This window comes from Nothoprocta perdicaria, unplaced genomic scaffold (genome assembly GCF_003342845.1).
Source record: "Nothoprocta perdicaria isolate Ctin4 unplaced genomic scaffold, notPer1 scaffold_98, whole genome shotgun sequence".
NCBI classification, from domain to species: Eukaryota; Metazoa; Chordata; class Aves; order Tinamiformes; family Tinamidae; genus Nothoprocta; species Nothoprocta perdicaria.
Window position 1 is genome coordinate 2,629,242 of NW_020456287.1, and position 144,179 is coordinate 2,773,420.

The following is a 144,179-nucleotide window of genomic DNA, read 5'->3' on the forward strand; positions in this document are numbered from 1 at the left end:
AGGCTCAAAATCTGGCTTGTAGAACACATGTTTTTTTGATGTGATTTCATCAGAAAAAAAAAAAAGATACCTGCAAGCTACTTTGTGGTATTTCATTACATTTTAAAAGCAGAAAAATAGCTCTACTGATAAACACCTAATTTTTCTATTTATTATATATATATTTTTAAAGATCTCTGCTTATACAAAACAGGAATTTTATAAATATTAAAATGTTCTATTATTTACATGTGTCCCATTTCACTGTAGAATCTTTAACTGCTATTATCCACATATGCAGATTCTTGGAGACAAATTCCGCGTTTCTCATAATCACAATGCTTTGGCATAAAGGCACAAAAGCAGATTGCATCCTAGGTAACAATTGCAATTTACCTAGTTCTGAACTTCAACTAAATATAAAAATATCCATAGGTTAAATCTTTCATCAACCTTGCACACATAATACATGGATCACAACAGCAGGAACTTCATTAAAAGAACATATTAATGATGTCAGTTGACTATAGAAAAAGTCTAATGCACTGGGCACATCTTGCAGGAAATTGTTTCATCATAGAACTAAGATTAATTAAAATAAAAGATGACTGCATGCTTTTAACAATGAAATTTGACCTTAGGCTACTGAAAACATCTTTCAGTTAAGCAGTCCCACTTACAGAAAATACAGAAAAGACAGGACAGATTCTAATCCGATTCACGTGGTGAAAAACTGATGAAATCTAATGAAAAGGATGACATCACAACTATACAAATCTAGACCAAAAGATTATCAGAACACGTCCCTTTGTGGATATACTCATGCTTTACCAGGAACTGTAGCACAGACATTCCCAAGCTAGTAAAGCTCAACATTTCTGACCTCCATGACAATTGTGCAGAATTAAAGGGTCAGTTATTTTACAATTCTTTACAAGTCTTTTGGATGGACTTTTCAGTTTGGATGCAGCACTGTGTGTGTAGCTAGACTGCTTTCAAGGCGGCTTTCAAGGTCCAGCCAACTCAGGTCTTTGCATCGTGGTCCTCAGCCTGCCAAATGCTTGGTGCACTGCAGCTGAAGAGAGTTTAGGGGTTGTCTGTACCCACCACCACAGCGGGTGGAAGGGAACAGTGTATTAGTAACAGATTCAGCAGCCTGATTCAGATTCTGTATAGTTCATATGGTTTAACTCCTTGAATTGAATGGACTTACACGTAATTCTAGCATGACAAAGGGGACAATCTTGAAGATTACACAGCTTTCATGGGTAAGATCTGGGTAAGTTCTGACATGGAGCACCTCTGCAATGAACTTCTGTAGAATATCGTTTTATCATATTGCCTAAGTCAAGAAGGCTGATAGAAACTCAGAATAACTCCTTCAAAAGTAATTATTCATTGAAAAAGCCCAATAGTAACCCAGCATGTTTGTCATCAGGTACTATGTTTACTCCATAATAAATGCTACTTGATTCCATCAATTCTATTCTTTTTAATTCACTTTGCTGCCATTTAGTATGACAACAGATATCACATGCTGGATCCAGGATCATGACTCCTAGGCTCAGTTCAGGCAGAACTTCGTCCTCTCCATTCTGAATCTAACTCTATCCTCTTCCCTACATTCTGAAATACTAATATATGTACTTCCCAGCTGTGGGTATACACTGACAAATACAGCTTACCTTAAAAAAATTTTGTGATGCATTATAAAGACATATTATTAAGAAGACATAACTATCCAGTTTCTGTGAAAAACAAGGTTTCTCCAGGATTTGTTGTATTCTTTGGCTTTACGTAAACATAAATAAGGGAGAAGATAAGGAAAAAATCCTTCAGATTGAATAACTGAATAAGAATCTGCAGCAAAGAACATGTATTGCATCCTGTGACATGCATCTGATCATCTTATTGCGCTGTCTAATCTGACTGTCTTATGGAAAAGTTCAGTTAAGTATAAATGAAAAAAAAAGCAAAGCACTGGTATATTTTAATGGAAGTCAAAAGCTTAAAGGAGTGAGGAGTCAAGACTGAGGCATTTTATCACCTTTCAGATTAATTGCAAACATTCAGTTCTTTGTGAGAAACAGTACAAAATTTAACTGAGGAGTGTAAGCATTTCTCAAGTATTCTCCATTTCAGAAGAAAAAGACTTCATTTTTTTTTTTTTTATTGACAGGGTCAATAGCACCTTTGGATAGTTTCTCCTTTTTTTGAAATGTAATAAGATACAAAAAGCAAAATAAAAAACTCTCCCTTAAATGCACTTTTTTGAATTGCTTCTTAGCATTAGTGCATGATATGAGTTCAGGATAAAAAAACAAATTCAAGTAGATGAACATATGAACTTTTTATTCCTCGTGAGTCATGGTGATCTGCTGCTAACAAAGTGCAGTTCAAGTCTGTTTGAGGCACTCTAGAGATTGGCTTGAATCCCACGGTGCTGGAATCAAACCTCCGAGCTGTCGCTGGTATAATTATATGGTAGCATCATTGGTTCATTGCTTCCTGCCTCCTTTGTAGCTTCTTTCTTCTCAGAATTTTGTCTCCTTTTTAGCAGCAAAATTACGATTGCAATTAAGCAAATGGCAAGCAAAATTGCAGCAGCTCCACCAGTGATGGTGACTATGCTGATCTCTGGGCTTGGGTTACTCAGCTCCCTGGGGAGAACGCCACTGACCACCACCTCCCTTTGAGGGACCTGTTTCTTGTTGGTGCGGTCTAGCGCTATGTGCTGTATGTTCGTTCCTCGTTTCTTTCCTGCACCAATGTCTTTGGCAAGTTCTGGAGCTCCTTCCACCCCCCTCTTCTGCCGCCTCTGCGTGGCTGCCCCCGGGCTCCCAGCACTGAGGACAGAGTGGTACTGGTGCTCCACGCTTCTCTTGCCAATTCCACGGTTCGCGTTCTCTTTTGAGCGTACAGTGTAGATCGTATGGACGTACCACTCCCTACCCAAAGACACCTGGAAAGACACAAATTTTTGTTTCTAAAAACAATCATACATACGATATATACAGCAATATAAACAATGGATATCAATCATTTCTTCTTATCAATTGCCTGGACAGTACTTTCAAGATCATGAAGAGATAAAATCCATTCCATGCCAATCTTTCCCAGAAGAGTCACTTTTTCTGCCATAAGATTAAGAGAGGGGAGAAATTATTAAATCCTTTTTATTCTGGTAAGTAGGCTGTTGTCTTAAATGTTCTTTTCTTTACAATGAGACTCTTAACAATACTGAAATGGTCTGGAGTAGGAATAAGCAGTCTTCAGTATTTCTTTCAGTAATTTGCAATTCTGAGTTTTGCATGTAGTTTTGCAAATACTGAAGAGACAAAGAAACTACTGACTGGGTCATATAGATCAAAAGGATGAAAGAAACAGATAAGAAATTATACGAAATTTAGAAATAAGTATACCCTTTACTTTACTATTTCTAGGCTTTCCACTGCTCAGATGTTTTGGAATGTACAAGTTTGTAAAGAAATACTTGCACAGAAAATTCTGAATATCAAGTAAATTTGGGTGAAGTACACTACAAATACTCATGGTTCTTTTATTTTTGGACTTTCACAAGCGAGATGGAAAGCAATAAGATTAAGAAACTTAAAACTTAAGAACTTAAGTCCTTAAAAGAAATGCAAAAGCATCACTTGATCATTTCTTGTTAGACTATGGAGGTAATGAAAGAAAAGCATATTATCTGCATATGAACCTTTCACAAACGCTTCAAGTACATCTAGATAATTTTAAGCATTTATGATTTTGCCACTGAAATCAGAAGTAATTTTCCTATTGTTTTCAACATGACAGTTAACTCTTAAGGCTTCAAATTCTTCGTGCAGTACTCCAAGCACTGACCTACAGAAACTTTACCTGAAATAGGGGAGTGGAATCCATTTTAAAACCATCCGAGCCTGGCTGTTTAACTAAAGGAATTGCTTCAGGGTCATCTATAGCAAGTTTTGCATTAAAAAGCACATTTCCAAAGCTTGTGGCTTGTGTCTCTGGTTGAGCTTTGTCCTGCATGGTAATGGGAATAAAAAAAACAAAACCAAAAAATCAACGACTATAAAAATCATATTCATTTCTTTCAGGAAAATAAGTTCTAATACTTATACAAAATATGTATTTCTGAACTGCAATTGACATGTGGTATCTTTTGCAATCCAACATAATGGAAAAAACTATGAAAACTATGAAAAAAAACATTTGGGAAGCAATTGTGGTCATATTCAACTTGTAACTTCTAGTCACGCAGTTAGGGCACATCCTAACTGCTAACAAATCTCTTGCTTGGAGATTTTTCTTTTTAGGAATAAAAAGGAAAAGAAATCTACAGAACAGTCATAGCCACATTTCTATAATGAAAAGAACCCCATATATATATGATCTGAAATAGAAGTCAGAAGTCTATTTCCCACTTACAAGATTTTACCTTTCATTTGCAGTAAACTGACATAATCACAGAAACTACCTGAGACAACTAGGAAGGATTCATCTTTTTAAAAGTTAGGCACCTGATCTCTAGTCATCTAAGCTTACAATTACTTTCAGATGGCAAATCATCTGTACTGTCTTAGATATTGTATACTAGCTTCCAAACGACTACAGACTTGGAAGTCTAATTTTATATCATGCACTCATTTTTGGAATCAGTTTTAGGTAGATGAGACAAATTCCATCTAGCTTACACAATCTAAGCCCATTTTACTGGCTTATCTTCTTAGGCTTTCTTTATCATCAACAAAGACAGGAAATGCAGAGGAAAAATTTATTTTGGCATTCTAATTTAAACCAAACACTAAATGACGAGAGCCCCAAGAGAGATGATGAATATAACAAGGAGGCAGAAAGGTAAGGTACTGCCTTGCTAGACTAGAGCTGTTCTAGCACCTGATTCTGATTGGTGCTATCAGGGACATTTTAAAAGAAGTTGGTTATAGATAACAAAGAAAATGATTAAAACAAAACAAAATAAAAACAAAACAAAACAATAGGTATACCTTCTCAGAATCAGAAAACTTACCACTATCTTAAATCTGTACAGAAGGGATGGAGAATCGGCGAGGCAACCATATTCAGTGTTGGATGGATTATACTTGGGTACATATCCATCAGCTCCTGTGCAGAGGAAAACCTTTTCGATGCTACAGTAGAAGGAATCACCCAGATTCTGTACTGGATCCACCATCACCCGACCATATATGATATCACCTGGAAACAAAACACAGTTAGCATACTGTAATATTTAGCACAATATTAAGGCCAAATTAATAAATCCAGTGAAGAAGTCCAGTGCAAAATAATGTGGCTGTAGTTTCTGGTCATCTCAGAGATCCAAGGTGAAGATTCTCAAAGGGGTCTATAGCTATACACAAAAGCTACTTGTGACACTTTTAAAGCTTCTTTAAGGATTTGCCAAAGTGCCTTGTTGAAGAGATGTAATTATTATTAAGATGTAATTATTATTAAGAGATGTAATTACTCACACAGCATAAAGGTTTGGTTATACCTGGTCAAATTGACAACATTTAATACAGTACAAATAGCATGGTCACAGACACATTTACTGAAGTTTTGCTCCTTGCTGAGAGATTGCAGTTCTGCTGGCTGTTAAGATTTAAGAAAAACATGCTTGTGAGGCCTATACAAATAACCTGGAGCAGTACTACAGAGGCAGGAAATTATACCATGTGCTGTGGTCAAATATGTGCAATAGAAAATAGTTAGGAAGGCTGAGAATTTTGAGAAAAAAAAAATGAGGAATTGCTGTAACAACTATTTATAGCGACTGTAGACTCTGAGAGAGACCAGGCCTCTGTTGCTCAAGGCAAACAAGTCACAAAAGAAAATAATAGATTCAAGGTCCTGACATTCTAAATAAGGCACATGAAGAAAACAAGACTTGAAAAGATTGCTTAAGGTCAAGTAACAAATCAATGATAGATGTAACAACTGAACCTAGGCTTCAGTTCACTGTTTCACACTTTCTTTTTTTAAACAACCTCTTCTGAGTCTGAACACCCTATAAAGCATGGAATTCTTATCATTCATCTTAATTTTGACTTCGATTTCTGTTGTGAAAATTTATCTTCCTCACACAATAGAAAGATTGTGCAATAGTAACTTAGCACCTGCAGTTGTTCTTAGTATCAGCAAAACTGATGTTTATGAAGTGTTCAGTATATGAGAAGTGGCATCAGTGTTGCAAATTTCAGACATAACAGTTTGAATGGAAATTGGTCAACAGCTTTGATGCAAACTGCAAACGAGAAAAGGCAAATACAAAAGAACTCAAGCATCAAGTTAAACCCTTACTCCTAGCTTGATTTGATTGAAACAGGATCCTTATAGCGTGAACTGCATTAAATATCTATGATCTTGCACAATCATACCTTCTGCAAAAGCGACATCACTTTCTTGCCCAAAGCCCATTGAGCCATCAGATAGCCACAGGGTCTTCTTGGAAAGGAGAAACATCTGGGTATTCAAGCTGAACTCAGCAGCCACAGGGTCACTGACCTAAAACACAGTAGCATAAGGCTTCTCAACATGCATTCTTTAATACCTCTTAAAACACAGCACAGTCTTCTCCTGAGGTGCTCTATTAGTCATTTTTGCATATATAAATATAATAATAGTTTAAACAAAAGAGAGTTATTCGCACTTGGTATATATTCAACATTTTTCATGTACATAGCTTTTTATGATTGAATGATTGGTTGGGTAGAGGAGGGGGAGAAGGAGAGAGCAGTGGATGTTGTCTTCCTTGACTTCAGCAAGGCTTTTAACACTGTCTCCCATAACATCCTCACAGGCAAGCTCAGGAAGCATGACAGTGAGACGTATTGATAACTGGCAGGATGGCAGAACTCTGAGTGTCATGATCAGAGGCACAGAATTTAGCCTGTAGCTAGTGGTGTTCCCCAGAGGTCAATATTGGGTCCAATCCTGTTCAATTTATTCATCAGTGACCTGGATGAAAGGAGAGAGTTCACCCTTGGCGAGTTTGCTGGTGACACAAAACTGGGAAGAGCTGCTGATACATCAGAGGGCTGCGCTGTCACCATTCAGAGGGACCTCAACAGGCTGGAGAGATGAGCAGAGATGAAGCTTATGAAGTTCAACAGTGCAGGGTCCTGCACCTAGGAAGGAATAACCCCATACACAGCACAGACTACAGGCCAACCTGCTGTGAAGCAGCTCTGCAGAGAAGGACCTGGGAGACTGGGTGAACAGCAAGTTAACCATGAGGCAGCAGTATGACCTTGTGGTCAAGAAAGCCAATGGTATCTTGGGGTGCCTTGGGACAAGCATCAGCAGCAGGTTGAGGAAGGTAATTCCCTCTTTCTACTCAGCCCCAGGGGGCCACATCTGCAGTACTGTGTCCAGTTTTGGGCTTCCCCAGTACAAGAGAGATTGGGAGCTCCTGGAGCAAGTCGAGTGGAGTTCACTATTATAAACAGTCAATGGACTTATTATCTATAAGTATCAATTCTTCCTATATGATACAGGTTATGTCAGATACAGATCATATACGTGGAAACACACCAAAACATTGATAATAGTTATCTTTTAATATGTGACAATTTCCTATAGTTCATCCTTGATTACTGCATAGGAATACAATAAATCAATCTTATCCGTAGCAGTTCGCCATGAGTCTTTAGTGTAAATCAGAAAGCAATCTAAACATGGACAAGACAACAAAAGGGAAAGAACATAATGGGCAGGAGTGCTGGGGAGAGCCCCAAATTCAGAAAGATGCAATGTACTTAAGGAAACAATTCGAAAGATGCTGGTATTAAAAAAAAAAAAAAAAAAAAAAAAAAAAAAAAAAAAAAAAAAAAAAAAAAAAAAAAAAAAAAAAAAAAAAAAAAAAAAAAAAAAGGAATAAAAGAACAACAGGCCTCTAAAGAATCACTCTCAAAGAAAAAGTGATGACACACATATATATATGAATATATATATACACATATGTTTACGCATAAAAAGGTATACATATGTGAGCAAAAAGAAAGAGAACCATAAAGGAAAATATTCCTGTTGAGTCATGGACAAGGGGAGGATGGAATGAGATATAACAATACCAACAGAAGCTACTGCTAAAAGTTATTCAGCTGACATTCCTTGAATCCATTTTCCATAGTAGAGTCTCCAAAATATAAAGCAACAAGAATATATAGTTGAAATGATCTTTATAGACCCACTACGACTCTTTGTAGAGAGGAACACTACCCCCATAGCCTCTTCACAGAAATAACAATAATAAAAAATCATTTCTAATCTGTTTGGAATGCTTCCTTGTAACTGCCTGGATTCAGGCTATTGGATTACAAGTCCCACAGCTTCAAACACCTGACTGACACAGCTGGCTTCCAGATGTAGTTTTCGAAGAAAGGCAAGCAGGGGCTGACGGAGCTCTTCCTTTATAGAATACAGGAAACAAGAAGTGTATATTCATCTATAAGCACTGGACTTAAGCCATGCTGTTTACAGCAATGGTAAGAGCAGTGGTCTGGGTAAATATTAGGCAAACCCTGTGAATATGTTTCTAAGGCATCCTATTTTAACTTACTATTTTCATTCAATTTCATATGTGAGTCTCCGTGCTACTAGTGGCTGACTCACAGTGACAATGTATTTAAACATATTTATTTTTTATGGACAGTTGAGATATTGCAAACAAGAGTTCTTAAAAACATAAACCACTCAGATTTGTTGGGTGAGGAGTGTGAAATCTTTCTACCTATTTGCCATGGGCATCAGTTTTGCATATAGACAGTGAGAGATTATACAGGTCACTGATGTTAGACATCCCTACCTCCATGGGACTGCAGTGAATGAGATACATGGTACCTCAAGAAGTGGAGAGCCCTGGAGGTACATCCATCCCTGTGCAGCACAGATTCTGATTATACAGGTACTGCCTTCTGGAAATAGTTACAGGCATTTAGAGATAGGAGACACTGAAAGGAGTGGCATAAAGCAGAGCTGGAAGGTTGAATACACAAAGCTTCTCAGAATGAGGATAGTGATAGTTCAGTACTCACTAGAGTTTCAGGTTACCTTCTTCCCACTTCTGAAGCCACAGAGAGAGGAAAAAAAGAGATGGGCATATATATGTTAAAGGGTATGATAAAACAAAATCACCAGAGGGGAGACTCCTCTGATGTCTGCTTTTAAAATGGCCATCCACTCATATACAGTGCAAGTTGTGAAGGAAGTTAAAATGAAAAGTTTCCAAGAAAACAAACAGTCTAACATCAAAAAGTTTTTCTCTGATCTTTGTGTAAGATGAAAACTTTCTAATAACAGTTTTATATTTGTTTTATTCCCCAATAAAACTATTTCATAGCAAAAGTTAATATATGATTCTGAAATTCCAAGTGATTAGTTCCTTTTACAGTAACACCCAAAATGGTATCAATGAGCTTTCTTACTGGCTGTCTTTGAAGAATGGGCAAAGACCGCCCATACGTACAGGACGGAACATGTTTGTACTCCTACATTAGCCGTCTTTTACCCATTTTACCTCAAACTGGTAAAACTGCAGTAGAGAATATGTACAGTTCATACCCATTTAGAACTTGTTTGCTGATTAGCATGTAAATTCAGTTTCTATCTGAAGTTTCAATATAGGACCACCAAGGACAATTTGAGAATTAAAAAAAAAAAAAGTAAATATGACAAAGGTAGCACTGAGATGGTACCTGCTGGAACCGGATATCCAGATCAAAAGTGATCGGCTCTCGGGGATTGCATATCACAGGCAGGCTGTACTCGTGATGTGGAGCAGTGGTACAAGCTATCAGCTTCACAGTATAGGTCCCAGAATAGTCACGAACCTGGAGACAGAGAGACATGGCTGTTGAGCCATCCTAAATAACAATTTAGGGTAAAAGAAAACACAGAAGGTGAAGACTTCTGTGAAGAAGGTGAAGGTTGTACCGCAAAATCTGAAACAAAGCTCCACTGCTGTCCTGGCTGATTGTACGTTGGCTCAGTTCGGATGAGGCTGAGGCTAAATGTCAGGCCTGGGTGATCGGCTGACAGGACCATTGAAGTTAGAGGTGAAGCTAGAAACATGCCAAAAGACAGGTTTGCCAACATTAATATTTAGCTGCAGATTCTCAGTTTGAAAAAAAAAACAATAATTTATAAACTAAAATTCAAAAGTCAATATTAATGACTTGGATTACATGGAACTGAGTTTTATTAACTGAAAATAAGCCAGTTACAATCAACATAGTGGTGTCTCCTTAACTCTTGTTCAGGTGTCTATGAAACAGTTACTGCTGGGCAGTACAAACAGAACTGTATGTGGATTAAATTTAACAGAAAGGCAAAACATAACAGAAAGGCAAAACAGCAGGAGTGCAAGGAGTGCAATCTATTATATCCTACCTATTTGTAATGTATCTGAATTTATTTGAATGCAGAGAACATAAAATAATTTCTCTCAGAAGTGTAACTCTTTCAGCTCTTTCTGCATGCTAGGGAAAACCTAACATGCTAAAAACCCATTGTCAAAAAATATAATCACTATGATGGAGTTTTATGGGTTAATAAAATCAAGTTAAATTAGATGAGATTTCTTTAAATGATTTTTTTACTTTCCCATTATGGTTCAGCAAATTTAATTTAGTTAGATAAACTTTTCCAATGCCAGCACTCATGCTCAGACGTATGTCTGTAGACGGTCTTATACCTGTGATTATTCTCAATAAAGCCAGTGGAGTTTAAATGGATTAAATTGCAGGAGCAGTTCTTTGGCAAGGACTAACTGAATGGCACTTTTTTCAACAGAGTGATACAATGATCCTACAAGAGCGTTTTTTACTCTTGGAAATAGGATAAATAACATACAAAGGCTGCACGTTATAAAGGAAATCTTAATTCTAACCAAGTCCAGTGGGGAATATAAATAGACAGGCAATTATAGCCTTTGGATTAAAAATATATGTTTATAGATCCCTGTGAGGCGGAATGGCCTAGACCTTCACTTCTAATAAATCAGTCTCCATTTTGTATCAGATTCAGATATACTTGTTAAGTCTGCCAGTCTGAACACTATCATTAGAGGCAAGTAAGAAATTTTAAACACAGAACAAGTGTATTGTGCTGGAGTGCACAATACATTATAAATTCAGATTTCAGTAGCAGAAAAAATAAAAATGAGTATTATAAAGTGCCAGGGGACTGTTTTGTTTTTATATCTTTTTGTGATACTACCAGAAAGCAGATTAAGCTTACCAGAATGGGACATCACAAACAAACCATGAAACCGGGCTTCAGTCTTGAAGTTGACAACCAAGCGCCCCTCTTCACTGATTCTCATGCTCGTTGGGTAGAGAGAACCTGCCAGCAGAAGCCAGTCCATACAGGTCATTTCACTTGCAGATGACAATTAAGTCCCAGTTTTACTAACACAAACTCATCTATTTACCTTCGTTTTATCAGCTATATGGCAAGAGCCCTACTGCTATTTTGGGGGGTTGATTCAATATTCTTCTCAAGGAACAAGTTACACAGAGGTGCCTAGAGTTTTCACACTGCTTTAGTCCTCCAAAGCATATGCAGATCTTCTCTGCAAAGTCACGGCTTTACATATATTATCAAGGATCCACACAGATGCTCTGCTAGGCCGAGGGAAGTCCACAGTACTTCTGGCATGAATCTAGCCTAAAATATGGACTCCTAATTTCAGGTTACAAGGTTTGTTTATATGACAAAAGTGATATATTGCTGTTGCTTGCATCCAAGTCCTTTTTTACTCTAGAACTGTTCAAAGTTCTGAAATTTAGTCATTTCCTTCAGTGCTCCCTTCACAAAGAGCCAGTGATGTGGCATGGTCTGTGAACATGAATGTGTACCTAGTATTTAAAATTACCCGAGCCAAATTTATATATTGGTCCACTAGAAATTAAAGAGGTTGATTCCTTTAAAATATTACATAGAACTTGTGAAGGACAATTTTATGTAACCAGTGCTATGGAAATAATCTGAAAAGTTTATCCCTCCCTGGTCAGAGCAACAGCTGTCCCTTGTGCAAGGCATGGAAGGAGTAATTTTTAACTCTATACTGCCTGAATCAGATCAGGATATGTTGGAGGTCTATCTTCCACTATATCACTATGCTTATCATGTGTTCTTGCCATTTTCAAAGGGCGCTGTAAATGCTCTGCATCTCCTGATGTTGGTCATCAGAAGTTGAGAAAAAGAAGAAAAGAAAAAGAAAAAAAAAGAAAGAGACAAAAAAGCAGTAAAGTCATGGAGACTTATATGGAGACATATATGAACTACACAACTGCTTAGACCCAGGATTAGCTTGGCTGTTATTTAGTGACTAGTATGTCAGATGATTTGTGGCATGTGGTTTATTCTTTATGCATGGCAGGGCATGTGCTTATTTTCTAATGCAGAACAGATTCTCCTTGCCACTCCTCATTTTTTTCCTCTTAACATGAGAACAGGAACAGTCTCTCAGTGACTTCTGCAGTTCAGATATAGAGTTTGCAGAAACAAAAAATATATTTATATTTATATTATCTATAACTATATCTATATCTATATCTATATCTATATCTATATCTATATCTATATCTATATCTGTATCTGTATCTATATCTATATCTATATCTATATCATCTATATCTATATCTATATAGTGGGACTGTAGTGCCAGGATTGTCAAGCATACATACATAATCACAGCTACCTCCTGTATTCTCTATGAACTTGGGACATACATGAAATCTCTGAAGATTAATGCTAGGGACTACTAAGCAGATTTTCACATATAAAACAAAGTATCTTACAGCTTTAACTTTACATTTTAACCTCTCCTAAATATCTGTATGTCACTTTTTTTTTTTTAAATATGTTATCTCTTGGCAAAGATAAATCCTGTTTATATATACGTACATATATATATATATATATAAAATTATTATTTGTGATTGTAATTTGTCCACAGGTAAAACTATGTATTTATATACTATATATATATGTATCTTTTACATTTAACGAATAAACTTTTGCAGCTTACTACTCCAACACAAGACAGATTATACCCATTATATATATCTGTTTCTTTTGAATTTTTCATAGTGTATGACAATAGAATATCAATATACAATGTACAATGAGGTAATGTCAAAAAAAAAAAAAGAATAAATGCTTTAATTTTTGGATATGTACTTGGAAACATAACAAGGTAGTTATCTTTCCTTGAAATAAAAGTACTGTTGTCAGCTCAACATGGTTTACATAAACAGCCCAATAGAGAATTTTGAGTGCTAGGTAATGACAGATTATTTGCAACTGATAATAAACGATCTAAAACCTTCTCCTAGTATTTGAATGATTGAAAAATCATCCTAGTGTGTGTAAACCACTCTTAGTAATGAAGCAATGAGTTGATGCACCAAAATCCAACACCTACCTTGGAGCTCTGCCTCAGGTGGGCTCCCAATCCCATCCTTCCACAGGATGGCAGTGTCATACACAAAAGTCAGCCGGAGCTCTGACTGCAGGTCAAAATGCTGCCAGCCTCCTACACCCACTGGGGAGTGGAAAACATAAGAGACATACAAGGGCACTCTCAGGGTTACATAGGATTGTACTAGGTTGAGAACCTATAAAAAAAAGAGAAAATGGTTCATTTAGGTTAGTGGTAACAAAAGGCAGAATTCTACAGCTAATCTTAATGTGAGAGAAAAACAAGACAGATCCGGAACTACTGCAACTGAATCACATTCTCTTATTTTCCAAATTACAGATGAAGAATAAAGCATCACTTTTCAATAGATTTCAGCTGATCTTACACCCTTTCAAGTACCTTCTTTGTATTTCAAATGGCGTATGCATTCCATTATTATGGTGTGCATCTTGTAAGATCTTAAATAAAATGATTATAAAGGGAGACTCTTAGAAGTTTTTTTAATTATCCTTCTGCATCTATTATTTCTCCCTTAAGCAATTCTGTTGCTTACATTCTTACACTACTATCATGTAACAAACTCTACTACATGACTGTGAATTTGCCCTGAGGTCATGGCAAGATGAAGTCCTTGCATTACACTTTTCTCATCTCTAGAACTGTTTCTTTCTCTGTTCAGGGATCCTATCTAACACATTGCAGGCAAATCTCACAGTCTGGTGAGATCACCTTAAATGCCTTTGAAGAGTATTTCGGCCTAATTAAAAAATAATAAAAAAGAAAATTTAAAGAACTTTACAAGCTATTTTAAAGACATTGTTTCTAGATTCACTTAGTGATATGTTAGAGAAGTTGTCAACTTTTGTCAACTACCTTACACCTGCTTTACCTTTCCAAATGCTGGACAAAACCTGCTCGTAACATAAACCTACAAATTTAACAGTTACTACTGCACTGATTAAATACTCTGAACCAATTAAGGACCCCATTATGGCAAATAATTGTGGTTGCAACATCTAACTTTCTAACATCTAACTTTCACACATGACACTCCTTGATCTATACATTATCCTACCAAAGACACTCCTTTTGTCTTAATCATTATACAAACTACACAAATTAAACACAAAAGAAGTATTTAGACACCAGAAGGTCTAGAAGCACATGCAAAGGAAACTCTTTTTCTGCCTTTTTTTTTTTTTTTTAATAATATTCCTATAAAGAGGAACCTTTAAAAACGTCTGTTTAAAATCGGAGAGCAACAAAAAGGCTGTTTGAGTCAGCTATATGTAGGATACTTTAACAAAATAATATTCTAGATTTTTTTTTAACATAGGAGGCCAAAAAACCTGCCCTATAAATAAATTTATAATTGAAAGATATTTTAGATAGTAAAAATAAGATAAGCAATTATTCAGAGATGCCAAATTCTCTTTTAAGATTTCTAAAGTACCATGCAATAAAACAGTCTGGCAAATAATACCAAACACTACAACTATAGATATTCTTATATTAATACTTCTTTGTTGGTTTTACACAACCAAGAATATTTCTCTGGAACAAACAAACAAAAATATTAGTTTTTCTCCCTTTATGTAGTGAATGACAAAACGATGTTACTCCAAAATACCATTCCAGGTCAAGTAATAAACACAAACAGGGGCAAGTTTATCTTTGGGATACCTGCATTGGTACTTATGTGGTTACTTCAGACATGGACTTGCTAAACCGTTCCAAATAACAATACAGAATGTTTACTTCTATCAAGACAAATACAATTGCAATGGAACTCTACAGTAGATCATGTTTTGCATTTCATTCGAGAGCAATATTGGATATCTGTCATTTCCTAGAGTAGTATCAAGGGCCAAATAAATTTGCTTGCAAAAAAACCATGCCAAACTCTTGGAAAGTCATCCCAGACAAACTGCTGCTTTTCTCAACGTGTTTTTGGTTTACTTCTGCATCTTGTACACTAAAAATTAGATATTAAAGTAAAAGACATAAAATTTAGTTTGCTTATGAACAAAAGACAGCGGATGAAGATCCATGGAAGAAAATGTAACATAATGTGTTTCCATTATTCTCCTGAAAACAAAGAAATATAATGCTTAGTGATAATGTAAAGGAGTGCTGGAATATCATACAGGGAGAATATAATGACCTTGAAGACTAAAATAGAACTGAGATGAAATTCTGTAAGTATAAAGTATAAGGTAATAGAAATTGAATTACAAGAATTTCTGATGGAAATGAAAAGTATTATTTAGCAACAACAGAGAAGGAAATAGATTTTGGTATGATGTGAGTCGATCACACCATAAATATGACCTTCCTACCAATACCATAGCAAGTGCTATGATCCTAAGATAAACTGAGAAATGGAATAGAAATTGGAAGTCTTCATGCCATCCTACAGAGCATGAGCGAGAGATTTTCTTAGACAGCTGTGAACCCAGTTAAACTGTGCATAGAGGCCTGGACATAGTGAAGAAGAAAATCTCTCCAGTTCTTGTGTCACTTTGAGTTTTTCACATCTTTTCCAACCTTTTCTTGAATGGCAAGCATTTGGTATCATTCATGTACACAATACATAAGGCAATCCATTAATGGGGACTATGAGCAACATATTAGGGTTATTTTGCCTCCAGTCAACATGGGCATAGTGTTAGTGAGCTCAATCCTTATGTACTTAGAGAAATCTAGCATTTGGGAATTAGTTCTGGGGAAAGTCTGCCTGAAATACAGCTTTTTTGTCATATATTACCTTCGCTCTGTGGCAAAATATGAAACCACAGGGCCATAGCATTGTCTCCATTTCTGAGATACAAAACTGTAAAGGCTCTTCTCTTTTAGCAAAACCCTTAAGAAATGTCTGGGCAGTAGGGTTGCTTGCTCCACCCTGGAATTTTATTCATGCTCTTATGAATGTGTATGTGCTTTCATCACTGTAGCTGCTTTTATGTGTGATTCATGGTATATAAGAACATGAAATATTTCTTGCTAGATGAACTGGTTGAATTTTAATGCACGTGAGCTCTTTTTCAGGCGTTCACTCCAAATTTTGGAGAAAAAAACTACAGTACTGAGAGACAGTGAAATTAACTGAACCATTATCTTTTGTAGCCTAAGAGTGACTAAAATTCATTTACTGCTGAAAAGTAAAACACCATGAGGAGAATATGACTCTTCAGATGGCAAAACAGAAATATCTCAAGACTTTGGAAATACTGAGAATTTGCTGAAGAGGAAAGCTCTTTCAGAGTAAGTGAGCAGAACCCTTCCCTGCAAATGAATCAATGGAATGTGTTACATGACGGAGAAGTTCTACTTCTCTGACCCTATTAATAATGCCATTTAGTTGAATATGTAAAAACATTCTTTCCATTGAGTTGTCTTATTTTCCAGCACCTCCTACAAAGCATATTGAAAGCAGCCAGCTGTTCATATTTTATCTTGATGTGACACTGATGAAACCAAAGGGTAACTTAGAGCTATGTAAATTGCAGGATCAGCTTAACTGTTACAGAGAGGCAGAACAGGTGCATTATGTATGTATGCATTCAGTGTATAGGAGATTTTAGCAGCTGTATTAGTGAACCTTTATTCATTAGCATTGATTTCATATAATAAAAATGAAATTACTCAGTGTGACTTTCAGCCTTGTGATGCTAGGGAATACCGATCCTACAGCTGCACCAGAGCCTAAGCAAAGGACTAGGGAATTGGGGAAATTATTTAATATGCTTTTACAATGTCATGTCTAGAGAGACCAAACAGATAGAAGGCAAAAATTGTTTACTAAATTGTTTTACTAAATTCATCTGTTTGCAGCTGGAGGAAGAAAAAAAGCACAAATGCTACTAAGCTTCCATGACACAGGAATACGACTTGTTGGGTTTTCTTAAACTGGATTGTGACAGCTGACATTAGTATAAAAATTTGAAATCTGTCCAACTGTACTATCTTCTGAGATTCCCAGAAAAGCTGACTTTTCTCCTTGAAATCTGATTTTACTAAAATTAGATCCGGTAAAGTTGGGAATATACTGTTTCTATATTAAAAACATACCTCTATGAACTGCCTTGTATAAACTGAGGCCATATATTATTTGTTAGGAAATCTATTTTTATATGGGATTTCCAAGCTCTTCAATGACATAGTATGTGTAGCATAAATAGGAATTGAACGTATTGGAAGAGGCACATTCACAGTTTGGGCCAGAAGTAACTTCCTGATGGGATTAAAATAAAATTCTGCTCAGTTGTACTCAACTACAGTAGCTCCAAGCTATAAAACTTTTATGTTAAAATGCTTTATAATATATTCTTCATCTTGTTGTTTCTGGCAAAGACTTGCATAACTAGTTGCTGTTAAAAGACTGTTTGGTACTGTAAAATTTGTTTGAATGGTAATTTCCTTGGGTTCCTATGCCAAGTCTGGCAACGGAATGGAACGCAAATAACTTCCATGGATAAATACTTGGCCAGAACCACCCAGAAGCCTTTAGATGCCAAACTTTCTAGAGAGAGTAAATAGTTACAACCATAGAAAATGAGATTAAATAACACTTCACACTCTATCAAATAAGTCTGGCCAGCACTTCAATATATACTTCACTAAAAGCATCACTTGTATTTTATTATTTTATTTTATTTTATTTTATTTTATTTTATTTTATTTTATTTTATTTTATTTTATTTTATTTCAAGAATATTTGCCATATTTCTATCATCTCTGTCTGAGAATTCAAGATGTCTTTAGTACTTGACACTACAATGTAAGGTCCAGACAGAGACCACAGTTCAACCTCTATCAACTACCTCAAGACATAGGGAGGAATCTCTCATGTAGGTGACTTTCACTTGAATTTCAGGCTGTGAGTGGTGGTTGTGTAAAAGAAAAACGTTGCTGATAATCATCAAGACTGGTTTTAATTTTAATAAGAATAGAAGTTTAATCCAAATGAATTGGCTCAGTTTAGAGAGGTTTTTTTTAATATATGTTCCTTAAAATGCATATTTAAATCTGTATTTAGAACACAGATGCCTGATTTTTGGATATAGTGAACAAGGGCAGATTCCAGGAGCTAAGCATCAAGCTATACACTGAAAAAAACTGCTGCCTGTAACTCACACAGGGTTTGCTCATGCACTGAGTAATTGAGAAAGACAATGGATTACATGTGAAAACTAAAAAAAAGAAAACTAAAACCTTCTCTGAATGCTCTGAATGTATCACAGCAGTTCACGAGTTCATGGGAACAAGTTCAGGCAGCTGCATCCTGCAGCAAACCCAAGGAGCACTGCCAGGGGAAATCACCAGCTGCAGGTCTCCCACTTCACTTGTTGATTGAACCTATCTCCTTCCCCTGCTATAATGGGAAGCTCCACATGGCCAGGCTCTTGCCACTTGATTTGTTGAGTCTCTCTGTTCGACCATAGAGGTATGGGAGAGATGTCACAGATTGGCAGAATTTGGCCTTGAAGATCTAGTCAAAATCTCTGGTAAATTTAGATACCAAGCTAGTAAATTTGCAATAAGGGCAGAGCATGGTGAAGAAAGTTTTTGTTACGTCCTTATCTGTTCTGTGTATATGGTAAATGTTAAGCTTCCTTTGTGTGCTAAAAAAATGCGGGGAAATCCCTAGCTGCCAGGTTTGCTCTGAGAGAGGAGGATTATTAATTGTTCACTGGAGGAGAGAAAACCAACAATGGTGACAACCACAGAGCCAGGGCAGTGACTGCCTCCCCTCTCAGTTGGAGGGGTCATGTGAAGATAAAGACCAAACTTGGAGAAGAATTAGAAGTAGGTGGAGGAAAGAGGGCAGGCAGTGAAGCGCATATTGGCTGTGGGGCAATGCTTCCCTGCAAGAAGTAATTCAGCTTGATATTTCACTCACCTATAACCTTTTAGCCACATCCTATAAGGCATTAATGGGTCACCTCAGCTGCAGTTCCTTGGCTCTCATGGCTCATGTTCATCCCTGGTTAAGAGGAGGATCTTACCGAAGATACATAAAGCTTCTGGAGCTTAAAGCAAGTGAATCTCTGCTCCTAAGCCACACTACCACTGCACATTCTGCCTGCAATCAATATATATTTTTTTGTTCATTCACTAAAATATAGGAATGCTTCTTATTTTCTCCTCTGCCATAACCATATAGACATATATAGGTTTTATTTAGCCTCATATCTGTCTAAACTAACTACCTAGCTTTTTGTCTTTTTTTTTTTCTTCACAAAAGAACTCAAAGTGGGACCTATTAAAAACATGTCATCTTTCTTTACGCTGCGGGAGAAGTGGCCTGCAGAGCTGACAGGACCAGCTGACAGATGCTTGGCAGCTCTGTGTGCCTACGACCATGTCGTGTGAGAAACAGGAGTGTGGGGCCAAACACTGTATGTCTTCTTGGGCATAAAGAGATAACCAAAGGAACGATGAGTTGAAGAAATGAAATCATTCTGAGAACTGGGGAGACTGCTGTCATTTTTATCTCGTGGGAATGTGGAAGGTTTGCATCCCCCACTCGCAGGCCACCCCTGCTCTGACAGGGTCATGGTTCCAGCGGAATGTTCCTGTAGGAGGAGGTGCCTGTAGCAGAGAGGCAGTCCCGAGGAGATGCACCTGCAGAGAGCTTCCAACATCAGGGCAGGGTACCCTGAGCTGGTCTCTCTAACAGAAATGGAGCCAGTACAGAGAATAAAAAAAAAAACAGGATAAAAAAATAGGAAAGGTTTCTTTTCTTCCTGAAAACAGGAAGAAAAGGAAGAAAAATGGGAAGCCACAGAATAAGGTAAGATGTAGGGAGAAGAAGAGAAAAACTGGAGTACATGAGTGGCTATTTAAATGTCCATTGGCACCTATGTTGTTAGTAATAAAACACCTATGCCTGTTGTACCTGCTCACAGGTTTCTCTGGGGAACACCACACTGTTCTTATGTGCAAATCCTCATGGCATTGGGGACTGATAGAAAATAATTTGTCCATTTTAACCTACTGATAAGCAGACGGATCATGGGCAAGATGAATACCCTTTAAAAAGCACAGCAGGTGGAGCCATTTCATACAATGGGCCCAAAGTGGATCTCCAGATAAGATGTTCCTAGGAGAGCGAGCCTTGCCACACAGCCATCATGGTGTGGAGGAGCATTTCTGAAATAAGGTACTTCATTTCCAATCTCTCTTTCATCTATAGGATTATGCCCCAAAGGAATTTTCCTGTGCCATAAAGTACTGATCTTCATGGCTAGAGTTTTTGTACTATGGAGACTGTGAACTCTGCAGACAATCTGATGAAACAAGTGATTGTACAGGGAACAAGACAGGGAACAAACTTTGCTATCACTGCAGCAGAAGAAATGCTACATTCTTTTGATTTCATGTTATTACAGATTTCTAAGCATTTTCCAAGGGACATCTGAAGATCTCTGAAATTTCTTTGTTTCAATCCTCAACCCCCTTTCACACATCTTTACTTTAGCCATCCCACCATACTGGCACCCTTTTGCTCTTTGCCCAAGGGATTTTCTACTGGGTAACAAGAGACTGCTGTGCTGTTGGCACTGACAGGTTTTGTTTCACAGGGAGCAAGAGATTAACAGGACCAAGTAGGTGGCAGGACAGTCAACTCCAGTGCTATTAACAGGAAGGCTTTACATCTTCTTTTTTTTAAAAAAAAAAAAAAACTTTGTTTTAAGATGGCTATATCAGGACTAATACTAAATACTATACTAGAGTAGCCCAGTACTACCAATGGGCTAACAGCAAAGTCTTAAAAGATTAAGGTGGTTTACAATACAGTAAAAGTGGGATGTTTGTCCTAATATACTGGGCGGAAATCCTAAGAAGTTTAAGTCAAAAGAAGTAATTTCTTTAATTTCAATTGGACCAAGGATCACACATAGTCTACATGTACTTACTGGATACTCATAGCTTTAAGAAATAATATAGGGTTAGGGGAATGCTTTATTTTATAAAGAAAAAAGAAAACTTTTAATACTAAAATCACTTATATCTAGTATATGTACATTAAAATGGAATTCTTACATTAAGAACATGTTAAAGAATTGAGTTACAATTTCATACCTGTCCATCTGTCCCAATGGTGCCTCCACAATCCTTGAGGAGCTCAGACATGTCATAATAGCTAACAAATTCCCATAAACAGGCTTCCAGATTCAGATTGCGGTAGAAACGTAAGGTATTGGAGCCTCTGATTGTTGGACTGTATTGATATGGAATGGTTTCTCCAATCACATCTGGATTTTTCATAGCATCAGTCAAGAAACCATGGTGAGTCTTTACTTCTGTGTAGTCCAACAGATTAGAGCATTTATGGTTTCCAACTCTTGTTCCATCAGGACTAAGTGTCAGCTCGAAGTTGGAGAGCTCTCTTGTAGAAATAACAGGCAGCATTCCTTAAAAAAAAAATGTTAAACTATAGCACTATCGCAAAATTGCAATGGCCATAGTTCTCTAATTTACCTCACAGTTTGTCAACCACCAAGCGCGTCATCAAATATTTCTGTATTTTGGACTTGTAGTAGTTAAGACTTTAGAATATACTTTATATATATTTAGAATATACTTTAGAATTCCAATAAAGACACTTTAAGTGTATATAAGAGTGCTATCCACAATAACTGTCTTTATATTACAATAAAGCAATTAAAAGTTATAGATCTACCAAGGTATTTTTTCAATAGCTATGGTGTGAAGTTTTAAGAAGCATATAAGTGATTAAAAAGCGTTATTAAAGTTATTTAAGATAACTTTAGCAGTTATTTTCAGAAATATTATCTTAGTTTACATTCTTTCACACTAGACCAAATAGAGTGTAGTTTACTGACAGGACATAAAAGAGATTGTTCTCAACTAATTAAAACTGAATAACAGTTGCCAAAATAAGTACAATTTCTTATGCAAAAATCTTATTTTTTAATTATTTTGCTTTGATTTCCCAAAAGGTATTGCAGCTTAGAGAGTTTATACTGTATCTAGCACAACTTGACACAGCAGTTTATAAATAATAATTAGAACTACTTTAAAAAACCCTGTGAATTAAATGAGCGCAAATATATTTAACTTACACATGTATGACCAAGTCAATTCCAAGTTAAACACATAGTGATCAACATTTTCTTTGCATGGAAGAGCTTTGCATGGAGAGTTTCTGTTGAGAGCTGGACTACACATGCTCAGTTATAAAGGTAACATTTACACATTGTATAGGAATTACTCCTAAGCTTTTATCAATCTGTTCTCTGAAGGGCATTCTATAAGCAATATTTAGATGTCTGTAAGTCTAAGGACACTTAGTACTACATATGATAATTTCTTCCTAGGTATAATTCTATGGGCTTCAAAGGTGTTCTGCAAAGTGTAGGTGTATTTAGGTAAAGTATACAAGTAATCTGAAAACACTTAATCTTCACATCAAAGAAAACATATCAATACAGTATCTTACCTACCTTGCTGCAAACTAGATTTATTTGTTCATTAAGTTTTTCTCTGGCTCTACATGTGAAAAAAGTAGGTTATGACTGGCTATTTAAAATAACATGACTAATAAAATAACTCAAAAGCTTAAGCAGCTTGTTATATCACACATCCAATTTTATCATACCATCAATATGCGGCATAGTGACTGTCAGTTTGATGAGATTGGCATAATCTGGGTCTTCTGGGCCAGTATAACGCAATTTGGCAGAGAATGGTTCAGCTCCAACTACTCCTGACATTCGAGGTTGACAAAGACCTAATCAAAAAGAGAACAAGCAACTTTATATTCAGAAAAAAATAATCCATACTTTGCACTGCATTAATTTTGGAAGCAGTTTTTCCACCACACAGATTTTCAAAACAAAGACAATTTTCTGGAATGGCATATAAATACTTTGGGTAGCATTTACCATAGGTTTGAAAGAGAATTTCTGCAAATGATGATTCAAACAGAAGCCATTACTTCATCAATTGGATCATACTTCTAAAACCAAATGATGACACTGTCCTTGTATATATTCAGTTATATGGGGTCAGTATACTTGAAAGATAAGTGGCAGGTATGCTGTCATGGAATGGCTAAAGGATCTCAAAGACCTTAAAGAGATGCTAGCAAAAGTGAAACTTTAGAATAGTTCTCTTAGTCTATGTGCTCTTTGCCCACTTGAGGAGTTATGAGAAAAGAAGAGTACAGAGTCTCATCCTGTTATTGGATAACAGTTGTTTCCAATAAGAGAACCAAACCAAATCAAAGTTAATCTCTGATTCTGATTCATGTTACAGGTATGAATGCCAAATGAAGCTTTTCTTCTAGCTAGATATTCATAACAACACTCTCATGTGGACTCCTCAATGCTTAATAACATCACGACATCATGATGACATAACATTATAATAACTTAAGCTTAATAACATAATGACATCATACTGCAACATTACTAGAGTTCCAAAGCCAACAGAAGGAAGAATTCATTACTTTCTAAGCATACTGAATACTGTTCTCCAGAACACATGAGTTTGTTAGTGGCAAACTATTTAAAGATGACTAACAAAAATGAAAACCAGTCCCTTCATACACCTTTCTGTGTATCACTTACTGCTTTCTCTATGCCTACAAAGATGTATTTTTTTCCTTTGGCAATCAATTTTTTTTCTCAATCTGGAAATCTATTTCTGTGAACTGAAGAAGAGGTAAGCCTGTGACATTAAAACTTCCTGCCAAATCACTGGAATTTTTAGGATGGAATTTGGGATCAAAAGCAGTCCAGGAGGTATGCAGCAGGTGATGATGACCTACCTTCTGATACGCTTATAGTTACAATAGGACTCATAAGCTCAAGACCTTCATTCCCATCTGAATTCACAGCACGGGCTGCACACTGGACTCGAGAGCCAGCTTGAAAGTAAATGGAGTCTAGAGTGATCATCTTGGAGGAAGTGAAGAAGGTATCAAAGTCAATCTCCTTCATAGGGCTAGTGACACCATCAGGACCAGTGGGTGCACTCACGAGCCACCGATATTGGGTAAGAGTATTATTGATGTTCTCACTGGCACATATTGAACCAGTCTTGTCAAAGTCTTCATACTTCGGATTGCAAGCCTGCAAAACAAGGCAGATGTGTAACATTGTATTTGCTTCATGGCAAAGGTATTTTAATTTATCTAGAATCAGGAAGCTCAGCAATGTGGAACTGACAACTTCAGCAAATCTCTTAAGAAAACATCATTTCTGAACTGAAAACTGTGGCTCATCTGTTATCTCTAGTGATTTTAACAGTACAAATTACATCTTAATTAAGTCAGGGCAATCCAGGAAATTGCAGTCATGTAATCATAGGCACCATGTGACTATTCTTGATGATGGACAGGTGAAACAAATTTTTCTGCTTTCTGTATCTTGAAAACTGATTTATTATTCTAACAAATCAGATTAGCTCTTAGGCCAGTTCTACTTTAAACTTGCATGTAACATGTAACAAGGAGTACTTTTCCTCTCTGTTCCATGTAAGAAAAATATGTGAAATGATGATTAGACTGCAGTAGCTCAAAGACTCCCTATTTCAGTACAGCTTTTAGAGATATAGCTCCATTAAAGCATTTTTATAGTTTTAGCTGTTGGAGTATGAGTGTATTATCTAACCTGGAACTGTAATAGACAAAAACAAGATTTGAGGCTATTTGGCACTTACTGATTTTCTTGTTTTCCAGTTCTTCACTGTGCAAGGATAACTTCTCAAACTTACTTGATAAATTAATAGCCAGCTTTTCCTTTTATGTGGCAATGAGAGCCAGAGCTGGTTTTAAATCATAAACCATTTTACTTTACATATCACATGAATATTTTGTGTGAAGTAAAATAAGAAATGGTATCACAAAGTCCTCATGGCACATACTTCTATATGGAACAACTTTATCCTGGGCAAACAAAGAGTGTTTGCTTTATAAGAGACAGAGAACTGTTTGTTTTCTGCTGTGTAGAGATAAATACTATATGAAGAAAGTATCCTAATTTGAAATAGTCCTTTACAACATATCACAGGCAATATATAAGCCAGTTGCTCCTATAAACAAACCCATATAATGAACAAATCCACACACACTGCTCCTTCAAACAAATCCCATCCACATCCTGATCTTATTCCATCTTTCCACATAGTTACTCACTGTGATACAGATGACAGGATAGCCTGCTATGGGACTGGTTCTGTCTTTAGCTCTTGAGGTATCATCATATATCAACAAGGAAGCAACTTGAGGGACTGAGGGAAAGGTGACATCTGCCATGCTGTTCATTTCTTCAATGTATACAATGGCCTTGGCTGACTGAAAAGGCAGAAACAGTTCTTTATCAACATTTAAATCTTTATAACATTTATAAACATTTAAATCACCAAAATTTAAAATTAAAGATGTTTAGTCTTTGAAACAGTGTCCCAAAGAAAAGTTATAAAACTCAGATTGTTAAGCAACTGAACAATGACTGAGTCTTTGAAACTGGAGAATAATTGAGATTAGAAATGGCCTGTCGACGTCCCCTAGACTCCCATCTCCCCCAAAACAAGGTGAAATATAAGGTATGTGCGTTTGTGTAAATATGTGTATATATACACACACACACACACACACATATATATAACATGTGTGTATATAAATGTGTACTATATATGTTTTTATATACACACACACACATATATTTATACAGGCATCTGTGTGCATTTATACAGATGTGTGTGTGTGTATATATAAAAATATATATACACTCACAGTCATATGTATATATATGTATAACTTTGTATATATGTGTGGGTATACATATACATTTGAAAGCACATTGCAGATGATAAAAGCAAGCCTTAAAAGTAACTTTTCTATTCAGAAAATTGAAGATAACAGAACATTTAACTTCTTGTGGCTCAGAATTCTTGAATTGTTTAGGTACTACTGCTGAACTCTGATTTGTACTATATTAAACTGACTGGTAGAAATATGACTTTTATCATCCATAAGGGATGTCTCTTTTCTGTCTGGATACCTTGGAGGCAGACCACTTCAAGTGGGATCTTGATGAAGAGGCCAAAAAGTCTGAAGGATATTTTGTGGAGAATCAGATGCAAATATTTTTGTGTTAAAAGTATGTATAATTCCAGATTACAAGATTGTGAGGTTTTTTCAGTTTGCGCAACATGCATGATATTAACGCTGTTTTGACAGCATATGTTACATTTCATATGATTGCTGGATTTGCAGCCTTAATGTTATACTTGATTATTTGCCACTGTTTCCAAGAGGACATTTGTTTTTAGGACTTATTTGATGAAGAAAATTTATCTTCCTGATAAATTTTCTTTATTAGGAGGATCTTGAAAATTTCTGTTTTATATATGCTCTCATTGTTTCTACTATTGAATGAACAAAATACTTTGAATGGGTGCTACAGTGTCAGCTGAGATAATCTGCTTTGGCTTTGAAGCTATGGCATGTATAAATTTTATAGGAACAATAAAGCTATGAGCTGAAAAGCAAAAAGAGATCTGTTTACCACATTTTGCTGTTGAATATTTTGCATCTATTATTTACCTGTATTTCTGCAACCATGTTCTCATCAGGCTTCAGGTGCACTGTGAAGGCTTCTCTCATCTCCCTAACTCCATCAAAGAGAACTTCAATCTCCACAAAGTGCTGTGTTTCTCCCTCCTTAAATTCAATTTCTAAAAAGGTAATTACATACTTAAAAATAAAACTTCTGATCAGAACAGTCAGGTGTAATTCTAGGTTCAGCCATAAAATATCACAGCTAATACTTTCAAATTTCAAATGTTCCTATGAGTCCATTTAGCTTATTCCTAGTGATGCTAAAAATAATAGTGAACAGCAGGTCACACACACAAATCACCGAAAATGGAGTAACCTCATCATCATAAAAGAGATTTGCCATAACCAGGATTTAGTGTAAGGGAACTTAATATTTTGAAAGTGATACGTGACTAATTATTAAATCATTTTTGTTAACATATCTGAATGATCTTAAGTTTATAGAATAGTAAATAAATAATATTGGAGTTTAGTCGAACAGTGCATTTTAATACATTATATACCAAAAAAAAAAGTGTGAAGCCAAAATTAAAAAAGAGGTACTATATTTTGAAAAGTATTATTGCTGAAAAGACCTCTGAGGTTGTGGTGGAAGAAAAATTCCAACTTAGCTAATAGTACTATAAGGGCACTGTTATTTTTGAATGTACTAGCTACTAAAAAAAATTGGGAAACCAGTAACATTTCTCTATGGATGGGTGGGAGTGAAACAAAAATGACAGATATATTTTTAAAAGAATGCAAGAATAACTGCAGATGGCACAGAAAGGACAAATAGAAATTATATCAGGACAAAAAGAAAAAAAAACTTACAAAAAATTCATGCTGATTAGTATACGTAAATACCAACAAAGAGAAGAAATACTAATAAACAAATATTAATGAGCTCTTCACTCTGAAGAGTGAGGCATAATAAGTAGTGAGTGAAGAGTGAAGCAATAGTGGATGGGAACTGAATTACATATGTTTAAATGGGAAAGAGGGCACTAACTTGGTTATAAAGAATGATGGGAACTGACCAATGAAACAAAACACTAAGACACATTTGTAATCTTTCAGTGCTTTGAAATCCAGACTGGAGGCCCTTTCTGAAACATTTGCTCTCTCTAACCAAAGGTTATTGGGCTCAGTAGAGAAGTACCTGTGGGGAGCTCAGGGAATGCTTTACTCTATAACATATGAGCTGGAGCTGTAATCCAGGATCTGTTACAGAGATCACGAAGGCATAACATAACAACTGGAACATTTTCCAGAGGACTGATGGTTTGGATCCCATCATATGTCTTTACCAGAGATGCATGCAAATTATTCTGCAGTCACCTCTTCTTAAGATTAGAGAGATGGGTTGATAGCATCAGGTTTCTTAAATCTGTGCATGGAGTGGAGTTACGCTATCCCTACAGCCACACACACCCCAATATGACAGACCTAGCAGGTGGTGAGCCCAGCTGAACAGCTCGTTTGCAAGACCACATGAAACACATACCAAGTCTCATAACTAGCTTAGGCAGTCTTCCTCTAGCTTTTCTTCTTGTTGTGTGCAGTCATTTTTTTCTTTATTGCAAAATACATTGCTCATTATTTACTGAAAATTCTGTCCCACATAGATATAAATCTTTTATTTTGCTTTACCTTTTCTCTCTCAAATGTTACTTTACTACAGATTGCTGGGTTAATCAACTACTGCTTATTGAATAAAGCTATGAATCCAATCTCTTTTTCAAATTTCAGGTTAGAAGTTTGATGAAAATAGTGGAGTGCATTTCAAATCATCATACATTTCTCATTTATTAGTATAGTGGTTACTCAAACTACAGTAAGACTGCACTCTTAATTACAGACAGAACATTGCACATCTGTTTTTTGGGAATTCAGTCTGAAAGGAATGGAATGTTGTTCCTATGGCCTTTTGAATTTGAATAGAGAAATAACATAGAATCACAGAATGGTTGAGGCTGGAAGGGACCTCTAGAGATCATCCAGTCCAACCCCCTGCTCCAGCAGGGACACCCAGAGCACAGGGCACAGGGTGGCATCCAGGCAGGTTTGGAAGATCTCCAGAGAAGGAGACTCCACAGCCTCCCTGGGCAGCCTGTGCCAGGGCTCTGGCACCCTCACAGGAAAGAAGTTCCTCCTCACATGCAAAATATATTAATGGATGTGGTTGCAAAGTATTTTATTTACAAAGCTATTTAATTCTTGAGACATTGCACAACAGTCATGAATTAAAAAAAAAAAGTAGTAGGATATGAAACTCACTGGAGTAAAAGTAGGGACTTTTTCTTACCTTCTGATATAGGGTGATAGTCTTCTCCAGAAGTAGCAGACCCATCCTTTGTATGAACTCTCACAATGGAAACCTTGGAACTGTCTCCCAGACGAAGCACTGGGATTTTTACCACTGCGACTTGCCTACTGTCCTTTGGCTCACTCACACTAAATTTGGTATCACCAAACTTAATAATAGCTTCTGTAATTAGAGGAAAAATGTTTTTAGAGAAATACACAAAAGGGCTTCCAGACACCAATTCGATAGTAACAAAATGATTTCTTACTGTCTGCATCATCACGAATCTTTATCAGGGTTTCATTCTGCTCACCAACGGAGGCACCAAAGGAAGAATCGCTTCTTGGAGTACCAAGAACTAGACGTAGTTCTTCCTCTTCTTCATGGTAACTATCATCCATAAGCACAAGTGTGCAAGGCTTCTCCGTCTCACCTGCAATTATTATGAAGGCAATATCATATATCAGAACTAGGATGTTCTTTGTTGTACTACAGCACATCTCTCCAAGCTCACGGGCAGGCTGCTTGTCGTCTAAATGAACACACGTAAGTGTGGATGCACAAACTTCCTGAATGTTTGGAGACTCTGGGAATAAGGGACTTGTCTTATGCCTTCTACAAGACAAACAAAAGTTATAAATGATAAATAGAGTATCTTACTTCCAACATTATGCTTAGTATTCTCATCAGGAGGATGATTGCTACATCTCTGACAAAATGAATGGCACGGACTTAAAAACAATATTATTTCTAAAATAACAAGCTTCTACAATAACAAGAGCTTACCGGGAAGGAATGTGATGATGGAACTGTCAGTATTAGGCCGTTCTTCAAAGTCCATCATTACCTGAGCAGAACCTTGTCTTGTATAGCATCTCACTGTGGATGTGTATTGGATATCCCCACTCCTGTATATCATGGCAGAAATCTTCCCATCATTTTCATTGCCTGTATATACGGGTTCTTTAAACTGCATCTTAGGCACTGGGCAGAAAAACATAAAAAACATGTATAAGATACAACTGCAAAAGTTATCACATCTTCCATCTATTTTTTAAATTTTTATTGTGCTTTATTGCATTAGATATAACATAAATCACAGCAGACTTCCACTCCCTGCATGGAAATAAAATGTAAAATAAATGTTAAAAGGCTCAAATAATTAATACTCACAATCAGAGACTGAGTCATTTATGAAGATGGTAGCCTTGCTTGGTTCTCCAAGGGCAGCATTCATGGGCATTCTCAGCACAAGCTCAAACTTCTCAGTTCCTTCTAACACCGGCTGTCCAAGGTCATCCAAAATAACTATGCGAAATGTCTGCATAGTGACTCCAGGGGCAAAATCCAAATTACGACTGATGCCCACATAATCTACCCCAGCTACAAAGAGAAGCCAGATGGAACAATATCAGTTTTCACTGCATGCAATTAAAAATACAATTATCTATGATTAGGCAGTTAATTTTAGTAAAAGGCACATTTATTTTGTCTTTAAATATAATTTTAAAATTTGCCAAATTTTAGCAGTCATGTAAACAAAAACATCTGTTGACAATATAAGATGGACTATAAAATAAAACAATTTGAGACTAGGTCATTTTTTAGTTTAGTGATTCAAGCCATATAAGCAGGCCTGATATTTTTTCGATGTTAATCAAAAATTAACTCAGGCGAAATTAGTAAGCAAAGTTTGTTGTGAGAACTGAAACTAAGCATAAAGCTTTGAGAGGGAATCTGGAATGAAGCACAAAAATAAAATTATTCTGTAATGCAGCTGCAAGTTTTGCAACAAATGTAAAAAGGGAAGCACAAAGTGTGCCTGTTCAGAGGAGTTGTGTAACAAGTACGAATGGAAACCACAAGAATCAAATTCTGTCCTGACTTTGGCAGGTGGGGTTTAGCACATTCTGCCATTAAAGACAATTTTATTGTCTTTAGGCAATAGGCTGGGTTTGCTTTTTGTTTGTTTGTTTGCTTGTTTGCTTTGCTCTGTCTTTTAAAGCAAACCAAGCCAACCTAAAACAATCTGACAGGAAGCAAGCAAATGAACAAGATACATTGCTTAGAACACGACACTGTGTCCAGGAACCAAATCTGTACAGGTTCTGTTGCTGTTGAGATGTACTATGAAATTAGAGTAAAAGAGTAACTTACCCTCTGCAGTTACTGGTTCAGATTTGCGAGACCTCACTGTAACAGAGGCAGCTTTAGAGAGATCGGTTCCTGTCCTCCAGACACGTACCTCAACATAGCCAGCACTCTCATCAACATAGTATTCATCATCACCAAAGTAGAAGGTAGGTTCTGGGGAAGCGGGGATAATGCCCATTAATGCTTCTTTATTTTATGTGTCAAAAAAGAGCATAATACTCACTTTAGACAATGGAAAGCCTTTCATTACTTTCAGCAAATACAATAAAACTTTTTTTTTTAAAGAACTGTTAGAATTTCTACTAATATTTCTTGACTTAACACAAGGCTACATTTTGAGTATCTGTTGGCCTACTTTGGGGCAGTGCTTGTCATACCTGCATCGTGCTCTTTTCCTTGCCTCCTGCACTTTGAACTTTGTGTGTCAGTAGGTAGGAGTGTGTGTGCAAAAACAAGTGTGTTATCTCATTAAACTCATTTGAGCTGGGTCCTATGCACAAGCCAGAAAATTCCTTGCATTTTTCACTTCAGTGCAAACAGACAAAGGTGAACATAGATAATGAAACCTTAAACAGAATGTTCTCACAGATTGCTGTTGTTGAAACCGGAGTGGAACATGATACATAACCAGAGCTGCTTTTTCAAAGGTTCTTCTAGCTAACCAAAGGGGCAAAGACTTAATTGCAGTTACCTACATTCAGCTTTTAAAACAAAATCAATCTTAGTTCATTTCAGTGGAATGTGAGCAGTCTTTTATCTTATTATTAAAGTCCAACATTTTATAAGAAAAAAAAAGAGCAAAAAGCAAAGGAGGATAAGTGATATTCCACACAACAGCCATAATTTTATCTTATTTTTTCCTCCCCCTTTTCTATCCTTAGTAATTTTGCAAAGTTAAGAAGGCTTGAACACATAGCCCAGATATAGCCTGAGAACATATCAGTTCCCCACTGCTATCTCTTCCCTCCCTGTTTTGGACATATAAATGTAAACACAGCTATGTGACCACAGGCAGTGCCTCAGTTTTCCCACTGTACAGTAGAAATCATATCTACCTTCTTCAAGGTAGATATCTATCTTCCTCTTTCCTTCTCATTACATATTTCTTAAGTTGTATTGTATGAATTTATTACAGTCATAATGTTAAAATACGAATAATGTGCTTGAAAAGACCACAGAGCATATGGCCAGCTAGGTTTAGCTCCCAAGACCATAGGAATTAATCATTGCTCTGTCAGTGGTGCTATGAATTCTTCCCTTTCATCAGAATGCATGGGCAAATTCAAAGCAAATGACTGGAAAAGTTTATGGTTCTACAGAGCTATGCTTAGCATATAGAAGAGGTATAGGTACATGAACGAGGAGTAAACCAAAGTGTTTTTAAAGGTAAACTCAAATTGGGCCCAATGTCTTCATGACACAGTCCAATTCTGTTAAAATAATACGTATGCTGCAAAGTCTAGGACTTCTACTACAATAGACTTAATATTTTGGAACTGAAGAACCTGTTAAATAAAAACAAATATTCTGAAACAACTATGAGGATTTAGAGGGGCTTGCATAATAAATGGACAGGCAAAGTACCTAAGCTTTTCTGAAGAACTACAGGACAATATGACTGACCACACAGCATATAACCATGATTGCCCCTCACCTAGACTGTTTATTTATTTTTTTATAAAATATTGAATACTGTAAAACAAGATTTTATTTAACACTAGCCAGGAGTAATAAAAAAGTTACTGAACTGTTATTCAGACAGAACTTCACCTGACTGAAAAGGCATCAGTTCCTATGTATTTTGGAATTTGGCATACATAGTGGAATTATTGCTGAAGTTTTGTAAAACAGATTTTTTTCTTCTAGTTTCAAGATTTTATTCTCTATTTCACAACTGACAAAATAAATGATTAAAAAAAAGCAAGCAAACAAAACCTCTTAATATTCCATGCCAGCGACAATAGCTAACTATTTACCTCCTAGAACTAAAACCCTATTTTGCAAAAAAAATGATTGACTGGAATGTATTTACTGAATGATAATGTTGATTCATATACTGGTTTGGGCATTATCAAGGTCATCAACCTTTGCAGGATGAAAGACAAACTTGGCAAATGTCTGGTTTTGGCAGATGGAGAGGCTTTCAGTTCCACTTTAAAAAATCTATTCATCATTATCTTTATTAAAATGTGTGTATATTTGTATGCACCAACAAACACACGTATCATTCATTCTTACATTATCTTCTTACTGAGACTGGCCTGTCAGTGACTGTATTTTTATTTGGTTTGTGAAGCTCTCATCCGAAACATGTCTAACAGACAAACAGGATATTCTTTGCACCTTCCTGCATAATTACTATTAACTTTGATATGAGTTCCACTTTCGGGGAGACTGCAGGACTGAACTTAAGATCTGCAAAGAAATGTGCTGATTTAAACATATACTGGTCTTCTAAAATTCTAAAGATGGCCAAAGACTTGTCCAACCTCTAGAAGTTAAAATACGTAACACTTACTAAACCCAATTATGAATGTTCTAACAGTTAAAGACAGCTAAAAACATTATCAAATCCAACAGAAGTTGCTTTTAAACAACTGTTTTTGAAGGTTAGCAAACTTTCCCAAGCTTAATCTCGTTTTCATAACCCTGGTGTCTCTATACTGATGAACAGAACCTAACCCGGATTCAGCTCCATCTAACTGCAGGCACTTTGGTGAGAGGTATTTGTATGCACAGCCAGCTTGTCTCAGTAATCTAAAGAGGTATAGGCAACTCCAAAAGGTTTTCCAGTATAGCAGGCATAACATAATGACATGACAAGTGAGACGGATTTCCTACTGCAGTGAGTAAAATCTGAGGAGGTCTGGAAGCATTCACTTCTACTCACTGATTATACAGGCAGCTTAGATGAGCTACTTTAAACTAGATGGAAGGTGTAAAATGCTGCTGGTTTCTTGTAATGTATCCTAATACCAGTTTTACCCCTGCTGGAAAAGAACCCTCACACACTGCTCATTCCTGTAGTCACAGCCAAATACAGAAATGCCTAAGCCCAAAGTTAGGCGTCCTTGTATTCCAGAACCAGTTTTTCACACTTCTGGAGACATGTATCTTCAATAAAAGACACATTCTGCATGGTTACTCATCCCAGGAAACAAATCCTCATTGATGTTTTGCAAGGTCATTTTCTGCAGACCATGCTAGAAGCTCCCCAGGGGCATCAACAAAGCCAAGTTACTAACAGGGAAGCCTTGTCTTCCTCAGGTGCTGCTGGCAAACATTGCTCAATGGCTGTGGGCTCAGTTACAGCAGCTCTTTAATCTAGTAATCACCCTGGAAAGAGACCGCTGCAAATTTCATTATTCCTCTTTCAGAAATAAGAGGAAGTTTGTGACGACTTTTTGGTTGAGACCCACAGATTTTGCTGGCATGAAGCTACAGTAATCACAGGAGAAAAGTTAGGAGCTCTAGTTGCAGGTTTCTTGGCACAGAAATGAAATCTTTGTCCTGCCTTTTCACCGGCCTAGTTAGGAGTGCGTATCAGCTTGTGCACTAGTCAGTATTCAAACAGGAAAACAAAAACAATTCTCATGCTGTTAGAAAAAGTTCCATCTTTGAAAATATATCAGGAAATCAATCAGCACAAAAATATTTATTTTCTATTGGAGGCCTATGTTTTTAAAATGATATCCTTTACAGAGTACTTTAGAGAGACATGTTAAAAGAGAAAGGAAAAGATAACGTGCCACCATTAATTTCAGCTGGCAGTGCAAACAGTAGATAAGGCAGGATAGTCAGGACAGACATTAAAGAGACTCTCTTTCCCACCCTAAATCCCTTGCAATCTAAGTGAAATGTGCTGACACTGGGTAAGTCTTCATGTGAAAGTGATTTTCAATGATACACGCAATACATATATATACACACACACGCACACATATATACATACACACATACGCATAGACACAAGCACCCACATATTCACAAACGTCTCTATATATGTTTGTGTCTGTGTACAAGTGTGTGTGTGTATATGTGTGTATACACATATCTACTCAGGAGGGGGGAAATAGCAGAAAGAAATAGAAATTGTCACTCACACATATAAACACCATGGCTTTATGGGTTTAGACCATGGTTTTTCATCCCTTGCTTCCATGCATAGTACAAGCAAAGCTACGATGTAAACATTATGAGCTGTCAAATTGAGCTAGCATAATTCTGTTGTGGTGACACAGAAGGTGCAAAACTGCAAGCTCTGGAAGCCTACTAGCTTGTTCTGATACAGTCCAGACAAGCTAGTGCAACCCTGACTGCAGAGTAATTGTTAATACAGCTAATTACTCTGGTCATAACAACACACAATCACAGCCAGATTTCCTTTGGGCTTGCCCTGGCTCGTACCCAGGCAGCACATATATCCCCACATCAAGCTGACTTGCATTTCAGTATCTCAGCTAGAATTAAATGACTGAGCTGGAGTCAGTCCATATATAACATGGGAGACTCCACCCTTCAGAACATGGAATGAGTAGGTGGGATGTAGTTAGATTAGTTAAGAACAAGAGTTCCATTATATTTGAGAAGATATGTGCATTTAATTGCTTAATAGCAGCAAAGATAAAACTGTATAATATCTCCCCATATATGTATGTCAATAGGAACAAGAGAAAAGCTTAACAAAATCTAGTTTATTACAAAAAGTTTATATTATTAAATTATCAAAAATGACTTTTACATTGGCAACTAGGTAGTACCTACTACATACTGGACGCTGTGCAAGGAAATGAGCAATTGCCAAATTGAATTTAATTTGCCAAGTCATTTATTTTTATTGAGTGCTGTAGGAGTAGGGGTCAGGATTACAGTCAGAGCTCAATTCAGCAGAAGGTACCTTCTGTGAAAATGCCAACAGCTTTTTATTTAACATGGTCAAAACAGGTTACTTTTCAAATTTGTAGGTTGTAAATCTTAACGACTTTCATCTTTAGCACTGTTGTCACAACTTTCTCAATCAAAAAATAAATTTACCTTAGAATCAAAATCATTAGTTACAGCCAAATTATCACACTTGCGATTGCATTATCTCAAGCAAATAATGTCTGCATTTCTATTTGTGTCAACAGCCCATTTCTGCTCTGTATCTTAAAATGTTTTTTAAAGGAATGCTTTAATATGTAAAAGTACAAACTTAAAACACAACCCTTCCCAAATCCAGTTCTGTTTGTAAGAAAAGTAAACTGAATTTTGCAAGCCATAGATGCAAAGGCATACATTTTTTAGCTTGCTTCATCACAAAAGTAATTCCATTCTATGCAACTTATTATTTCAGTAGAGTAACAGTGTGAATCTAGACCAATAACTGCTAGAAACAGCTGTTATATTCACTTATATGTTATATTCACTTTTAAGCAATTCACATTGTATGCTATTTCAGTACAATTACATTTTAAATCACTTTTTATTTTAAAGTGCACCCATGCTTCGTTTCTTTGACACAGGGTGCCATCACAAGGCTGACTTAATGCCCCAAAAGGCCTGAAATCCACATCTGACCACCCTGACACATGAATAAGTTAAATCAAATGTGAGCAGAGCAGCACAGTAGAGGAAGGAGACTAGAGCCCTGCCTCTGAGAGCTGCAGTTAAGACAGCCGTGCTCCTACCCACCCTTTGCTTGTCTACTCTTCCCTTCTTTCGGCAGTTCCACCTGGCTGCAGAGGACAGCCTGCAGCCTGCTTCACAGCCTGAAGAACTGAGGTAACTTTGATTTTCTTTAATGTCAGGCTGCAGTTCATAATGGTTTGGTAATAATTAGGTGGGCTACAGAGTCATGTCCAAAGCAGGGACAGGAAAGACAGCGGAGTATCAGGAAAATGTTCCTTGCTGTCCCTTTTCTGCACATTACTACAAATGCCTGCAGGCAACCAGAGAATTATTTCCTTTACCAATACAAACAAAAAGATAAAGATTAATAGCTGAAGAAATAAGCCCTTTGGAATTTGGAGATAGACCCAAATGTGATGGATTTGCCTGTAGCAACTATCTCGTTCACGTAGTACTTTCCTCTTGGCTAGACCTCCCACAGTACGTGAAACCAATTCAAAATCATCTAAATATTTTATTTAAAAAAAAGAATGAGATTGTTTTTATAGAAGCGGTTTAGGAAATGGCATCAGCAGCAAATTCTCAACAAAATGATGAAACAGAGGAAAGTAGATAAATGAGATGGCTTGGAAGTAGTGTTTAAAGATACCACACACAAGGTACCTCACAAGCAGGCCAAGCATCAAGGAGCTCCCATCTGTGATTCATACATGAGATAGATAACTATTGGGAACTCCTACAAACACAGAGGTAGGAGAAGCTGAATGCTATTTTATAAATAAGGTTCCATAGAGATGCAGGATGTAACCATTTCTCAGTAAAATGTGTTTTTCTGCGTTTATTTTAATTCAGTAATCAGTTTACTGATCAAATCAAGAAATATAACCACAAAATCACAATGGTACACTCCGTGAACGCTTTCTTTATAATATATTGCAATAACACTCATCTAAATCGTAACTATGATCTATGATCTTCACTATACTAAAGCCCAAGGACATATTCATGAACAATTACCTTTTCTCTCCTGCTGAGATTGCTGAATAGCAAGCAGTAATAGTAATGCTTTTGAATGACATACCCATGTCTTATTGCTTGGAAATGAGAGCTGATGGAGAGAAAATCATGGGCATTTGTTGGCAAAAACAGAATTATCCGATTTTTTTATAAAAGTGATTACATGTTAAAATGGGTAAGGTTCCTATACAATGAAAGCCATTATATACCGAGGAAAACAATATGCTAATATTCTATCAATCAAAATAAAGTCTGAACTGTGCCTTTTTTGAGACTGTTTCTTAACCAAATGAATTTAAAAAATGAATCTTATCCTTATGTACTTATGTCTAAGTATCTGACACAACAACTTTTCTCTTGAAACAGTAAACGTGTTTTGTTTCATTGAGTTCATTTAGTTAATTCATTTAGTTGCATTCTTATGGATATTCTGCTAGATATTATGTTCTTCTGCTTTTATGGATACAGAGACTTTTCTGGATTGTCCACATTATAACACAGTATGATAAATTCAATATGCCAGTTTTATTTTTAGAATTTTGCATATTTACTATTCAATCACGATGCTGATTATACTGAGCTTGCTGACAGAGAAAAAAGATCTGTAGGATTTCCCCTTCAGATGCAGTGAGAATTCGGTTGACCCACTAATGTTTGACAAGAAAAATATGTAAGAGATTTTCCACACCATTCGTAGAAGCTAACCTTGAGAAACAAACCTTCTCAGTACAGAAAGAGAAACAGAAAAGGACATGAAACGACACCCTGCCTTATCTGACAGCAAAGCAGAAATGGAAGGAGAGAAAATATATTCTGCTGAATTTTAAAAGTTCTTGAAAGTCCTTAGACTTTTGACTCCTCCTCTGGTTGGAGGGAGGAGAAAGTACTGTACATACTACTTGTCAGGCAGTAATATGAGATAATAACTTTTGAGAATTTACATGTTTTAAAAGAGAACTGATCCATTAAAGCACCATGGTGCACTGGTTACTTTGTTATTCCAAGAATGCTTTGGGGCTTCAAAGACTGATCAGCAAAATGACAAAATTTCAATACAAGCAGCTTCAGGCAGAGCAAAACCATTTGGAGAGAAAACAAACAAACAAACAAACAAAACACTTAAATGCACCAATACATCCTAGAGAACTATATTACCCCAACTTTAAATACAGCAAAGACTTGAAAGAACTGCTAGACCCACTCCCAACAAGCACAAGCAACCAAGAACAATTAGAGCTGCTTGCAGGGCATTCATTACATTTTCAAACAGTTATTAATAAAAATAAGAGCTATTGTACAAAGATCAAAGCCACCAAAAAAAAAAAAAAAAAAAAAAAAAAAAGAAAAAAGCTCCTGTAAAACAAGAGAGATAAGAACATCCTTAATTTTGAATGACAGTGCATTTTCAATGCTTTCCATGTTCTCTTCAGTGAACTCTTATAAAACACATAGCCTCTCATATAAGGCTAATGGTAGCCTCTGGCAAATGACATCAGTACATTTAAGAATGCAAGCTCACTTAAATTATTCTAGATTTAACAGGAAACAATATTTCTCTACAGCTCATGTAATTTCTTCTGCTTATTAAGTATTTTTATGTGCTTTGAGTAGAAAACTCAGAACTGGTTCTCCATATTTAAATACTCTTCTAAAAAGAACTACTATAATGCAAATAAAACTGGTATAATCTAATCATTTAAGAATCTGAAATAGTTAAGGCTTACTGACATGCCACTCCAGCAGCTGAGTCATCTATCTTACAAGAGTCATATGAAATAAATGTGATAAAGTATTGTTTGGAGGTCATACTCTCTCTTCCTTACACATCAAAGGAGATTATAAGATTACACTCCTAATTGTTAAGCAGCTAAAGTGAAGATGAGATCAATCTGTGGTTTATAGGTATATAAACTGTGAGTATGTATATAAATATACATATATAATTATCAGTTACAGATGATACTAGAAACCCAAATCATAAATACATCCTGTTGTCCCTATAGAACGTTCTACCATAAGATTTGACATAAATTTATTTCTGTGACAGACAGCAAACAGAGACTTTCCAAATTTTTTAAGGCTATCATTATAAATTGAACATTTTTGATTGTGTTGAACTGGTGATAATAACAAAAATAAAAAATAAAGAAAACTAGGAATTTAACATGTGCCCTAAGTGGCCATCATCCCTTTTTCCCCTTATTCGTTACAAACAAGGACACCTGCCACAGACTGGAGGAAAGGGGAGAGGTCATATGGAGATTTTATCTAAAAACAGGACAAAGAAAAAGTTAAAAGCTATAGAGAATTGTAAGTGCTGGAACCATCAGAATTGTGGCAACTTGTAAAATTGGAAAAGGGAGAAAGACAATATCTGTATAGAGGATGAAAGAATGACTAGTTTGTTGTTCTGATTCTCTCTGGAAAAGGGTGAAGTGTACTTGGCCAAATTTGATTGTGGTCTCTGATATAACATTGGACATGCTTTGCCTAGAGTGTTTGGGTTATAATTAAAATTGGACAAACAGACTAACAGAGACTGATTCAGCTGTCAAGATCAACCAGTCACCCATTCAGTTTAAAGTTTTGGCAGATCCATTCTCAAGAAGGAAAGGTCACATTGGATCACCTCTCTCAGAGGCCAGTGGAATAAAAGAGATACCAGGTAGCTGTGTGAGACAAGGAGATTCTTCTCATGAACGATGTTACTAACAGAATATTTAATTATCAGCAGCTTAAAATTTGTCTCAGTGCAGCCACTGAAAGTTAGTTAATTCTGTTTGTCTATTGGGAGGCTTAATGTAAAGCATGCATTTACAATCTGGCACTGCACTGCTGATTTTCTGGATCTTTTCAGGCTATTGACAGAAAACCTCGATATGGCTTCCCTTCACTACTCAAAGCAAGTTGTACAAATTCTAGTGGCTTCTGATTTCTGCAACATGGCCTAAGGATTTCCACAGTTCACTTATCTGCAGGGTGACTGATACGACGCGTTGTGAAGAAATCTTGAGAAGACTCAAGAATTCATTTGTTCCATTTGACCTCTAACACTGTTCTTCTGAATTAGCATGACCAGGTCGCATAATCACATAGTTTAATTATCTGTAAAAGGATATGAGTGATGTATTCTTCTGATGAAATATAAAGAATAACATAAAAAAGCCCTCCAACATAAAACTGAGTTCTTTGCCTTCACAGTTTTGATGTTAAAATTTCAGAAGAGAGGAGAGGATGCAGAAGTCTGAATGGCTGCTTGCCTATCTAATATGAATGAAGTGGAACAAATGAATTTAATGTACGTCCTGCTGTGAACAGCATGAGGCTTCAACAATTCCTCTAAGGCAAGAAGAATATTTGCCCGCCCTGCGGTAAGGCTGTGTGCTTTCATGGCCACACTAGATACTAATAGCATGGAAATAAAACCATTTGGGTGGATAGTGACTCATAAAACCACTTGACATGCACAAAATAAATGTAAACATTAACCTCTCAGCTGCAAACTTTCAATCCTGCATTCATCACATCTGTCTTCTGAATGTGATTACAAACCAAAAGTTTAAAATTTGCACTAAATACACACAACAAAACACAACAAGCAAGAAACTGTGCAAATCAGTAGCTCAGCACTCAAGGATTTTGACTGGTAGAATGCAGAGCTGCCACTGCAGGCCTCCTTGCAGAGACTACTTAAGTACTTTTATCAGACTTGTTCCACACATTATCTCAGCACTGTTATGTGTTGGAACCAAATCACAGGCTCCAAAATGAATACTAGCAAAAGAATTTTGTCTGATTTTTTTCTTCATTTATGTGAAATGCCATCGGAGTCACAGCTTCAGTAAGAAAAATAGAGTGCTTCCAGTCTGATCTTGCTTAGCGAAGTGCTTGGGAATTAGGGCATTACTATAGAAGATTGCAAATTCAGGATTTTCAGGGTCTGAGACCAAATCCCAGGACTCCTCACTCCAACAGGAATGAAAAATGCACAGCATCCTGATATCTCTTTTCCTGGATGCATAATACTAATCTGTTAATTGCCTTCCCCAAATGAGCTTTATGGTGAGCTCTGTACTCTCCCTGTGGGATAGGCAGATCTTGATCTCACCAACTTTATTTAGCAGCACAGCACAACTACGTAAGTCAAAATTAAAACATTCTGTTCCTTGGAATTTCTTTAACATACTTTGGTTCCACTAGCAAATTGAGTATCTCTCATTTTCTGTTTATTGTCATGATTGTATAGCAACTCTAATTTAGACTCTAGGGACTTTTGCTAGAAATAAAAGAAGAAATGACTTTGATGATAGGTATTGAAGATGAATGTTTCCTAATTAAATTGCAATGCAATTGCTTCAATGCTAGTGGAGCTAATATGATGCTGATAGTGCTGACTTGACTCCCGTAGGAAAGACCCGATGTAGTGTTATTAAATTTGACCTTTGCTGATTCTATCTTCTGACCTAAAGAAGGTGATGCATGATGTTATTTCAGCCACAGTGTTTGTAGAAATCACAGCTTAATGACATAATTGTCCAAATAAACTTTTCTAGGTAGAAAATGAATTTAAACAAAGAAATAATAATAAGAATAGAACAATAAATAGGGAATAAAGAGACTAACAGGGACTGCAGAACTTAGTAAAATGTACTATGTTCTGATTCATTATTATTTCTTATTCAAGGTCAATCTAGGTTAAAATGAGTGTAGAAACCCAGGAGTGACAACATTTTAATCTAGATGATAAAACAGTATCTAAAACTGTTCTATCACTGACAGTGAGGTCCGTGTTAAGATGGGAGACGCCTTAATCACAATTCTCCATTATTTTTCACAGTCTCTTGGGGAAAAATTTCCTACCAATCCATGAAACTTTCAACATATTTTTGAACAGGCAGGATTTCTTCAAATCTGGGTAATCAGCTTAATCATGGGCATATTTTATACGTGTGTATTACCCTCCTGATATTTTACACTCTGTGATCTGAAAATTGTGAAGTTTATGAATTCAATAAAATTATTCAAAAATCAAGTTATTGTATGAAAACTGTGGGGACAGACATGACAACAAAGTCAGATAAATGTGGCTGTTCTATTTAAGCCTGAATTTGAACATTTTCTTTAACTTTACAAGAAGCAGTATTTAAAACTGCTGCATCTCATTAATTCTATATCTGCTTACTCGAATGTTCACAGAGAAAACACAATCACCTCTGCTGCAGGAATTATTCATCAGCAATTTCAGGTAGACCAAGTATTTATGATGCAATTAGATGGGTGTCAACTTCCAGCCTCTAAAAGCTACTTTTTATATCCTTAATTAGGGTGAAATCACTGTGTGTTCAAATAACAGTCTATCTTGGCATCAGACTTCCAAAGAATGCTCTACTATGTAATTCCCAATGTCAGTCCTCAGGAAATTTGACAGTTTCACAGTCAGTAATTTATAACCTCATGGAGGGGAATAAAAGCTCCTCAGTATGTCTCTCCTGATTTTACAGTCAAGGGGTTAGCCTCCACCTTCCATCAGTTCCACGCATAAATGAAGGCAACTGCACCAGGAAACCTTTTTGCTGACACTCCTTGAAACAGATTTACTCCACCAGTGCCAGCAAAAATGAAGAACCTTGAGACTGCAATGGTATTGATAAGCACTTGTCAAAGCAGATGGTAATATATCATGCACTTGTCCTACTCTTCCTGTGTTTCAAACTTCTAATTCACCACCAGATTTTTTTTTTCAAAGTAATACATTTAAATTATTGACTACTTGAGCAAACAATCAAATGTTGTCAACACTCCCTCACTGATGAGGATTTCTAAAGCAACATTCCTATATTTCTATTACTTGATTTATTGGAAGCACATAGAAACCATACCTGGACACTTCTAGGCAAACACAATATCAAATGAGAAGAAATGTAGTCTGCCACTCAGCAACTACTACATAGTTTCTGCTTCATCACTAGCTCTTGGCTGACCATTGGGAGAACACTGATCAATGAATCTAAACGTTTTGTGGGCACAGCCTCAAAATCTTACATATAAGGACTGCCATGGAGTGTGACACTTTGGATTACACCTGTTACTACGGTAGAATGAAGAGATGCTTTCCCTTACTCCCAGTTTGCTCATGTTACTTGCTCAAGGTTTAAACTATCTATACCATATACTTAAAAAAAGCCACACAGTTTTCTAATAATATTTTCTTATCTCTTAATGTTTTCTACCAGGGGAAGTACAGAAAACAAGTTCTACATGGCAGTTTTAGTGTGATTATACTTGCAACTTCTGCCTTGCAATAGTAATATCACCTTGCTACTATATGCCTTACCATCATCCTTGTCAGGTAGAATGGTAACCCGAGTTCCTGGGAATTCTGCACCGATTCTTCCACCCATTGGCATGCTTAGCAAAACATCAAAGGTTTCAGCCTCTTCATACAAGGAATCATCTATGATGACTATGCGACACATTTTTTCTCGTTCATCTTTGTCAAAACGTAGAATGCTGTTGTGATCCTCAGGTCTGGATATATAGTCGGAGTAAGAGAGCACAGAGCTTGGGGCAGTGCCAGATGCAGTTCCTGTGGCATAAAAGGTAACAGTCATCACAGACAGAGCAATTCCAATGATCCTCTCACAGAGGCTGAATTTTATTTTCATTATCTTTTAAATTTATTAGAGAAAATGGGCTGAGATCTCTGACCAGCCTACATTTCTGAACTCTCTGGAAAACTACTTCTACTGTGCAATATGTCTACAGAAGATCCACAACTCCTCAATTTCATCAGCAGCACTTCAGCTGGAAGGAATTTTATAGTTTCTCACAGGAGACACAGACTGACAAAGGCCTACAAATTAACTCCTTTAGGGTATTTTATCAGTGGAGGTTGCTAGTGGACAAGAAATTAATTATATCTAGATACAATTTGATAAAAAAGAAATTATTTTGATTCAAGATCACCTCATCAAAAATGTTGCTTCATTATACAAATGAAGCAGTGAGGGAAGAGCATATGTTATTAGAAAAATTGGTGGGGAACTGGTGGGGAAAGGGTGTAGTTAATGGAAAACTGGTGGAGAGAGGAAGGAAAATGATAAAATTATATCAATTAGATAGTACTATTCTATAACCATTTTTTTTTTTAGAAAGAAAGAAACAAGTACAGGCTGCCATGGGCAATGACTGCAGTGTTTTCAACTTAATTTATTTTCAGATAGTAGGAGTTGTATATAGAAGTACTGAAAAATGATAAAGAACATAGATCACATCACCTCCCAACAACAGGTAGCAATTTGGAAGATGATAAGTTTGAGCTGTATTCAATAAGATTTTATGATAGACAGTGAGGATGAATATATATATGCAACTGAAACTGAAGATATTTAGATAAAAAAATCATTATCAGATGTATAAACATTATGCAATGGATAGAACTATTCATTTTGCTTTTCTGCTTTTCCATTTTCACTTTTTTTTTTTCTACTGTTGATTCTACTACCTTGTTGTGTGTAGCAGATAACCATCAGTTCCTGGCTCACATCTCCACTTCTTCTGACTGGTATAAACAATTCACCAACAACTTCTTCAATAGTATAGGTGGCTTGAGGAATAAAGACAGTTGATTCTGCAGAGATCAGACACATTTGATTATGTTGTGCTATAGCCTCAGAAAGACACAAGTGAAATAGCTAGGAGTATCTTAAAATATTTTAAATACAACAAAAAACTTGAATGTATCAGTGATAAAGTTAATATTTATAAGAAGTTGGAGGGTAAGAGAAACAGAATTTCTTAGTCTTTTTAACTCAGAGAGAAAAAAAAAGCCAGACAGCCAGATCATTAGGTCTGATCTTGTAACTCCTTACAAAGTAGTCTTTTATGTTATTAATTTACTTATTTAGGGTTAATTACGCAAGACAAAGTTTGGAAGATTGTTTCATCAGAGTTAGCCTATGATTATTTCCATATTATTTCATTAGCTATTGATCACAAAATATATCACATACAGGTAGTAGTACAATGAATCTCTAACTTATTACATGCTGACAACCATGGCAATTATTTGGTACTGACGATGCTTATAAAGCCAAATTTAGCACTTGCTGCTTGTTTTGAGGGAATGTGTTGGTACAACATTGAGGATGATAGGGATGAGATTCAAATCCTGACTTGGATTTCTGACTTGAGTTGGCTAAGTGTTTATAATTCTATTTTACTCAGATCTAGCCAGATCTGTAGATCTAGCCAGTCAGTGGAACCTGAAGAGTAATTGTGTCCTAAAAATCAGGCCCAAGAATGTCAGATCTTATTTTTATGGATCCTATTTTTAAACTCATTATTCTATACTCATACAAGCCGATGACTATGCTATATCATGTCCCTGGGACTCAGGATTCATTTTATTTTTGATTCCTCAAATCTCAGGAACAAAGAAGAGTTACATAGAAAGCACTTCACAGTTCTAATAGTACATCTGCAATCTATTTAAGTCACCTTTAATACTGAATATAATTCTGCAAAATATCACATGAAATGGTATTTACTGACTGCACAAAGCAAAATGTTTCATTATTTAAGAATACTTTGTACTTTGCAAACTATTTTTCTGAAGAATGTAATGTGATATTTCTGAATGTTCCAGGTTTTATTTCTCAAACCAGAAAATATTACTAGAATGACTGAAAGTCAGAAGTCTGCCTTAAAAATGCTGTAATTCAGGTATGATGACATCTACACACTTCCACTACTCCAGCAAGTCAAAAATCAATATGAAAAAAACAGACACATCCAATCTTCCTGTTTTAAGGTAAAAGCTGAATCACATTCTACAAGTTTAACAGACCTTATGACTAACACAAAGAATAAGAGAAGAACAATCTATACCAGTGATTTAAAAATCAAGGCTTAATCTCCATTCTTCTCAGCTAGCATATAAAAATACATCCTTATGAAATCTCTTTATGGCATAAAACAGTAATTAATTTTCTATATACCAAAAGGCTGGTACAGGTTCGCACATTTTGGTACTAAGATTGCTCTATTCAAATCAGTGAGTTTAAAAGTCAGCTTCACTGGAAAGAGGATAAAACTCTTGACAGTTCCTCAGTTAGCATGTGAACTTGTTACATTCATCTTTGTAAAAGATCACTGGGAAACCAAATCCTTTCCCTCAAAGGGCTACATATATTTTCTCTGTAGATTATTTTATTATGCATTTGATTTTTCCCATGTAATTTACTAGTCTATTTGCATACTACTGCAAACAGATTCTTGCAAATTTTCTGGAATTAAAAATATTTTATCTCAATCCATGAAATAGGAAAATTTATTGTTGGCATTAAGAAACCTCAGACTATCCCAATTTTTCTTAATTTCATAGATCAAAGGTATTATAAATACATAAAGAGATAGACATAAATAGATCCGATATATTTTCAAACCATTTCTGTCTCACACACACTGCACTTCATCTTAGGCACTCTTTGTCTTGATGACTATATATGACTGTCAGATAACCTTTGATTTAACTTGTATTTGTACTAAAAAAAGAAACCTGACAGTTCTCCTGGTCATCTCTTCAAAAGTTTATTAGGAAAGACTCTAATATATATAATATATAGCTATATAGACTATGGCTTCTACGGTCTTCTAACTCCTGCAAGGATTCTTTAATAATGTTTCTGTGTGCTCATGGCCCACAGGTTCAAGTATCTGGCTGCAGCTGAAAAACAAAGACACCAGATTACAACCAGAGCATTTTTTTGTTTTGTTATCAGTTCATTCTTCACCTACATTTCACCGTCATTTTAAATGTTCTTAATACCTCGGCTATTATATGTTATCCTGAATGCAAATTATTTGGACATGCACACTTCCTGCTTTTTCTCTTCCTATACTATGGCAAGGGCCACAGTAACTGTTGTAGTTCTCTGGGAAGATGGCAGCCAGAAAACTTAGCTTACTTTTGTAGGTATCACTAATTTTAATATTTTATTTTAATATCACTTATTTTTTTAATTGGGAGATATCTGCAAATAAATTTGGTGTATGTAGTTCCTCTCACAGAATCACAGAGTGGTTGAGGTTGGAAGGGACCTCTAGAGATCCTCTAGTCCAACCCCCTGCTCCAGCAGGGACACCCAGAGCACGGGGCACAGGGCGGCATCCAGGCGGGTTTGGGAGATCGCCAGAGAAGGAGACTCCACAGCCTCCCTGGGCAGCCTGTGCCAGGGCTCTGGCACCCTCACAGTGAAGAAGTTCTTCCTCACAAGCAGATGGAACTGCCTGGGTTTCAACTTATATCCATTGCCCCTTGTCCTAACACTGACCACCACTGAGAAGAGTTTGGCGTCTTCCTCCCTACATTCCCCCTCTGGTATTTGTACATGTTGATAAGATCCCCTCTCAACCTTTTCTTCTCCAGGGAAAATAGGCCCAACTCACTCAGTCTTTCCTCATATGATAGATGCTGCATTCCCTTAATCACTTTTGTTGTTCCCTGATGGACCCTCTCTAGAAGCTCCACATCCCTCCTATAATGGAAAGGCCAGAACTGCACCCAATACTCCTGTCAAAGGCAGCTTGTGGGAGACAGCAACCATGCACTCAGTGAAACAATGTGGTGCAAAGACCTTGTACTACTGGAAATAAAGTGCTCATGATGTAAAAAAAAAAAAAGTACTACATAGCTGTAGAAACTCATGCCTTGATCTCATCTATTGTCCCTAGTTTGGAGCTGTACTTGGGTACTGAACTCTGTTTTTGCAGATTCTCAGTTTGGTAGTAAGGCCTAACTGACACAACTAGTCTGCATCTGCGGCTAAAGAGTAAATTAATTACCCTCCTGTCATCTGTACAGACACACTCTGTGCTTGCAAGCACACTGGACAGTTTTGATGCTGGTAACAGCAATTTCACTGTTGATTCTTTAGTTCATTTGGTATATGCATACATTAACAATACATTTCTGGAAAAGGTCTTACCATCTCCTGGATCAATAATCTCCACAGTGGCCACATCAGGAAATTCCAGGACTGCCATTACAGGCTCAGAAAGAACAATTTGAAAGGACTCCGACTGTTCATGTTCACCATCACTTAAAATCCGTACTCGCCACGTAGCTACAGTTTGGCCAGGATTAAACTGCACCTGCTTCTGGGCTTTTCCTCTGAAGTCTTTATCTTTCTTGGCAGTACCATCTTTGGTACTAATACCTGCCAAAACCAGGAAATTCAGATAATTAAAAACAGCAGGAATATTTTCCTCTCATTACTTCAAAGAACTTTTTTTCTTTTAAAAAAAGGAAAATTTAAAAAACCACAATTTTACCAGAGTAAGACTGCTCAAGCTAACTGTGTTCCTCTCCATCAATTCTATATGAGTCTCACAAATAAAGGCGAAAACAGATCGATTGACTTAATTAAAGGCAAATACTAGGAAAGCTCTAAATTCTCTGAGCTGACTGGAAAGTTTACATTTCTAAAATTGCTTTTCATTGACGTTTCTCCCGAGTTCAATGCTGTCTGAAAGTCCTTTGTTCAAATCAGTCCTTCAGAACTGTCTCCAACTCATGCATCTGGCTTCTGTTCCAATGCCACAGCACCATCCAAATACCAAAAGTTCTCAAAAGATTTCAAAATCTTATCTCATCTCTGCTCCGTTTCTTCCAATTGTATCATTTAATATACTAAAAGTTACTAACTACCTCTCCCTACAAATTTGCCTAGCTCACTTCCTGCTTGCTTCTCTTCCTGTATACCAATCTTTTATTTAACCTCTATAGCCGTTAAGCCCCTTCAGCTCTGCAAATGAATCAGAAAGGCTAGTAGGTGTCTTAATCATTATCTTCCATGTTCTTTTCATAGAATCATTATTGTGGGAAAAGATGTTCAAGATCATCAAGTCCAACATCAAAGCCATCATCACCAGGCCTGTTAAACCCTAAGTGCCCCATCTGCATGTTTCTTGAACACTGACAGGGATGGTGACTCCACCACTTCCCTGGGCAGCCCGTTCCCATGCTTTACTACTCTTTACATGTAGAAATTTTTCCTAATACCCAACCTGAACCTCCCTTGACGCAACTTGAGGCCATTTCCTCTTGTCCTATCCATTTTACAGGACTAAGGTGGTCAACTAAAGACACATTATTCAAATTTGTTATTCTTGTTTGTCAGTTCTCTTTTTGGAGTTGGAGACTGCTGAATTCAGAAAAAAAATTAAATATTTTTTGAAAGTCAGAAGTCAAATCAGTTTTTGTTAGCCAATATCAGTTATTAATTTATGAAATACATCTTTAACATTTTCCCTTATCTCTATCATTCTTTTCTAACTGTTCAAAACAGAGTCTTTCAAGTTAGATTTATTTAATTAATGTCTAGTTCCTGTAAATTCCCTAGCTAGCCAGGTGGCCTAACTATATCTCAGTACTTGAATCTCAAATTATAATTCAGAAAGAGCCATAAAAAGAACCTTCGTTTCTATGGAAAAGTCTGTGCTTCATGTCAGGTAAGTGCTTTCATATTTGCCTAATATCAGCCTCAAACTGAGAGCATTTTTTAAGCAGTATGAGCACCAACAGTTTTAACCTGAAATTGTACAAGAATAATCCTTTCTGGTCCGAATGCATCAACAGTGTGAACGGAGAAGGAACAGAATGGGAGCAGATCCAGAAGCTAGAGATAGGTGTAAGGTTGCAGAATGTGATAACACAGTCTTTTTTCACCTTTTCACTCTCCAGACACTGCAAAGAGCTTTCAACACCTCCTATATCAGCCTCAATTGACTGCCAACATTGACTGAAGAAAATGAGCTTACTGCTCACACACTTGCTGGTCATTGCTTAATCAGACCAGCTCACAACAGCCTTCTGAAAAAAATGAGGTATGACAACTGCTGTCAAGTTGCTATACATATATCTTCTTATTATAAAGAAAAAAATCCAGAAAGGCACTGTATTCTGTGAAACAATTACAAAACTGGTACCAGACCTAGGCATCTGTTCATAAATAATTCCAAATTGTATAGGCAATGACTCAACACTGCTCCTCATTAAAACTTTTCATTTTATTCATAAGATTAGTTAAGGTTTGTACTGATCATTCAATAAATCTGTGTGCTAGAGCTCTAGATATGTGCCATCCACTCATCCATACAGACGGCACATATACAGGTTTGTATACACACACATACAGGCAGTTTTCAAAAGGGATGTTCAATCTTTTCAGAACCCCTTTTGGCAAGAAGTGGACAACATCTCAGCCTTCATATGTCAATCTGTGGTTACACAGTGCCCTAATTACCTAATCACAGGAGACTCTGGCTGCAAATCTAATGAGATTTCTATAAGCGTAAAAGTACTCTGAAAATTTTGAGTACATATTTATTTTCTTATTTTAAAAGTTTTAAAAATCTGACCTTTTTAAATTTGAATATTTTTAATAACATGCTTCACTAAAAAAGTTGCAATGTACTGTAGTGTCAAATGAGTTCCTTCAATAGGAATTCAATTTCAGTAGTAATTACAGAATTTGTCTGTTAAAAAGTAAAGATAAAAGCAAACAACACTGCAAGCTGTGAAATCTGTTCCTCCATTTAAATTCTGAGATATTTCTTATAGGTTTCTTCATATACTATTCCTTAGTTGTAAATATATTTCTTTCTTTCTGACTAATGATCCTTAGCAAATGTATTTTTCTTGTCCTGGTGCTACAGTTTGAATATCATCATCCTGAGAAATGTGGTATTTTTTAGAACTCTGTTAAATTTTAAACTCTCAATTATTTGTTTAAAAATATTTTGATACTGTTCAAAATTATAAAAAGCTTCAGTCTTCAAGTATGCAATTATTAATTTGACCTCCAAAAGAATATCTTCCATAGACTGTGTTTGCTGTCCCCAGCTGCTGCTGTTTTCTACTTGCTGAAAGAAAGCCAGCTGGAGGAACTTTCCCTTTGTTCTCATGGCCTCAGAATTCAGGATATTTGCTCAGAATTTGGGATAGTAAACATCTCAAAATATTACACTTCTAGTGGACGTACAGCAAGAATATGTTTCACTCTACAGTTTTAATGACATTCTGAGTAATGGAACTTCTATATGTGCTCGAAGTTGGCTTCAAAAACATATCTTCCATTATTTGAAGTCATAATTTTGTTCTATCAGGAAACAAAGAGTTTGTCTTGAACAAGTGAAGCATTTCAGAATACTGAAGTATTTTCTATGACTGCATCATGACTATTTATGATTTCTGAACACTTTCAAAACTTACTTTTTATTTATAAAGGAACAATTTGATGCACTATTCTTATTTTAACATCATAAATTTCAGCTTAACTCATTCAGCTTAATTAATGAAGTTATTTTAGGAGAAACAGCATTCTAGGAAACTAATTCAAATTGTTTGGTACTCAGTAAAAGGATATAGCTGTATTGATATATTTCAAGAATTTGCTTGCCAGCTAACTACAGAAGCGTCTGATAAGACTTGAACTGAACTTACCTATAAAAGAGGTTTCTCCCAGGTAACCTCGTCGTTTAAGAACAACATCAAGATATTTGGAGTCTTCATTTACTAAATAATATTCCTTTTCCAAGGAGATCCAAGCCCAGTTTAGACGAAAATGTTGATTCTTCAGCTTATTGCCTCCTATAAAACAAAACGATAAAATAATTTATTTATTTTTCCTTTTAGTTAAATACTGTTTTTTCTTTTGAGATTAACATAGCCTGTATCCCAGAGAAGATACACATCCTAACTGGCCATTAAAATCCAAGGATGGCAAGGGTTTAAAACTAAGAAAAGAATAGTATTCAAAGTTCTTGTATTGCTATTTGGAACACACAGGAATACATTCTATCTTAGAACTTTATCTCAGTTGCATTTAGGCCAAAGTATGTTAGTTTTCTATGAGTTTGTGAAAATATATTTGGGATACCTTTTCTAAAAAATTACAAAAATTGAGACAGATCACAGTTCTGCACAACTGTGTTTGCATTCCCAAAAGACATGTTGCACAAGGCCACATGTGGAACTTCCTAGATATGATTAGATTGCTTGAAGCACAGGACGGCCCCTCTGATCCTGAAAGATCAGAGATGATATCTACCATCTTTTGGTCTGTAAAAGCCATTTTCGATGAGATTTTATTTCAAAGCTGCAAACAGAACTAATTCCTGCCATATATGAAATTAACCCATTTACCCAAATAGCCGAACTCTAAAACCACGTATTTTGTTCACTAAAGCCATCAACTCCAGCTCTTGTTATTTGGATCTTAGTAAGATGGATACTTGTTGTGTACTCAAACACCAAGAATGGAAAATTCACTAAAGTACTGCACTGCTGAGGAAATGGAATGGTTAGCATGTACCACGGGTTTTGGATGATGGCTTTGCCATTAAGTTGAAGATCAAATTTCCTACCTAAATGATGGAAAGACCCTTCACAGTGCTTCTTCTCGAGCAAAAATATCCATATATTCATCCTCAGAGGCTGGCTCATTTTTGAAGCCCAAGCAATGTGGGAAATTTTGGAGGAGATGATTTGGAAGCCTCTTAGCTCCAGCAAAACACAGCACTAGCCTGCAAACTGAGCGTGTCTCAGCTTAATTTTTTGCCCCCAGTAGAAATGAAGCTTCTGTGTTTATATTTAACATTACTTGTCAAACTGTAAAACAGCGGTAAGTGCTTATTCAAATGGCAGAATATATAGGCTATATCTTAGCCTAAAAAAAATACAGAAACAACTAATGGAAACATATAGCACTCCAAGTCCTCTCTGAAAAGGCCACTTTTTTTTCCCAATATGTAAAATAAGAGCTTAAAGAAGATAGCACCCATTTCACATAAACTAAGTATTTGTACAGAGTATAGCAAATTAGATTAGCACCTCTGATAAAAGTATAGCACAACTTTACTTTCTCATGTGTATTTTACTACCATCTGCTTACTAATTTTGCACAGCAAAAAGGCACTTCTTGATAGTGCAAGAACTCTGTATACCACAGATAATAGCAGAGGGACCAGTCAAGCCCTGAGTATCATTCCATGGGGTGTGTTTGCCATTGCTCAGGAAAATGCTATCATTTCTACAGCATGAATGAAAAAATTTGCTCAGCTCTTGGAAGACAGAATTTGTTTTTAACAACTATCTTTTGTGAATGCTGGTTTGTGTGAAAGGATGTAGTCTGATACCCTTCCCACAAGGTGTTGCTACATAACAAGATTTGCTCAGGTATTATCAGAAATGTGCAAATAAATCTCTTCAGAATTTTAAGACCTTTGCACACAAGTCAGGGAAAAAAGTAACTGAGTAGCAGAGAAATATACCTAAGTTCACTTAGAGCTGAACTATTGCAGGAAGGGGCAAACAAAAGTTGCTTTTCCAGTTTCTTCCATTTTATTCCCTTGAACAAATAGGCAACTTCTTCATGTGCCTCTACTCTGCTTCCAAGATTAGCCTCTGTATTTCTTTATGGAAATGACTTGTATAATCTCTCCAACATGAAAGGAGGGGAATAGTTATCAGTGTGATACTTCACTCCTTGCCTTGCTTCTTTCTGCTCTTTTGATCTCTGTTTTTGCAGAGAAAGGGGAGGCTCACAAGCTGACAGACCAAAACCTGCAGTGAGTACTGCAATAAAACCACTAACCATAGTGTTAGTGAAAGCTGAGCTTACTTTACCTTAACCATATTCTATTACATCCATAAATATCTGTGTCTTCGAGTTAATTTCTTGGGATAAATGTATAAGAATAATTTTTGTCCTTTTATCTACTGAGAAAAAACACCTGGATGTTCCATTCAGACAGAGTTACCGAAATTATCACTACTCTCTCCTTTTCTTTGCTATGGATCTCCTCAATGTAGCAGGTATATGAAACAACTGAAAAGGAAAATCCACTCCTGAACTTGAACTCAGGCTGCAGTGAAAATAAATGTATAGAGACAGAAAGAAATGTATAGAGACAGAGAACAGAAAGGAAATCAGAAAGGCCTTCATTTGGCCACTCTTCAGTGTCAAGCCAAGCTAGTTACTATGTACTAGGATAAAGTTACTTCAACAGTCTTATTAGAAGTAGAATTGGATATGAAATGTAGAAACCTTTGTCTCCAACATCATGATTCCCTATTTAGCTATGAAGCTGCCTGTCTTCACCATCAATTCCCATGTTTTTTGATCCTCAAACTACTTGGTAGTCACAATTAATAGTTTGTATAAAAATGCAGAAAATAGATCATAAATAATCTTTATTCAGTGCTTTGGACATCATATTATAACTATTTGCTATGAAAGATCGTGAGAAATAGCACATCTTGTAAAAATGCCTAATTTCATCTAGAAAAATGATTTGGAGAATTTAAATACAAACAAGACCTGCATGTAAAATCCTTTATTAAAATACTCTGAATTGACTTCAGCCATGTGTAAGTTCACCAAATTATTTTATCCAATTAGAAACCCATTAAAATGCTTCATCTTTACAAGTCTTTCTCAAATGTACCGTAATGGAATCCAATCACTATAATAACTTAGTGAACTCTGCACCCTTCTGCACTCTGTCTGCCACTGTAACTCAATATATTTGCAGAACAACCAAACCCAACCCCCCCAAATAGCCTCTAGTGATTAGGAACTAAAACAATGGTTTCTCTGACTTCTCATGAGAAAGCACACACTTCCCAGTGCTCTGGAATTGGCTTGTCTGGAGTGTAATTGCTGGTATCCAATGAACTGCAGACAGTTTCCGTCTTTCAGTAGTTTCTGTAATCTTTTTTTGCTTCTGTTTCATGTCTACCCCAAGAAACAAGCTGGAAAGGCTGCTCTGAGTAAACAAATGCTTGAAGTAACATAATAGAAAAAATATTTGAAGAATACTGTGTAGTTTCTTTATCAGAGTAATAGATGAGGAAATGAGAAGAGAGACACAAATGGAAAGGCTAGATAGCGCGTGTTAAATTTTGATCCTGTAAAATTCAGCTAAGCGTAACTAAGGAGGTCTCCAAACACAGTCTGAGATTCATGCTGGGTTAATTTAAGGAATTCCCAACTTAAGTTTATGTCTTGCTCTTCTGACGGAGATTAACCAGTTTGTGATTAAGAGATTAGCCAGGTCCTCATTAACAGAAACTGTGGAAGCGAACATGCAATAACTCTTCAGTCACTATTCAGTCAGCATTTCATAGCTTTCCAGCAAGCTCAGTTTAAATCAACCTCAGTATAAATTAGTTTACCAAGAGGCAGGCTACCTTCATTCTCTTGGCTGCACGGAGAGGCTCTGGGGTTTCAAAGACAGCAGCAAAGAAGTGCAAAACAGACAAATGAGTAATGAAAATTCATTACTGAGCCTGGCTGAACCACCAAAGATAGATGCTGGAGCAATGCACATAGTTGAAAGCCTGTAGAGCTATTAAGTGCCTCGCTTTGTATCTGATTCCAATGGAATCCAAAAGACAGCTAGTGTATTTTTTTAATTAATTAATTTTTCTGGAAACTTCCCATTTCTACAGCTCCATTTCAGGTTGGTGACTATGCAATAATTTCATGGATTCAGAGGTACTGTTGAAGTCCTTGTGCGTAAACTTAAGTGCACTGCAGAAAGTGTCCTTAATGAAATGAAAGACGTCAAGTAACCCTCAAAGTTCCTCGTAAGACTAAACAAGCTAGAACAGGACAAATATTACTCATATTCTTCTTCTACCAATCCACCAAAAAACAAGCTGTTCCCAAAAAGAAAGACTGACTTTGATTACTCTCTTTACTGAAAGCACAGTTAGGGAATAAATTTGAATTTCACTGTTTTATATAGTCTGTCTTGAGCCTTGTGGACATATGTAGCTTTTCATATTAATATTGCAATCAATTTATTATTAATCTAAAAAGTAAAATAATTCAAAATTTTTCAAAACGAAATGCTTTAACTGACCTCTGCTCAATTACTCTGCAGAATTTTACAAGAATTTTATTTTTTTGTTGTATTTCAACATACATCTGTCAGAGGCAGCCTAGATTTTCTTGTAAGAAGGTGGAGAGTTTAAGTGAAATTAAAGGCAAACTACATGTAAAACACTTCATCATCTTATTAGACATAAACCCCACATCTTTTTAACCATCTCACAGAAAATACAAATTGGCAAATTCAGAAAGGAATTGATACAATATTTGGCCTATGCGCATACCAAATTATGAAGAAAATATTACACCACTTTAAAACATTGCAATGTACACAATGCAGCCACACAGGTTATTGTGAAGACAACAATGAAAAAAAGCCTAAGTCTCAATGACATAACGGAAAGATCATCATACCATTTATATGCAAATATTTCTTTGGAAATTGCCAGGGAAGGTAGACTTATTGATAATTACAAATCTGTTCTCATTAAAATCCAGACCCGCAAGGCTTGCTTTCAAGAAATACTTTGTCTCCCTGAATATTGACAGGAGCGACATGGTCACAACTGAACATGCTCAAAACAATTCATAATGAAACTCTAATCTATCAGAAGACATTTAATATTGGAAAAAAAACATAAGGAGACATCTAAAAGTGATGAAAGGGAGCATATTGTGGGATAAGGACTACAAATAATGCACAGCATGAATATACCCTATGAAAGCTTGGAGTTATGCTATATTGAATGGACCTGCCCTTGCCCAGTATTTGAGGTCAAACAGTCCTTGACAGGCTGCTATTTGGATGACAGACCTTTAAGAAACTGGCAAGCACATGGCAAAGTTCATGCTGTACTGAACACTTGGCTGATATCATGGCACAAAAAATGAGGAAAACCTTTATTCTCTCCTGCTACTGCTTCTAAACTGATGAACAGGAGACAAAATAGAAAATAAATGCATGCCATCTATCTCTTGATTGATATTGTCCTGTTTGCTAGCCAGTTATTAGGGGTTTAATTTAACTAATCAGCAGGTAGTGAGCACTTCTAATAGCCTTGATTTGACAGTAATAAGGGGGAAAAGAACGGCCTCAAGTGCTTGGCAGCCTATGTTCCCTCTAAGCGACCTAGCTCATGTAATTAGGTTCAAAAGAAGCAGGACAACCCCCCAAAACCGGGGATGGCAGCAGAGGAAACTTCTGAAAGGGGACAGAGAACAAGTGCAGAACAGCAGGATCCCTCCGGACCTACAAGAGGGAGGACATTAGGAAGCAGAGCGGTCTGCAGACTGCCGCACTCAGTAGTTGCTCCTGTTGTACAGCTGTGATAACTCCGTATTTTGAAACCGTGTTTTATGTTACTGTGTGCTCTGTACTTAATGACCACTGCTCCTCTGCTGGAAAAAAAAAAATCAGAGGGGCTAAATTCAATAGTTCTCACTGAATAATCACTGCCGATAAGCAATGTATTTTTGGCCAGGCCCCAGGTAGAGGAATCTAATCAACTGGCTTCTGTTCCAGAACAGGTAAAGATGAGACCGATCATCTCGGTAGGATTCATTTAATCTAGTTTTATCATTTAAAAGATAGATAATTAATTAATGCTATTTGTCCAGACACAACCAATGGAAAGCAAAGTCTCTCCTGGAACTGTATTTCTATTTAATTCTAATAGGATGAAGTGGATTGCCCCCTGGAAGGATCTGGCTCACTCCACTGATTAGGAAAGGAGATTACAGAGTCAGGCAGACAGCTTACATTTAGATGCATAAAACTGATTTTCATGGGTGCACAAAGAATAGTCCTGAGAAAGCTCAAAGATGCAACTAGTCCAAAATGTTAAATCTGCAAATTGTAAATTCAAACACTTTAAAATTCATCTTCCAAATATATATATATTTGATTTAGAAGAATTACTGATTTATTAAACAACTATTTCAACAAATACTTAACTATTAAACAACTATTGATTTATTAAACAACTGTCATTAAACTGATAACTGTTTTATGTAACTAACTTCAGAGCAGAAAAATAATTTAAACTCTCTTTTGGGTAGTAATAGTGAAAACCCAAACATCCCTTCAAGCTGTCATGTCTATCATTAAACAATACCCATGTTACCTAAAGCAGAATACCTGTTTTCCTAAGGATCCACACCCTGTGCCTCCCTCTGAAGGGAAAAAAAAAAAATCCACCCACCACCTGGATTAGTAAAATTACATGAATGCATGGCCTGCAGCAGTAAGTAAATTTATTAGATCTCTGGCAACACACTCTTAAAACAAACTTAGTAGTTTTCAGGTTTCTGCTCAGTAATTCCTCTTGTGGCGCCAGACAATGACTCCCAGAAAGTGGATTCCAGTTGAATTGAGTGAATTGAGCACTGAATTTTTACACCTGTAAAGTAATGCCTTGCACACAAGTAGTTTCCAATAAAATTACTGCTAGTAAATAGCCTGGTCAAAGAATCTGTTGATTTTCCTTTTTTAAAATCATTTTTATGGGGGATTTCTTCGTTCAGGCTCAACTACAGCAAACACTGTTGCCTGAGTGCTTGGTATTTCAATGCTTCTGAGAACTGAGTGTATGAGCGGGTGCCACCTGAACCTGTGGGCCTTAATTTTTCATAACAAATCTGAAATAAGTATTTGTGGCAAAATAACTGGTAAACTTGTCTGCTAGCTGAACTTTTTAACTCTGACTGTTGAATGATGTCTTCACAGAGAATTCCTTTCCATTTCAGATGACAATCCAGACTCATAAATCTCAGATTTACAGCCTTAACAAAGTATGTATGAGAGATGCATTAAAGACATTGTTGTTATTTGCAAAGCTTACTATGAATAAAATGGAATAGCTTCTCCATTTTATCAACTTGACTTCTGGACAGCATTCTTGTAGTAAATGAATGAGCACCTATAGGAAAACTATTCCTTTAACTCCACGTCAAAGTGATTGAACTAGTGTTTTATTAAGAATTTGCATCTACAGATTTGAATTTTGGAACTTTTTCTGTTCTGGCAATGCAACAAATAAAATGCCCGACTGAGTAGAGCAGAACAAATGCCAGGCAGTTCACTTAACGTTTACTTTTAATTCATTTCAGATTAATTGTACCAGGTAATCTTGAATACTTGACTTTAAATTTTATTTGACTGGAGAAACTCCTTTGTGGTGGTTTTGATCTCTTTCAAGCTCTGCCAACCCTATAACCTTACAGGGATTTAACCCTATTCAGGAAGGACAAAGTGAAAATATCAAAACATAAAAACTAAAACCAGTCATTACTGTTACAAAGACACTAGCAGGTTTCTTTCTAAACATTTATAACTTTATGCCTTAAAACATATCATGCAAAGGAAGAAGGTATGAGTTCTATAAATCACTTCCACCGCATTCCTCCATTCCTATTTTGTTCTATCTTCCTACATTCCTAATGCTGCAGTCACAGTGTATATAAATAAAATTGAAGAGTAACCCCAAGTTCCTTCAAAGATTCACATCAAAGTGTAAAAATAGTCTGTCTAGATATCAAAATTAAGTACAGAAAAGAAAGAAGTTCTAAGTTAGTTCAGAAGTGAACTAACTGCAGAATCACCATAATCACCGGGAGTTTCCCAAGACAGCAGCCTAGATTCAACACAAATACTACAGAGGGACAGGGGACAGAAGTGACAGTGAGATTACAACAATTCAATCTTAATTTGAATTCTTGATTGAAAGAACACATTCTTTCCATCTCTCTACATCTTCCCTCTAAGATTTGAGACAGTTGACATTGAATGAAAGCTGTCAACAGAAAACTCCATCTCTAAAATTAAATTCAATTTGTGCTGTCACTAAAATGGTTCTATGTTTTCAGCACAAAAAAAAATTTATAAAAAGGAATTTATTCTTTTTTATCCTCACATTTTAATCAGCTTGAAAAGGGATGACAGATTCAAGTACTATATCATGTCTTCAAATGCTAGCAAAATAGTGCAAAACACTGCAACATCTAGGTAACTGAAAGGTCATATTTAAGAGTCTAAAACCACATTCGATTTGGTAAAATTCTTTTTTTTTTTAAATAAAATTACATATTGACCTTAACCAAGGTAAGCTTATTCACAAGCCAAGCTGAAATAAACTTGGCATCACTCAGGCTTTTGGGAAATCCTTGATCAAGATTTCTGAGACCATTCTCCTACATGTTTTCAGATTAAAATCCTTCAGCTTTTTCCCAAAGGCTGGGGAACAAGTTTCTATCCACAGCCAAGTCCAACTCCCGCTGAGACCGCTGCCTATCACATGCAGGCAGCTAAAGGCTGGGCTGATCTGCGGTCCCAAGTTTACATATTTCCCTTCAGCTTTTGTACTGAGAGGTGGGGAGGTGTGACCACAGGAGTTTCAACCTGCCAACTAGCACAAATGTCTCATGTTATGGAAGAAGGTGTTGCTACACGTTCTTGAAAGGGAGCAGCACAGTCCTGCCGGGACGTGACCGTGGCCTCCTGTACCTCATCTGTCAATGTTGGCACCATCACTGGCACGTAGAGCAGAGCGCTGTCCTGCTCGCAGTGCCACCAGGACACTTGCAGAGCGTCTAGGGAAGCTCCTGGTGCTGAGCTGTCAGCCCCCTTGCATCCTCTCTTTGGCTGGTCATGTCTTACAATTTTTAAATTCTTTCATGGCCATTCAAAATGTTTACACCTCCTTGTTAGGACAGCTGTTACTTGTAAAAGGCAGCACCATGCAGGATTTGCAACCATGAGCTTCAGGAGACTCATCCCACCGGGAATACCAGGAGAATGCCCACAAGTGCCAATGCCAGTGAAGAACTGTGGTACAACCAAGATGGGCACACGAGGCCCTGGAAACACCAAGATGAAGCTTGAGCATATCTGCTCAAGGAGATACAAAGGGCAACTCAGAGAGATTCAACCTCAGCAGCCCTTCTGCCAGATGATTTTAGGGGGCTACTCAAATCCTTCCAGCCAACTGTTGGCTTCAAGATATTTGCTTTACTTTTTAGGAAAGTGAGTTCTCCCTCAGATGACTGCAAAGGCACTTCTCTCCCTTCGCTCCTTGATTAGAGAAAGAAATTAGGCACTTATTTGCAGGATTGCTTCATTACAAGTGTGTAAAACTTAGACACATAACTTAGACTGACTGGGTTTCTTGCTCTATTTAATAGGCCTTAACAGGCATGGTTGTCAGTTGATTTAATATGAGCAGATCAGACTGCAGAACAGCCTCCTCTTCACACAGCTAGTTGCGTGTGTCATAAAATGTCCCTGATGGTGGGGTCACTGTTTGACACACAAGGAAAACGAAACTCCAAGATCATCTATGAAAGCTGGATAACCAGCTGGTCAAGTTAAAAGCAATCCACTACTGCTCCTTCTGCTCAAAATAATCCACTACAGATGCATACATATTAAAAAAAGTCATATGGCTGTGACTCCCTAGCTTTTCAGAGAAAAATCTGAAACAATATGTGGTATATAATAGAGCCTGAATCTTTTCAGCATTCACACATGCAAGATAAGTCATACAAATGCCCACACCCTTGCTAATCAATTTTCTATCTGCTACAGCCTTGCCTGTGCTAGAAAAAAATGTTCCTACCTTAATCCTTTCAAAAAGATCAATATGGTCAACAGGTCAGAATCCTATTTTGCCAATTGCAGGCTGGATTCTAGTGTTAGTTTTCCAAACACTCGCCTATAACATAACTTTTTAAAGAAGTTTGCTTGTCTATTCTTTGTCTGTCTAGGCGTCCTAGGCCTTTTATTTGTAAAGCGCAACGAATGCAAACAGTATATAAAATCTGAATACATAAAATCTGTCTCTGATGTTTAAATGGCACTTCCTTCCCTCTCTGCCACAAGCCAGCAAGTACAGCTGTATCGGTATAAAAGTACTTATCAGTTCATGTTATGAACAGGAGTAGTTCCACCTGTTCTTGTATAGCCATTAATTTGTTAATTATTCCAGTTATTTTTAGCTGTTTTTCACATCATCAAAGAAGGCAGCACTATGCATATCTGTATAGGTCTGCAACCATACATAGCCTTTGCTCTTTGATTTCTCCAGTCCAAACTCATTCAGTTATCTCTAGCAATCATTCCAGTAATAATCTGTGATGTCTATTCTCATGTCTACCTCTGCACTGAAAGAGATTTCTTAGATCGTTTTCTCCTGCCCCCTAAGGCCAAAGACAGCCAGAGGGAAAACCCCGGCTCATCACAAGCTCATCAATTGCTATCTTTGCAAAGCAGAGACTTCCTTCTCTTCTCTCCAACTCCTACAGTTTGAACAGCCCTTGAAAAAGTAATAACTAATAATGGGCACTGGAGTCCGGAGGATGTCTCACACTTTTTTTTTTCCAAATATCCTGACGCAAGAATATCAAGAGAACATAATCTGATCTTGAAAAGTGTTTGTCTAAATAATTCTTTGGACATCATTCTGATCTTCTGTTATTAACCTCATATATGTTGCAAAATCCTCAACTGCTGGAATTTGAGCAATAGCTCTGTTCTTCCCCTCTTCACATACTTACACAGTAGCTTCTTGTGAAGTTAGTAAGACTAATAGTATAACAAACATGATTGTGGGAAAACACTTTCTTTTCACTTCCTTTAGTTAATAAGCAACTTTCAGGCTAAGTTTGATAAAAGTCCTTATGTTAAAGAACATAGGAGGGAGGGGTGAAATGAAACCTGAGAGTGCACTGTCTCAAAAACTACCTGTTCAATGAAGACACATTTGCTGTAATTTAACTTGCAGCGTGCGCTGACATTAAAGAGGTATTTGCTTGTAATCTCCTTGTTCTGTCACTGACAGATATTTCAATTTACAATTAGCACCATGCCTTTATGTACATGAAAATGAGGAGCTAGATACAGTACTGCATCATTCTCGAGATGGACAGGCTGTCTCCAACTGAGCTGGTAGGTCTATATGGCACATAGTGGAATGCCACAAAGCTCAGATCCTGCCAGAATGAGAACGAAACATTTCCAGTTCAGTGCTCTGCCTGCCCTACCTAGCCCTGCTGACTGCTAATTCCCCAGCAACTAGGGAGACTAGATTAAGATCTACCCTGACCAACTCAGTAAGGATTGTGCTGCTCTATAGATGGAAAAGTTTTATTCTGGCTAGTAGGAAACAAACGAGTTGGACAGTTTTTATCTTGGATTCTCTCAGTACTTTTCCACAGTGTGCTGTACAGCTGATGGTTAAACTCTTCTCTTTTCTACTCATCCATGACCATAAAAAAAACTTTCTCTCTGGTCTGTCATCACATGGCCTTCTTGTTGTAGACTTGTAACTGCTTACATGCTTACATTGGTCAAGACTTCCATTTATTTTGAAGTTTTCATTTGACACTGTTCAACAACTAGATACAAGCAAAGGTCCTAGGAATTTGAAAATTTACAGCTAGTTTTCACACTAGGAAGCATCCTCGCAGAACACCACTTTCTCTGAAGCACTTTCTGATAAACAGAAGAGCAGCCTATTTAAATGTACTGCAGAATGGGATGGAAACCTTCATTCCACTGCCACAGAACAGTCTCATTTGGACTATGATTGATCTTTTACTTCTTAAGGCACCTCAGAACACAGCTACTCAAAAACTGCTAGATAATGAGATTCACACAGTGTATTTCATGGGAAAGTTACAGCCTTTTGAGTTAATATTTTGCTCCCTTATCAAATATGCAATGTATTCTGAATAAAAAAAAGAAATGTTATGCATAAGCACATGGAAGCCCCACAAGATGATGTTTCAATTTTCTCTGCATGTAGGTATTTCTTAGAGAAATGTTTATCATTCTGGTAATATTCCAGAAAATAAAATTTAAATTCCATTTAAAGTTTGAACATATCCATTAATAGCTATGTCATATTTCAACTTCAAGGTAAACAAGTAGTCTCTTCTTAAACCATGCAGAGCTGAGCAAGGCTGGCTTTATAACATTAACTTGCCAATTTTGGAGGACTGATAAAACAGCTGATCATAAAAGCTTTGTGTAAGAAAAAAGCCTAGAATGTCTGGACAGGAGTATTCTGTAGACATAACATCTAAGGAGAGACTTATGAGCAAGTCCTTGTGCAAGCAGACTAGACTATATTGGCAAAGAACTTCTTATTTCTTTCGTGATTCTGCCATCTATGTTATCTTGTATGCTGAAATATGTGGTAAGATCTTATAGTGAAACAAAATCAAGAATAAAAGGAATTTCACTGAGTTGTGTTGACATATATATGATTTTTATCATATTTTTTTTAATGAGGTAACTATTTAATTAGGTAACTATTTAATGTCTAACATCTGGAAAGCAGGAAGGTCATTTCAGCAAGAGAAAAATCACTGCACCTATTTGTTCCTTGAAAATCCTGAAGTATCTGTTCTCTCTGCTCAGTTTCCCTAAGAAGGAATATTACCTTGAAAACATTTATTCTCACAGATGGTCCTTGCTGCCATTTTCCAAAATAAAACAACTGCACTGCAAGGCAGTCTTGGTAGCAAAGGATTGTAAGCTATTCATCTCTTTTAAACAGTTCATGTACCATAATTACTGTCTTAATACTTACTCTTGATAATTTTTTTAATATAACTCATATATTTTATAACCAAACCGACAATTTTACTTTGCTCCATAATCAGATTTCGGTGACAATCTCCTTCAATTGATTTGGGTTTGATTTTTAGTATTTTTTAGCAGGAAATCCACTTATTGAAGCAGTAAATCACAAAAAAAAAAGTGATATAAGAAAAGAGTGTTAAGGGAGAAAAGAAAAAAAAACATAAAAGAACGAATAAGTTTGAACAGGAATGAAAATAACTGTTTCCTATTTGAGCATGGTATGAAAAGAAAAGAAGAAAGTGTAACAAATACACTTCTTCCAAATCTAAATTATTCAGGTCAAATTTTATCGTAGAATATACCCCTTCACGTAACTTTCTAATAAACCAACTGTTTGCAAATTTAAGTGAAGAACAGATATTAATATAAATATCAAAAACTTTCTATCTTTGCAAACCTTATAATCTTACAACCTACAAAGTGATAACTGATCAAGTGTCTGGTGGAAATTTTGTAAAGAGAAAAGACAGAATCATAATATAGAGTGATGGACCGACAACTAAGTCTGATAGGATAGTGAAAGAAAAAAGAATACATTTTAATGATGTTTTGAATACTGTATTTTTAATAAATTATAAACAGAAACTTGAAGTATTTTTGAAATCAAAATAAATAAAAAAACCTGTTACCATTACTGTCACCAAATTCTCCAAAAGAGCATTAGATCTCCCCAAATAGGTATTAAGTAACAGTGGATATTTATGTTAAGTAAGCATCGTGAATCTGTGAAAGAGCATAACCAACAAGCATTATGTTTAAAAATAGTGATTACTTAGTTTATGATTTCTAGTACTTATTTTTTATGATCTCCTCTAATAAGTGTCAAAGACTTTCATATGAAATTTGAAATCTAAGGGCACAGCATCATTTATTAAACATATTGAATCCAAAATGGCAAAATGATCAAACTCCTCACCATAGTAAAAATATCATGTGCCTTTTCATAACTCTAACAACCACCATCAAATGTCCAATCTGTCTCCCTACAAAACAGACACCAATAAATACACAATACGAGGGATGGGCAGTGTGAAGGATTTGCTGGGTATCCTTCACCATGCTGCAATATTTGAATCCAAACATTATTTAGGAAAATTTTATTTGTGTCATTACAGAGGGTAAAAACTGAAAGAGTTTAGATTCTATACTGTAAATCAATTTAGAGCACTGGGGTCAATAAGAGAACAGTATGTGAAAACTTTCATTATCTTCCTAGATGATATGTCAGCAAACAGCTTACAGTATTTAGGACTCTTTAAGAGACATACCTCAAAAGGTATACATCTTCCGACTGTGGTAAAACTAATATTTATAATGCTTTTACCTTTGTCAGATATAGGAGATGAATAATTATAAACATTTACGTTTCCAGTGAGTATAATTTCTACAATTTCCTCCATACTTAGAATTTCAGCATGCTCTCTTTCTAACACCAACAGTGAACTGAAGTTCACCTTTCCTATCTGTGGCTCGAATCTACTTGGTAGGTGGTGAAAAATGCAATTATCAATAAACAATGCAATATGACTGTCAATGTTAACACTGTGGAACTTGTATGGAACATGGAAAATACTATTAATGCTAAAGAACTTCACACCTGGCATATATAAATGATGGATGTAAACATTCAGTTCATGAAGATTTACATTTTTCCATTAAGTTTTGGGAAAAATCTCCCAGAGCTTTTTTCTTAAAGTCACTGCAGCCAAGGCTGCACCCAACCTTCATGTCTCCTCTTCTTTGTTTGTTAATATCAACAGCAGTGTCAAAAAGTTGGCATCAATGCTCTGCAGAGACCTCTTGGACTAGCTGAAGTCACCCATGAGAAACAGGGCTTGTGATTGTGAGGCTGCTTCCAGATGTCTGTAGAAGGCCTCATTGACTTTCTCTTCCTGATCAGGTGTAGTAAGTCAGTCATGTTAGCCTGTCTTAATCTTTACCCACGAACTCTTCACTTGCTCTTCATCCACCCCTAGACTGAGTTTCATACATTCCAGTTGCTCTCTCACATAAAGAGCAATTCCATTATATTGTTTTCCTGGCCTCTCTTTCCTAAAACACATGTAGGCATCCATGGCAGCACTCCAGTCACGTGAGCTATCCCACTATGTCTCTGTAACTGCAATGAGATCATGGTGCTGTGACTGCACACAGATCTCTAATTCTTCCTGTTTATTCCTCATGCTGTGTGAAACAGCGTACAAACGTTTCAGGGAGGTTATTGGGCCTGCAGGCTTTCCAAGGGACTACAAAAGGATCTTCCACAGTGATGTCTTGTGCATACTTCCTTGGCTGCACGCACTTGCTGCAGGTATCCCAACTTGAGCAGTGTTTTACTGACTACACTGTCCCTATAATCTCCCTTTTCCCCATCTTTCTTATTAAAGTCCTCCTTAACACATTGGCCAACCTGCTGGCAAAGACACATGCACCTCTTTGTGAGGAGGATCCCATCTCTCCCCATCAGGCATCGATCTTCAAACATGGTCCCACAGTCACAGAAACCAAAACCCTGTGGCCAACACCAGTGGCACAGCCATTTGTTAGCCTGGAAAACCTCTCTCCTCCTCCTCCCATCCTTCCCCCTCACTGACAGGATTGAAAATGATCTGGGTTCCAGGCCCCTGACCACCATCCTCACAGCTCTGAAATCCTGTTTGATGGTTCCCAAATTATCACTGGTATCCATGTGGAAAAAGAGTAGAGGGAAAATAGCCTGACTCATGGACAAGTGTTGTCAGTCTTTCCATGACATCTCATATTCAAGCCACTGTCAGGCAACAAACTTCTCTAGACAAGAGATCAGGCCGGTAAATCAGTGCTTCCATCCTCTGCAGCAGGGAATCTCTCAAAACAATCACTCCCTGCTTCTTTTGGGCGTTCCCGCATGGCACAGGTTCTGTTGGCCCAGTTGCTTCCCTTGAAGCCATGCCCAGTTATTCCCCAGCTTGGAGAGAACTAAACCTGTTCATCAACTGCAAGTTGTCAGGCAGAGTGAGAGTCTTTCTCCTCCAATGAGAAGTGACCAGTTTCCAGCCTTCTTCTACAGTGTTAGGATGTACCATTTCACACAGCACAGAGTTCACCAGCAACTCCACTGCTGTGGTAGCTTAGGACTCCTGCAGCTGTATAGTTTCTGAGAATACTCTATCTGCTGATCATCTTGGATGCTACGTAGCCCACTGACTTCATCCTCGGACCCTTTAACTGGCGACACAATTTGTCAACAAAACAAGGGAACTAACTGTCAGCCTAGGTCTCAAGAAGAGGCCCCAAGCACTGCCTGCAGCCTGAGACCTGTCAGAGGGTCTGTCTGGCTGGAAGCCTCTGGCACAGCTGATGCAGCAAATCCAACAGCTACTGGAGAATGCGCTCTATGGCACATCCCTGCCATACCTGAGGAATGTACTCTACTAGGACTGGAAATGAAGATGCCTTCTTGCGCCCTTCTGCACAAACTGCTGCAAAAACTGCTGCATCTGTTCACTGCTTCTGTTAGCTGTGCTCATAATATTATGGATGATAATATTTCACTTTATAGAGCAAAGTGAGGAAAACTACAGGCAACTTCAATCATGCCCCATGCTATCAGGTTCCTTTCTATCTGTCTCTCACTGGTCTAGTCTCAGTGTGGTACCTGACACTGCTGCAGGCTTCTTCAACCCACACAGAGGAAACCAACCCATACAGTTTCCCACAACACACAACTATAATTTTCCCTCTGTGAGTAAATCAAGACTAGGTATTCTGCTCTTAGTTGAGAAATTTCTACTGCTTCTTTCCCTGTACATTAATGTCAGACGATCTCTCCTGCCTTCAATAATGCAGTTTAGATTGATATAACACTTTGAGCTGTCATCTTCCATTATTCAGATTTTCATGTGGAAAATGTTAAGTCTTTAGGCTGAACAGTATTAAGCCCTTAATGGTTCTATACAGCTTGAAATTCTCCATGCTAGAAACATGACGATTAAAAAAACATTAAAAAAAAGATATAAAAAGACTAAAAATAAAGATTAAAAAAAATATTTTGGAGGGTCATGTTCTGGCAAAAAAAAAAGCAGTGGTTCTTCACAAAAGTTTCACCACAAGTTTAAAACCCTGCTGGGTACATATGGCATTTCTTTTTCTCCTCTAAACATATATGTTCACACAACCCTTTGCTGGGATGACAAGGCTTATATTTCATAGCAGGGGTCTTTGTTAGGCAAGTATAAGTAGCTCATAATTGTAACCACAGCCAAAATCATTGCCTTTTTACAAGTAGTCTAGTTTGTAGACCTGCTAGTTCTCATAATGGCAGCTCTCAGTCTGTTCTTGCCAGCAGCATTTGGAAGTTTTATCCCACTTTCTCTCCGGAACTCTCTCTGCAACATTGTTACTTTGAATTACAGCCATGTTCAGTCAACTCATGTTTTATAGGGTTTTATGAGAAGCTATTTCTGGGGTCCCTTTCACCTAACTTTAGACACTGTAGATATCAGTATGCTAAGCTAGTCATCCTAAGCATCCACTACAGTGAGTGAAGGTCCAGCCAATGTACTGGAATTCTTCTGCCTAAAGATAGGTACTCAGTGTCACCTGAGACACTTTCAGGTATCTGGGACATCTGCACTGGTCTGGCAGACATGATTGGAGTGACAAAAAACCCCATGTCCTCCTGCAGGGGCAGACAGAGGTCAGGCAGGTTGCCTGGAGCTGATCAAAATGCACTCAACGCTTACCCTGAGGCCACTGAATCCTACTCAAGCTATCCAGAGAAGTATTCTGCTCACCATGAAGCAGACACATTTCATCACCTGAACAGTACAGTAATTTTCCCGACTCTATTACCTACATCTTCATGTGTGACTTTTCATGTGACCTTAAACACTTAAGCACACTGCATTTAGACATCTAACTCTGGGCATCTTCAGAGTAGCACAAACTTGTACACACCACATTTAGACCTTTTCTTTTTTTCCTCTGGGATGGAGGGAGCGAGATTGAAGAATAAATCTCATGCTACATGGAAGTTGTCTCTACTACTGGAAGAGAGATTTGCAAGCCCTACGTTCCAGCTATGTTACAGCTTACAGTTCTAGCTGTAAGCAGAACAATTGATTTGTCTATGTCTAACAGGCAGCCTGAAAGAAACACAGGAACATGCCACCCAGAGTGGAGAAGCAAAACAAGTGCTAGTTCAGCTAGAACAGCTAGTGCTAGTTCAATCCAGTTTTAGCGTCAGTCTCAGATTGGCTTAAACTGACAGCTAAACTGCACCCTTCAGACACATAGGTTCATATATGATTTCAACAACCATAAACTAAGCACTACTTAACGAAAGCAGAGCTCTACTCCTGGCAGCAATGGCAGGTGCTGAAAATTGCTCTTTTACGATTGTTTTTGCTTGTATAAATCACTAAAATTGCAAATTTGATCAACATGCCTAAAATTGTATTTTCCATATTAATTACACTGAGCCAAAAGTTTATCCTAAAGACTTTTCATTAGAGTGCCCTTCCATCAGGTCCATTGGCCAGGACAGCAGTGTGACTAAAGGACAGAGCTTTCTGAAATATTGCAGCTTGCTTTCTGAGGCATCACCTAGCATCTAATTGCTGTAGCCCAGCAGCCATCCACTTTATAGATAAGAACACAATTTGCAAAATGAAGATGTCCTAACAGAAGAAACAAAACAAAAAAAACCCTCCACCTGTTCCTGGAAAATTAATTCCCTTAAACTTTATGTTTTACAAACACATCCACAGACACTTATCTCTAACACACTAATATATTACACTCACAACCACCACAGCACCTACAAGAATGAAGTCTACAGTTTTTGGAAGATTAAAACATGTAGAGAAAGGAACAGAAAGTCCAGTTTCGATTTCTCTGCAGGAGACAGGAAAAAAAAGGAATTTCTCCTTGATTAATAGTGTGCCACTAAAAACAATCTGCTAAGTATCAAAATCCAGATAAGTGTTAGAATATACAAAATATACTGTGTTTTTGCAGATCCCATTGGCTTGTGAAGTGTGTTAAGGCAGCCACTGCTTAATGTGTCTGTAATTGCATAACATTTACTAACCCATTCAGCATCTTGAGCTGCCATGCAGAATGAAAGATGAAGAATATGGAGCTCATATGAAAAACAAGATTATAGCTGCTCTCTTCTGTAATGCTTCAAGTAAGTGCCCTTTATCTATAGGCTAACTTTGAAAACACACAAGTAGTATAGCACTCTCACTGATATCAAATCTATTCATATAGGTAATGGCAATATGTGCCTGACTTGCTGGAAAATACTTTCATAATTTACTTACGTGCCAGAGAATAAACACACCAATATGACAGATATCAGAGCAAAAGCAGTGAAGAAACTGTGCTCTCCATTTGAGTAAAAAAGAATCTGAATGTGTTCTTTAGTTTTCTTTGTTCCTCTTGGTCTTGTTACAGTAAATAAAACTAACACATATACACACAATATAAACTTCACATTAACCTCTGGCACCAATTAAACTATCTCAGCATTTCATGTTTGTTCAAGTTTGTTTTATGTGCAGCGATGTTTTAATAGTACATGACAGTGCATGCAAGAGAATTACCATATTCTCTTGCAGGAAAGTCATGGAGGGTATGGAAACAATCTCAGATCTGACTCAATTTCACTGTTTTTTACACTAATCTGAGCCTACAATACAGCAAGGCTTGCTTCCTGCTTACACAATAACAGCAGGGGCACATAAAAATCCATCTTTAAAATATGTACAATTTGCACACAAAAGGTGAGGATAATCATGCCAGACACAGGAAAATAGGTCTGTGAATGAGGGGCTAAAAAAAAGCCAATAAAACCTGAAGGATATTTATGCATGTACAGGATATAGGACCCCAGCATGATGTTACAGCACGTCACAATAAAAAGACGGTCAACATCTAGATCACAGACTTTATTATTTTATCAAGTCATCTTCCTAGTTGTTTTGGTTGCAAGAACTTTATAAGATATTTATCTCTATATATTAGCTAATTACAGGTTCATTTTATCATATATGTACCTGGCATACTGGCTTGCAGTACTATTTTTAGCTTTTTGATTTCTTACACACAAATTAAAATGAATTAGTTCATATTTTAAAATGCAAGCAATCCCATGATTTTTTGGGGGGAGGGGATTCAGCTAAAAAGCATACAAATATTAAACACACAATACAACTAGCTAAACAAGGCCAAACATTCTGAAAAGATTCCAGCCCACCTCCTCTTTACTTTAAATTAGGAATTTTCTGTTTGTTCCTGGTACATGTAAGACTACACAAACAGACCTTATGCAATAGTCTAGGGATTATGGAGTAAAAAATGTGAGAATTTCAGATTTCCCCAGGATAATGATGAAGAGAGAATTAAAGCACCTTTTTTCCATCAACCTAGAATCTCTAGTCTTGTGTAAATAACACAAAACTCATTTATTTCAGATGTTAAAATGCTTTGAGGAAGAAAGGTGGCTAGTCTTGCATTGAGCAAGATCTCAAAATCATAAGCAAATTAGAGCTTGAAGATCAGAGTCAATAACATTAATGTTAACCTTAAGGTAAGAAGTCAAGACAATCTTTACTGAAGTGACATTACACAATTCTGAGATTAACAATATTAATAATACTGCTGCAGCTTTCCCACATCTTCTAAATTGTTTAATAAATCTTCAAGCAAAATTCCACAATCCTCACCAACATAGTCAAGTTCTAAGACTGTGATCAACTCTGACTACAGAATCAAGTCACTCCTACTTTCAAGAAAAGCAAGGAGGAGGCTCTGAGAACTGCAAGCAGTCAGCCTCCCACTGATCCCTTGGAAGGTGATGGAGCAAATAATATTGSGTACTATTTCCAGGCACATTACAAAGGTGACAATGAGAAGCAGAATAGATCTGTGAAGATAAAATAATGCTAATCAGGTTGAYAGCCTCCTCCAACAGAATGTCTAGCTTGCTGGATGAGGGGAGAGCAACCCTAGCAAGGCTTTTAATGCTGTCTGTCATGACAATCTTACTGATAAACTGAAGTGTGGACTACATAAGTGGACACTGAGGTGGACAATGAATCTTTAAAGAGAACAAGAAAACAGGGAACAATTTATCGTGTTTGCCTTGTCTTAGAACATTACCTTAGCACACACTGACCATTTAGACTAAATGATAGACTTTTAGATACTTTAGACAGATTAATCCTACCCTGGATGATGCAGTAAGCAATGCTGACATAGCACAGCACATTATCCATTTTGCCAAGCTTACTACTGCTGAATCACTGAATGAAGTAAAGAGGACAACCTAATGCTTCATGTTTATATAGTCCACTTCCCTTTATTCATAAAGTAGCAAATTTTATGCAAAATTACTTCATAAAATAAGTTGCAAAATGTAAGGTTTATATACAGAAGTCATGTTACAGGCTTAAAAACTGAGATGTCAATTTTTTTACTGTAAGCAATATGACAGATGTTAATACAGACAGGTTTGATCAGAGATGTGAAATATATTTTAAGCACTACAAAATATTCTAATATTTCACTTATAATACTTCACAAACTACAAAACAATATATTTTAGGTTTTTATACAATATATTTTGTATAGGGTTTGACAGTATAGTTAAACTCTTATAAAGGAGTTTAGTGGTTGGTAAAAATTTTGCAATGTTTAATCAGGATATTCCTTAAAATTAATCTTATTGCCATGACATGGAAATGTAGAGACCTTCTAAATGCAAAGGACAAAATTATGTTGCAGAACGAAAAAGGATTTCACCTTAGCTACATATCTGCAAAGAAAACATTCTCAAGGCTGTACAGTGTTTAACATGTAATTATTATTTCACATGGAAATGAGACAACTGAAACTTAACACAGAATTTAAGGGAGATATAATAAATTTATTAGTGCTCTTATATAGAAATCTAACGTTCCATTTTAAACATGAGTTTTTAATCTGCAAAGCTTTCATATGGAATCTAATAAAATGATGTTATTATATGGAAAATGGCAGATTGTTTTGCCAAAAACATAGCCTCCGTTTAACCCCCTAACTTTTATCTAGATTATATTGTATATTGTACTGAGTAATTTCCTACACAATAGAGCCAAATTTCTTTCTGTGATTTTTCAGTCTTCCTTTTAATGCCTAATCATATTCGACTAATACTAATTGAGTAGCAAAATTTATTTTTCTTCAACTTAGACTTTGATAAAGTTGTATCTGTACATTTCTTGATATATACATGTGGCAACAATAGCGAGCAATAGTGAGCACCAGATCTAAGAGAACTGATTAGAAACAATTGAATCAAGTGGCACATTTCTAGGCAACAGATCTGAAGAATGCTTTTTATAACCTGCAATAGTGAATGTGTTTCTTCTAGTTATATTACTAACAGCTTCACACTTAGCAAGAGATGCCATCTTCACACAAGTTTTTCCATGGCAACCTTTGTCATATTAAAATGACTAAGTGGGAAAGATAGCATATATTAGTAATAATCCCACAATAAATCCAGGTAGCTCYGAATACTTGTATTTCTGAATGTCCTTCTTTTGCCAATTTTTAGTTATTTGACCATTTTAGAATCACATGTTTCCTTGTATTTTGCATTTCCTTGGTTAAAGAAGTCTGATGAAATATTAGGAATTTAAATAGGTAAAGCACATTTTGTTTACAGAAACACATGAAGACCTAATGAAAATTCAGAAATGTAAAGGCAAGGCCTTTAAGTTTCTGCAGGGTTTTCTCTAATAAGATGTGGTATTTAGTCATATCATATTCCTAACACTAAATRCAGTTTCAAAGCAAAACATGATTCATTCCTTCTGAATTACAGAATTACAGCTTGGATATGATGAGGAATTATCTGTTCTACGGGTTCATTTGCTAAGATAGCTTTCACTCTCAAATTTTAGAGGAAGTCAAAGAAAAAAGCAAGGTAAGTTCTAATGAGATGACTGTTTGCTTTGAAGTTCTTGTTATTACATATGAATATTGGAATCCTGTGTCATTTATCTTATTACTTTTTTTAAATAAAAATTTGAATAAAATGATGAAGCGGTCAAATATGGCAGAGAAAAATAACATCAGAAACCATTGTACACAATGCCTGTATCTTCAACGGAATAAGAAATCCTTCTTCTGGAACTATTACTGCTCTCCACTTTACCCAGTAAAGAAATTTCAGATCTCTGTCCAGTATTAATCCAAAGACTATTTGATGGACTAATGGCAGGAGGGGCTGGCTAGCAGAGTTTCTGCCAGACCAGCACATTTTTTGGCCATGGAATGATGACCGCAGGGTCAAGTGAAGTTCAGGATTCTTATCATATGCATGAACTTATTTGCTTAAGGAAATGCACTGATATGAAGAACCCTTGAGCCTTTTTGAATTCTGGGAAAAGCAAATGGAAGCGTCTACCAAAAGCACACCAAAAATTGCTTCTTGCAAATTTTCCATGTGACTACTACTTTTTTTTTTTTTTAAATTTGAGAACAGAGATAAGTCAAAATGGATTCACTCAGTGATAACACAGTCTTTCAGTAAATCTTCTGGTGGAACATGAGTTTGCTTCCAAAACAGTTGGTTAACATGGCCGGTAGCAGCTCATCTACAGAGCAGTGACTCTCAGATCCAGTAAACAGTTGAAAACTGGTATGTCGTGCAAAAGGAAGTTAGCTCAGTGAGGAATTGAGGAACTGGCTGGAACAGAAATCCAGAATCCCAGAAAGCCCCATTCYGTGCAGACCACTAGACAATGAAGTCTTCAAATGACAAGTCTTGAAAATGGACCAAGCACAGAGGTGTGAAGCTGGTCTGTGTCGCAGTCAGCTTCAGAGCTGCAAGTTTCTCAGGTTCTCTCTACATTCACTGGAGAGAGAGAGAAGTGTTTCTAGTACATGATACAACCAACCTGTCTTAAACCACCTTAATCTCAGAGACCAGTTTATCAGCTTGAAAGGATGAAGTAGGGAARTCTTATGGTCAAGCAGATGGTGGGAAGCACTCTGTGTAAATAGCACTGCATTGCAAGTGACATCTCAGAAGGAAGAGAGAGCATGTACTGCACTGAGCAGTTGTGAGCAAATGCCTTTAAATGAAAGAATTTCTGCTGTGATTGCAAGTTCTAAAGCAGTTTTTAATGTTTAGCCAGAATTGAATCTAGGTTTTGTTTCTAAGACACCAGCTTTCAAAAATGAATTTGTATTTGCCCTACACTTGGTTTTGATGATGCTAATGTATGTGCAGAAGATACTTTGGCTAGTGGCCAGTTAGAACTAATGTACCAAATAATAGCTTGCTTTGCTTAGATTTGAAGGAAGAAGGAAGGATTATGTCACTGACTGAGACATTGTTCACATCCAAAAGTAACTGCAGAAGCCTTTCTCTCTTGCTTGCAGTGATGTATCTATCTCTACCAAGCTGCCTTCAGCCCACAGGAAATAATAAATGTCACTAAACACTGTTATTCATGTGACCAGAATTGTCTTTTACGGGTCTGTCTATCCTATATTCTTTTTATTGACTTTCCACTGAACTTTGACTCAAGTTCAAATAAAAAAAGAAAAAACACCTTATCTTCAACGGGCTTACTTTTCTGGACCCAGCGCATTTAAAATATTGCTTAAAGTTTCAATTCAATTGGCAATGCAGCACTCCTCAGGCACAACATTTTCTTCTTTTTTTCCCTCCTGAAGGTAAAACCTGTCTGTGCAGGTGACAGAGCTTGCTTGGGAGCTGGCCTCAGTTTGTGAAATGACTCCCCCCAGCAATGAAAAACTATCACAAATCTTCCAAACTGAGTCAGAGTACACACCTTTGAATTGTCTTTAACAAATACATAGCATATACATTAAAAAACAAAGCACAGTGTACACATAGCTCAGCCCCCAGGAGAGGATGAGCAGAAGAACATTTTGTGACAGATGCTAATCATGTTGGTTCATGTATTACTGAAAGGTGTTTGGACACAACCAGAATGGGGTGGGGAGAGTGCAGCAAGAACCAGCACAGAGAGAATAGCCCCAGCCATCACTCATGTTCTGACATGGCTCATAGCACTGCTTCCCTGCTCCAGGGCACTTCTCCACGCTTTATCAAGAACACATTTTCTTTGCCATCTCGACAAGCTCACATCTTAAGTAAATTAAGCTGACAGTTTATCCATCAAACCACCATCATAAACCTAGCAACATTACAAAAAATCATGTAAACGTAGGCTTGAGACTCAGTACACAAGAAATCTAAATACTGACAGTAGAGTGTATTATCAATAAGCTTAATCTTAAACATAAGGTTTTCCAAATTTCCACATCTACTTTCTACATGTACAGTTTTTCTGCTATGTTTCTTACTCTGGAATRCATTTCTGTGGTTTTATCAGTTCTTTCATTCTAATTTCAAGCCAGCTGAATGCTATACTGAACATCTGTTCATATGTAAACCCATTTAATGCTCTTGATAGGGTTTCAATTCTTGTAATCTGTAAAAATTTGTTAAAATACTCATTCCTATTTAGAAATAGTCAAATATTGCATTAATTCTGTGCCAGAAAACTAATCTAAAAGGATACTGTCTATTCTCTAGTGTCAGTCTAACTGGCCTTATGCTGACAATTGCATGTTTTATCACAAGCAACATCTGTGTACCCCTTATCCGACTGCAGGCATAAAATAAGGGAAAAGAAAGAGACCCGTTGACTTGATTTGATGGATGAGTGAAACCAAATACAGTGTGAAAATGCTGTATGTCTTGCAGAATGGTCATAAAGTCATTTTACACACTGAACAAACTGACAATAAAACTTYATGCTGAATGCTTAGCTGTGTTGCACATGTTTTCATTTAACAAAATATTTGTCATAATTGACCCTGTAATCTTACAACATTTCTCAAACTGACAGTTTCAATAGCAATAAACTGGACTTTAAAGAACTTGCTGGTAAGGTCTGTACATTGACGACCAAATTCTATAGTCTTTTACCAAACTGTCTATCAAACTCTAAAGTTAATCTTTATCTAGTAAGGATATCAGGATTGGTCTYTGGTAATTCAAATTATATTCATGTAAAAAATTACAGCAGAATTGTAATATAAGATTTTTTTCTATCAGGTAGTCTAAAAGGGCAAAATGTCTTTGTGTCCCATGAAGGGAATTAGTGGCACCGCAGAGCAAAGATGCTATGGAGAGGACTCTTGATCCAGAAACTATGGGCACTGCTGCTTTGCATGGGCATGGACAAATGTCAGTCAGCAAAAAAGCAACATGCTGCAAGGCAGCATGATTTAGATCTGTAGGAAGAACCCTGATTATTGAAGCCCCAGCTACAACCTCTTGGATGTAGCTGCATGTAAAGAACTGCAAGAGATTACTGAGTTCAAGTGAACTCTGGTAAAAATAAATACAAGTATTCCTATTTTATAAGACTATGATGTCAACTGTGGAATATTTTATGTCACCTCCACAGTTTTCGGTTTCAAAGTACTTAAGTAACACTGTATACATGCAGTATACCTGCATTTATTAGACAGAGGCAGCAGGAAGAGAGATGAGCAGATAGGGATTTTGGTGTCCAGTTAATCTTGGATGGAGACAATACTGTAAAATACCAGAATGAGCATATCAAAGAGATTAACTATATCAATGCAGCTATTTAAACTTTATTTTTAGTGCTACACTGCAATCAAACATCCACTAGAGAGATGGCTGAGATGGTATGAGAAGCTAATATACTTTGGCTGCTTATTTCTGTCTCACTGCCTGGGGCTGTCATCCCTCTAGGAAATCAAACAAAAAATTCTCGTGAACTCCTGTCATCCATTCCAGCCCAAACTGACCAGATTAGTTTAAACCCCTTTCATCAGCAAGATGACATTATACTGAAGCAGATGAAGACAAGCTGTTGTTGTCTTTTCTATAATGTTGCAGCTTGCAGCAGAAGTCTACTACTGAACAGCTGAAGGACAATAATATTTTAAGCCATCACAGCTGCTTCTGCACTGATTGTCTGAGAGGGCCTCAGTGTTACCTTACAGAAGTGCATACATGGGGAGGTCACACATTTTGTGCCAACTGCTTCAGCTTGCAGGCGCAGAAATAAAAAAATAATCTTGTTGGTGGGATTAAGATGCCTAAACTGGCATCTAGGGCAACAAAGATGCCTACGGGTACCAAACTTTCAGGCTGGCAGATATGACGAGGGAGCTAAGTAAAACTTGCCCCGCTCCAGAGAGGCTAAAGGCCAGGAGCTCCCTCACAGATCTACAGGACATTTATTTAGGCAACAGCCTCCCCATCATAGCTGTATCGTTGTTCTTAAAGCATCTTTTTTTTTTTTTCTTTGTAGGCCTTGGGAATGGGCTTTAAAAATAATAAGGCTGGAAGAAGTTTTCTTAAAAATTATTTTTTTCTTCTAGCAAGATTAAGAGATAATTTCTTATCACTATTCAGCATGGCTAGAACTAGGTTAACACTCATGGAGGGGCCACCTTTCCTCTCAGAAGCACAATACACAGACTGCACTTTGTAGCTGTGGATTTATGAACTGCCTTGCCTAGAAAGACACAAGTTTGCAGATGACACCAAGCTGGGTGGAGCGKCCGACACTCCGGAGGGCTGGGCTGCCATCCAGAGGGACCTGGACAGGCTGGAGAGTTGGGCAGAGAGGAACCTCATGATGTTCAACAAGGACAAGCGCAGGGTCCTGCACCTGGGGAGGAATAATCCCAGGYACCAGTACAGATTAGGGTCAGCCCTGCTGGAAAGGAGCTCCACGGAGAGGGACCTGGGAGTCCTGGTTGACACCAAGTTAACCATGAGGCAGCAGTGCCCTTGTGGCCAAGAAGGCCAATGGGATCCTGGCTGCATCAGRAGGATGTTGCCAGCAGGTCAAGGGAGGGGATCCTGCCCCTCTCCTCAGCTCTGGTGAGGCTGCACCTGGAGTATTGGGGGCAGTTCTGGGCTCCCCAGGACAAGAGGGACGTGGAGCTTCTAGAGAGGGTCCAGCGGAGAGTGACAAAGATGATTAAGGGACTGGAACATCTCTCATATGAGGAGAGACTGAGTGAATTGGGCCTGTTTAGCCTGGAGAAGAGAAGACTGAGAAGGGATCTAACACATACATCTGAGGGGAGAATGTAGGGAGGAAGGGGCCGAGCTCTTTTCAGTGGTGGCCAGTGACAGGACAAGGGGCAATGAGTACAAGTTGAACCACAGGAAGTTCCAGCCCCATGTGAGGAAGAACTTCTTTCCTGTGAGGGTGACAGAGCCCTGGCACAGGCTGCCCAGGGAGGCTGTGGAGTCTCCTTCTCTGGAGGTCTTCCAAACCCACCTGGATGCCACCCTGTGCCCCGTGCTCTGGGTGTCCCTGCTGGAGCAGGGGGTTGGACTAGATGATCTCTAGAGGTTTCTTCCAACGTCAACCATTCTGTGATTCTGTGAGCCTTTAGTGAGTATATAGTCATGACCACTGCCCAGTTCCCACAGGCATCACTGCTACCTTTGTCTGTTGAAAATGGTCAAGCAAATACATCTTGTGCACTGAAGGTAGCAGATCTCCAAGAAAATCACTCACTGTGCCTCAGTGAGTGGCATTTCTTCTGCAGCATGAACTTCCACTTGGAACCAGTGTGTCCAGGTGAGCTTGAGCGTGTGGGAGCCACAAGCAGGCAAAGACATGAGGAAGGGCTAAAGGGCGCTGCGCTGCACGGGGGTGAGGAGGCAGCTCAGTCATGTGATGACATCTACTGGCTAAGCAGAAAGGCACCAAGCCACTTCCAGGGAAGCGCAATCCAACATTCTCCATTCCTCAATGTTTCACGGACATGAAAATCCACACTCAGAGAGAAGATGTATAACAATAAAGTAACCTGAGTTCTAGACAAATCTAGACAAATTCTGTCTTTCCTCTGCTTCTGAAGCTTATTTTGACTATATATTTTGTCTTCTTCCATACACTACAGATGCAAAATAGGTGTGTGGGACTATTTTTGGGATGTGTTGCTGGCGAAGATTTGCTTATTGCAGCAGTTTTCCATTTTTGCCTTTTTTTCAGTCCTATTTTCACCTGTTCTGCAAGCCTGAACACTATGCAAAGCATCTGTTACCTCTTTCCATGATCGCTTATATATTAACTTCCCTCTCTACCCTGCTGAATGTATACAGGCCAAACTCCCCTCCTCTTATCTAAGAACTGTCTAAGTATACTTACATCTTTCTTTTCCTACAAAATTCCCATCCACCAAACACAATGAAGCCATCCTTTCCACAGTCTAGCCAATCCTCCCCTCCAACTCCAAAACTTTTCACCTTGGCTCCCGGCATGTGTTGCTTGAAGCACCTGCTTCCTACTTGCACCTTGAACAAAGTTGCTCCATCCAAAACAGCACCAGGGTCTTTCCCTGCCCCCAATGGATCCTGGGCCTCTCCTCCGCACAAAGGGGAACCTGCCTCTTCCTCTACAATGCAGCTTGTTGCAGATGTGGCCCTCAMAGCAAACCTGCCCTCTCCTCCCTGCCCAGTCCAGCAACCAGAAAGCACAGCCTGCTCACAGTCCTATTATACACAGCTCCTATCTCAAAAGAAAGCCCTGGTTTTGCTAATCAAGCTACACGAAGTATAAAATACAAAGAAAACTACATAAAGTGGGAAAAAAAATCCGTGAAGAATTTTAAAATGTCCTCATGTTTACTTATCTCAGAGTTTAACGCTACAGCAGCAGTATAAGAATGCAACTCGAAAGTACCTCTCAAGCATTCCTTTTAAAATACATATATTAAACCTTACAAAACCATCATGCATTCCTTACAGTTACAGTGTTATTCTTCTATTCTTCCCTTGACATGTCTTTCACATTGTAATCAGGTTCATTCCATTCAAGTCAGTTTAGGCCAAATGAAAATGGACAAAAACAAAGGAGCTCTAGCAAGATTCCAGGAGGACAAAGACATTGTGTTAGTGGCTGATGAGCTGCACTAAATGGAGCTGGAATGTACTTCTCTGCCAAGCCAGGCAGCTCTAGGTGAAAGCACTAACCTGCTAAAGTTAGCAGATTTTGTATACAGGCAAGACTCAAACTAAAGGTGGGTTGAGCGTCCTAACTTGCAGAGAAAGTAGTTTTCCTTTAATTGAAGAGCAGAGTTTGCCATCAGCTGCCTGGTGCACCTGCAGATGTTAAAGTTTAGAAAATTAAATCTTTCCCATCAAATATTCATTTATTGGCAGCAACAGGAACACTACTATTAAAGATTCAGCCACTAACTAATCATTATTCCTGGTTTTCAATGATGACCTTTTAAAGATTGAAGGTAGGAAACATTCCTTCGTAACATAAAAGCTATTTCAAGCTCTGTCAAATGAACAGGAGCATTGCCAGAAGCTAACTATTACTCTGGAGCACCCTTCAGTGGTCATTCAACCTGTTTGGGTGGTTTCATTCTTCTTTTTTTCCCTCTAGGTAGAACCAATTACTGGACACAGATCTGAAGCACCGGTGGTTCTCTCCYAGGTCAGGAAATAGCCACTTAATGTATCCTGCTTTCAGCTTTGCTAATGAATGGGTAACTCCTAGGTTAAAAATTATCTTTCAAGGTTTGTTTATACACCTTATACCAGAAAGGGGAATGGGGGGAGGGAGAGTAAAATTAAAATTACTGTTTGTTGTATGTTTAAGCTGTGTTCTTCACAGGGAATGTGTGAAACAGTGTCATTCACAAAGTATCTGTTGGTTTGCCTACAGATATTTTTGATGGTTTATGCTAATTCCATTACCTAGAAAGAAAAATGTATTATCCTCATGCAGCTTCAGCTTCTGTGAGGGATTTTAAGCATGATTTTAATTACAAAGCCCAAAAAAATATGAAATTTCTGTTCTGGTGTTTTAGAATATTCCCTCTATGATTCTGACTCAGAAAAACAGGTGGCAACGCTCACGTTTTTAAAAATATGGACATTCCCTCCTTCGTTTGGCCTAGTTGTCCAAAAACCTGGCCCAAAGATGGTTCCAACACCACATACTCAATTCTGAATATCGGACAGTGCTCTGAGTTTAAAGTTATATTTTCCACTGAGCATATACACCAAATAAAACAGAAAAGGAGGAAAAGAGGAGACAGTACAAAATGTCAGTCAATGTTTAATTATTCAAGAATAGCACATTTGGGTATTCTGCAGCCTCCATTCAAGAGGCCACTGGGAGCATCCTAGCTCTTCAGGCAGCTGTGGGTTTACTGTGACTGCAGACCTTCCCAAGCAGGCAGAAGGCAAATCTACTCAGATCCCACTGCACTATCCCCAAGGCTAACCCTGTACCTTAAACGCCTGCAGGACTTTACCCCGGCTCTTCTCTCYGCTCAACAGCACCAGGTGAGCTTTACTCAGTGAGTGAGTTTTGCCTGTTTTGCCACAGGAAGAGGGAGGTTGTTACAGGAGTCGCAGGTACATCCTACTAGTGAGCCATGACCAAAGCAGCCCTGCTAAAACACGTGTTCTCCAGCAACATCTTAGTGTCACAGCCCATCTCTCTTCCTTGGACTTGACATGGCCCACCARGGGATGGGACAGGGCCCCTGGCCAGGCTGGGAGCACCCCCTGAACGCTCAGTGCTCCACACACCTTGGTGCTCAACAGGTTTGAACTCTCTGCCAGCTCCCCAAACCACTCCTGGATTCCACTTCAAACGAGATGTCCTTGACCAGGCCTGCCAGTAAGAAATGGCACGAGTGTGTCCACCACAGCTCTTGAGTTCCACTAAGCAAATCAAGCAAGTATTCCCGGCACCGTTCCAGTGCAGCCACCCGGAGGCGAGGTTTCCTGGCTCGAAGCCACACATAAGTCCCCTCAGGACTCAGTAAAGCCCATTCTGGGYATGTCCCATACAAAGCTCACTGCACTTGGGGCATCTTGTCCGAACCTTCTGTGTTGCTCTCCTGTTTGCCATGGCCACCTCTGTTTTCCCTGCTGGATAATAAACAGCAGCTTCCAAACAGTCCATCAAATCAGTTCTCAGCCTTTTTTCCTTCCCAAAGGCTCCTTATCAAGACTGGCAGCTCCTTATAATTTTTTTAAATATATGAATTTATGTTATAAATAAAATCCGGAGTCTGGATTTAAAGTGGGATTTTCAGAAATAGAATACATGCCATTTTGTACATAAAATGCACTTTTAGCTCATATTGTCATATCTCTTCTGACCTTTAAGCCTTCCTGTCCACTCCCTACCTCCTCCACCACTACTTTATGCACTTCTCCACTTAAATGGGAAGCTCAGATTTTCTCATTACCTCTTCATTCCAACAGACAAGCTTTAAGATTCAACCCCCTGCCCAGAGCTCCCATCCACCAGCTCCAGATGCAAGACTGTGATAAGATCACAAAAGGCAGCACCACAGTCGCCAGCTTCCACACAGCCTTGGGCTTTTGACCTTTCACGATTCTTTCCTTTCTTGTATTCGGAGGGCACGGCCTGCTCTTGCCCTGGGTAAACATCAGATGCAGTCAGAGCCAGCAGGCCTAGCACAAGTCATCGATCAGGTACAAAATAGACACTGAAGACTTAATCCAGTGCTCTGATCAAAATGTAAAGCTTCTTTTAGCACTTCTAAAAGGCTACATACTGAAGAACATTATCCTAAATTTTGGATAAACTTCTAGATTTTTTCCTCTCGTCAGATTACTTTATCCCTGCATATTCAGAAAGTCCAAGGAAAACTTTAAAATGAATCTTCCTATTCATATAACATGGGGTATGCACATGCTAACTGCCTCCACTGGTGAGGTTTGTTAATAATAACTGAAAGTCATTTTATTCTAGATATATCATGATGCTCTAGGATGTACTAAGTTGTGAACACAGGTAGAAATCTACAGTGTAAACATCATACTTCAGTTGATTAAAGCTCTCTTTGCAGTCAATAGAGAAAAAAGGTAGGACTCACCAGCTCAAAATATATAACTAAAGCAAAATAAACTTCTGAGTTTTAAGAAACAAAATCTCTTCTTGAAAGAGAGTTATTTTCATAAAACTTTTTAGTTATATTTTTTACACTTGTCTCTGTGACCGCATTTAAGGAACTTTAGAAGACCTATTTCTCCAAATGAATTATTTTGATTTCAATTGCCCAAAATAGGATCCATTTCATATTAAGTTGATAATATATTTTTAAGAGAGTTCTTAATTAGATCACTGAAAAAAAAAAAAAAAAAACCTGTTCTACAACAGAGATATCCATATAACTGTATCTACTCTGTGACAAAACACCAGCCTGGCGACACTTCTGTCACCTGGAGAAAAATCAGGTAGTGTAAAGGTTTAAGACTTTGGAATGGACAACCTGCATCATATTCCCTTTTGTGTATTTTAAAATGCAGTCTTAGCACTACAAAATTACAGTTAACTCTATGCCATACATGGGTTAAGGTTAAAGGGCCTGGGAAAGCCCAGAAAAAGGAAAAATAACATTATTATGAGATGTGCTGGGGGAGGATGATGTGGAGATAGGCAAGCAACTCCATAGGGCACGGGGTCAAATTTAGCACAGAGTGGGAGCAATTAGTTTGGCATACAAATAACTGACAGTTGGCTTACATAATTAATACTGAATTCCTTTCTTAACTTCTCCCTTCCTASTATAGCCAGGTGCCAGTTCAACCTTATAAGGCACAGAGGTGAGTGGAGCTACTCAAAGGGCAGGAAAAAAAAATGTTCTATCTGCCTAGAAAAAGGAAGAACTCTTCCTATCTTGCAAGACATGCACTATTTCCAGGTTTTATTTCTACTTTTATATTTTGTTTGTTTGTTTTTGTTGCTTATTTTATGGACATGAGCTGAGAAAAGAAACAAGAGGCTTTGTAGCAAAAGTTTCCATGAATTATCATTTACTCTAGTCCCATAAACTAACAGCAGCTACACAAGCAGCTTCTATTTCTCCTGTCACGCAAAGATGTAAAAACTTCCTTGCTTGCTTGGAAGCAGTATAGAGCAATGACCACAGCACCTTCATGATCCTTTATATTGGTCACAGAAAGGAGCAGAGTCCTTTTCAGTGTGTAATAAAAGCTCTAGGCCTCTCAATGACTACAGCATAAGCCAAAGACAACAGCAACAAAAAGAGCAAACATCTCACAACTGCCCCAACCCTGTCCAAAATGCCTTTATTTTAGAGGCTGATACCACAATTTGCAGACCAGTATAAACAAACATTCAGGGCAAACTCTCGAAAGACTCTTGTTAAATCTACTTCCTCATGTACAATTCCTAATTGTCATGGTTTATTTGTTCTAGGGATGCCTAATATTGCAATCACTTGATACTATACAAGTAAAGTCAGTTCAGGGAACTAATGGGGTTAAGCAGCTACCCATGCAAGTACACACAAAGCTTAAATAATTTCAGAGTGAYATGTTGCTTGACAGTATTATTCAAGAAGAAAGTCAATATGAATCAATATTGCAACCTGCATTAGAAGCTCACCTTACTTCTACAGAACTGATAAGTCTTTGCACTCAAGCTATGGGATCACCAGGCCAAAATTTATTCCATCTTCTCAGGATCCCATATCATGAAGTCTCTGTGCCCTTCAAGCTACAGTAACAAGATGGTCAAAAGCAGAATGTACTCACCAGACTGTGTTAGACATTGTTGAAATGTACTGTATTGTATTTCAGATTTACTTCAAAAGCCCCATAAAGAAACATTTTTCCTTTTAAAGTCAAACYGTCAGGAACATATTTCTGCCAGATCTCAAATATCTCTCATTAAAACACAGGAAGAGAAATGAAAGAAACATGTAAAATGTAACCAAAACATTAAAAGTGACATTTCACTCTGATATTTCACACTACACCTTTGTTTTTCAAGGAAGAAAATATGCATTTTAGTACATAATCTATGTTATGGAAGAGACTAGAATCACCATAGTATCTTTAAGACATAYGCATTAACACTCCAAATAGCAAAGAAAGAATGTTATGAGAACACCAGTTACCTACAAATCTTTGTATCACGGTATCTTCCCATTTTGACTACTGTAGACTTCCTAAATCATTACCCTTATTATCATTTTCATGGAAAGCTCTGCAATGTTGTGTTCCTCCAGGGAAAATTACTTCTTTAAATTAATTTCATAACAATTTCAAAATGCCAGGTTTTCTAAGGGGTCTCTGGATGTATGACACTTTCTTCTCAGCCACTCTTCCCTTCCATTAATACTCTTTTTGTCCTTCTTTGTTTACAATAATTGAAAATTAAATGTCAGTCTTTTTTTTACATGTACAATTGCATTTATACTAATCATCCTTCACTTTTTCTCCAAACCACCGGCTCACAACTTATTAAACCTTATTTTATGCTATGTGTCATTCTGTATAGTATTTTCAGTTCCTCTCGTAATTGTACTTGCTTGCCCCTGTGTCCAAACAAGTTCGCTATGTCCATTAAATCACAGGAGTGTTTTTCCTAACATGTTATTCATACTCTGTACTGTACAAACATGCAAACTACCATAATTGCAATGAAAAATGCAAAAATGCCACAATTAAGTTAGCAGGTGGTGGATTCAATGCCAGCCAGGCTGTTAGGGCAGTGTTTTAAATTTGTGCGTAACATGGATAGCAGATTTCTATGCAGTAGGTAACAATGCAGATAGGTCATACAAACACATTCTTAAATGAGCAATCAGGTTATTAACGTATTGCATCATACTGCACACTTTGAACCAAATCTGGACCTCATAACAGCATCAGACAGACTGAGCAATAGCAGTTTTGAGACACCACCCTCCCTCCCAGCAGTTGCCCACCTCCTTGTCATACTATCTGCAGAGCTTTAGCAGAATTAGTGGGGTAGAGCGTGTGCTTGTGCCTCTGCCACCACGGTTCATCCTCTGGCACCTGAAGCTGCTGCAAATCTGCATTAGCACCCACGTGTCCACGTGTGCATTCCACTCTGCTGACTCTGCTACACGGCACCTACCTCTTGCACAGGGGGATTTAGTAACACATTAAACCACCACACCTGTTTTTCCATGAAGTGACTGTCAGAACTTCTCTTTTTAAAAAACACAGTCATTCCTCCAGCAAATTCCCAATGTYTTTAAGAGCTTAGGGGCAAAACTCACAACAAATGGCACCAGCAAGCTTAGATATATTTGATTAAAGACAAAAATATCAGCTTGTAAAGAAAAAAAAAAGGCTAATTAACCAAATAATAGCCAGATCCTTGTCTTCTCCCTTTCCTTACTCATGTCCCAGTGCCTCCACTAGTGCAGAATCCTCCCACGCTGCAGAGGAAGTGCAGGGTTTTGGTAGATTTTTGCTACCATGCATTGGTGTCACGTACTGCAAGTCTGTTAGGCAATTGCCACAAGTCCAGATAAGACTGCACTTAGCTTTAAGTGAGATAGTTAAAGAGCTTTTGGTAGCAGTAATGCAAAACTCAGCAGAGACGACTGCTCCAGGACTCTCCGGAGCACATTTGTGGATCAAGCTGAATGTCAGGCCAAAACGTTATCAGTACTTGGGCCAGTTAGTTAAGTGGCCTCAGGTCTGTACAGTCACTACTCTGCTTTGCAATGAGCCAGCTGTAATTTACCTACAGCTTTCACCATGCCAAGGGGCTTTAAGGAATCTCTGATGCAGCCCAGAATCTTAATGTATGTCGTTCAAAACAGCATTAAAAGTCAACTCAGCAGATCATATTATCTAGGACTGTAAAAAGGTTACATTTTATTTCCATGGGAAGCTAACTGAGGTTAACTGTGACAGTGATGTATTCTTTTCAGGTGCCCTGGTCATCTCCAGTAATTCCTAAGATACCTCCTTACTATTGGGGAAACTGGAAACATCTCGTCACTGCTGYGGTACTGTGCTGTCCCGTGCTGTGATTGCTGAACATCATGAGATGTTACATTAGACTTTAAAAATCAAAGCAAACATTAACAGGAAACTGGGTGTGCACACGAGCTCCCTAAACAAAGGGGTTTGCAGAAAGAAAACTCCAGAGGCAACATTTTGGTTTTTAAGTAAAAGGGATAGCAAAATGTCAAAGCAGGTTGGCATCACTACAGACAATGCATGTCTGAACAAACATGCTGTAGTTWCTTGTTTTATTATAGCAACATCTCTGTACTTGGCCTAGTAGTTTCAGAAAGGGCAATGTCGCAATGTAGGTACCAACTGAACAAGCAGCAACACAAGAACAACAGTTTGGGCTGAGAACATCGAGAGCTGTTTTATCAGCTGCCTTCCATGCACACTGAACTCCGTCCTTTAAAAMAAAAATATGCTTTCATGGAGGTGGGTAACATTGATTTCCTAAGCAGTAAARAAGATGTAGTCGAACTCTTCTCAGTGATGCCAACTGACAGGACAAGAGCCARTGGGCACAACCTGAAACACAAGTAATTCTATTTAAATGGAACTTTTGTTTTGTCCTGTTTTTTAATGTGAGGGTGGTTGAACCCAGGACAGGCTGCCCAGAGCAGTTGTGGAGTCTCCATCCTTGGGGATATTCAGAAGCCAGCTGAGCACAGCCCTCAGCAACCTTCTTTGCCCTGCTTTGGGGTGGGAGCTTAGACTAGATGATCTCTGAAGGCCCCTTCCATCCGTGACTATTATGTCAACCTATGATTTGCTTGAGGCCACATAGTCTTAAAAACTGGGGACAAAAGATCATTCAAAAAACTTCATCACAGAGCCACGTTTCTCCATTTAGAGACACAAAAAGACTAGGAAAGCACTAGATGCTTTTTTAATCATATCATTCATTTGTACCTAAAACTGAGACTATTCAATATAACCATAGTATTTTTGCTCTAACTTAATAACTTTCAGTATTCTTGCACTTTTTGTATGTATGTGCACACATAGTTACCTTATCAAGGCATTCCCTACTACACCAGCACTTAAATGTAGAGAAACATTTATGAAGAAGTGTTTGCACTATTTTACTTTCAATTCTGTAATCTTCAGTGCTCAACTCCCTATTTCCTCTAATCATCTGTGTATTAAAGGATTATATGCAGTAGATAAAAATTTTTCTTGTCTCTCTAAGCATTTTATTTTATCTGAATCATAGCTTCTTGGTATTTTACTCCACTAGCAATTATCTCTGTATTCTTTCCCAAGTATTTAGATAAAAAGGATGGTCAGTGCATATGAAAATGGTTTGTCAAATTTACGGTTAAGAAAAAGATAATGCAGTCCTGCTTCCCTTAATTCCATCAGCTCATTAAATCTGTTCTCAGTATCTACAGCATTCGTTGCAGCAATTATCTTTTCAGAGTAGTGAGGTGGACCTAGGACAATCTTCAGTTCCCAAAATAGGTGGAAAACAGAACCTGAATGTTTGTTTTATATACATTACATACATAAACTGCATATAAAGGCACTGAAATTACTGTTTAAACAGATTAGATAGGTTAGCAATTTAAATAACTCATTAAATTAACTGGTTAGTGTCCAGTCTTTGATAAACTTAGTAAACAGACATCTCTTATGGGGCTCTGAAATTCAGAGAACACCATTATAAAAATACCATGAAGATTAAAAGGACTGCGGTTTTCTTAGCTAGGAAAAGATCACAGAAATACTCCAGAAATATTCCAAGTATATTGCACATACTTAGTATATGCAATTCTAACTTACCCAGTGCCAAAATTAGAGAAGTTCACATTGTCTACTATTAGCTCTATTTAATTATATTTCTTGTTTTAAATAGAATTTCAAACTCACACTTTTATGGTGTAGAGGATATAAATAAGGCACATAACAGACCTGGGAGATCATAAGTGAACTATATGAACCATTATCTTTTTTCCCCCCCAGGCCTCTGGAGCTCCTTGGTTTTCAAGGCCTAACAACTCTCTGTGATTCGTCATCTGTAAAGATACCTCCTTGCTGCTCATTCATGCTTACAGATTATCACTAATATCACAAGCTCTACGTGAAAAAATGTAACATCCCCATTACTGACACTTTGCCCAACTAGGGGTTAAAAGGGCTTTCTCTGCTATTCTGTGTGTACCATAACACAGCTCTAGAGCACAAGAAAGAAACAGACAGACTGCAGAATTATAAAGTCATAATGTCAATGCCCAAAGATATTAACTGATTCTAAAACCAATTAAAGAAAAAATATTGATGTATTAGAAGGCAAAATGACAAACACTACTGTGGTAGCTAGGATTCTATCAAAAGGTCACGCTGATATTAATGTATTCAGGTACTTGTTTAACAATAAAATGCACCGGCAAATATTTGGTAAAAGAAATCATTAAGGGGATACTTTTTATATTTCAAGAGAACTTGCACTGATTTGTTGATTTACTTCAAAGATTTAAACATAAACTGCTCAAATTATTTATACCCTATACTTAAAAATAATAAAATAGCTTATGTAACTGTGATATTTTAATCCAAATTCAGATGATATTTTAAAAACTATTTTTAAATGTTATTTTTAACAGTCTGCCTTCACCAATAAAATTGCTGAGGAGTAGGATTCATTTGCTTATCTGTACATGTCTAAATCTGGGCTAGTTATCCTTGGCTCTCCTTACAGTAAATGGAGAAACAAGCCCCTCAAGAGAGAAATTATTCCATTGATCTTTTTTAAATCTTAAGACTGATATAAATCACCTTAATAAATCAGACGAAGAACACCATTGCCTATAAATTAATCTCTCAAATTCCCATTAGATATAGGAGCATATTTTTTGCACACCTAAACTAAAATAAATTTCTCTCATCCATCTTGTTTTCTGTCAATTTCAAAGAGCAAAATTTTGTTGTACATTGAGGACAGGCATTCTCTGCTATAAATAATTTTGCTCTAACAAATGGACAGACTATTGAAATATATTTACTTACTTAAATAATGACTCTGTGTTGAAGAAGGAAATAAAAAAAAAAAAAGCCCAGGAAAATATACTTGAAGTCCTGCAAATTTGACCAAATCTTGTTTAATGAAGACATGTACCCTAGCAAAATTAAAACACAGGTATAAGGACATGATAGCATCTTTGTKCTACCTTGATCTGATTAGTACCCAAGCATGAGCAATGAACTGATTGTAACCTGGATTGTGTCAATGCTGGCTATTTATTTAGCAAGTATATCCAGAATCTCYAGAGAACCTGTGCTTGGATTAACGTGCTAAAATTCACACCACGGCATCTGCTTCCACTTTTAAGCTATGCAACAGCTTGAAGTAAAACAAGTAGGTTACCATGTACTATTAATCATACGTTTGTTCCTCTTACGTATCCTAATCCCATGACATTTAGCACRCAGCCCTGCACTTTGGAAAAAAAGCTGAACAACATTGCCCAGAGGGGATTCTCATGTTTAGGGAGAGGAAAGGAAGAAGTGATTTTTCATCTTAGCGGAGAATAAGGTAAGTACTACTAAATGCAGAATAATTCATTAAAATATTTAAAAAAATAAAACTAAAAAAAAACATAAAAAGAGTATGTTAAAAAACAGTCCCAAATTTATTCATGGGCACCACTTGGCACTGAAAACCCACCCTAAATATTTCATTTTGCTCTTAATTCCTGAGCTTGTGTTTATCAGCTTCTTGATGATCTCTTATCAGTTCTACAGTGAAGCGGTGGGTTGGGCTTGAAAGTTCTAGTTTCACATACTATGAGCAGTGAAAGATAAATGTTGATCCAAAAAGTATTCCGTAAAAGTATGAAAGTRTCTCCTGACCTCCTTTTACTTTCCCCAAATAGTTATTTTCCACCAGATTTAGATTCTTCCCTATACAGAACAAATGTACAGTTTATACACATTCTAAAATTGACTTCTGCTTAAAACAAAATGCTCTGTCTCCTTCCAGTGTAGTTGGCTGAGTGGATTACAATATCTATATGCGAAGGTCAAGGTAAAGAATTGTTTATGCAAAGCTAAACACTGAAGGAGTTTTCGTGCTTTTCTTCAGGTAGAAAACCAGTTCAGGCATGTCAGGAATTCAAAGTTCAAGACTTAGCTGTGAACCGCGCTACCCACTAAAGCTACCTCACCCTAATGCAGCAAGGAATAGGAGTACACCAGGAAGATACATATATAAATACACACACACACACACACACACACACACACACACACACACACCGTATTTTAAAATGTACTTACTTTATCAATTCAAAGAAACTACCTGGCTCAAAGGATTGATGGTGGACTATAAAACCTTTAGCTTACAGATAATCAGCTCAAATTGGTAAAATTAAAGAAAGGTGCTTAGGTCTGTGCACAGACCATGGGAGACCTGAGGTACATCTAGGGATCTGATCAAGGCATAAAGTCATTCACATCACTACATTTGGTATCATGCAACAGCATATGTGTGGAGAAGCCAGCAGTGTGATGAAGGTGAAATTGTACTGGGATCTGCTGAACTGTTCTGAGCAGCACYACTCGGGCATGTTGGATAAACTCTATGGGAATAATTTTGTAGAGGGACAAGAAAAAGCTGACTTACCTTGTTCTACTTCCACTTATATAAGTGGAACTTATATAGAAGTTCTTATTTCATTTGATTATATTAGCCTAACCCTGATTCAAATACACAGAACAGAATAAGCCATGGAATTCTCTAAAATATTGAATCCATATTTATATACAAATTATATTGAGTATAATTATGTTTATATGTGATATTATTTAATGAAATTGCTATGTGATCAACAATAATGCACAATTTTGCAATTTTCAACTTTTTTAATTGTTAAATGCAAAAACTTGCTTTTTAAAATTAGCCAGACCAATATATATATATTTTTTTAAACTGCACTGCCTGTTTTCAGGATTTCTTGTAAGTGTTACTGGTGTGGAAAATGTTAAGGTAACACTATTAAGATATACCTTACAAGAATGTGCGTGGGTGTGTGAGTGAAGATTAAGTTGTTTAAAAACATATTAGGGAAAACATCACTACAGGCTATATGAAAATACGTAACAATCCTGAGATTTGTTGTCTTCTAACTCTCAGCTCTTCAGCTCTGTTATTTAAATGTCCTTCTACTCAATTCATACAACCACTTCTGAAATTCCTTGAGGATCCTGGGAGGGAGGAAGTAGTATTTTTTGTCTTTTAAATATGGAATTTGGAAAATCAGCATACCACCCCGCAGCATACTGCTTTGCAAACAGTATATTCTCTTTTCTTCCCTCAACTTCAAGCAAGCTTTGCTGCTGATCCTAGCAGAACATAAAAGCAGTAAAAGCTGAGTTTCTATGAGTTCTTTCCTCACAGATTTCAGGGCCCAGAGAAACATTTCTAATCCTTTAGCTTGATCTTCCATATTAAAAGAACATAAAATTCCAGCCAGTATCTCTGTGTTGGATGTAGTTGGACTATATTTTTCATTAAGCTATCAGTCCTTCAGGACAGCAAGAGATGGAGAATTCACCACTTAATTACTTCTGCAGAATCTCAGGATAAATCAGCATGCATTCAGCTTCCCAACCATGGCTATGCCTGAAAGTTTCAGAAATATATGACAAAACTTATCTGTGTTAAATGCTGTGAAAAAAGAAAATCTATGGGAACTCTTTGTGCATATCCTTAACTGAAGCATTCCATTGTGTCTAGTCTCATGCATCTGTTCCACACAATGAATGAAACAGAAAGAAATGATGCAGAAAAAAAAAAAAAGTATGGAATAGATATTTTTGACTAAAACAATACATTGTCTATCAATGACAGGATCATCAAGCAAAGGCATATGAAACAAAAATCAAGGTATATCTGCATTTGTAAAAATGTTTTAGCCAGGAAATGCAGCCCTGTCCCAAAGAGCTTACAAACACACTTATCCCAAATATAGACAAACCCAAAGGTAAAAACAGATCTATACTCTTTCAGTTGTGGAAGCCAAAGGACGAACAGCAATGAATTATATCTGGTCAAGAAAAAAAACAGATTTGCCCCACATAAGAGCCAACTTTAAGGTAAGGAAGTTGAGAGAGGTTTCCCTAGAGACAGAGAGCTCCAGATGTAGCCACTTGAGATGTGAACAATTCAATAATTGGAGAACGTTTCAGTGCTGCCTACACTAAAAAGTTAAATTCCTCAGAGCCTGGAACTTCAAAACAGTCAATAAGGTTTTATTTACATCGGTAAATGCTGAAAGTGGAAATAAAGTCCAATAATGTTAACAGTGAAAAAAGAAAAATAAATTACATATTTAGAATTATTTATTTCAATAGGGAATAATAGTAGCAATCAAGAAGAGGGAAGAATTTCATCATAGAACACATCAGCAATGAATTTAATTAACATTATCATGAGGCTCAGCCTTCCTATCAAGATATTATAACTTCAAACAATAGCAGTAACTACACAGAAACTAGTAGACCAAAACTACATTTGCTTGTTACTTAATATATCACAATTACAACACCTTTAACATGTAAAAAATTAATGAACTTGATTTTTATTTCTTAACTACACGTTCTTTTGAGACCTTTTTCAGTTTCTATATTATCCAGGAGTAGCAAGAGGCATTTTCATAGAARCTTAACTCTCTGGGATGACAGAAAAGGAGGATTAGTTAAGTGCCGGCTGCTTCAGCAGACACAACAGGGAGATTCAAAGAGGAAAGAGAAGGGGAAAAAAAAAAAAAAAAAACAGATTGAGCTAATGAAAAAATGCTTCCCTTCCCTTTCTTGTCCTCTCTTCTAAAATGTGAATAAAAAGTGGTTGGTCATTAATGGGCTATGATGTAAAGCTAATTTTCTGAGTTGTTTTTTCAAAAAAAAAAATCAGAAAAAAAAACTTTCCAGAAAGTTTTTTTTTTTGTGTTTATTTTTTGAAAAAAAAATGAAACAAACAAAAAAAAACCCTGAATTATGTCATGAGTTTATCTAGAGTCAATACATAAATAGAAATAAAACATATTATCCTGAGTTTACAAGCACTGTGAACCTAAAAGTTCAGAATCCTTTCAGGATTGTGCATTAGCACAAGTCAGGGCTGTGACCCAAGGCAGGAGTGAATGCAGGTCTTCTCCCTCGAGGTATAAGTTGTAGGCCAGTGAATGGCAGCAGGTACATACATGTGTATGGTAGCTGACAGATTTTAGATGAAAGGAGTGCATGAGTATTGAGTTTTTTTTTCCTAAAGAAAAAAAAAAAAAGACTACTTAAAAAGAACTATTTTCTAGTAAATACATTTTTCTATTGTGATTTGTTTCTTAACTCTTTGAAATCCTAAAATCCAAGTATTAACAAATCATACTGCTTCAGGTAGAACCACTGCTGGTGAAAACTGGGCCCTTCATTTGAATTAAACTGTCCTCCAAATAAGAAGGATATTTCTATGGGCCTGAAGCAATATATTTGAAAACAACCTCAAGGTACATATTARTTGCATGCACACAAGCCTGAGCCTTTTCCCTACACGTTTCACACGTGTATTCCATGCAAAATAAAACAGCTTCAATAAGGCAGATTCACCTCACACTTCCTATAGCCCACAGGCTAAAGCAGTTGTATAGGAAACAAAGTTTCCCAAGACAGAGAAGAAAAATGAGCAGAGGCCTTAAGGAGCAGTATGACTGCAATAAGCAGTGAGCTATCAGGTAAAAGCAGGACAGCAGCAACCTCATCTCTTTCTGTATTTAGCATAAAGCCCAAAATAGCCAGCATGTCTACCTGCCCAACTGACCTATAAAACTTGCTAGAGTTTAAATCTGCCCTGTTTAATACTAAGATGAGTTATGCCATTCTGAATTCATGTGAAAAAAARAATTAGGAGCAGAACTGAATTAGAATTCAGAGCAATTGTTCCTGCACTGCACCTAAATCTATTCATGCTCCAGATGTGTCTGAAACTGATCATGGAAGAAACCCAAATTTGTTAGGGCTTAAGAGCCTACAGTTAAGTAGAATGAATCCAGGACTTAATCCTGCTCGAAGTGTCCATTAGAGAAGGTCTGCTGTTTCAATCTGCAGCCATGCAGGATGTGGGTTATTTTGATTGCTTTATCTTTTCAACATGCTCAGTAGTATATCACCTATTCCTGAGAAAGAGGCTTCAAAGCATTTCCATCTTCAGCTTTTCATACAGATGCAAGAAATTGAAGAGGTAACAACTAGCTTTTTCTTCAAGAAGATCTTATATCTCTATACAAGCTGTTCAATATGGTTCTCTCAGGAGATATGCACTTGAGCACCTGGTACTGGAAATCCTCTTTATAAGGAGTGCACCCCAAAGTGCACTCCTGAGGTTAATAGGTGTAGATAGTGAATTAATACTGCACATATATATGTATAGTGAAGCCTAAAATCTATATGTGCCTGTATATTTGGAACTGATTACAGTGGCTCAAGCTCTTGAATTTAAAAGCTTTACCTAAACACAAGGCATTTTATTGGAATAAAAAATCCAATGCTTTGGGGACCCTGGAATAAATGTCTTTCAGCTTTAAATTAGTTTTAGGGACAGTAAGCACTAGCATGCTATCTGTTATGGGAAACTTCTCTTCTATGACACACTCCTGAAAATCACCAAAGCTGGTAGGATGGATTCCTACCAATTTTGCYAATGCAGTATCAAAGCACAAGCCTTTAGGCACAAAGAGCCTTATTGGAAGAAGTGGGCTTTAAATCAGGCTTCAAAYGTGTCTTTACTTCCTTTTTAATTATTTATTATTTTATAAATTTACTGTTTAATTATTTTAATTCCCTTTTTAATTATGATGTTCGATCTAAGTGACAAAGCTTTGAAAAGGCAGCAAGGTGTGTGGTAACAGCATTCCCACAGTCTGGAGGAAAACACACCTCTCACACAGCCAAGCGACACAAGTGCTGTGTTGATAGGTAAGTTAAAAGTTACWGAGTTTGGAATCCTGGCAAACATTCAGGGAAATGCTGTATCAAGTTGAATGAATTAATGTTTCACTAATGACTCGATCTTAAACAACTTGAAATCCTTCTTTGGAAAGACAGGAGGGCAGAAGAAAAAAAGAATTTGTCTTCTTAAAGAGCTTCCTAAGGGCCTACAGATAAATGAAATACTTGTTATTACTAACACCAAAATCTAATTACTTAAGTTTGTAAAGGAGAGATTAACTGAAGAAAATCCCATGGAAACCAAGCCACAATATCCTGACTTACGAAATTCTCATCTAGACCAAACCCAAACAAAAACCGATACATGACAAAATTCATTCATTAATTTACTCTAAGAGGATTTTCTCTCTGCTTGTATTACTGCTGGCTCTTAACTTGCTCCTCTTAAATTCTTCAATGCCAATTACATATATATATATGTCATATAGTTTCAGGGAAAACCTGAACAACATCCAACACGTGTTTATAATATCAAATTAATGTGATAGTATAAAAAATGCCAGAAGAGAATAATAAGGTAGGAGTGGTCCTTATGTTGAAATGATTCAGCAAGGCAAACACAATACATGAATATACCAGTCCTTACAACTCCGTTTCTCAGCAGAATCCCAYCTTAACCCACAGTGTTAGTTGTACTTTGCAAGAGCAGAAGAGAGATCTCCAAGTGCATTGTATTCCTTAAAAGAAAGAGAATTTCTCTAAAAACTTTTGCAGGAGAACTCTGAATAAGATTCATTATCTTGAATTAGCTCCATTGTTCTGTTGCAGTAATGCTAAATTAGCAAACATCAAACCCTTAGCAATAGGTGCTTTCATCATACCAGTGGTTTGGTACAGGAAATCCTAGGGACACAGATTGGATCCCTTTTCTTCAAGCAGGCTGCTAATCCCCCATCACTCAATGGTTATATAAAGTTTCAGCTTCGGCACATTCCCAATGCCTGCTAGCCCACAGAGAAGAATTTGGCAGAAAGTAGTTAATTACATAATGTAATACAAATGAGCTTTTGATGTAAGATTCTGAAGAGACAATCAAATCTGCCATGCTTTTGCTGAAATGTGAGTTGGACTGCCATGGAGAGTGTTTTTTAAAACAGCAGGAATGACTTAAATGAAGATGCACAAATTGCAACAGCTTAATTACAACGGATGCTGCYATTAGATTTTCTCCATTTTGAATTTAGCTAGATTTAGTTTATATGCATAGATTAAGAATCACTAACTTTGCTTGGTAGAAAGCTGTTCATGCAGCTGCAGTTACTTACAGATGTGTTTGTCCCTCTTGAATAAAAGATAATTTGATTTTTAGAGAAATCAGGAAACTTTCTAGACACATCTACTTACCAGGTTAACTATGGTAAGTCTCMGGTAACTTCCTGACACTTACCAGGTCTCAGGAAACTCCAGAGACTACACACTTCTAATGACAAGTGAAGTGATAAATGCTAAGACTCATCCTGAAGGCAATTCTGAATCCCTTGTTGAAAAGAGGCTGTGAAACCAAACAGGCTGAGCTGCTGCGAGCAYTGCTTATAGACAGCAGCCAATGTCACTTCATCCTTCCATAGAACTGTTTAGCCTGTCCCAATAAAAAATATTTGCAACCAGACAGTATGATTTCRTAAGTTTATTATAACTTGCCTTACGAATTCTTGTCTTTCTGCAGTCATTCTCATGTCACTAACAACCAGTGTTATTTCCAGGAGTTCTCAGTTTTTTTTCCACTTGGGCCTATTGTGTCTCCTTAATCTCTTTAATACTTGCATTTTGACCAAATTTTACTGCTTATTGGCATTCTTATTTTGCTTCTAACTAGGCCTTGYTATTTAACATAAAGAACAACTGAAGTTTTGTATTATTATTTAAAATAAAAAGTCTGCCAAGTACTTAAGAGTGCTATCTAGCACATCATCTTCCTTGCCTCTCACCTGAAAAATCAAACAGAGTTTTCAGCTGGGTAAAGCAAGCAGGATTCAGTTGCAAGAGCAGACTTGGTAATTTCTTTCTAGATACTCTGAGATTTTGTTGCAACTCTTTTTTCACTAGAAGTGTGGTTATTCATCAAGTGACCCAGGCTCAAAGTTATGGAAATGTCTATAACAAGAAGATGGTGTGTAGAGATTCTTCTATCCGCACAGCCCAACAGTTGGGATGCTCACTCTACATAGAAGACAAGGCTAGTGGCCCTGATTTGAGGAAAATCAGAACCAAAATTTGCCCTGGCCAAAGGGATGATCTAAACCATCTGCCTAAAGGTAGTTCTGGAATGCACTTCTCTGTATCTGCCTGTTCAAGCTCTTTTATTTTGTGAACATATTTGATGTTAGCAGAAAAAAAGAGGGGTTAAAAAAATAATAATAATAGAAAAGACAGATAGAGGGGAAAAAAATGGTAGTCCTGTGGCAACAATACTCATTTGGAAGATGGCTTATCATGGTCCACGACATGTTCTAAAGACTGTTTAAAATTGTAAATAAAAGGGAAGCAAACATAAAATGAAAACAAACCTGCTCAGAATATAAGTGGGGGCACATTATTTGATCACTCTAGAGATGTGAGTATGGGTTCAGATCCTCTGAGATGAAGGTAAGAGCTGCATTTGAGTTTTTCATGCTAGGACAAAGTGCCCTAACTACTGCGCAAAAGGAAATCACAACACAATTGCCTCTCCTTTCCAAGTCCAGAACAGCACTCAAAACTACTGAAGGCATTTGCAGTGTTTTGCTTTTATTAAAAGTAAGCAATTTTCAGGTGGGGGAGCTGGTGGAGGAAAAGCTTTGCTTTTGACTAAAACTCACTTTTGAACCCAAACAATAATAATTAAAAATAAACAATAAAAACCTTTGTCAAGACAAGCAATTACTTTTTTTTTCTTTCCTCCCCCTCTTAGAAAAGCATTTCACTTTAGCTGAGGGGGGGAGAGGGGACACTTTATTTTCTATGCATATATTTGGGAAATCAGGTTCAAGGAACAACCTGAAAACACTGGCTAACATGCTAGTACAAAGAAACCAATCCAACTGATACTAAAGTCAATGCAAAGACTTTCCTTTTCTGTAGGACCTGTAAAAGACTTTCTACACCCCATTTCATCAGCTTTGCCTAAAACGCCTAACCACCCSTATATATTCTAAGCTCTTCTACTTRGATTTCATTTTGCTGTGKCTGTGCAGCAACAGTGATGAACTTATGAACCAATCATTTATTTACAGGAAGCCTTTTTTGTTGTTGTTGTTAACTGTAGTGTCAAWCTACTATTTAAATCCTCCTGTAATATTTACAGTAAGAACTGTGACACGTGGAAAATTGTTTGGACTCCAGACTAGAGTATATTAAAACAGCAGCAACAAGATCTGGCAACAGATCACATTCCTATTCAGTAGCTGGCAAATGATTGAAAATACTGCCAAATATGCCATGCCCCCATTTTTAAGCCAAAGATGAATGCAGTTGAAATTTCTTGCAAAGACTGATGTGCCCAAATGCCGCATGTCAGGCCTGGCAATGATGCTGCAAATAATCCCTGGCAGTATTTTAGTAGTCTGCTTCTTCATGAACTGGCAGATACTGAGCTCCAAATGCCTGCCCCTGCACTATTATTATAGCTCATCTTGGAAAACATCAGTGTTACATCTTTGAAAAATGGCATAGACACCTGTTTTAGCTCTATAATTATACTCAGGAGCATCATATTATTCTCTCATGAAAGAACAAAGCATACGAGAATAGTGAAATCCCTAAGTATATTCTACAGTTAGTAAATAATTACAGAGATGAAATAATTATTTTTTAGAAAATTAGTGGAAGGTTGTTCTACGCAGTAGAAGAGTTTCTTTAACTAACATAATTTCTTGCATAATCATAATTGTAAAAAGTCTTTGAAGTTTTCTCTGAAGTTAAAGGCTTACCTCAGGGAATTGTTCTTGAAATATTCTTATTTTCATGAGGTTTTAAATAATTTGATTCTAGTACAGGAAAATGCAAYGCTGTGCAATTTGGAATAAAAAGTTTAAATGAGATTTAGGCAATAATGTAAATTACCCTTCTGTGAGTCCTGATGTTGAAATACTTTGACTTGAACTCCCAAAGATTGCTTTAAAAGGAGGGGGAAAAAAAAAGGCATTTTTGTTCCCAAAGGAAGGAAAGCTCCTCTTTCTAGAAGAGCTATAAGAATATGTCACTATTTCCTCCTGAGATCATTCTACTCTTAAGACACTACACTGTAAGATTTCATTTAGAAGTCTAAGAAGGATTCAACTCCTAAATGGGGCCGACTCCAGTTGGAGGCCTGTGGCCAGTGGTGTCCCCCAGGGGTCAGTGCTGGGCCTGGTGCTGTTCAATTTGTTCATCAATGACCTGGACGAGGGCACAGAGGGCACCCTGAGCAAGTTTGCGGATGACACCAAGCTGGGTGGAGTGGCCAACACTCCGGAGGGCTGTGCTGCCATCCAGAGGGACCTGGACAGGCTGAAGAGTTGGGCAGAGAGGAACCTCATGAGGTTCAACAAAGACGAGTGTAGGGTCCTGCACCTGGGGAGGAATAACCCCAGGCACCAGGACAGATTAGAGGCTGACCTGCTGGAGAGCAGCTCCGCAGAGAGGGATGTGGGAGTCGTGGTTGACACCAAGTTAACCATGAGTGAGCAGTGTGCCCTCGTGGCCAAGAAGGCCAAAGGGATCCTGGCTGCATCAGGAGGAGTGTTGCCAGCAGGTCAAGGGAGGGGATCCTGCCCCTCTCCTCAGCTCTGGTGAGGCCGCACCTGGAGTATTGGGGGTAGTTCTGGGCTCCCCAGTATAAGAGGGATGTGGAGCTCCTAGAGAGGGTCCAGCGGAGAGCAGGGAAGATGATTAAGGGACTGCAACATCTCTCATMTGAGGAGGGACTAAGTGACCTGGAYATGTTTAACCTGGAGAAGAAAAGACTGAGAAGAGATCTGATCAATATGTCTAATTACCTGAGGGGAGAATGTAGGGAGGATGGAGACAAACTGTTCTTGCTAGTGGCCAGTGACACGACAAGGGGTGACATCTCCATATAAGGAAGAACTTCTTCCCTGTGAGGGTGACAGAGCCCTGGAACAGGCTGCCCAGGGAGGCTGTGGAGTCTCCTTCTCTGGAGATCTCCCAAACCCGCCTGGMTGCCGCCCTGTGCCCCGTGCTCTGGGTGTCCCTGCTGGAGTAGGTGGTTGGACTAGATGATCTCTAGAGGTCCCTTCCAACCTCAACTATTCTGTGATTCTGTGATTCTGTGATTATAAAGCAGCAGTTCAGAGGAATACACTGTGAACGAATACATTGATCACAGAATGCAGTCAGATAAGAGATGGACAGATTATGATTCAAATTAAGGCTACACAGGAAACAGTTTCCACCACAGTGTTGTCATGGTGTTTTTTTGTTTGCTGTTGTTGTTTTATTTTTTAATATTCTGGTCCCAAATCAGGGTTAGCAGCTATAAATTTCATTTTTACCCTTCAACAGGACATTTTATGGAACTTAGTCTATGTAAGACACTTAGTRTGACACCAGCCTCTTGCAGCAAAAAAACAGAGCTACATAACATTGTTATGGTTAGTTATGGTTCACTACCTCAAAAGCTTCAGGTGACAGACAGGAAGAARAAGAGTAAATAGGCATATACACACCTTTTCTAAATATTCCACTCTATTCTAAATAAGCATATCCACCTATTCTACTGCGGCCCTAACTTGCTAACCACAAGTGATGGACACATTTAAAAGGATAAGCAAAATTCCAGATCTAGAAAGAAATTCACACCAGAGCACTTTAATGCTTCATTGTACTTGGCCTATCTCCATAGAGTAGGCTGAGATAATAACCCCAGACCATTATCATTTAAAAGAGACTGAGGAAACAGCATCCACATTTATAAATACATTGCTGTGTAAGTGGGGCATATCAACCATCAGAAGATGGATTTTGAGAGGATCTTTTTGTGCTATTCACAGACCATAAACTAATACTGCAACACACAAAGAACATTGTTTTACAGCAGCTCTAGGTGGCTCCAAAGTTAAAGGGCAAAGCAGTATCCTAATTCATGTTACTTGGAGAGAGGACTGGTGTTTTAGGTTCCACTGTTTGAGACACAAAAGAATGGAAAATATGAAATGTTTAGGTTACCAAATGTCTTACGGTTTCCTTATGTTATTTCTTATGTTATTTCTTTCAAAATAACATTAGCTGAATAATGCAAACAAATATTCATTTAYCAGGAATTTCAAAACCTCTTCTGATTTCAGTTGGATGACATAAGTTGAACTGTGCCATATTTCATAAATGAAATCCCATTCATTTCATTAACAGCATTAAAGGTCATCAGAAATTAAGTTTACTCCTGCAAAATTCCTAATACAGGAACTGGAAGAATTCTGAAACACACAACTCTACTGTAGTAGAGTGCTGGTACTTGGTGCTGAATCTTTCACCCTGACCTTGTATATATAGTCTCTTAGAAGGATCTGTCTTAAATCAAACACATTAAAACAATACTCTTGATATCATCAACATTCTGCAAAACATACCTGAGTTGCAGAACATTGGCTTTGATGTTTTTCTGAGGGCAGAAAAATAGCTAAAGAACATGCTGGATTTTTCATGCTGTTCTAACTAAGGCACTGCTGGACACTGCTAACAAGCCTGAGTTATTTTAAGCAAATATTAATGTTTTGACCACAGTTTTATTCCTTTTAAATATGATTTTATCATATTCAGTCAAGTAAATCTTATGAAATATTCTGAAATGCAACATAACTCAGCATTTTTCATTGTGTCATTGAACAGACTCAGGAATGCAAGTACCATCTTATTATCTAGCTATGTAATGCGTGAGTCGATAATGTCTGTGTAGCTTCCAAAGGCTCTTAAAAATGTCAGCTGCTGGAAAGTGTTCAAATAAAAGCAAGAGAACCATCACAAATGTCCCCAAGGAGCAATAAAAACAGATGGTTTCCTGGGAGTAAACTTTGCTCTACTTGAATTGCTCCTCTGACATGAATCTTTGAAACATCAAGGTTGAGCATTTATTCACCTACTAAAGAACAACTTTAAAATCATCTGCAATGTCACCATGTGTTCACATTTGTCATGAAAAAGATGATAGTATTACAAGAAAGGTACTTCTGTCTTTGTTCCATTATCCTTACTTAGCTTTCAATTTCTCTAACCTGTTTCAGTTAAGATATTTAAAGAAAAACAGACTATGTTACAAACTTATTTCACTACTATTCTGAGTTAGCACAGATTTCCAAACACATTTTCAAAGCTCTCTAGAGGCACAGTCTCCTCTTGCAGCAATGAATAATTGTGCAATCTATAAGCTATAGGATGTATCCATATGCAYTGAGTGTAATACTAAAGTTAGCTGCACTTCTTGTGAAAAAATGTAAGCTGAGTCTACAAGAGCTGTTAACTAGCTGGCCTGAAGTACTTTTTCCTGAGAACAATATTATTACATCAACCAGTAAGTTCACTAACTAATAAATCTCATCATCAGTTACTCTTAAAGCTATGTGGCATGTATTTAAATGAGATATTAAAGATCTTTCTCTTGCATCTTCCACAACCCTCCAAAATATTAACAGTGAGAAAAATTCATCAGTCACCCAATGAAGATCTTTAATATAAAAAAATCCCCACTGGTCTGTCAGAAATAGAAGCAGTTTAGACTTTGCCAAGTATGCCAAATACAGTGAGCCCAGATGGATATAGGAAAAGCAGCCTTATATATGGACCTTGTAAAAAAGGCAAGCAACTATAACTGCATATCCAAATATGGAAAGCTTCATCAAACTATGTTTACAGATACTAATGTGTATAGTCTCTGGGTGAGGAAGACATAGGTAAAACTGCAAAGCCCAGGCATCTGTGAGAGTAGGTTAAACATTTTTTTACAGAGAGATACTTCTTCAAAACTTCAATTTATAGTCACCAGAAATACAGTTCACAATATTCTAAAGAAAAAAAAAATCAAATCTGTAGTCCAGTAGTTAACATGGATTCCCCTTAATCAAATTCAGTGCTTTTAGGCTCCTGAAGCATACTTACAATTTTTCTCTTTCAAGAACTACAAAAGCAAAATTCTTATGAGTACTCACCACTATCTTCAACCATAAAATGAAAAATGTCACTGGTGGCATTGTCACCTGCTCGTAAAACGTAGCATATTTTCATATCATCAATATCAGCTGGAAAAAAAAACAAAGAGAAAATACATTTTACTTTAAATATCACAGCTAAGAAACTACTGGTATACATAAAAAAAATACTTGTCTCGAATAGCATAGTTTCAAAATGGAGCAGTCAAGATTCTCCATCACAGCTCAAGAATTTCAGTTTAGTAGAGTTCAAAGTTTAACAAATATCATTCATTGCCCTCCCTAGCAACCTCTTCTTGAATGTAATGATAAAAAGAACCTAAAGGAAAGGCAAGAATATAGATTCAACAGTGAGAGCTACTTCACATTCTTCTTCTTAAAGAAAATCTTTAAGATTTTCTTAAACAGAACTATCTTCACTGAGGCACTGACTCAGCTGCTGTCCTTCATCCTGACAATTACTGTAGCCTGTTCCAGGCTCCCTGAGGATGCCCAGTGAGTTGCATGGTATTTACCAAAGAAAATGTTGCTATGAATTTATTACATTCCACACCTTTCCTATACATACAAACAGGCAAATAAAATGGAACAAATAAAGAATGCACTTATATTTTTATCAAATTACCTTCTAATACATTAATATGTTAAAGAAAAACAATAGCCATATTCCATTCTGTTGTGAGACAAAAAAAAAAAAATCTAGATACTATGGCACACTCAATACTAAAGTAACCAATTATCTAAGACACTCAAACCAACATTACAAAAGAGTTTCCGCAAAGCAGAATATGAAAGAATATTTTCTAAAGTGAAATAAAACAGGAACAATATTAGTGAACATTGTTAGTGAACAAAATAGGACTCAGAGAGGGACTGATTTGATTAGAGAAATCTGTGCCTATTTCATCCTAAAGTGGATGTCTAAAATAAGCCAGACCAATTGCACTCTAAAAAGGCTAATCCATCTGTATTAACTAGGGAAAGACTCTGGGCAAGATATCTACTCTGTCTGATATGAAGTATGAAGCCTTCAACCCCAAGGGACTTGTCAGAGGTCACAATCTTTGTCTGCAATGAGATAAAAAAACATGGTATTTTCTCCATTGATTCTACCTTCCATTCAAGAGGTATGAAAAATTAGTCCACATAGTCCCTCTGCTCCTACAGCTAGATTACTTTTGGCATGTGACCTAGCTTATTTAAAGTAGTCTTAGATATATCTACACATTCTGTAGTAAGGAGATAACTATCTCTTAAATTGCAAAAGGGCCCTCTCCACCAGACCATCATTCCTGTGAGCATCTTTGCAAAGGAGCTGGCCTACAAGCTGCACGTCTGTGGCATCCTAAGCAGTGCTCACACACTACAGCGAGGCTCTCTGCTTTAAGAGCCCTGAGAGATGCTATTAAAGCAGACACACACCTGACTTCTGCAACACAAGTTTCAATTTGTATTTTTGAATCATCAATTTCTTTAAAGAAAACACGCAAAAGGTAAATAAATGCTTATCAATGATGTGGTCTCTTGTTTCCTCTCGTTTCTCTTGTTTTTAAGTTTGTGTATCTTGTTTTTATGTTGGTAAAATGGTAAAAATCCATTTCYGATGCTTTAAACTGCATGGGGCAAATTATTTTATTTATTCTTMAAGAAAAATTGGGGAAATTCCATTGAAGTGGAATTCAAATACTACAGAAAATCTCCTCCCATGTAAGGGCTGGTACATTAGTAAAAAGAAGCCAAAACCTCTTTTATTAGAACTCCTCAAAATCTACAGTGGCAAAAGTAGCCAGACATCTGGGGCAAACAAGTAAAGAACATTATCAGTAGGTCTGTGTCACTAAAGAATCTCTTCTATAACATTTGAAAGAAAGTTAAAGATCAAAAATTAATAGGGCTGTAAAGAGGATGCAAACAAATACCTTTTTATGCCAGTGCAGCAAATAAATCTTTCTTCCTGCAAACACTTACACAAGTATTTAGCTTTGCCCATGTGAGTGGCCTTATCAAAATCAATGGTTCCACATATATAAAGGTAAGCACTTGAGTCAATGTTTGAAGGACCACCCCATGAAAAAAAGCCACCTGTCATCCAAAAAACTTATTTTTAATCAAAAGAATCACAAAAGAATGACATTTTTTCTTTCTTTTTTTTTTTTTTTTTTTTTCCTCTGTTCATTAGAACATGACCATTAGAAGATCAGAGCATGTTTAGAGGATTTTACACTTTCCTGCCATAGTTGATTAAGTCTATGGTAGCTATATTAATTCTTACTCACTCTCAAGCTCAATTCATTACTGTGTAACTGCAATGCCTGCTAAGCATTCATGGAGACATTGCAATTCTCCTGCCATTAGAAATCCTGCAGATTTCTCCTATTACAACAACAACAACAAAAAAATACCCACACTATATTAGGACACAGCTTTGCATGCAAAACTATGCAAAATAGATTTGGCTGCTAAAATCTTCTTTATCCTCCTATAAATATAGTCTTTAAGTGCACTAGAAAACATAATTCACTCATCTCTCTGAAAGCACTTGCCAGAAAAGGAAGATGAAACCCACTGTCAGGAACGAAGTCTGAGTAAAATCTTGGTTCACCAAGTGTTAGATATTTGGCTGGAATAGCCAGTTTTGTATCTTTGGCCTCAGGGAACACACTGACCACCAAGACTTTAATTAAGCTCTTTTATTGCCAAAGCAGATTCTTACTCTCCCCTATCCCTTCTCCTTTTTTCCAGCCTCTCAGCACCCCTGCAAAGCCATGGGATGCAGCCTGGTCCATATTCACAAACCTGACCACATGAGACTGGAGACTCCCAAAATAACACTCAGCAACTTCATCACACTTGGTTAACTCAAAACACTATCCAAACACCAAATAACTACTTGTTATATACCACTGAATTTTAAATGTGAAAGACTTGGCCATCAGTAGATTTTTCTCCTTTTTTTAAGAAACAAATTATCTAATCTTAAGGAATATTTACTATGAACAAATTCCATCCGTGACTTGCAGAGATGAGTGCAGTACAGCTATACCTATATATTTTCCTTTGTATGTATTTTTATACTAGGGCAACACTAGAAACTACAAATTACAATGTGGCAAGTGTTTCTCTTTTTTTTCCTCTCTCTATTTACTACCACTACATTTTGAATATATAGCACAAAGAAGCAATAATGAATTGAAAATGTGGTTTTCATGTGTAATACGCAGCACCAGATATTTGAAGAGTATGGACACTTAAAAAAAAATACCGAGGACTTAATTGTGCTACACTCTAATAAACCTTTTGAACAATAGTTAAGTCCATGAGCTAGAGATTACCTACAGTACTTCTGGCAGAAGTATTTGATGTATACTGTTCAGAGATCCCAATACTGATTGTGCCTGAACAAGATACRCAAGAGGGAACAAATCTCCTGTACATACTGCATTCTGCACAGCCACGCTTTGACTGGAGCCTTTCAGTTCATCTTGTGAGCTGGGCTAATTTCCTTTCTAGCACTTGATAAGATACTGAAAAGCAATCTTGAACATAAAGGACAAGGCTGTTTGTCAAACATTCTCTCTGCCCCCTCTTTCAGTTGTAGGTAATCAGATCAGGCAGTCTGCTCACACAATGACTCTTTTTTCAATCCATGTTACCTCAATTCAATGCAGTCAGTCTATCTGTTCACACAAAGATGGCCCAAATACTAGGAATGGGGACATGAGGTGGAAGAACAGTAGGAAAGATCCCACACTACTGGTAACTCTCAAAACTCAACTGTGTATGACCTTGATCTGACTTCAGATTCAGCCCAGCTGGCCCAGCAGTTAAACCCAATGACTTCCAGACATCCTCTCCAACCTAAATTATAAAATAATTCTTTAAAAGATTGTGAAGATGCTTTATAAGCTCCATCAGGACCCACATTTGTCAATAAATTCAAAATATATTCAGTATTTTAGTAAGAGCTTGCTCTACAGTGATCCATTAGATCACTGTTTCAGTTCAGCATGAGCATAAAACTATGTATGAATTCACTACTTCAAATTTGACAACGTTTTTCATATTAATTAGAGTGGGCTACAAGGAACAACAGATAACCCCAGGCAGAGTTCTGAGTGTACTGCTTGGTCTACATAAGACCTCAGCATCTCACATTACTTTGTAAAACTGCAGCCTTCGAGGTCCCGCCAAGAATTTGTGTCTTTCTGCCACTCACAACCTCTCCCATACCCAAAACAGCTACAGAGAAGAGGGCATCTGAGGAGAAAGAAAAAGAGAGCACCCTTTCACCCATGACTCTGACTCCCTAGCTATGTGACCACCAATAACTTCCCCTTCCCTGCCCTTAACAGATGTATTATCCACATTTGGGCCTAGTGTTTTCTGCCTTTCACACAGCCTTTCCAATCACCTTCTCCCTCAAGTACTTCAGCAGCTCTCACAGAACAGTTCTCTGTGTTTGTTTTCTAAAATATAAAGCATTTTAAAAAGCCTTCAGGCAGTAGAACAGAGAGAACACAGATAGGTATAAGAGATGCTCAGGAATATTTGTTTACAGAGGTCAAAGAAGAAATACTAGAATAGTGTGTATTTCTTAAAAACACTCCTCAGTTCAACACAACCTTACAATTACAAAAATTTTGTAATAATAAGATAAAATTAATTACAGAATTACTAGGCCTAATATGAAAGTAGTTGCTGCAAAGGTCCATATTAGGCTTCTCAAAGTTTATGACATGAATTATGCACAGCTTCTTGGCCTTATTTTGCACAAATCCTCTCCAAGTCCCAGTCTTCTGGGACACGGCCAAGTGCCTCCCATGCAAAGTCATGGAGACAGAGCAAGCAACATGGTGTAAAGATCAGCTCCCAGGAAATTTGGGATACCAGCTCTGCCTGTCACTTAGGCCTAGCCTGCCACAAAACCTGGAGGTTTATCCTGCCTAGACCACTTCCCAAGAGCCTGTACATTCCTGTTCTGGTCCTCATATGACCAGAATGCTCTATCACCAGCTGTGGAGGTTTCTATCCATGTGGCAGGGTTGTCACAGACCAGAAAGCACCTGGTCATCTGACAGAAACACACCTGGCCACATGGCATAAAAGGGGGTGGGATTTACCTATCCTGAGTACCCCAAAGAGGCATGGGCTCATCATTATCACTATGCTGTGCTGTGGTCAATTTTCAAAGAACATTCAGTAATTTTGTGTTCTCCAGTGCAAGAAGAAAATATCTTCTGAGAAAGAAATCATTATTTATTCACTCACCCCCATTCTCTTTTGTTTCTCATGTACCCTTCAGTGACACTCATAATACAGCTAGCAGCTCATTACTGAGGCTTTATATTTAGAGGCTGTTGATCAAAGCTTAAACATTGTTTGGCCCTTCCTCATCCTCCCTTTCTTTTCCTTAGTGCATCACTAACARAGCAACACCTAGGGCATACCCACCATTCAAAAGTTCTTCAGGTCAATTCACAACATCTCATGTCTCTGACAAAAACATCACTACAGCCAAGACCATAACAGGGGTCACCTACCAGCGTGGGTTCTGTGCAGTGAAACACAGCCGACCCCTGTCCACCCCTACCACCTACCTAGCCCCGGCTGCCCATTCCTCTTTCCTTTTGATTCTCCATGCAGCTGTGCTGCCTGCACACTSCACAGCTGCAGCAGGCTCCAAGAAACCTCATTTCACTTTTAATTAACCAGCTGTTAACTCATTACAAAGCAACACGGAAATTTCTCTGGAGAATAGCTAATGCTCTCCTTTCAGTTAAAGAAAGTTCCTGCATAGCCTTTTTTAAGGCTGTATTTCGGTGTATAGAGCACATGTGGTTCTCATCCTATTTATACCACCCASTATTTTACTTCCATGTAAAAACTAAGTATCACTGACATAATTTTGAAACATTTACATTACTTAATTTACCACAAACACTTTGTGGTTAAGACTKGTGTAATTAAGGCAACAAATGCAGCCATGATATATTACCACCCTCTGCTTGGGAAATGATTTTGCTTTTAAGGCTAAGTACACTCAGACCGTATAGCAACTGATATTCTAGGCATGGCATGATCATTAGTTAATAATAGCATGGCCACTCCTGCAGCATTTTCTAAATAAAGCTTTTTAAAGAAAACCGTCAGCCTCTAAAGATCTGCACAGCCCAATTTGGTTACCTGCATTTGCATCGCTAATTCCTCAACACAAGCAATGGYCTCCAAGTTCTTTGGTCTGTAAACTCCCAAAGCAAAGATGTTTCATTACTCTGTTTATCCAATGGACCCTCTTTCCTGTCTATGCAACTGTAAACACAACATGTACCTACATAAAGAGAATTAAAACAAAATCTTTTTTGATAAATTTGCATTTTGGAAATGTTCTCCCATCACTTGTTAAGGAGTGTAACATGACCAAGAATGTTTCCAGTGACCTAAAGCAAGCATGTAGTATTGCAATACCTTGTGTGAACTGGCTGATGCTATGGTTGCCTTTCCCCAGGTGGATCAGGAAGCCATGGCGAGGACCCTCTGTGATTCTGATCTTGAGAGCAACATGTGAACTGTCTCTGTCTTCTACTTTGAGTACCTTGTTGGTGATCAGAAACCCTGTGTGACCTGTAGCCAGAATACGGAGGGTTGGTGCCCCCTTGTTTATTACGATCTGAGGTACATTGTTGTCCACGGCCATTATCTGAATCTTCATAGTCTGAGGTTTCCTCGTCTCAAACACAGTGTTGGGAAAGACATAGAAATCAGTRTGAGTGCCATCTGTAACAGTGAAAGAGAAACTATCCTCAACTGATTCTGTGCCATCATGCTTGTAGCTGATTAGATTTTCATTCAGATCTTGTTTCGTGAAGGTGGTGACTGGTTTGGAGTTATTGAACATGATTTGACCATGAACTGGTACTTGTGTGATGATAAACTTTAGAAATGCATCAGGTGTATCTCTGTCTTCTACTGTCAGTTCAAAAGGGGTTATCAGTTTGTTTTCATTTTCACTCACCACCAGCTTATGTACTGTGACCACAGGTTTCTTATTGTCCACATCACTAATTGAAATTCTGAAAGTACGAAAAACAGGGTTATAGCCATCAGTCACCTTGAACTCAAAGCTGTCCATTTTCACCTCATCTTCTGAAGTGTGAATGTAGTAAATTTTATTACCTGCTAACAAAAGCTGAGTGAAAGTGGAGATGGGCATCCCRGGTTGATCTGTACATTCAAGATGACCACGAACAGGTGCTCTGGTAATGGTGAAAACTAAGTTCTCATCTGGACTATTCAAGTCACTCGTGCTAAGCAAATCGGTTGTAAGGGTTACCTTACCTCCTTCCTTCAAGGAAACCCCTTTGCTGATTACATCTGGGAAGACAATATCAATGCTATTTATAGTCACATAAAAGTAGCGATCAATGAGAGGATTTATTCCATCTGTCACATCAAATTTGATGAGATCACGAATTCCTTCTCGTCCARAATGCATATACTGAATTAAGTTTCTATCCACCTCGTCTTGAGTGAAATTCATCCCCACGGTTACATTCTCAACTCCTCCTGAAGGCTTTATTCTCTGTAAGAGGCCATGTCCTGGTCCGTATCTTATAATGTATGTCAAGGTTTTGTCTTCAGAGTCTAAGTCAGTAGCCTTCAATATTCTGTTATGAATAGTTCTAGTTTCTCCTATTTCAATCTCCAAACCATCATTGATGGCCATTCTGGGTGTCTCATCATCTACAGGAATAACCATGATGAAGATCCTTTTCAATACACTGTATTTACCATCTGTGAGTTTCACCTCAAAAACATCCTCCTTTGTCTCGGAGTCGTCATGTTCATAAAGTATGCTGGAGCTCTCCATTATCTGATCCACTGAGAAGCTCTCCACCAGGACAGTTCCATTGACCAGCTGGTTCACAATGTGGCCATGTCTGGGAAACCTGGTGATTGTGAACATTAAGGTATCGGCAGGAACGTCCCCATCAACTGCACTGAGGATAGGGGTATCAATAACGAGGCTCATGCCTTCCATCACAACAAACTCACGCATAAAGATTTCAGGCTGTTCATCATTGGATGGAATAATGACAAYGGGGAAGTGGTGCCTCTGGGAAAAGTTAATGCCATCAGAACAGCGGAAATGGAATCTGTCTTCAACAGGCTCCACACCCCTATGGATGCTTTGAACGTAAAAAATATGCCCTTGGCGGAGGTCTTTCAAGGTAAACGCACTTATAGCTGTACCTGCTCTGGACCTTTCAGAGCCTGGGGCTGGAGAAATGTTCTCTATATATCCAGATGCGGGCTGAGCAACAATGGTGCAGAGTATATCATCATAGGGAGTATCCACATCGTCAGCCCTCAGGTGAGCAGGCGTAATGACCTGTTTGTCACCTTCCGTTACCATGAACTGCTCCCCCACAAAAATCTCTGGAGCTTGATTGTCAACAGGGAGAATAGTCACCAAGACAGAGACTCCTTGAACAACATTGCCTCTGATGCTCCACTGCTCTGACAGGTCAGACAAGGTAAGATTGAAAGCATCCTCTTTGGGCAGAAGGCCTATTTCACCACCAGTATGAGCATATACCACAGCCCCATCCAGTAGATCTCTCTGGGAAAACCTCTCCGCAGGCACCCCTTGGACCAAGATGTCCCCATGCTGAGGAGAATCCTCTACGATGAAAGTCAACATTAAGTCATCTGTATCCTCATCTGTGCCCTGGATGACGTTAGCAGTGATTTCAGCAGCACCATTCTCCAGCACATCCAGGTAGGAACCAACAGTGCCTGGGGGCAACCGTAAGGTAGGAACYTCATCATCAACAGGCTGCACGTTCATTTTCAATGTGATGGGCACAACGTGAACCCCATCACTCACATCCAGACTGCAAGTATCACTGTTGGTCTCTGCTCCGCTGTGCACATAGACCACCCTCCCTTGCCTGATATCCTCCAGGCCAAAGGCAGCCCCCAGAATCAAACCATACCCAGAGAGCTGCAACTGGCCATACCGAGGAGCCTGGGTCAGAATGAAGCGGAGATGGGCAAGTTCAGTATCTGTGTCACTGGCATCCAACTCAGCCTGACTAAGCACATGGCTGCCTCCCTCAGGCACAGTAAAGCCAGTATTAGTGATTTCAGGAGGCTGGTTATCCACAGGCTGCAGGTAAATGGTAAAAGTCCCTTCAGCTGCATTGCCAGCTGCATCCTCCACCTGATACTGGAACTGAACCAAGTGAGGGGCCACCCCCAATTCCTCCTGTGGAGGACGATAGGAGATCTTGTGGTGGTTGATCTGGGCCTGCGTGAAGTGGGACACTTCCACAGAGTGATCCTCAGTCAGCACGAGGGATCCAAGGCGGGCTCCGAGTACATCCGGAGGATGGTTAGTGTCCGTGGGGGGCTGGATTATTCTGTAGCGCAGCTCACGGTCCCCTGAATCCTGGTCTGTGTAGCACAAGTTCTTCCTCCGCAGTGGGGTCACCTGCTGTTCTGCAACAATTAAGTGCAGGCTGCTGCTGCTATGCAGCTCTGGGGCCAGTCGGTCTATGGGGTGTACTCGGATCACAAAAGTCTGTGGCCCAGAGCGGTTGGGTGGATCATTGTCATCCTGTACCCTAAAGATGAACTGGTCCAACACAACCCCAGGTCCGGGGCTGTGAGGCCCCAAGTGGTGGTAATAGAGTCGCCCTTCCACAATGTCCTGCTGCAGCCATTCCCTCACCGGCTTTTCATAGACTAGGGAGCTCCCCGCTAAACCTGGCACTCTCCTCCAGGARAAAGCCTGATCTTCTTCCTCCTCCTTCTCCCAGTCAGGAGGTGGCTGGGCTTGACGGAGGAGGAGCTGCCCTGCGGTAGGGCCAGACTCCACTGTGAAGAGCAGGACAGCATCCAGCGAGTCTATGTCAGTAGCACTAAGAGCACGGGCGCTGATGGGCACCGTTTCACCCTCCGCCACAACCAGCCCCGTGTTCGCATTGAGTAGCGGTGGCTGGTCATCAGTAGGTATTAGGGTAATGGGGAAAAGAAACTCAACACGGTGGCGGGAGCCACCATCCTCCACTCGCAGCACTAGGTTGTCACTGAGAGGAGACTCACTGCCATCATGCTGGTAAATGACCCGGCCGGCTGCCAGCTCGGCCACTGTGAAGTGTTTACGAGGGACAGCAGACGATGGTGTATCCTCCAGCAGGGTGAGGTGGCCATGCCTGAGCCCTGCCACCACGCTCACCTTCACCTGCTCCAGGTCATCCTCATCACTGATAACCAGGCTGGGGCTGGGACCGGGGCCCGAGAGAGGCCGCGACTGCCCCTCATAGAGCACAAGGCCGGTGTTGCGGGTCACCACAGGCGCCAGGGTGTTCATGGGCTTCACCACAATCACAAAGGCAAAGGGCTCCGAGGCAGCACCCTCAGGGTCCAACACCTCCAGCTCCAGCTCAAAGAGTCGCTCTCGATCTGAGTCCTCGGCAGGYGGCTGGTAGGCGATGCGCAGCTCCCGCACGTCCTGCTGGCTGAAGGAGGAAACGGGCAGGCTCCGGTCATCCGTGCTGACCATRTAGCCCTGGCCAGGGCCGAAGGGCGACGTGATGTTGAAGAGCAGCAAGTCTGGCGGCGACTCCGCATCCTCGGCCGCCAACATGTCGGGCGTGACGGCAGTGAGGACAAACTGGTCCACCTCCATCATRAGCATGGCCAGAAAGCTGGGCTTGGGAGCCGCGTTCTCCGCGCCGGCGCGGATCCGCACCAGCACCTGGAAGAACTCGCGCTTGAGCAGCGCCCCGTCGCCCGCTGCCTCGCGCAGCTCGGCCACCAGCGGCACCAGGTCGCGGTTGGGGGAGCCGCCGGCCGCCGTGTGCCGGTAGCGCAGGCCCAGCCGCAGGAACTCCTCGCAGTCCCAGAGCGCGGCGGGCACRGGGCTGCCGTCGCCCGCCAGCTCCCGCCCGGCCGTGCCCGGGTAGTTGAGGATCTCCCCGTAGCGCGGCAGCCCGGCCAGCGCCGGCAGCAGGCCCACRCGGCAGCGCTGCCGGCCCGGCTCGAAGGCGAACTCCAGGCTGCGGGCGTCCAGCGGGTTGCTGGTGCCGCGMAGGCGCTCCACGCTGAGCGGCACGTTGCGCGTGACGATCTCCAGCTGCGTGAAGAGCACCTCCACGTCCAGCACCAGGGGCAGCAGCACGGCGCGGCTCGGCGAGTCGTAGCGCAGCTGGAGGCGCACGCGGTCGCGCGCGGGGCTGCGGCCGCCCAGGTGCGAGTAGCGCACCTCGCCCGCGCCGAACTCGCACGGGAAGCGCCGCGGGCTGAGGCGGCCCGGCCGCTGCCACAGCGGGTCCTCGTCCAGCACGGTGAGGTGGCAGCGGTCCCCCGGCTGCACGCGCAGCACCAGGTCGCGCGCGGGGTCCAGCCAGGCGGAGCGGCCCAGGGGCACCCGCAGCCCGCGGTTCGCCACCACGATGGGCGCCAGCTCCGGCCACCACGGCGAAGCGGCGGCGCTGCCCGGCGGCGGCTGCGCCCCCGCGCAGCCGGCCAGCAGCAGCAACAAGCCGGGCAGCAGCCGCAGCGCGGCGGGGAGAGCCCGCATGATCCCCGTCGACGGGAGGGAGCGTGGCGAAGCGCCGGGAGCGGCCGCTGCTCCGCGCTGCTCCTGCTGCGGCCGGCGAGCGCCCACCGCTCAGCCCGCACGCACGGTGCGCTCTGCCGGGGGGCGCGCCCGCCGCCCAGAGGCGCCCCATGGGCCGCCCGCCCCTGCCCCCCGCGCGGCCAATGAGCATCCGCAGAGGAGCCCCCGTCACGCCGCGATTGGGCAGAGCGGGCTGTCAATCTGCACACCGAAAGCCGCTCCCCCCTACCCCCCACCCGCGGTAGGGCTGCACGGCAGGTTGCAGGGGGAGGGCGCGCGGGAGCGGTGCTCGCCGCAGGAGGAGGCACACAGAGGCGGGCGGCGGCACCGGGGCTCTCCCTGGTGGCAGCGGGGCACTCCTCGGCGGCGGAGCACTCCCTGGTGGAAGCGGGGCACTCYCTGGCGGCCGCCACCGCCTCCAGCCCGCCCGCCCGCCGGAGGAGACAGAAGGAGGGAGGGAGAGCGGGCGGCGCTGCCTGCCCCGCGTGCCGCACCGCTCCTCAGCCCGGGGCGGCGGGAGCGCCGTGCCCCTCCTCTTCGCAGCCGCCGCGCGCACCTCAAACCCTCCGTCCCCGGGGCGGAGCTGAGGCGGGAGGGTGTCCCCGGGGCACCGCTGCGGAGCTGAGGCGGGAGGGTGTCCCCCGGGGCACCGCTGCGGMGCTGAGGCGAGGGGGGTGTCCCCGAGGCACCGGACAGGCGGGGCGGCCCTGAGGGCGGCGGGTAACGGCCGTCCCGCAACGGCCGCCCCGCGCGGGTAACGGCCGCCCGCGCGGGTAACGGCCGCCCGCGCGGGTAACGGCCGCCGCTCTTCCTCCCTCTCCGGAGTAACGGGGCGCCCGGGCTCGCCCCCGCCGCGGTGCCCCGCAGCGCCTCGTGTCTTCGCGCCAGGGAAAGAGCTGATAAATATCGCCCAGGCAAAACACAGGAGCCGGTATCCGGTTTCATTGCTCGCAGGTGACCGCTCGCAGCGGTGGGGAGAATAAAAAACCTTGCGATATTTTTGTACCCTTGTTCCCGCAGTTAGAAACACGCTGATAATAGTTGTGAGCGTGCAAGAGTTGCCTGCCTTTTAAAACTCTTGATGCCAAGTGCTGAGTTTTATTCATCCTCCTCCGCTGCTAAATCTGCATTTCTTTCTTAGTGAAAAGTGATACACACACACAAAAAAAAAAAAAAAATTCCAACAGTGGGAAAACAAAATTAGGAAGGAGGGGCAGATTCAAGGCTGCTTGGAAGCCACTTTGTGGGAACCTGTGGTGCATTTGTTAAAAAGAGCAGTATCTGGAGTTGTCTTTCAGAGGGGGAACAGGACTAGCACGTGCAGTCCTCCACGTGCAGCTGCATGGGAAAGCCAAACACAGAAGATGAAGTGTAGATGCGGTCGGTCCTGCCTGCATCTCGTTGTTGATACCTATGAATGATTCAGCTTGACTTGGGGTAACGGGCATCTTTTCCTACAATATTAGAATTGCTGTAATCTGTGGTGTTTTTGTTTGCTTGTTTTTGTATTCTGTATTGAAATGTTTGTGGAAAGCTGGAGAAACTCCTTTGTTATACAAGYTCCACTGAACTTGGACACTGCTGCAAAGGTAGAACTAAGACTGCTAGCTAGCTAGTAAGGTCAGCAGCAATAATGCCAATTTACGCACCCGTATATGGCAGTCACATTGTATTTTGGTCTTCTTCCTTAGAACCAAGGAGAGGTAATTCAGTAGAAAAAAAAAAAATCATGAGTCTGAGAGAAGACTCATGATCATGGTGTTAGTGTCTCTGCCTTCGGAACTGACAAGGTTCCAGGTAGTGTGATTGGAATTACCCAGGTGTAATGATCTAGCGACATCCCTTTGGCTTCCCTTTACTGATAAAGCTTCTCTAGTATGGAGACAGGAGGTTGTGGAGTCTCCTTATCTGGAGATCTTCCAAACCCGCCTGGCTGCCACCCTGTGCCCTGTGCTCTGGGTGTCCCTGCTGGAGCAGGGGGTTGGACTGGATGATTTCCAGAGGTCCCTTCCAACCTCAACTAGTCAGTGATTCTGTGCATTTAAAGGACTATCCACCTTCATCAGCATGAATATATTAGTATATAACTAGTACATTCATATGTTCTTGTTAAAGAAGTATGTATTATATAAATTTGATTCTAAATTTAGGCTGTGACAAAGTTATAAGAAAGGTGTTCAGTACAAGTGTTCTCTTTTATTAATTTCAAAAGAGATTTATATTTTCTTTAAATAAACTCTATTTTGTATAGTTTCCAGGTTAAATCATGTGTGTATATGAGGAATATGTGCATGTGTATCTGGATAGTTAGAAAGTGAAAATGGGTAATAAATCATTAGCAAACAAAATTGTTTAGCTTTTTACTGTCAGGAAACAAGKTCTCTTTGGAAAGATGCATTTTTTTCTCTTGTTTTTTTAATCATGTAACAGTGCTAGGGGTGACAGGTAATGATATACATTGTTTTTTTTTCTKTTTAATGGTGGCATCTTTGAATTATATTTATAATAGACTGGTCTCTTCTATTTCCAGATCATCAAAATGTTTGTTGTGGTTTCTCTAAAAGTCATACCCAGAGCATCTCTTTAAAATTGGTAAAGAGAGTTATGAAATCTGATCAATGATCAAAGAACACGTTTTGAAGTACTTATGCTGAAGCTAAGGGGCAGAAGGGCATTTTCAACAAATTAAGAATCTGAGAGACAGCTTTTTAATTTAAAAAAAAAAAAAAAAGTGAAGGAATGGGATTGACCCTTCTGATATAATTCACTGTAAGTTTCTGATACAAAACTTTCTAATTTTACCATAATTTAAYAGATGTAGGGTCAGATTCTTTGATCTTTATCCTTTCCATCATCGAGTAGTAAATCTCTGTACAAACAGGAACTGTCCTCTTAGTTTTAGTGGTTGTTGTCTGGTCAAACAAGTCAATGAGCTCTTGAGGCACAGTCCAAGCAAAAGTACATGATACATTTTTATTTTSACATCACAACATTTTTCTTTTTAAGTGTCTCAAATTACAGAGTTGATTAGAATTTTGGAGGCATTTTTCTTGCCTTGATGGCTGGCTGAATTTTTTGGTGCCAAAAGTGGTCTGCAAATCTTTCTTAAAGAAAATTCATCTGGGCTGAATTCTCTTCCAATTACACAGCTGTAAATCGAAAGTGTCCTGTCAATTGTCACCAAAGTCAGTGTAACAAATCAGTCCAAAAGCAACTGGAATCAGAATTGGCTCCAGTGACAGGTCCATTGATCTCTAACCTTTAAGTTGCTGATGAATAAAGTGAATGGTATTTGAGTGGGGAGGGATGGAAGGATGGGGGATTCTGGAGACTTTTAAAGTGCTTGTAGCTCTACCACACTGAATATTTAATCATTTATAATATATTTCTGAATGTAAACAAAACTATAAAACAAATAAGAACTGCTCATTTATCAGGGTGCTCAAGGAATTCAATTGAGGAACATTTCCTTCAAAATAAATTACCTGTGAAGTCCATCACRATAAATCAGAGTCCTCTATAATTTYAGACATTTAATTTACAAATGAATGTAAATGTAGATATCCCTGCTTGAAAAGAGGGGGTTGGACTGGATGATCTCTAGAGGCATCAACCATTCTGTGAATCTGTGAAATCCATTCTTATTTTAAATAAAATATTTTTGAGGGTATCTAGCTTCTGATGAATCTTAGATTTATATTTCWTATTGAAGCTACAACTCCCAGTTTCTATGTTAAAGATTCAGAGTTTACTGCATACCAATACACATAAAAATGTTTAGTTATCAAAGTCTGCCCTCTGTTGATGTGGAATAATCTTAACATCTTAATTGTTGCCAAGCCTGATTTCTATTACAGTATTTTTCATGGGCGTTTAGTAATCAGCTACAGAATTAATTCCAGAAATTCTCTTAAAATAAATTAGGAAAACAAGTCAATCTTGATTTTGACTACTGGGAAGGGAGGAAGGGAGACCAAATATGACATCCTGAGATCTGGCCTTAAAAAAAAAAAAAAAAAAAAAAAAGAACACGAAAAAACAAAACCATTTTTAAGTAGGTAGCATCAAGTTTTGAATCATGCATCTAGAAACACAAAAAAAAAGATGCAAGGATTCTTGTCAGTATATATAAATTTCCAAGGAGAGGATGAGATCAGCAAATATTATTTATGGGACATTCGAACACTTACTGATGATATAAGTATTTTTGTTGTTACCATTCAACTTTGAGATGCCATCCTCTCTTCTCCCATCTTTGCCTTATCTCTGAGAGCTGGAGAAGCTCTATGAACTCGAGTTTAATTGCTTCATGTGTAAGACTAAGGCATAAAGGATTTTTCAGTACTTACGGTGACAAAGAGAAAATTTTTGTCCTCCACAGTCGGTATGATAGGTGATTTTGTCAATAAAGATCAAAGAGCAATCACACATGCATAGAATGAAGATCTGAAAATGAGCCCAATGAGAAAGCTTCTCACTTCCCTGAGTGCAGTTGCACTTCTTCAATAGCTTTTGAGTTACTTCCTCTCCCATTTTTTCTTCTTCCTTCAGTTATCGAGATAAATTCTGATCCAAGTGGCTATTTGTAAACTATTGGGTCTGCTCATTTACCTGGATATAAACGATAATATCCTTAAGCCATAACTCTCATATATCCTTTTTTTTTTTTTTTTTTTTTCCTCCTGAAGATTTGGAGAGATGGATAGCTAATTCTCAAGAATCTCCTTTCTTCCTCCTGAAACCTTTTTTACCCTCACTCATTACAGATGTGGTGTTTTCTGTAACCTAAACTTCATTTCTTTCATGATTTCTGTTACAATCTAATCATCTGTTGCCCTTTAGGCAGAGGTGTTCATTAAAAGTCCAGTCCCACTCAGTCTTGGATACATTTTTGTCCCCTTGCAACAGGCAAGAAGATTCAGTAGTAGTGTGAAGAAATGTCACTAGCTTCTGTTAGGATAAAATTGAATTCCTTTGCTACCGAAATGCTTTCACAATCCAGTCTCAAAATTTTATACTGTTGATGCTAGGACAAGTGTAATGCTGATTTCTGCCTTCTCATGTACATACAGCAAATKTGACCGCATGACGGAGCCTACATTCATTCCAAACCCAATCCAAAATGACTCTCTTCACTTCTAAACCCCTTCTCAGACCCTTGTCTTTGTACTGCATGATGTTTCTCCCCAGACTGATTGCTCTCACCTGCCTGGCGTTGGCACTCTGCCCACCCTCCACGTCCCCAGTGCTCATTACAGTTTAAGCTTTTTAAAAATCTGCTTCTCAGGGTAAGTTTCTTAAAGTTCCTTCCCATTTTAGATCTCATCATTAGCTTTTCTGTTTGTTTGTTTTTCCTTTCATTTTTCCTAGGCCTTTTGATCACTCTTACTGCTTTTGTTTCAAAGCCAAAATAATACTGCTTGATCTGCTAYTAACAATAAGCAAAAACTTGGTAATTAACTAGATTAAATAAGTGGTTCCATCAAGCTTCCTTACCTACAGTTTATGTTTTGTGTTTGGACTCTTTGAAGTTTTTTACTATGATTGTGAAATTTATAATGTTCCTTCTATATGTWCACACACACACACACACAGACTCTTTGATGTTTAATCAAGGCAACTGTAAGGTCACTCTAACCAATAACTATTTTAATAATATGGTTAGGAAGGTAGTCTCTTTGAGATGTCTCAGATTTCCTTTGGATGAAATTGGTAAATGAATGGAAAAGTTCTTTCTAGGAAGTGATCAAAAGCTGTCAGCACTGACAAGCTCGTTTCAGCATGCAAATCARAATAAGTATGTATTGGTATGGGTATGTATTGTGTTGTAGCTTATTTATACCAGTTGCAATTGACATAAATCGGTATATGTATTAARCATCTATACGATGTATTTAGTGATAAGTGGATACCTAGTGGCTGGTGGATATCGACACAGTTCCATCCTCCATTTTTAGGTTTATTTGAATTGCCAGTATTCCTTGCAAAGCTTGAAACTGCCTCTGTTGGTAATCTACTCTAATTTATATTGTCCTGTTTCATTTGCAAGTCATTGAAATTCCAGTATAATTGAAAGTGTGAATGTTTCCTTAATGAAACAAATAGGGAAAGTTTCCCAACACCACTTGCTCCGAAAAAGTAAATAAGGAAACTACTTAGTGGTAAGAGATCATATCCAGACTAAGTAATCTAACTCCTCCTGTTCCCAAAACGCCCTACAAATAGGGSTTTTCTTGGTAGGAGACCTGCAACAGTGTGATTTAGATGATAAAAAGATCAAAACTAAACCAGTCAAAAGAATCTTAATGAAAAAAATGCTGTCTTTTTGCAGAAATTTTCTGATGTTTTCTATCTACACACTCAGACAACAAAACCTTACAAAATTATGATTCAATAAAAGTTCAATAATACAAAAATACATTTACTGCTGAAAGAGAATTAAAATTTATCATAACGGAAGTTCCAACTAAGGCTTTTTAAATCCATATATCATATGCTATAAAAAACCTAAACTTTAGAAAGGCCAAAAATTAGCATTTGGGGATCAGCTTCACCTTGTTCAAGCACCTACTCCTCATTAGCTTTCACAGTCTTCAAATTATTGCTTTCACTCTTAAACTGACAACCGCTGTAGAAAATCACACTGCAGAGAGATGGATTAACTAGATGTTCCTCTTTAAACATAAAGTAATAAAGTGAGATGCCTAGAAGCTAGAAATCTAGTGTAAGTTTGTTTTCTGAGTCCCCACTATGGCCAGCTGCAAAATAAGATTAATTTCATTGTAGCACAAATGTTAAAGATGACTGAGATGAAACTTCTCTAAAAAGTTGTCTATCTCTCTCTCCATTGACTATAGATCAGTGTCTTTTTGACTAGGAGTAGTGCTRTTTTGGCTGTGATGATTTAAGGTGATCCTTTTAAATCGTAATAAGACTTGTGCATAAAATTTTGTTTATCAGTACTAATAGAAGTTACTAGAAAAAAAACATGGAGAGCCTTTGAYAAGCTTATATTATCTCCTGGCCTGAGTCAGAAAGAGCAAACTGAGAATATTTGCTCAAAAATAACTTTCTTATGATAGCTCCATTAATCAATTTGAGGGAAAAAAAAAAACGGTCAGTCAAGTGAAATTAAAAAAAAAAAAAAGAAAAGAAAGAAAAAAAATGAAAGAAAAAAAAAAGAAAAAAAATGAAAGTACAGGATACTGAAAAGGATCATCTTCCTCCAATATGGGTTATGATGGTTAATGATTTTCTACAGGTGTTTCAGCTTCAGTTGAATAATGAATGGTGGAAAGAGATAGTATTGCACCAAGTTATATGGTCATGTTWTTATTAATGCAGCTCATGATAAGAGGTAATCTATTTTCTATGGAATAGTGATCTTGCTGGTTGAGAGCAAAGACATGTTTAATAGGACATGTATTGTTGCTGCTCTTCTCCAAGCAAATGCAGCAGTCCCTAGATACACACTACTGTCTTTTTGATGTGTTTTGGTTGGCTGCTTGTTTTATGCAGGTAGACATGTTTATCCATAAGTGAATACTTTGAATTGTTGATAACATTGCAGTAATTCTACATCTGACAGCAGATTATGTTTCATAATAGTATTTAAAAATAGAATTTAGAATTTGAAAATATCTGAGTCAAGATATTGCTTTTGCATCTTAACAGAGCTGTCCTTTCATTTTATCAACTAAGTATTTTTTATACACAGTCATGTTATATACATGACATACTGTGCATTTTATACAGTATACAGTCATGTTCTTTGACAAAGATAGTTAAGCTAGGTCCGGAACTTCACTCAAACAAACTGTCAGGTATTCCCAAACTGAATGCTTTTAATGATTCAGGGCACTATGGTATGTGTCATAAAAAGAAACAAATTCTTTTGAAGGATGATCCTGCTGTCTCTGTGCTGACCTTGGATAACTATTAAAATTGCATATCAAAGGCTGAAGAAACTGTTGTTTAGGCACTTACAGCACCCTTTGCTGTAATTTTTTCTCTCCTGCTTCACAAGAGAAATTTTACCTAATCTTTGTAGCTGCAGTTGTCATAACAAACCCACCCCACACAGGCTGTTTCATCGTATTATAATGCAAACAGCATGGCTGCCAAATATACACACGTTTTCCTGAGACTATAAACTACTGGCCATTGCTTTAGGCCGCCAAATCCCAGAAAATGAATGAGAGCTAAAGCTTAAGACTGYGAAGAGGACAAGAAACAGCATCCGTCCTTTTCATATCCAGGTAGTGATGTTAACCACTTACAGTGTTTCCTTTATSCACAGAGATTTCCTTAAATTAGCCAATGTTAACTTTACTCTTATTATATACACAATTGAGATGAATACAGAAAAGTTTTAACCTTTTGAGTCTGATTCTGTGCCTTCTATTTAAACAAAGCTTATATTGTCTTTAAGAAGTTTTGCGCCAGAATCACAGGCAACCCTGAACATGAATGATGAGGATTTTGTTAATGTGCAAGACTCATGAGGATGTGGATATCTGTTGCACTTACAGGCCTATTAAAATGAGACATTCATAATGTTGCAAGTTGAACTCCAGGCCATTCTGTAAATTTGCTTCAAACCCGTCCTCCAGACTTTTATTCATATTTAGATGAGTCACCACTTAGTGTCAATATATACTGTGAAATAGGAGCTATTCCAGTGCACTGACTGTAGAACTCCAAGATCAAACTGATATTACTTTTMCAGCAACACAAAGGTATTCACTACAGACAAAGCTTTACAGTTAAGAAATAATAATCTCAATTTTACATTGCAATTCATATTTTAGGGGGAAATTTTTAAGGGAAAGGTCACTCARTGCCTAACTTCATCTTTAGAGGGACTTAAACATTAGCTGGAAGTCTAAGAACAGCTAGGATTTGTATTTGAAGGAAGATATCTGCATCATCTTCAGAGGTACAAATCACTGAGAAAGGACTCAGCATGCATCCTTGTACACTGAAGAGCTGGGACACAGACACTATCTGTCTTTAAACACAASCCCAAAACTTGAGCGAGACATTTTCAGGTTTCCCATCTCAACACGTTTGAGTAGATTGTAAGTGGCAGAATGTGACCTCCCACACTGAAAGAGCCTTTGGTCCGACTCTTCTTTTTAATCTAAATACTAGAGGAAAATAAATTGCTGACATTCTTGCAAGGAGACTGTTACCAAAATATATTCAATAACTTTCTCTGAAACCAATGTTCTGTGGCACTCATCACCTCTTTGGTCTCCAAATCTGTATTCCAAACATTTATTTTAGTTGTCTAACTTAGATGTCTCACTTTCTCTACCTTGACATTACGGTAAATCAGGGTCCAAGCAGCCACAACAGATCTGAGTCATTTAGTGCTTACTTAATRTTAGAAATGAAGACATTTTTACAACTGTCAGATAGATACCACACCATAGAGATACTCTTATAATCAGTGAGGGAGGTAGAGGTTGGATTCACCCGATTTTGTAAAAGATTATTTGAGTCCTGCCTGCATTCCTCTATCCATCTTGAGTATTGAGSAGCTTAAATGCCTGGCTTAGATCAGATACCTAACTCCTCAGTTTTGAAATTAGATGCAATAATGCCACTCCAGATTAAGAAAGACTAAAAAAGCTRCGAGCATTTGCTCCAGGGCCTCTATTTTCTATTTTATCATTTTTACAATTGCATTTTCTATAATTCTACCACTTCATATATATTCATATTCCTGGAACACCCAAATCTCTTCTTGAGCATCCCCAGGCTTGCCTTTGAGGAGGCTCCCTTTACTGCTCTGATACGCAAAGGAATCCAAAGCATAGATGTTGCAGCACATTCCAAGGCAGGTACTGTGACCTTTGAGATCTCTGAGTGGCTTGTTTACAAGAATGTAAAGAAAAGTTAACGATCAGTTTCAAAATACTGCCAACTATTGTGATGTCCCTGTGTTATGTGACTTGGAAAGCCAAATTCATCCCTGACACAAGTCTGCTGAAATCAAAGGTGCCCTACAAGGGCTGTGCTTGGCCAATAGGCACTTCATAGAGAGAGCAAACAATATTTTTCAATGAATGTCTGCTTCCGGACCACTTACAGACGGAATACACAAAATGTGCTGCTCTGTTCCCCGCTCTTAAAATCAGTTAGCTCTAAAAAAACTATGTAAAAAAAAAAAAAAAGTATTTTCCCATTAACTGCTCAGTTAGCAAACATACRTCTACCAAATAAGGAGGGGTAAGGTCAGAGGTCTCCAGTACCTGATCCACCATAAACATTACTCTTGCATATACATCTGCAGTTAGACAGGTAAAGCAAGATTCCCTCTGGGCTATATAACAGCATCCATAGACATCCTGCAAGTTGCTTTAGATAGCTAAGCATTTGTAGTCAGATGAGCATTGTACCAATGAACACCATACATACCCKAAGTGGTCATTCTCAGCTCAAAAGCCATTTAAATCCTTCAAAAATTGCATTATTTCATCTAATGTTATATTTCAGATTTTTGAAAGTTGAATTCCTTCTATCATACTGTGTATATTCACCTATCATGTATCTTCAATCTATTATATCTTTTAAGCCTAGCTCTCTGGTGCACAGACTTCCTATATTTCTACTCTTTTTTTTTTCCTGACCACACTAAGAGTTCCCATTTTCAGCTATGAACTTTTAAGCTGAGATGCAAAACTGATTGGCAACCCTAATCTTCCTTAGACTTACAACTAGTCAGCCCAGAATATAGCATAATGATAGAAGTAATGAAATAAATATACAGCCCCCAAACAAATCAAGAAATATCCCAGAACATGTATACAGTTAAAAAAAAAAAATCCTACAGATCTCTCTTCACTCTCGAACTCTGACTTTACTGTTGTTATAGATTTTATATAAAGTCAGGAAGAGAGGATAAGTGACAGGTCATGAAAATGAAATAAAATTTTTGTCTACCTGTTTGTTTGGAAGAGATAAATCAGGTGATACTTGCAAATAAACTAGTGGACAGCATTCCCACTYGGACCACCATAAAGATGGATCCTAGGCTTTTGCAGTCAGGCAGATTTTAAACCATTCCTCCCCATACCAATCCTCTTCAGCAGAATGCACTCCCAGGCCTCAGCCTGAAGGGAATGGAAACCCCTCATGTCACCTTCGGAGGCCTACAATCAACATGCTTACTTCTATGCTTATTGATCTAGGATCCTTTCATTATCAATGGCAAGAAAAGGTGTTTTCAATTGTGATTCATCTGCTCTGCCTTAGATGTCTACTTAAGAAGAGGATAGCAATGCTCTGAAAGCATCTCTATCTCTACTGACAAGAGCAGAAGTGGGCGAGAAGGCCAGATGCAGCATAGGGATTGAAAATAGACAGCCAGAGCTAAAAGAGGATCCCTTACAGCTTAAAGACAGGATCAATGACCTTTGGACTGCGTTGTCCTTTAGCTGATCAGTTATTTACAGTGGAGAGATTAACAATATCACTTACATCAGATGCCTAATTTTTACATCAGATGCCTAGTTATTATGTGTCTAAAGTTATTAATATTCTTATCCATTCTGCTGTCTGCTATAAAATGGGAAAAATAGCACTTGACCTCTGAAGAGGGCTAAAATTTCAAAGATTCTGAGTAGCTCAGAAATTGCAGTAATCACAGCAAATATTTCTCAAGAAAAGCAAATCAGTGATGAATTTCATAGAATAAATTTAGAAAGCTACATTTCTGTTATTGCACCACAGTACACTTCATATCATTGTTATTCTTCCATGGTTTTTTTTTTTTTAAACAGTCATGATTTGAGGCATGATGACTGAATGTGAAATTTTGCCCTCTTCATGTTTGTAGATATGTCTATTCCATTCTGTTACACCTTAACCAAATAAACTCAGAGACTGTACARAAGTGAAGCAGGTTAATTGTGTTGCCTGATTTCTGGTGTTTACACAGCCATGTAGTTTAACAAATCTAACTCGTCTGTTAGAATGAAAGCAAAAGGTATGTCAGCATTAATAGTATCCACTTTAGATCAACAATGAATAATGTAATGAAAGGAAATTTAACAAACTGTAAATAATGGGCTTAATTATCAGAAAGAACATAATAATTTAAATGGCAGAGCTGAAGCCTGTCTGTCTAGTTTAACCAGGATGCTTTTTGAAAGGCTGTCTTGCCATGTATAAGAGTACAATGGTCCCTGCTAAACTTTATCTACAGTATTACTGAAACTACTTTGAGATTACATCCTGTCATTTGTCAGAAGATTGTGTTTCCTCTGTGCTTATTCGTGAGTATTCCTGCATTGCAAATTGCATTATACTTTAGGGGAGTTGTTAGTTTATGGACTGAAAGCTAAAAATTATTGTACAATAAAACTACAAATTATTAATGTGGAACTTAAAAGAAAATGATTTATTGTTCTTCTTAAGTAATTTAGACAATAATCTCTCCCTGCTTCTACAGCTTTAATGTTACTGGAATAATAGTTTGCTTGGCAATTTCTGATCTATTTAATTGACTTTAGCTTATATATACTTGGAGACAATGCAGAGACTTAGCATCATTGTTAAAGGGAGCTTGAAACAGAAAAACGGCACGTCTCAGGGAGAAACCGAATATGTGAAGAGATTATTTGAGAAAGGAATGTCTTAATTTTACTTACCTATAATGAAGTAAAAAAAAATAGAAAGGAATAGAAGAGATACTGTAAAACTCTAGAGTTAGGTCATCACCAACTCCATAGTGGGTCAACAAGCAGATTGGTTTAGAGAGAAACTTCCAAAGACCTAGTCAAACCTCAAGATTTCTACTTCAAATTAAAACATACTTCAGTAAAAAATGAAATTTTTGTTTCAATAAAAACTGCATGAATCATGACATGATGACTATCTACAGATATATCTGATAGGATATTGAACACTTAATTAATTTGGCAAGGCATGARCATCTCTAGGAAGAGATTTTGCAAATCTTTTCAAAGAGTTAAGAGATCCTAACAAGAAGGTCTTTTCTGTGTCATTGTGTCTCTATTGATTTGCCCAGTATAAACTGATTTCCAATTTGGTCTTGGCGTGTGGTCTTCTGTAATATTTAAGTACTCAACTTCCACAGAAATAAATGAAGTTTAAGGTTCTAAATGCCTTTGCATATTCAGTGTTTATTCCTCTTCACCTTCCAATGCTTTACCCTGTGAAGAGCTCAGTAGCATGCTTATCAGGAAAGAATCATAAGATCATAGGAAAAAAAATAGGGCTAAAAAGGATGTCAAGTGGTCAAACAGTCCACCTCCCTGCCCCAGGAGGAGATTAACTCAACCTGGTCCAAATACCTATTTGTCTAATCCAACAAAAGAAATTGCCTGGGGACATCATGCAATCTCTGCTAGTCAATCATAAATAGAGACAGTAAAGATCAAAATCTCTCACTTTGCCTCCAAGCAACCACGCACACATTTTGCACTCAAGGAAGGACAACTTAAATCTCAGAGATCCCTAAAGATACAGTGTAATGCTGAGATGTCAGTAATGCTCTTTGATAAGAACAGATCTATATGATATGCCTTGTGGTGCTACAGGAGAGACAGTAGAGATACAGAAGGCTGCCTATGCTAATATTTCTACTTAGAACTGTTTTAAAGAACATCTATCTACATAAGAAACAAAGTTATGGTGAAAAAGAATGTTCTTCTCCTCCTCTTAAAATAGCATATCCCTCTGAAAAAGAGGAAAAAGAAAAAGCTAGTGAAAAATCTGTTTTATGAAGGATCAAGGTCAGCCTTTAAATGGACTTTGCAGAAAGCACAAGACATCTGTGTTCCCGTTGGCTAAATTGTTTCCTAGGCTTTTGGTTATTGCCACTTCTAGTTATTGATATGCTTTCCCAATTGCAAAATTTCATATTCACTATAATTGCTTTCTAAACAGGAAACAAAATAAAGAATAAAAGAAATCTATTTTGTATGAAATGTTACATTCTATATATATGCAGAACTTACTATGCACATGGGTATAGATTCATTGAGAAGTAGAGTTTTGTTATTTTTAACTTCAAATTCTAAATTCATTTCACTGTATCAGTGCTTGCCCATGGAAAACAGCTCTAGAGATAAAAAAATGAACACAGGTAGCCTGATCTTTCTCAGCTTCAGTGGAAATATGTGGCTCAAAGCTGTATTCCAGAAATGCCATTTAAAGCTCTTRGATACATATCTTTGAGGTCCTTGCTGGACTCATACATTACATCCCAATTATCAGTGACATTCTGTTTTGTGGCTGGAAGGGGTGCGTAGACTCTCCTGGAGTAGTTCCAGGGTTCTTCCGTTCCACCTTCTGATGCAGCATCCAAAATGTGCCCAGCATTTGGTCGAAAGGCTTTTTTTTTTTTTTTTTTTTTTGTCTGGTTGTATACCAGCCTGAACATATGCACGCTCATGCCACAAAATTGATTTCTCTGTGACCTCAGAGGTTGTTAATGAAGTTGTTAATGCAGTTCATCTTGTTTCCATAGGTGAAGAATGTGTCTAGGAAAGAGCTAGTAGTCTGAAAAATGGAATTATTTGCTGAACCTCAGATTTCTAGTTAATACCTACCTCTCCACCACACAGACCTCGCCACCTTGCCTTAATTTTGAGTGAAAGTTTATGTTATTGCTAGAAGAATCTCAGAACCCAGATCCAGCATCATCAGGAGACTTGCAGGAGTCTCATGCAGGAGACAGGAGACAAAAGATGAAACTCCTTTCTTTTTCCCTTGTCTTTCAAGCACACATACCTCTAAACACCTCTTAGCTTCTTGAATGTGGTCTACTTTTACTTCAAGCCATATATTTCTGCAGGGGATAATGGCTGTTCAGACCATCCTCAATTATCTCTCGGGGCTGGATCCATCTATTTGTTATCCTTTTGAAAATACTTGAAAATACGGTTATACTTTTGAAAATACATATCATAGAATACATACAATACATAGAATACATGCAATAAAGAATGTTATACTTTTGAAAATACATATCATACTGATAATATATGACCTCTCAGGAAATGCTGATATAAAGTCTAGTTTACTGTAAAAAAAATTAAGTAAAAGTGATGGAAAATCAATTATTTAGCACTTTGTATCTTGGCTCCATGTTCGTTATTACCTAGAGTTGTGGGATAGAAACCTTTAGGGTGATTCAAGCACCTAAGCATAGGTGTCTAGTGTTGCCTTAAATGTACTACACTACCTAAGACAACACACTGGGATGGTGGTGGTGTGACACAGGATCTCTGGAAAAGCTTTTTGGAGCAGCAGCCAGGAGAAACAATACATAAAGACATCTAAAATAAAATCATGGAGCATTTTTAGGCTTTCAAATCCTAGTCCTTCATATTGTCTCAGATCTTCCTTTCCTGTGTTGATTATGAGTACTCCCCAAAACACAAACAAACCTACTGTCTTTATTTGGCAAACATTCGTTAGCCAAATTCAGGCTAAAGGCTCAAGGCCTCTCTCTTTTTTTTTTTTTTTTTTTTTTGGTGAAATTTAGGAGACAGCAAGATCAGCAGTTATCACCTGATTAGTCATGACTTGGTTTATTATAAAAAACTTTCTAAGGAGTCCACATTTATCTTTTCAAAGTAAAGAAACTGGTGAGCTCCCACCTTGCCCTACAGCTCTATCTCATTTTCTTCCTACATGTTACTGCTGTTCTGTTTTTCCTTATGTTCTGCTCTCTTACTCCGTGATGAGAGTCAATAACTCTGCTAAAATTTCAGCACAGCTATCGAAGAGTTTTAAGCACAACCTACTGAAAGAAGCTCAGAAACAAAAGCATAGGCATTGCTTTACTCAGTCAAATATCAGTCTTGGAGTCAGACAGCCAAGACCAGCAGTCAGTAGGACACCAAGGAACCTTTTGAATGCAGGAATCAATCCTATATTTATAACATATATAGAGATATTCTACAGATATAACTTACTCCGTATAGAGATATTCTACAGATATAACTATACTCTGCTACTTGGATCCAATGAAGAATGGAGAAATAGTAGAAAAGTATTCTAGATCAGTTTAGTAGGGTCTAGGATTTGATAATGCCAGAAATGACAAAGGATTCTTGACATTATAAACAGGTGGAAAGAATTGAAATAACTCATTCAGATTTGATTGAATTATCGTCCTTTGATAGAGCGTTCATTAGAAATATGCTGAGTTTCTCAAGACCTTAAAATGAGCACTGTAAAAACATAGTTTTGAGCACTGAGGAAGATCACCTCTTCAGAGATAGAACAAGACAAACATGAGGTAGGGGATGTTCTGACATGGGAGTTACAGCAGAGGTAACATGAGATTACAATTTGAATCATACTTAATATAGATGTATATGTGGTTTGTTTCTTCCACTCTTTTCCTCTTAAATCTGTTACAGAAAGACCAGCAGAGGGCTCAAGAACAACTGTTACAATGAAAACTCATTGAGAGTGTCTATATCCTTTTAAATATAAAAGTGACTATGGCTGTTATAGCTTATAATTGAGGCATAGCACTTATGTTTTCTTTTGTGCTTATATACGCAGGCCAAGCAAAACCAACAGAAACTTCTCATTAAGCATAACATGATAGAAAAAGCCTTAGCAATCCTAGATGACATATTTATTGTGTTAAACAAATTTGGCCAAATAATTTGGTTGTTCCTTAAAAACTTATTACTCTAGAGTATCCCCTTCAAAACTAGTTTAATAATGTGGATTGCACAGCAACTGAGAGGTCAACATACAGTTACAAGAATAAATGGGAAGACTGATAACCTTATCAGTGCCTTTACAGTAGAGTGAAGCTCTGTTYTTTTTCATATGCACACATGCTGGCTTGCAGGCAGCCTTAATATATAGACATTTTGATGTGCACACRCACACACAATGATACAGTGACAACAACAGCAGTGAATTGAGACAGGCTTTCAGAGCTTTTTTATTCCATTTTAGAGGGAAGAGACAACCTTCAGAAAGCCATCTGACTRTGATCCTACAAGCTTATAATGCCTTTTTTAGACATATATATTCATCTTTTAGAATTGGAGCCATGTCTTTTCAGGTTGTTCAGTAGTTTTGATTAAGATGGTTTGTAACTTGTTTACATGTTAATTTAAATTTAGTATTTAAAAGCATTAACCCTGAAGCTGTCCAGTTTGCACATATTTCATGTGAGGCAAATTTTGTTGCTACAGACCAGCAACACAGAGGAACACAGAGAGATGACTAACCATACCCCGTCTCGTGGAATCCTATCCCACAGAATCATTCGGTATGTAGCATCCTTCCTTTTCCCTGTACAGATAGAGCAGACAGGGAATTGGCAGGTGCTTTCTGTGTGTGGCACCATTGCACAGGTATGGCATGTAATGTCAAGAGCAGCATTGCTTGGCTTTGATGAATTTGCCTATTCCTGGTACCACAAAGTAAGCTGGAGAGTGTGTCTTAATTCTTAATACACTTCTATGCAGTGCAGCAGGGAGCTGCTCAGAGTTACTTGTGCTATTGCAGTAAAGCAATCTCAAGAGGTAGCACAGTACAGCAGCTTCCCTATGGTCATTCCTGTCTGTCATCAGACAGAGTGAATTCTCTCGGTTGCATTGCAGGATTTGTTTGCCTTGTCACATTAAAACATTAATAGTGCTTTGGGACATGATTTAGCATATCCACATCACTCTGTGCTACAAACTAGCATGCTGTGATCAGGATTAATTCCACTGAAACTTAGACATTTACTTGAGGTGATTGAATTATGAATGCAATCATCTTCAGCTCTTCTGCAGTGAAGGAGGAAGATTAGTACCTCCAAAGGGCAATTCATCCAGCTGCCTTAAATATGTGTCTTAGGATGGCCTTAAATGCTTTTTAAAAGTGCTTATTAGTGCTTTTAGTGCTTATTAGTGCTTTTTTAATAAAGAGCACTTTTGCAGTGCTTTAATAAAGAGCACTTTGCAGTGCTCTTTATTAACAGAGGAGAAACCTGTGCATCAAACTTAGATGGAAAATCTAAGTTTTTAGACAGGTAATGGGAATCTTTTTTTTTTTTTTTCCTTTTCTTTTTCCAGAAAAGCTTCTAAGCTAAGTAAGTAAGCTAAGACAGGTGCCTGTCTTAGCCATTGCAATAATTTCTCTCCATGTGTATTCAAGTATTCATTTTTTTTTGAGCTGGAAAGGAACACACAGCTATAGAATGCAATTCTGGTCTTAACTTCATTGGTTTGATCTTTGAAAAGCCCAACTTGTCTTTTTATGGAGAGATTCCAGTTAAGTTAATTCTCTTAACTGAGGTGCCCCAAATTAAAAGGTCATGGTTCCATGTCACGGTTCTAATTCAAGGATCTCTCCTCCACATTGTATCCCTCCTTTCAGATAAAATCATTTTTTTTTTTCAGCTGTGCTGGCAGCAACAATATGTGCAGGTTATTATATCTTGACTTTAGTATACTAGCTCTGCTTCTCATTTGTTAAAATATATATGGCAAATTTTACCACTCAAAACTGAGAAATTTCTGAGCTCATTTGTTATTAAGTTAATTAAAAGGTGCCAGTCATTAGCTTCAACATTAGGATCACTAAATGATGTCATGATAATATGTAATATTCTTGGCAACAGGGGAATTAAGAAATAATTCTAGGAGTTAATTGCCCCAAATATGATCTCACCTATTAAGTTATATTTCTAAAACAAGCACTGATTTCACTAGACTCATTGCAGATTTGTTCAGATGTGGAATAAGTCAGGGACTGGCTAAAATTACTTAACAGAAATTGGGGGTACCATGCTGGCTTAGATATTTCACTCTTTTGGAGATTTCGGTTCAAATATATTTGGTGACTCATTTATTTTTCTCATTTTAGACCAACAAAATTCTAGACAACACTTTTTTTTCTTGATTTTATATATGATAAGGGTTAGTTATTAAATGAATGTTTCAAAATTAATCATATTGGCATTACAAACCTCTTTTAACTTTCACATTTGGCAAAAAAAAAAACCAGATAACTTCACTCGTATTTGGAAAATCAATATCTACAGTCACAGCATAAAAGTGGAGGTCATTTACTGAAGAGAGAAACACTCTCTCTTTTAATCTTATGTGCACAGAAAAAGAATGATTTATCTTGAAGTAAATAGTGAATTCTGAATATGGGACACAAAGGTCTCTAATTTTAGTTAATAGAAAATATATGTATACATTCATACATGTTAATTGAGTTAATCCTATATGGGATTGTTAATCCCATGAATTGAGTTTATTGGCAATAATATAAATGCTTATCTATTTTGTTTTAGCCAGTTGTGGTAGTAACACCTGCAGTTAAGGTTCTTCCTAATAGAAAATAATCTTCTTAGTAGGGTGACTATGAATGACTTAGTGTAGAAAACAATCTTTAACCCAAGTTGATTTGAATGCTTGTTCCAGGCTAGGTACTTCTTGGGTGTGCACAGAGTGGCAGGACGAAACCCAAGAAAAGAAGCAAACAAAAGCCTCTTCCAAGTATGTTGCTTTGTAGGGGAAGGAGAGGTTCACATATAGATTGGAAAGGACTAGGAAGCCTTTCCATAAGAAAATCTATCGTATTTATATTTTGAAGGAGGGACCTGAAATTTAACAAGATACTCACAATGGCAAGGTAAAACTGTACTTTTATCCTTAAGAAAGTCTGCACAGGTTACACATATTTGGTAGATGTTTTTCTGAGATGCTATCAGGGCCCATCAAAGGTCAGCTGGGAAGGGGAAGGAGTTGAGGACAACCCAAGGACCAGCCATTCCCTCACTGATGAGGCACAGTCCAACAGGGTTAACCATGGCAGAAAGAGCCTGGGGCTGGTTACAGTGCCCATGTATAGCCTCAGGAGATGGTTTACACTCAGTATGCTTTAGCGTAAATGAAACAGCACGAGGCTCTTGCCTTCTGAAAGACTACGAACAGAGCTATGCTTGCTTTACATTTCATTCCCTGACTTCTAAGAGCTCTTGGGGACCACAACTGTGAGAATACTGTCTCGCTCCTGCTACTAGTTTAAAGGAAGAAACAAAGTGACTTCAGAGGAAAGTGATGAGGGCTGAAAGGAGAGCAAATATTGCCTGAGGCTGACCAGAATAARAGAGAACTGTGGAAAGAACAGTTTTCCATCCTGTCTGGATAAAGGAGGAAGAGGAACAAAATATGGCCGTGGTCAGAAGGGTCTATRACAAATAGAGCCTGAAACTGGTTATGAATTCCTGACCTTCAGCATGCCTCTTTAAAACTACTGGCAAGATATGTCTCTTCCTTCCTCTTGATTTATGCAGAAGTTGACAAATGTACTACATTAACTCAAATGGACTCAAAGACTCTGATGAGGAACCATACGGGTCACTGTGATGCTACATAATGGATTTTCTGGAGGAGATCAGTTTCCTTTTCTAAGAACCTAAGATTTTTCCATTAACATTTTCCTCCCCCTTCTCCTCTCTCATTAGATTAAYAGAAGAATAAATCTGCAAAGTCATAAGAATTCATAAGTAAGGAAATCCCAAGATGAAGGTTGCTTTTTGCAGCAGAGGAGAAAAAAGCTTTCCTGATCCTGTCACCTGCCCATGTACCGAAAGACAGACAGGTTCCTTCTGCCTCAAGATATGGGAAATAGCTTTGGCTGGCTCACAAGGGGTCTATATGGTATGTTGCCCATACTCCCACAGAACAACCTTCTATATAAACCAGACATTAAATCATCCAAGATAATAAAAGGAAATTAATAAAATATTTAGACTGAGTGATGACTTTATTTAAGCTCTTTTTTTTTTCTTTCTGTTTTACTCAAGAGTATCCTTGGATGAATATGTGTAACACCAAAAATGCTACTGTCACAGTCTCTGATGGATGTGTTTTAATAATTAAAATATATTGCTCAAATTATCAAAAACCAATTTTTTGAAAGTGACGATAAACTAAACCATCTTTTTAGGGTCTTTTTTTCTCATGTCTGGATTTCTGGTAGTGTACTTTAAGCACTAGTGTATGCTTTGACATTAGGTCATATATTTCTGAAAAGATTAGCATTAAAAGGCGTTATAAGATGGATGGGATGTGTATCCCTGTGTGAGGAGGAACCTTTTCATGCCTTTGTGAATATATCAACTGGCATTATTAATGTGTGCTACAAATCTTGCCAAGTAGGACTCAAATAAACTTTCCGTTCTCTGATCTCTGAGCTCAAATGGAATGTTTTACAGTGTGGCATTACACATTGTTAATTTGTTACTAAATATTTAACAAAGTTATAAATTGGGAGGACCAATTTCCTGGGCAAAACGACGTTTTCCTATTCAAAGTTTCCAAGTCACTGAAGCTTATTTGATTTAATGGTTTGACATTCAGGCTCTATACTGAACAGGCCTTGAGCATCTTGATGCTTTTACCCTAAAAGACAAGGCCCCTGGAGCATTTAAGTTAAATATCTTCTTGGCAATGATTCAGCACGTACAATCCTCATTGAAGAGAATAGCAAATGTGGAGTCCCTGAGAACTGGGAGTTAGCACTGTGCAGGATTAGATCTTTTTAATTCAAATATAACCAAGAATAATTCAAATCATTCTTACCATACATTCATACACGGRCAGTCTTTTCATACTCATTTGATTTTTTTTTCTTTACATGTTCATACAGATACTGGTTTCTAAATTATGCTCATGGCTATTAGCTTTCTCCTTTTTTTTTTTCGCTTTTATATGTTTGCATTTGTCTTTCATAACCAATAGTTGCACTTTCAGCCTGAGGCATGTTGTTGCATTTATCTTTCCCTTTTTTTTTTTTTTTAGGATTGTCTCTTGCTTGCTTTTCCAAATTTTATTTTCAGAATATCAAATGAAAAGTTGTTAACAGTTTCCAAGAAATATTGTTTCTCTTATACACCTCATGTTACAGAATCACAGAMTGRTTGAGGTTGGAARGGACCTCTAGRGATCATCCARTCCAACCCCMTGCTCCAGCAGGGACACCCAGAGCACGGGGCACAGGGCGGCATCCAGGCGGGTTTGGGAGATCGCCAGAGAAGGAGACTCCACAGCCTCCCTGGGCAGCCTGTGCCAGGGCTCTRTCACCCTCACAGTCAGGAAGTCCTTCCTCACATGGAGAGAAAACTTCCTGTGTTTCGATTTGTACTCATTACCCCTTGTCAGGYCACTGGTCAGCACTGAGAAGGATTTGGCCACGTCCTCCCTACATTCTCCTCTCAGGTATTTGTAAATGTTGATAAGATCCCCTCTCAATCTTCTACAGGCTAATCAGGCCCAGCTCACTTAGTCTTTCCTCATAAGATAGATGTTGCAGTTCCTTAATCATCTTCCCTGCACTCCACTAGACCCTCTCTAGAAGGGTCCTTCTTGTCCCATGGAGCYCATAACTGCCCCCAATACTCCAGGTGTGGCCTCACCAGAGCTGAGTAGAGGGGCAGAATCTCCTCCCTTGACCTGCTGGCAACACCCTCCTGATGCAGCCAGGATCCCATTGGTCTTCTTGGCCATGAGGGCACTGCGACCTCATGGCTAACTTGGTGTCAACCTGGACTCCCAGGTTGTAGACCTGGGACTTGTGTTCCCAGGATAGAGGGTTGTAGACCTGGGACTCTCAACTCTGTGGAGCTGTTTTCTAGCAGGTCAACCCCTAATCTGTCCTGGTGCCTGGGGTTATTCCTCCCCAGGTGCAGGACCCTGCACTTGTCCTTGTTAAACCTCATGAGGTTCCTCTCTACCCAACTCATGTTCATCATGATGATTCTTAGTTCTGTGAGTAATATTCATTACAGCTCATAATCACTGTGGATCTGCTTTTTTCACAGCTGAAAATAGCCAATAAATGATCACATTCCTCTGGTATCCTTTGCCTTTTTATTTGTCATGTAGAGCCCTGGCTCAGCATTTCCTTTCCTCKGCTGTAGGACTTTCCATATAGGAAACTGTCATCTCCATGTTTTGAAAATTCCAAGGATATTGCATTACTACCAGCATAAGACATTTCAACATTAACTTTCAGTCTGAAGTCTGCCACAACACTATATCAGATAAGCACTAAAAAGAAATTAACAAACTTAGTTTCACTGTTCTCCAGTGTGATTTTCATGCCCCAAACATATTTGCATTTTATCTGTTAGACCTGTGGTGARTGAACAGTGAGCATAACTTACTCCTCAATTGTCCTTGCCCCAGGAAAAGATAACTCCACTTTTATCTTGGTGTGGTCCCTTTAACCCCACATTTTACTCATTGAATCTTTTCCTAAACAGACCATAGATTCTGGTTGGAGTATGACCCCTTAATACACAAACTATAAAGAAAAATGGTTCAGCAGATGGACCCTCATTTGAACAGTTTGTCTGTTTTTGCTGAACTGACGATGTCTTAAGTTTCTGGCAGGGAAGACAACATAACGACAGGGCAGAAGGTAGCCTCTGCTGAATACTGATAAGTATCATATATTCAAAAATGTATCAGAAGCCATGACTCTAATATAGTAGCCTCTRGATCCAGGAGTAATCTTTCTGAATAGTAATTTTCTTCAGGAGGCTGTGGAGTCTCCTTCTCTAGGGGTCTTCAAAACCTGCCTGGATGTCACCCTGTGCCCCGTGCTCYGGGTGTCCCTGCTGGAGCAGGGGCTTGGACTAGATGATCTYTAGAGGTCCCTTCCAACCTYAACCATTCTCTSATTTTCTGATTCTCTCTGATCCTATGTGTAGCTTCCTAAAGAAAACTCTGACCTGTGATACAACAAAACAATGCAGATTCCCTGAACTATGAATAAACTCTAAACTCTAAACTCTAAATAAATTAAATATATATCCATAAATATAGATAAAACATAAACTTAAAATAATCTCTGTACTCTAATCAGTGGGAAAAAAAACCATATCATCCTGACTGAGGCCAAATACAAACTTTCTATGTCTCAAGCCCGAAATACTGTAGAGATGAATAAGCCAGAAAAGCACTCTGAAGATGTCAAAATACCCCATTTTTAACCCTGTGGCTATCTCAATGTCTCTGAGCTCTAAGAAAAGTTTTTCTCTAACGTAAGTTCACACACAAAATTGTAAACTGATTGAATATTCACACTTCATTTTGCCAAGAGTAGAAAATCCTCATAGTGAAAAAAAATGTTATCTTTAATGAAAGGAAGAAGAACTGTTCTATAATAGACAGTCTATGTGTTCTTCTCAAGGAAAATAACAGTTATCATAATTCTATTTAAAAAGGTCTGGGCCATAATCACACAGAAAATTAAATCTCACATAAAAGAGGCTCTGAATGCTGCCYGCCTTTACCTAAGGGTCTGCAAATAGGAAGGATTCTGCCTTCCCACATCCCTTAGGATGCCCAGGGACTGAAAAGAGGATTAGGAGGTGAAAGTGCTGTGTTTCCTCTGTAGCTATCAGTGAAATCTGCTGGGCAGGTGGGCAGGTCAGGTGGGCAATAGCTGAGGGCAGTCACATTCAGTGCTCCTGTGAAGTAAAAGATCCTTCTGCTTCCCACAGGTGACAGGGTCTTCACGCTTCCCAGAGGGACTCTGGGCAGCCYAAGCTCTTCTCCAGTAAGATCTGAAGAAATCTGTCCTCTGCATTGCCTGGCTAGATAGCAGTGAACACGACCTAGAGAACAGTTTGTTTAGTCTAGAAAGAGAAGAATATAGGAAGAGAATATAATCATTTTCAAGCATATAACAGGATATCACAAAAAAMCGAACAAATGGAAAGGAATAAATCTTTCCCCAAATACAATGGGAAGACAATAATTAATGTGCTTCCATTGCAGCTGTGGAGATAGATGCAAAAAAAGCAAATTTCTAGCAAGGGAAGGCACAGAAAGGGATTGCTAAAGGAGAATGGGGAAAGCATAATATCTATATTATATATTACATTATATCAAAATCATATTTTTAACAGTGGGGTAGATAAATACATGTCAGTAATGACACAGTTAGAACTGCACTTTCTTTGAGGTTGGGGAAGGAGGTGGAATARCTTTCAAGGTCCCTTCCAGGCCTGCTGTCAACAAGTATATAAAAATTAAAAAGCAGACATAAATATTCCTAAATAAGGAGTATTATGCATAAATACCCCAAAATAAGGTTTCCCTATAAAGAGTCATACATATCACATGAAGATAGTGAAACATTTTTCTTCTTTAGCATGTCGTGAATATAGTGCTCACATAGGACTGTATTTTGCCTCTCCTACGTCCATTATGTCTCAACCTCCCTAGTCACTGCTTCTATAAACTGGAGATTAGACGGTAAATCTTTGGGGCGAATCCTCCCCTCATACAAGCTGGACTGGCTCCAGTTACACTCTGTGGGCTCTTGCTGGGTTTTGTTTAYCAGGCTAGGGCCTGGCCATTTGAGAGTGACTTAAAGTCTCCCCTTGACTACCCTGGCCTTTGAATCTAGTCCTTGAGCGGGTCTGACTCTCTACTCAGGTTGGAGGATCTGCACAAACAAGCCTAAGTGCTCCAGGATGCTGAACACTGTGGGGGCATTCATGGCTGTGTCTAATTAAGCAAATACAGGGAGCCAGAAAAAAATGGGCAAGAGTAGTTAAATCCAGGAAGAGGTCAACCCGTTCGGTAATTAGCAGGATAATGGATCAAAGAACTCCACTTAGCACAGGAAATATTAAGCACCTCTTCTTTATAGCTGGATCTGATAAAACTTGGGTTATACATTTTCTACCAAACGAACCGGAGGCAGCTACAAACAGGAGGCTATTGTTTAACCTCTGTGGGAATTTCAGTTGAGTTATTGCATGCTTGATGTGCTACAGAAGAGCGGCCCCCCTGTCACATACTGAAACAATCTCTTATCTTCACATGTCTAGTGGTCATTATGAAAGTAAAAAAAAAAATAAAAAAAGAAAGCCTTTCACATGTCTTTCTTC

At 38.2% G+C, this 144,179-nt stretch overlaps 1 protein-coding gene across 1 annotated transcript; it reads right to left on the reverse strand.

Annotated features, from left to right (window-relative positions):
- Nucleotides 1–2,361: 2,361 nt before the first annotated feature.
- On the reverse strand, nucleotides 2,362–118,216 carry FREM2 (FRAS1 related extracellular matrix protein 2). The gene is made up of 24 exons (XM_026053334.1): nucleotides 113,095–118,216; nucleotides 106,630–106,719; nucleotides 52,601–52,747; nucleotides 49,083–49,313; nucleotides 45,599–45,724; nucleotides 44,429–44,680; nucleotides 31,471–31,620; nucleotides 30,487–30,696; nucleotides 30,100–30,297; nucleotides 29,582–29,746; nucleotides 29,314–29,496; nucleotides 27,012–27,142; nucleotides 25,599–25,757; nucleotides 24,231–24,534; nucleotides 23,058–23,189; nucleotides 21,518–21,849; nucleotides 13,433–13,625; nucleotides 11,242–11,346; nucleotides 9,937–10,064; nucleotides 9,699–9,833; nucleotides 6,381–6,507; nucleotides 5,012–5,199; nucleotides 3,859–4,005; nucleotides 2,362–2,941 (listed from the first exon to the last, which is right to left on the reverse strand). Exons 1-24 carry the CDS (start codon nucleotides 118,214–118,216, stop codon nucleotides 2,429–2,431), a joined length of 9,468 nt encoding a protein of 3,155 aa, XP_025909119.1. The 3' UTR covers nucleotides 2,362–2,428.
- Between the last annotated feature and the right edge of the window lie 25,963 nt (nucleotides 118,217–144,179).